General features: G+C 36.9%; 4 protein-coding genes and 6 non-coding genes across 12 annotated transcripts; 5 read left to right on the plus strand and 5 right to left on the minus strand.

Moving 5' to 3' along the window:
* Positions 1 to 2,426: 2,426 nt before the first annotated feature.
* On the minus strand, positions 2,427 to 23,122 carry TRIM7 (tripartite motif containing 7). Of its 3 annotated transcripts, XM_031965253.1 has the most exons (8): positions 22,348 to 23,119; positions 20,160 to 20,255; positions 15,315 to 15,545; positions 13,538 to 13,560; positions 12,908 to 13,023; positions 12,134 to 12,169; positions 11,528 to 11,608; positions 2,427 to 11,193 (listed from the first exon to the last, which is right to left on the minus strand). In XM_031965253.1, the coding sequence occupies exons 1-8, from the start codon at positions 22,840 to 22,842 to the stop codon at positions 10,679 to 10,681; spliced, it is 1,593 nt and encodes a 530-aa protein (XP_031821113.1). In that variant the 5' UTR covers positions 22,843 to 23,119; the 3' UTR covers positions 2,427 to 10,678. The 3 variants fall into 3 exon arrangements, with proteins under 3 accessions (XP_031821113.1, XP_031821115.1, XP_031821116.1); XM_031965255.1 differs by lacking the exon at positions 11,528 to 11,608 and having other exon boundaries at positions 22,348 to 23,118; XM_031965256.1 differs by lacking the exons at positions 2,427 to 11,193; positions 11,528 to 11,608; positions 12,134 to 12,169; positions 12,908 to 13,023; positions 13,538 to 13,560 and adding an exon at positions 17,809 to 17,842 and having other exon boundaries at positions 15,427 to 15,545; positions 22,348 to 23,122.
* Positions 23,123 to 39,990: 16,868 nt separating this feature from the next.
* On the plus strand, positions 39,991 to 40,062 carry TRNAA-UGC. Its single transcript has one exon. It is a non-coding gene; the product is annotated as a tRNA-Ala (tRNA).
* Positions 40,063 to 40,816: 754 nt separating this feature from the next.
* Positions 40,817 to 40,889, plus strand: TRNAK-CUU. Its single transcript has one exon. It is a non-coding gene; the product is annotated as a tRNA-Lys (tRNA).
* Positions 40,890 to 45,562: 4,673 nt separating this feature from the next.
* On the plus strand, positions 45,563 to 45,668 carry TRNAL-CAA. The gene is made up of 2 exons: positions 45,563 to 45,600; positions 45,623 to 45,668. It is a non-coding gene; the product is annotated as a tRNA-Leu (tRNA).
* A 5,455-nt stretch (positions 45,669 to 51,123) lies between these two features.
* Positions 51,124 to 51,196, minus strand: TRNAK-CUU. Its single transcript has one exon. It is a non-coding gene; the product is annotated as a tRNA-Lys (tRNA).
* A 230-nt stretch (positions 51,197 to 51,426) lies between these two features.
* Positions 51,427 to 51,499, minus strand: TRNAV-CAC. Its single transcript has one exon. It is a non-coding gene; the product is annotated as a tRNA-Val (tRNA).
* Positions 51,500 to 52,031: 532 nt separating this feature from the next.
* On the plus strand, positions 52,032 to 63,521 carry TRIM41 (tripartite motif containing 41). Its single transcript, XM_003768833.4, has 6 exons — positions 52,032 to 53,658; positions 55,526 to 55,621; positions 56,172 to 56,402; positions 61,197 to 61,219; positions 61,502 to 61,629; positions 62,070 to 63,521. Exons 1-6 carry the CDS (start codon positions 52,855 to 52,857, stop codon positions 62,672 to 62,674), a joined length of 1,887 nt encoding a protein of 628 aa, XP_003768881.1. The 5' UTR covers positions 52,032 to 52,854; the 3' UTR covers positions 62,675 to 63,521.
* A 2,717-nt stretch (positions 63,522 to 66,238) lies between these two features.
* Positions 66,239 to 73,362, minus strand: RACK1 (receptor for activated C kinase 1). Its single transcript, XM_003768832.4, has 8 exons — positions 73,067 to 73,362; positions 70,064 to 70,235; positions 68,970 to 69,117; positions 68,630 to 68,725; positions 67,832 to 67,942; positions 67,330 to 67,470; positions 66,728 to 66,838; positions 66,239 to 66,364 (listed from the first exon to the last, which is right to left on the minus strand). Exons 1-8 carry the CDS (start codon positions 73,173 to 73,175, stop codon positions 66,299 to 66,301), a joined length of 954 nt encoding a protein of 317 aa, XP_003768880.1. The 5' UTR covers positions 73,176 to 73,362; the 3' UTR covers positions 66,239 to 66,298.
* Positions 67,192 to 67,260, minus strand: LOC111720599. Its single transcript, XR_002770217.1, has one exon. It is a non-coding gene; the product is annotated as a small nucleolar RNA SNORD95 (small nucleolar RNA).
* Positions 73,363 to 121,324: 47,962 nt separating the features above from the next.
* LOC100928643 (olfactory receptor 1F12-like) lies at positions 121,325 to 122,266 on the plus strand. Its single transcript, XM_023502811.1, has one exon. It carries the CDS (start codon positions 121,325 to 121,327, stop codon positions 122,264 to 122,266), a length of 942 nt encoding a protein of 313 aa, XP_023358579.1.
* The last annotated feature ends 21,913 nt before the right edge of the window (positions 122,267 to 144,179 follow it).

Here is a 144,179-nt window from a genome sequence, read left to right on the forward strand (position 1 = left end):
ATCTCATACAATTTCAGAATCAGAATTCCAATTTAAAGTCACTCAGCCCCAAAATTTAAGGTGGCAGAAAACTTCCCTTTCTGGTCCATTTACAGGGCTTTAAGAAATTGGTGAACTTTAGAGTTGAGGGAAGGAAAATAGGGTTGGAGAAATTTAGACCCAAGTGTCCAGATGTAGGTCTGTGGCCAGGTGATTAACCCACTCCCCATGACAGAAATGGGGGGGGGGGAGAATCATGTCAAAGATGTTGGGGTACCAGCACAAATCCCAGAAGAAAAATCCAGGTTAGCCAGGGACACAAGCCTAGGCAGGATAGATTCCACAAACATGAAAAGCTCAGAAAATTCCAGAGAGGATGTTTTTTTTTCCTTCTGCAGTTTCTATAAGCCTCAAGTTCTGGCCCTTAGAAGGGCCATGTAAATTAGGCCCATTTAAAAACACAACAGACTAACTCAAGATAGCTGATGAGAAACAGTGCCAAGTAACTTCATGATTACACTCAAAAACCCCAAAATCTGCAGTTCTGTAATTTTTAACTATTTCTGCAGACCCCAACTTGGCCAGTTCTAGATCCACAGAAAGGTCAGTTGTTGTTTTTTTTTCCCCCTTTTTGGTCTGACAGTTTAAAACTTTCCCTATCTCAGAACTAGTCTTTCTTCTCTCTAGCTAAAAGCTATTTGTATAAGTTCAATTATGCACAAAGCAAGCCTTTTAGCACAAAGCAAGCCAAATAGCCAGATTTTTTTCTAATTGCTGAGACAAACACAGAAAACAAAACATAAGCTCCCTCATGCACGCAGGTGGTGCACACACACAGTTTTTCTAAATCAGGTTCCCATCCTCGACCCCACCTAGGTGTGGAATCAAGGAGAGGAGTTCTGGAGCCAAAACCTTAGAAGCCAGCCCAGCAGATATTGAAGGCTTCTTTTAATTTACACCCAAGCCCTCAGAAAGGGAGGGGTGAAGAATGGACAGTTCCTGAGTCAGCAATGTACCTGACCAAATAAAACAATATTTAATCTCCATACATTTTAGTACTTCATCCCAATTCTTTTTAAAGGGCTACCTTCCCAGGACACTAGATAAGAGAACCAACCAGGTTCACAGTTTCTTGTTCTATTTAATGGAGGACTCACTTGATCTTATCAAAGGAAAATAGGAGCATCCTTATGGACTTGAACCACTTAGGATTTTCCTAGTATCAAAGGGAAATAGAAACCTTTCATGGACTTTAACCACTTAAACTCTTCCAATCCCAATCCTAGTCACCCAGGTGGCTCACCAGTTCTTGGCAGAGGGAAAAATCTAACCATTTAGGATTCTAAATGGTTCTCCCCCTGGCTTGCCAGTGCTTTTACTAGCCTACTTCCATTTTTGTTTTCTCCAAGTGTCTCTTTTCGAGAGTTTTCCCAATCAGATGTGGGAGTTCCCTAGCTGAGTCCAGGACTACCTGAGAATTCTCTGGAGGGTGCCTCCCAAGGGGAAGAAACCCCTCACAAATAAGAAATATCCTTGATGAGCCTCCAAAATGTGTGGGTCAGCAAGTGAACGCAAATTAAAATCAGTCTTTCAGAGTAAGAAAAAGCAAAAAGGGATTTATTACAATCTCCCAAGAAAGGGCAACTCCCATCTGACAAGGTGTTTGTCAGTAAAGGTAGGCAAAACATAAATTACAAAACACAAAATTATATTAACCAGAGGCTCCCCCTGCCCCTTGACTTTTTCTTCCATTGTCTAGAGGAGTCCGGGCTTACATTCTAAAAGGAGAAATTTATCCCAGAAACAAAATAATAAATTGCCTTTAAAAGAAGTATTTAAATGTTAATTAAAAGGTGGTGGCAAATAGGCAGGGAATGTTCATCCAAGAACCCCTGCAGCTTTTTAGCTATAGTTTAAGTTGTTATTGCAAAGTCTCAAGTCACAATCCGGGCACAGGTTGAAGGCACATCCTTATGAGAGGTCTTCTCTCAGTTTATCCCATACATAATGAAGCATACTCATCTCCAGACACATAAGTGATGGTCACAAGGTGCAGACATATGCTGTAGGGCATGATAACTATGTGAATCAATTTTATTTGGCTCTGTTTATTTGCTACAAGGATTGCTGCTTCCTCTCCTCAGTTTTTAATTGGTATAGGGGATAGGATTAAGGGAGAGGTATTAACAATAGTGAGGGAGAAAAAAAAAAGAGAGAGAGCCATTACACCCAGAAGGAAACACAGATAAGCATGTCAGTTTTGAAAATAACATGTAGAATTTATTATACACCTTTTTAAAAAGTGATATAAAATAGAGATCCCTGGTTTCATATAGAATCATTCTTTGTGTCCTCCTGTATGTGTATGTGTAGAAATGCCTTTTTTAATAGGGAAGAATTTAAATCTAGAAAAAAATACTTTTAAAAAAAGACAATAGTCAATGCAATTTGTAGGACAAAAACATTTATTAAGATGGTACATACCAAGTACAATTGGTGTAAAACATTCCTCACATAAAACTAGGGAGAAGTACCCCACAAATACATCAGTGGACAATATGGGCAAAGACTTTAGGTACAATGATGAGGCACAAGTGTAGGACATAGCAATGGAAAAGACACCTCCCAAGTCTTGGTATTTCAGACCTAGCAGTCTTTTCTCTCTTTATGCAAGCCTTTCATAGTTGCACTTTGAATTCTGAGTCTGCTGGGCTAGTTGCTCAACTGGACCCTCAAAATATTTTCTTGAGTCTCTCTTTTTTCTCTGCTGCTAATTTCCTTGGAGCTGTTTCCTCCCTTGGGTCTCTATCTGAATCTATATGGACTGTGGGTCTCTGCTTCCAGCTGAATCTACCATTTTTCTGTTGGTCAAGTACTTTAAAAGCAAATCTCTTCCCTCTTGCTGTCTTTAGTTTAGAGGCAAGAATCTCTACCACAACTGCTTCCAACTCTCCAGTTCTGAAATTCATTCAAGGCACAAAGGAGAAAGATAATTTTCTGCCAATTCTTGTTCCTTTCTTGACTCAATACAAAATATTTCATATCTCATAAAGGGATCGAGTCATAGAAGACCATTTACTTTCAACTTCATTATCACTTTGTGATTATATTCTGGGCTCTCTAGGACTAGAATCAGCTGAGATATGAATCTCTTAGACATATCCCATCTCTTGCTGTGGGTAGGTCAACCTCAGAGACAGGAAAACTGTCTCTGGTTGCAGTGAAACTACTGGTTTCATGATCATGAGGCAGGTCAAAACTTTTTAACTAAATTTCATTCAACAAGCAGCTTTAGAGCACTTCACTACTATATCAGATACTGTCAGAAGATATACACAGTGTATAACAGCATATAATACATTTTTTTCTTCCCATTTGAGGACCAGCTTGTTCATTTTCTTTACTTTTTTTCTCTTTTCTTAAAAAAAAAAAATTATAAAGGATGGCCCTCTCAAGATGGGCAGTGATTGCAAACATTTCCAGTAGAAATCAACTTTTTAAAAAGTGTTAACACATTGTTTTGACATACTTTCCTCTACCATCTTATCATGCCTTACAACAAAGACTTTAAAAAAAAAAAAGTTCATGATGCTGAGTGAAGCAGCAGAACCAGGAAAACATTGCACACAGTAACAAGACTGTATGATGATCAACTATGATAGACTTGGTTCATCTCAGCAATTCAGTGATCAAAAGCAATTCCAATAACTTTGGATGGAAAATGCCATCATCAGAGAGATGGCGGCCTACGAAGACCAAATGTGGAGCAATGTATACTATCTTCACTTTTTTTTTCTCTCATGGTTTTTCCTTTTGTTTTGATTTTTCCCTCCCAACAAAACTCAAATGGAAATATGTAAAAGGTGTTATGTATAACCAGAATAACCATGTATGTATAACCTAAAAAAATAAAAAACATTTAAAAAATTCAGCTAAACCAACTGATACATCAACCATATCTGATGTATTCAATATTCCACATCCATAGTCTCCTATTTCTGCAAAGGAGGGAGGTTTATCTTCTCTAAGGCTAAGTTGAGACTCTGACCAGAGCACTCAGTTTTGTTTCCAATAGATAATCTCAAAGTATAAATTTGTTACTTTTCTGCTCAAGAAGCTCCATTACCTCCCTATTCAATTCAATTCAATAAGCGTGTATTAGTCAACTACTATACTATATACTTTGCAAATGGAAAAAAAAAACAAAAACAAATACCAACCCCACCAAGCCCTCAAAGATTTTATAAAAAGGGAAGAGGACAGTAGCAGAAAAAAGGCAGTCTCAAAATATATAGAGAAAATTAAAATAAAGTAATTTTGAAGAGCAGAACACTGCAGACTTACCGGAGGAAATAGCACATCTCTAGGATAAAATACAAACTTGTTTTGCTTTTAAAGTCCTTTGCAATCTTGCTATAACCTAGCTTTTCAGATTGATTACACATTATTTGCTTTCTTATCCATTTTCCTTCCAAAAAGACCAAATTGCTATTCTCTAAATAAGGTACTCCAAATCTCATTTATGGGCCTTTGCACAAATTGGACACAACTGAAATACTATAGTTCTTCCCTCCCTCTCCATCTCCCCATAGACTATAGTGCCTTAAGGACAGGAAGGTGGGATTTTTGTTTTCTGATTTTGTTTTTTTAATCCTTAGCCTTCTTCAAGGCTAGCCTTCCTCCTTTGTCTGGGAAGCAACATTCTAACCAGATGCTGCCTAGAAAATCCTCCCTCCTCTACTAAGGAAGTAGTTCAGGAATGATGTCCATGGACATACTCTTCTGTGGCAATGTGTATGAGTCTATATACCTGTACAGAATATTCAATCTAATACAGTGACTTTTTGTCATCTCTTGATCTGGAATGTTAACTCTCAAGTCTCAGATTTATACTCACAAATGAAAAAACTTGGATAAACACATTGGGGTTTCTACCCTAAGGAAGTCTTTAATTACCAGGGGAGGGGAGGGAGGAAAAGGAGGTGAGAAAAGGAAGAGAAATTCCTCCTCTCTCCTTATCTGGTAGCATTCTAGAATTTGACAGGGAACAGGTGAAAAGAAGCCTAGAAAGTCGTCTATACACTTCTTTTTCACATATATAAAACGCAAAATGGTGACTTTTTTTTTTTTAATTAAAGTTTATCCTCTTGAATCTTTGTCAACCAATTCATCTTTGAATCAATTTATGTCCTCCTAGGCTTCTCATTTTTCACTGTACCTTACTGTGCTATAAGATAGGCCATCACATTCATGTATTATAATTTGCTTAGCCATTCCACAACAGATGAGTATGTTTCCAATTCTTTGTGACCACAAGAGAAGCTATAAACATTTTAGAGTATGTAGAAACTTTCTTTTTCTCAATGACTTCTCTGGGGTCATTGTGGACAATAGGATCCCTATGGACATTTTAGTCACTTTATTTGCACACTTCCAAAATGTTTTCCAGAATGGATTGTACCAATTCACAACTATACCAATAATGCATTAATCTTTATCTTTTCACTTCTCCACATTATTTCCAACATCTATAATCATTACCATTTGGCTGAATGTAAGGTAAAACCTCAGACTTGTTTTGATTTACATTTCTCTTAGTAGTAGTATTTTAAAGCATTCTTCTATCTAGTTAATAGTTTGCAGTTTGGAGGGGAATTGTTCATATATTTTGACCATCTTCAATTAGAAAATAGCTTTTGGTTTTTATTTTTAATTCCTTGTAAGTTCTGATAATGTATCTTAGGAAATCTTTATCAGAGATATTTGAAACAAAGATCACATCTCTTATCCTAGCTGGTACAAGTTTTTCAGTTTCATATAATCAAAATTGTTTTATATCTTCATCTTCTGACAGCTTTATTACTTACCCAAAACAGTGAAAAGTATATGCTTCTTTTAGTATGATCTTTCATATTGAAATCACACATCCACCTTTAACTTGTTATTGTAGAAAAAGACGTTGGTCTAAACCTATTTTCTAGAAGACTATTTTCCATTTTTCGTAGGTGTCCTTATCAACTAAGGTCTTTCCAAGGTAATTTGTTTTGACATTTATTGAACATTGGATTTGAAAATTTCTGATTCTTCCATGTTTCCATATGTTCTGATGACTTACTTTTCTATTTTTAAAAACTGGTACCAAATGGTTTTGATGACTTTTGCTTTGTATTATGTTTAAAGACCTGAAAAGGTATTCTACATTAATTACTACCTTTTTTTTTTATCGTTTTCCTTGATAAAGTGAATATCTTCTTCCTCCAAATGGTTTTGTCATCTAGCACTGAAAAATATCTTATTTGGTACATATATTAAATCTGCATATTAACTTTGGTACTATTTGAATATAAATATTGACCCAGCTCAGCCATGTGCACTGTATATTCTTCCAAGTATTTAAATAATTATTTCTGTAAGGAGTATTTTGTAATTCAATCTATGCATGTATTGAAGATATTTTGGTAGACTGTCTAGCAGCTTTAAAAAAAAAATTTTTTTTTAAAGAATTATCAGTTTGGCAGCTGCATGAAGGATGGATTAGAAGTCAATTAAGCTTTTGCAGTACCTCAAGAGATGATAAGGGCACAAATAACTCTAAAATCTTACCTCTTCAATCTTAATTTAGTCATTTCTCATTTAATATCTTTATCTCTTCAATCTAAATTTAGCTAGTCATTTCTTATCTAATATGCTAGTATACTATACCAGATTGCCCCTATTTATTTCATTTTCTTTCAGTTGACCTTCAATTATTACTAAGTTTTCTTTTCTTACTGTTGTGCTGACTATTCCATCCCCCTCCTTAGGTGTTTAACATAACACTGCAGAGCAGATCCAAAATTCTATCTTAAACCTTTCACTAAACTCTCTACAAATTATGACTTTCTTAATCTCTTAGAACTTCTCTTTCTACTTTTAGATAAATTGAGTCAATATTCCTTTAATTAAACATGACTTTCTTGCCTCTGGGTTTTTTGCTTGGTTATACCTGTTGCCTAGAAATACCTACTCACCAAAGAATGACAAAATATATCACCACTTTTATTCAGGGTTTTCTAACGATTTTCCTCTCCATATTACCTTCCTGATTAGACTCGTAAGAACATGGATTCAGAACAGTAAAAGATCTTAGAGATCATATAAGGCAAACTCCTCATTCTACAGATAAATGAAGCCAAGAAAGTGAAAAATTTTCCCCAAGATTACAAAGTTGACTCAATGAAACTCCAATAGTATCCCAATACCTCTGAAAATACACTCCTATTTGGCATTTAAAGGTCTTCAAAATCTGACTTGAACCTATCTTTCCAGTTATATTACATTTTTCCCTTATACACACGAATCAAATTGATTTACTTGCTGTTTCTCATAATATCCTATCTCTGTGCCTTTGAAGAAACTATAGATCTCTGAATCTGGAATTGCACTTCTCCATCATACTGGCCATTTCCTTAGAGCTCAGCTCTATGTGAAGCCTTGTCTGATCTCCCTAGAATCTTGTGCCTGTCTCCCCAAAAAAAATTGCCTTGTATTTATTTTACATTATCCTATTCATGTACTATACTTATTGTCTCCCTCAATAAGATAGACTTCTTAAGGATTTTTCATTTTATATTTGCATTCCCAAATAAATGAAAAAGCTGGGATCTAGATTCAGGTCCTTAACTTCAAACCTAGTGATCTCCCTACCATATTCATAGTAGTCAATTCCTAGTAATCCAATGCTGCAATTAAATGCCTGACCCTGAACACAAGACATGAGTTCAAATCCTGCCTACTTAACTGTACAAACCCTGGATGAATCATTTAACTTCTTTCCTCAATTTTCTCATCTATAAAATGGGGATAAAAATAGCTACTATTTCCCAGGGTTGCTGAGATAAAATATGGTATTTATTTATAAAGCACTAAACTATAAAGTTAAGTGACATAGAAATGCTAGTTATCATACACATGGAAATATACTTTTCATCAAAAATTTTTATGGGCATCTATGAGAAAAATACTGTGTTGAGCACCATAGATGTCTTATTACTCTATATACAAAATCAGTCATTTAAGTATTAATTCTAGTTCCCAGAAACTGGAAGACTTAGACACAGGGATCCCTAAAGAGAAAAGGGAGTTTTTGGACAAATATCTATGTCCAGAAAGTATGAAAATACTTTTTTTAAAACAGAGGACAGAGAAAAATAAACAAAGAGGACAGTAGAAATTAAGGTGACTACAATTAACTCAAAGGCAGGATTCCTGGAGTGGATAAGGACAGAGTTTACAAGTCAGCATGGAAAGCTGGGTTCATCTCAAGCCTGGTTCCTCAAGAGTTCTGCTCTACTGCTGCCTTCACAGGTGGTAATATCCTACCCCATAAGATGTGACAGACCCTCCAATTCCCACAACTGCCCAACTCACCTCTGTCATTTAAAAGAGACCATCACTTAAACATTTAAACATAAAGAGTGAGGGAATGAGCCTCAAATTTTCCCGAGAATGGGAGAGCAGAGAGAGCCAGTCACAGAATCAAACAGAAGCAGGATGACATTACAAGTAACTGCTTTGCTGTATATACAGCCTTCCTCTGGGGCAAGGATTCTTAACATTTTTGTGTTTTGGGGGGCCCCTCTTGATAATCTGGTAACTACGGAAAGACCCCTTCTCAGAATAATATTGTGAAATGAATAAGATAAAATACATAAGGCGACAATGGAAATCAATTATATTGAAAAACAGTTAATCAAAATATTTTAAACACAAGTTCACATATCCTAAGTTAATAATGCTTGCTCTAAGGTCTAGTCTATACCAAATTTTTCCTTTCTCCCTACCCAGAGCAGATATTAGTCAAGTCAGTATTCACTTCTGTTACAGAGACCTACACTCAATTATATCAAACTTACATGCAAACATATCTATATTATAATCAAGGACTCAAACATACTAATAGAACATTCAGAAATCCTCATCCATTAACACATAAACCCAAGAAAACAAACATATTAGTACTTACAGCATAAGGACACACAAATATACCTACATTCACATAATGAGACTACAATAAACGTATACTCCCTACACATACACACATACACTAGTATCCAGATCCACTAAATAATGTATACATTCACACAGAAATAATCACATTATCATTCAGTATAGAGAATTGCTCCATAGATACAACCACACATAGACTCATGAATGAGATCTTCCCCTTCCCATCCACCAAGAAACCAAGTAACTCAAGATGGAACTCATATTCTGTATGATCAGGGAAAGCCATTCTTCATTCTTCCCCTTTTGTTCTGTTCCCCTCTCTCTGTATCAGTCGTCAAGAGCAGGAAGTCTCACAAATTAAGGAAACTGAGGCACCATTCTGGTAAAGAGGCCATGGAAATCATGAGGGAGAACCTAGAACCCAGTGATTTAAGGTCTAGACAGTACATATATGTGTGTGCTTCTTGGAAAAGAGTTGAGTATTTACATCATTTGGTAAAACAGTGGGAGTACATATTTGTGGCAGAAAGTACCTGAATATTGACTGTTATGAGATTTGTTGCCTGTGGGTTTGTACACTAAGTGACTATGCTTGTGGAATTTTGAGTATGGATTTACATGCATATTTGGGTGCAGAGATCGATCTCTACTGTCAATGATAGTTGTATCTTTGTATTGGTAATCTGTTATATGGTTGAGAATGGAAGAAGACAGGGAAAAAGTTATGGGTCAGTGTGAGTGTGAATTCCCAAAAAGTGTGTTGGCATTTATTCCCTTAAGCAGGTACATGTCACACACATAGGCAAGGTTTTAATTTTTATCTGGGCAGAGACTGATATTTTGGAAACAGAGTTCTTTCCCAATTCAAAATGTCAGCTATAGCCAGGAAAATTGATGACCTATGAGTCTAAAGACAAGCAGCCAAGTCCACTCAGCTTTAAGTTCATTTTTGATCCTGTTGGCTACAACCTGACAAAAGTGCAAAGCAGAGAAAATAAATCATACTGCCCCAGGTCCAGAGCTGCCTTCTTCCTCAGTTGGGAGAGCACAGAGTTGAGATTCAAGTAAGCAGGAACCTATACTTAGTCCCTCTTCCATTTCCTACTACCTTTCCCCAACACCTTCTAAGGTCCGAGGGAAAATGAAGATGCAAAAAAAATTGAGATGAAAGCCAGTATAAATAGCCAGAGAAAGGAAACACAGAACAGTTTTAAGATCTAGAGATGAATAGAGACCAGGAACAGGAAGCCAGGCACATATGTACAGCCTTAACTTGCTACTTGGCAACAATTGCTGCCACCTGCCAAAACAGGCAAGGGGGAGGTTTGGCCAAAGTCTCCAGCATCCACAGTCTTCAAGGTTAAATCCACAGATAAGTTTTGGTGAAAAGGTAGTCCAAAATAAGGAGGGGAAAGAGTAAAAAACTGAATGAGATAATCTGGCTGTTTCCTTGTAATAAGCCCCAGCAAGAAGTTGGAGAAGGAATAAAGCCAGCATATAGCAAACAAGAAGCCGGGATTTGGTAGAGACCTATACATACATTAACTTGTTGCTTGTACCCCATTTCTCAGGAAAAAAAAAAAAAACAGTTTGGTCTGGCCAGGTGGGAAGCCAGGGTTGGGAGAGAGATCTGTACAGGATTAACTTCTTGCAGCTCCCAGTCCGCTAGAGATGTGAATCAGCCCCATCCTCTGAGTGACCTGACCCTATCTCATGGCCAGATCCTCAAGTATGTCCCAGTAGAGCAGACAGAGAAGAGGGGAAAGACTCGCTCTCGGAAGGTCACTCGGAAGGTGTAGATGTGTCGCATGTCCTCAGCAGCATAGAAAGACACTGCACCAGCCTCTAAATCCAGAGCAACCCGAACCCGGGCCAGCCGCCCCCCAGGGCTCAGTGAAGTACGTTCAGGAGATGTTACAGCCCAGTACTGCCCACCATTGAGCTGAAGGGCCCATACACCCTCTTCAGGAGTAAAAGGAGTAAGGCCCTTACGCCGGACACTCTCCCGGGCCACCCCAAAGGCCCAGCCATCAGCTGAGCCCACCTCCACCTCCCAGTGGTGACGGCCTGAAGTAAATCCACGAGAAGCCAACACTCGAGTATTCGTATCAAAGCGCCGGGGATTAGGAGGCAGATCTTGGGGTCGTGGGCCCAGGCGGACACTCTTTAGATCCAATGAGAGGATGAGGCGGGGATTGGCTGTGTCAGGATCCAATGTCAGTTCCACTTCGGGAGAGAAGAAAAAGAAGAAAAAACAAAGGCAGAGAAAGATATCATTTGATATAGCTCCCTGACACAAGGTGAATATCCCCCCTCCTCTCAGACAAGCTGCATTTCTCTTCTCTTGCTAAACCTGACTCAAAAAAAAAAATCCCTTTTCCATTAGGAAGCCTTCCAGGATTCCTACATCCCACCAGACCCTGATCATTCTTTTTATCCTGTGTACATTCAGATCTCATTCTGATCATTTGCACTGTGTTCTATGTAAAAAAAAAAAAAAAAAAAAAATTAAAAAAAAAAAAGTCACTGTTAAGTGTATGCCCTGTATCCCCCATCATACCAGGAGTTCTCCAAGGGCAGGGACCATGTTTCTTCCTTTCTTCTGTCTCTCCCCCCCAATGTGCCTGGTACAGGGATCTATCTGTACAGGGCGGGCGGGAATGGGGGGGAAAGAGGCACAGCAGGGTCAGTACATGTTGTAGACTGACAGACCTCCCCAAAATAAAGTATCCAGAGACCCAGGCCATAGTGTTTCTCCCTCCCCCTGGAGAAGTTACCCCACAGGCCACTGAACACATGCCCCATTGCCCTTTGGCATAATCCCACCTGTATTACGAAAAAGGCATAGAAAAAAAGAGACATATCTATAGGAAAAGATCCACAACCCTCACACATACAAGACAAAAGTAATAGAATGCCAGTTTTGGGAAGGCTCTTAGGTACAGTCTCAATTTATAGAGAAGATGGAGGACCAAGGAAAGCGGATGTGATCTGTCCATGGCCTCTCATCTGGTTAGATGCCATGAGGCTCTCTGCCCCTACAACACACACTGTCTCCCTCTGAGATAGATGACAATGCCAGAGAGAGAGAGACATTCTGGGAGACAGATCTACAGAGATGGGGGAAATTGCTTTATTTGACATCTTTACTACTAACAACATTTACCTTTCTCCTCTTTTTCCAGTTCTCCTCGAAGATCCTCTGAAAGGAGGAGGAACACAAACAGCAAGAATGAATGTTCTAGCTAAGTTAACAAACCAACATTCATTCAAGCAATATTTTATTAAATCTGCGATAAGACCAGGCACTGGGAGAGACAGAGTTGGGAAAGGAGAAAACAAGCATTTAGAGGCTCCTACCATGTATTTGTGTTAAGCATTTTACCTGGGCGGTGAGTTATATTATTGTCCCCATTTTACAAATGGGGATTAAGTGACTTGCATGGTCACAGAGCTAATAAAAATCAGAATCAACATTTGAACTCAGATCTTCCTTTCTCCTTCCCAGTGCTCTTTCCACTTTGTAACCTGACTGCAGGTCCCTCAAAGAGTTTAAAATGCCATCTTTCTCCCCACCCTGCCTTATTCCAGTGCCTGCTACCCACTCAAAAACCTTTCTTATTCTTTCTTCAGTATAATTAATAGAACAGTCTTTAGTAAGTTAGATGAGATACCTTTATAGGAAGACCCTGTAACTGTTTATACCTTTCTGCTCACCTTTCCTCCACCAGCTCCACCAGGATTAGAACCTAAGCACAATTCCTGTCACAGAGCAGGTATTTAATAAATGTTTTTGAATTAATCTGCTAATAAAGGTGGACCTAGAGTCTCTTGCCCCTTCTGCTTGAGCCTCATTAGACACATTTTAGGTCCTGCTATCCTATACATAGTGTCTTTATTCAAACCCTCCCAGCTACTCATTTCCAACAAAACCCATCACCTTTGAACTTCTTTAGCAGTCCCTTCAAAACAAAGGTCTTGAGTGAAATATTCCAAACTTTACTTTTCATTTCAGAAGAGACTGAAGCTGGTTTGGGGCCTGGTACATTGTCACACCTTGGATGAAAAAACAGAGAGGATGTCATTGGCACCAACTACTTTCCCTGATCTTTTTTTTCCCTTTTGGTCTCTGCAAAATGGAGCCATGAAACTATCTGATAATGAGAAAGGGGATATCATAGAACTTTCTAGCATGGTTCTTGCATTTTAGTCTACAGGAATCTCTAAGACAGACTCTCTATCCCTCTCCTGACAATGTCAATTTCTTGCAAACAGGATTTAATCTAAGCCTCATCTCCATGGAGCCTTAACTAAGTAACCTTTCTTAGTTCCATTCCTTCTACTTATACAGGCAACCTGGAGAGGAGTCCCCGGAAAACAGAGTATACGCTTGAAGACCTTGGAAGGGATGGAACCTATACTATTCAGAGCTTGTTGGTAGAGAAGAGAACCATTGTTCCAGAACCCTTTGCACAACTTTCTTTGGGGAAGGCCATCTGGTTTTTGCTCCCCACAATGATGCAATGAAGAGAAGAGTTATTTTAAATGCAAAGATTTATAGTTTACTTACCTGCCTAATGTGTTCTTGAATTCCTAAACAGAAATAATGAAGAAAATAATCATTATTGAATGTGCCTCATTCTCCATACAGAAAGAAAAATCAGGTTAGGTTTCAAACAAAGAAACCATGGTCATTTCCTCTTTCTTTCAGATTTTCTTCGACCTGAAAACCATCCCCTTAGGAAATTTCATTTTCCCCTTCTTTGTAAAGAAAAGTTTTCTCTCCTAGGTTTCTGAGCCCTAATATAGGCTAAATTTGTTGTCCTGAGTCTCCCCCTTCCCACAAAATGACATTTTTTTTAGCCTTCTACCCCTTTCATATCTGAATCCTACCTACTCTTTAAAGTCTAATTCAAGTCCTATCTCCTTTATGTTTTCTAGGAATAACTTTTCCTCCTCTGAATGCCTGGCACTTAGTTGCTCACTGCCTTGTATTATCTTTTTATTTTTTTTTAGTGCTTATGTTTTCTATTCTCAACTGGACTGTATAAACAACCTCAGTCAAATATCATGTCTTAAACTTCTCTGTATTTCGGTATCACTACAAAAAATCTTTGCTAAGCCCATCATTCTAGCTCCTTTGCTCTGTTGATGATCTCCAATTTATTCTGCATATGTCTTGTTTGGATGTAGTTGTTTGCACACTGTCTCTTTCATTAGACTATAATCTCCTTGAAAGCAGGGATAGTTCTTTTACTTTACTTCGTATCTTTAGCAGAAGTTTAATAAATGCTAGCACAGAGCTTTGTATATAACAAATTATCAATCAATTGAATAGAGACTACAGGAAGAACATATAGTCTTCCAGCTTTCCAACAACTCCAGACAATAATGCTATTTGTTACACACACATGAGAATTTGGGGAAGAAGAGGCACAGGAATTAAAGGAAAGCCATAATGTTTCTTAAACCAAGACCAAAGACACAAAAAGGGTACCAAGATAAAAGCTCAGACTTTAGAATTAAGATTTTAATTGTAGTCCTGCTATTTGCTACATGTAGGATTTTGGGTGTCATTTTTCTTCTTAGGGTCTCATCTATAAAATAATTTTTTCATCTCTAAAACAGGGACCTCTGATTTTCCTTCCAATTCAAATTTATGCAATACCTCTCTTAGCCAGGGCATAATCATCATTAATGATTTTAGAGAAAAAAACAATCAGTCATCTGTGCTGGATGGTTTATCAAACAACATAAAATAATGGATCATTGACAGGACTGTGCTAGATGCTAAAATAAAATGAAGTTAAAAAGCACAACAGTCTCTGCCATCAAGGAGCTTACAACCATAATGGGTAGACAACTCTCACTCCTAGAGCTCAGTCTCACTTTACATAAAAATAGTTAAGTAGAAAAGGACCAAGCACATACAGCTAGACTCAAAAGTTGAGATTTGAGCCCAGGTTTTCTGAATCTAAGCCTAGTTCTGGTCATATGAAATGAAAGGAAAGCAAAGTATGCAGCTAAGTACTAAATTAAGACAGAACGCTATCAGTACTTGAAGGAGAGGAAACCATTTAGAAATTCTGCTACCTGAAAGTAGCAGTTTATTTCTCCCACTCCCTCCCAACGTCAGGATTCCATGATCTTTATTAAATCACAGAATCAAATTCTAATATCCTATTACTCTAATATTACCCTGTTTATTACTTTGGCCTCCCCACCAAAAGAAGCCCTAATGACAAAATAAACTTAATATCCCACAAGTATTTCTCTTTTATATATCTTAAACAATCTCAATCTAATCTCTAATGGTTGTAATTCTTTGCAAGTCAGGCCCAGCTCACCTGAAGGAAGTCCAAGTCAGGTTTGTGGGATGTCTCTTCCATCTCAGTGGTGAGTTTGGACAGCAGGGATATTTCACTGCCAAGTTGGTTCAAGTTCTCAGTTTGTCTTTGGGTCACTTCTCTGGCCAGTTCTTCCAGACGCCCCACCAGCCTACTTTCCTGCTCCATCAGGAAAGCCCTCAGTGCTTGGAACTCAGCCCCGACCTTCTCCCTTTCCACAGTGACTTGCTTCTGCTCAAGGAGAAAAGTGTGTGGGAATAAGTTAAGAGAAAAAGATCTCTCAACACTGAGATTATCCTGTGCAGCCCATAAAGGAAGAACACACTCTCTCAACTCTTAACCAAAGATCAGAATAAGCATATATACACCCGTCTACATATATCCATATAACTGAACCTGCTCTTCTCCTATATATTCTTAGATACATATTCTCATCTATTTTACAAATATATTCTTTCTTCTTGGTTATCAATTCTTTCCTGTATATCATTCATTTTATATGAAATAAGACCATATATTCACAGAATTTTTTTCTAATGATCATTCCAATTAGTCTCTTATTCAGCTTGTTTAAAAAAGAAAAAAAAAAACACTTATACATTTATAATGAAGTCAGGAAACCAGGATTTCAGCAAGCTGATAACTTTCACTGTATTGTATTAGGCAACAGATCTTCTGGCCAGGGTGATAATATCTTAAGTCCTCTAGCTAGGACATCATATCTTAAGGGTCTATGGACTAATACTACAGGAAAGAGAGGAAATCTTTGGGTTTTCCCAAGCTTCTTTTTCCTCCTCCAGGTTATTTGTCTGTTCTCCATGACAAAATAACCCTCTCTTCTCATAGAAATAAATTCTCGGTGAGACAGCCTTTTGTTTATTATACAAGTATGCTGGGAAATGTACCCAGATCTACTACTGCCCAACTCTTCATTCCTTTTCTAAATGAGAATTGTCCTTTTAAAATGATCATATGGATTCAGATCGTTCCAATAATCTTGTGATAAAGAGAGCCATCTACACCCAGAGAGAGGACTGTGGGAACTGAGTGTGGACCACAACATAGCATTTTCACTTTCTGTTGATGTTTGCTTGCATTTTGTTTTCTTTCTCAGTTTTTTTTCTTCTTGATCTGATTTTTCTTGTGCAGCAAGAAATATATAAATATGTATTGGGTTTAACATATTTATTTTAACATATTTAACTTGTATTGGATTAGTGGGGAGAAGAAGGGGAAAATCTGGAACACGAGGTTTGCAAGAGTCAGTATTGAAAAATTATCCATGCATATGTTTTATAAATAAAAAGTTCTAATAAAAAAAAGATAAATTAAAAAAAAATAAAGTGATCATCTGCTCTTTCAGATTACAGAACTATGCAACTGCTTATCATTAAAATCAAGTTTAGAAACAACACTAAAAAAAATGCAATCTATTGTAGTTAGATATATCTAGATAGAATAGGAATATCAAATTCCTTTTTTAGTATTGAAAAACTCACCCACAGAACCAATTAAAATATAAGTGGGAAATGTTTAACAAACTAAGGAAAAATACAATACAACACACATAGTGTCAATTTGTTGTTTTCTCTGTCAATATGAGGCCTTCGGGGATCTGTGTGTATTTGAATTGGCTTGATGGATGAAATGCAAACCATTGCAGTATCTTTGCTAACAATACCATTATAGGATCACAAAGAATCAGAAAGGATTGAAAAACAACTGAACAACATTCACTAACTTATGGATAGCTAGGTTTTACAATTGGATAGAGTGCCAGGCTTGAAGTCAGGAAGATTCTTAGTCAAATCTAGTCTCAGCTACTTCCTAGATGTGTGACCCTGGGCAAGTCAAAAAACCCTATTTTCCTCAGTTTTCTCAACCATAAAAAGATGGAAAAGGAAATGATAAACCATTCAATTTCTTTGCCAAGTAAATCTCAAGTAGGGTCACAAAGAATTGGACATGATCAAAAACCTATTGAATAACCACAAATCTAAAGAGGCAATGTAGTTTAAATTCTAATCAAGAGAACTGAGTTTGAATCTCATTTCTGATTTGATCACATACAAGTGACTTAATTCCTCAGAGCCTCAGTTTTTTCATCTATAATCATATATATTTGCACCATCAATCCCTACTTATCCCTACCTACCAAGATTATTGTGAAAGCACTTACTCTAATGCAGTTATTGTGAACAAAACTTTACAAACCTTAAAGCATATAAATTATTCTGTTTTGAAATAATAACTTGCATTTACAAATTATTTTATAGTTATAATTATAGTGTGCCTTCTCTCTAGAACCCATAGGGTTCTAGATAGGATAGGTAAGTATTGTCCTCATTTAATAGATTAGGAGGCTTAGACTCAATGAGATCCACCAACCACTTAACTAAAGTTATAAAACTAGGACTCAAATGAAATGCCCTAACTCTTTCTATTAGTCCAAAGTTAACAAAAAAAAAAATTATCATTCAACTTGGTTACTTACCTTACTGACTGGGATTGGCCATGATGATCTTTGGCTGTTTCCAAAAATCAAATCCAAATTAATTAGAAAGATTTGCAACTAATGAAAATATTCTTGAACCTGTAATACATTCTTGTACCGAATTTCCAAAAGAATTCAAAAATGTTTTGGAACAATGGAAGAATCATTAGAATAAATTGCATGTTCTCCCAAAGTAACTACTTTGAAGAAAGTAGCACTGACTTGGAGCATAAACTAATTTTTTAAAAATCAGTCATTATCTCCATTTGCTTATATATTTACTATCTTCTCTAAGCAAAGAATCTTGCATGCCCTCCCTGTTCTTCAGTTCAGTTTCCTAAAGACCCACTGGTTCTTATTTATTCATCTATTCAACAAGCATTTATTAAAAACCTATTAAGTCTCAGGCACTGTGGTAAGCATAGGGTAAACAGACAGAAAAACAAAATCATCCCTCCCTTATGTAATATAAGTAAGTAGGGAATATAAAGAATATAAATAAAGAACAAAGGTGGGAAGAGTGGGAGAGGGGAAGAGACAATGATATCTGAGGAAAGATCAGAAATGGTCTCAAGTGAGTTCTTAACATTCAACTCTTCCATATTTTGGAATGGGCCAAAACCTTTCCACCTTCCTTACTCATATTTATCCTTTTCTCAAAAGATGGGGAGAAAGAAGTGCTCCTAGGTATTTGCTAAACTGGTTGATATGTATGAAGGAGAGATTGGGAAAGGGGTAGGAGGATAGGAGAGACATGTGGTAGAGATGAGCTATTCTGAGGGGACTTGCCTTTATCTACCAACCAGCTTTTTGACTGAAGGACTGAGGCTATTTTGGACTTAGCATAGGATGGAGTGTGTGTGTGTTTTAAGTGTCAAATGCCAAAAAGTAATAGAGAAATTTGGGGCAAAGGTCAAACAGAAGGGGCCTACAGAATTAAGCATGATAACCTGTCTCTGTCAACTTTCTAACTTGAGATTTTAACTTATTTTGCTTTTCTCCTTAATTCCTCACTAAAACCTTTTCAAGTCTATTGTGTATTAACTATATTAGCACTACAGTTGGCAGCTAGTGGTATAATGGACAAAGAGCAAGGCCTGGAGACAGAAGACCTAAACTGAAATCCAAGTACAGCTGTGTGACCTTGGGCAAGTCATTTAACCCTATTTGGTCTGGAAAAGGAAATAGCAAACCATTCTAATATATTTTCCAAAAAAATCCCCAAATGAGATTATGAAGAGTTGGACACAACCAAAAAATGACCAAACAAAAAACTCACATAACTGACTAGTTGCATTACAAATTGGGAATTTGGAGAAAATGTTGAAAAATAAGTTGTATACAGCATCCAACCAAGACAAACCAAACATCAGGTAGAATCCTTCAGAATGAGATTTTCAAGGCAGATACAAGAAGCATAGAATCTTAGAGATGGAAGGAAGATTATCTCTAAACTAGAACTCTGAGAATATCATAAGGAAACCTTTCAACATTCAAGTGCCCTAAGACAACTTTATGATGTTAAGTTACACAGGAATTATAAATTTTTTTGGAAAGATTCCACACCAAGAGTTCCCCAAACCTACTGAAATCACAGCAACCATAGACTAAAAGGTGTGTTTTTGACCTAACAAAAATATACATAGTTCTCCAGCAGCAAAAGACTGAAAGTTATTAGGGGTAGGTGTTACAAGTCACAGAAGGATCATGAGCAGAGGGACTTCCATATCCACTTTTAGGGAATTCTAGAAATCCAAAAGTAAAAAATAACCTGGCTTCTCAGACTTCCAGTTCTACTCAATCTCCCCACTAATTGTTCATATGCCTGCCAAAAGTCATAGAGAAGAGAGAGTGGAAATTAGGGAGGAGGAGACAAAAGACAGAGAGGGGGAGGGAAGGAGAGAGAGAGAGAGAGAAAGAGGGAGAGAGAGTGAGAGAGAGAGTAATATGCATGTATATACATGCACCCTTATTTATTTCAGATTTCTCTCTCTCTCTCTCTTACACACACACACACACACACACACACACACACACACACACACACACACACTCTCTCTCTCTCACTCACTTCTCTCTCCTACAGAAATTCTAACTCTTTAATATGAATTCTTCTACATAAACCCTCCAATCCATCAAGTCTATACAGGATGTTCCAAAAGTCTTAGTGCAGTTTTAATAGTTTACAACTGCACCAAGACTTTTGGGATATCCTGCATATATACTTCTGCCTCTTCCACCCATGTTTATACCTTTTCTTACTTCATATATACCCATTCAGAGGCAGTGCTACAAATTGGGTTCCCAGACATACTCAATAAAAGGTACCTCCCTAGAGTCTACTTCCTCACCAGGAGCTCCCGGCTCTCCTTTTCCTCCATGGATTTAAAATCTTCAAACTCTTCCAATTCCTTCTTCAGGGCACCTAGTCGGGATTCCAACATCTCCTGGATGGGAGAAGCAACAAGTAAATTCACTGATTTTGGGTGGGAGAGAAGGAAATTTAGAACGTCCATTGCTTTGCTCTCAGAATACAGGGCTGATTCTATTCATTGAAGAAAAAACAAAAATAACCTTCAGTGATTGGAGTGTTGGCCTACAGCTATGATAAAATTTAAACAATGGCACAAGGTCCCATTACCCAAAAATACATCCCCCACAGACCTGCAATCCTCACCAGCCTTCCCTGTTCTACCTGAGCAAACAATCAGAATCAGACCTCAAGAGGGACCCCAGTAGCCACCTCATACAACTCATAATAGAAAGGAATAACCACTGAAGCATACCTGACCATTAGTTCAACTAGATGACTGTGCAGCTGAATGGCAAAGTGGAAGATCTGAGCTCAAAATCTGTTAGAAATTTACTGGCTGAGTAACCCTGGGCAAGTCCCTTAATCTGTTTTGTCTAATTTTTGTTATCTGTAAAATGTGAGAAATAATAGTAACTACCTCACAAAGTTGTGAGGCAATATTTGTAAAGAATCTGGAATAGTTCCCTTCCCAGATCGTTTGAGTATTTTGCTCTAGGCTAAGGCTTCACCAGTAAAGCCCAATTGGAATAAGGGAGTGGGATCGATGTAATAAATTTATATAGCATTTTTTTAAAGTAAGTAATTGACATATATTTCCTTAGAGATGAGATTCTTAGCTCTTTTTCTTTTGTCCTCAAGGATCCTTCTGACCTCTGGCAAATGAGTCCCCTTCTCATAATGTTTTTAAATGAAATAAAATCAATTACGCTGGACATAATTGCCAATAAGTTTGCCCAAAAATAGTTTACAAAAAATAAATTTAAACAGGTTCGCAAACCCCTCAAAGCTTCACAACAATTCCCACAGCTAGCATTCATAAGTAATAACTTCCTGATTCTACAGAGGAGGAAATCAGGCTCATAGCAGTGACTTGTTCACTCTATCAATACTTGTCTGGTACTGAAGATAAGCTTCTGAGCTCAACTTTTTCCATGATTACCATCCCAGTTATTTAGCCACGACACCACAGTGCTTCTAAAACAATAGCTATTGCTGAAAATGTACAAAGCATCCATTACACAGGAATCCTGTGAGGTTGTTTAGGGAAGAGGATTTAGGTCAGCACCACCTCTCAATAAGAGCTGAGCAAGCTTTCCTCTAACAGGTGACTCCTACTTGTCTAGGAAGCTTGCCACCTCTTTGTTGAAGGAAAACTAGTGTGTGGCATCTAGTGGCTGGATGCGATTCCTCCCACCCAGTCCTAGGTCTTCCTCCTCATAACCAAGGGAGAAAGAATGTATCTAAAAAGGTTGTAACAGATTTAATTATTAACAAGTTCTTCCTGATTTAAAATCTCTCTCTCCCCCTCCATATATATGTACATGCACACACATATGTCTGTGTAACTTTCACTCAGCGTTCTTGGTTCAGTCCTTTAGAAGGGAGTCTCTAAAATACCCAGGCTACCTACAAAGTACCTCGGGCCGGAGTACATATAGCGCTTATAAATTCTGCCAGCTTGAGAGGAGAGCGTCCCACAACGCTCCGCAAGCCTGCGCAACCCAGGGCTGAGGCAACTTGGCAAAATCTATCCCTTTAAACAGGAAGATGACACAAGAGGGAAGGAGGAGGAGGAAGTGAGGGACCCAGGAGGATCATCCCTTAGGTAGGACTGCCACAGCAGGGGGCTCCCCAAAAGATCACCCGGAGCAGAATCAGTCGGCAAGCATTAAGAATCTTGTATATGCTGAGCCCCGGGGATATAAAGGGCAGCTTCTCAAGGAAAGACCGATCTAAAATGGGAGAGAACCACCCAAGAACTAAAAATCTACCTAGGACTGCCAGCGGCTGGGGGAGGGGAGGAGAGGGATGCCAGGAGGGGAGACGGGAGTAGGGGTCGGTGCTGAGGGAAGGGTCGCGAACAAAGGTGGAAAAAGGGGGCTACGGGGTCCGAGGGGGTGGCTGCGGAGCCCGAGGGCCAGAGCAGCAGGAAGCCGGCAAACCGCCACCAGGAGTCGCTCGCTGCCAAGGGTTGGCTGGGGCGCGGACAGCGGGGTCTCGCTCACCTTGGCCTCCTGCACCGCCTCGTCCAGCGGCAGTACGGCGTGAGCGCGGTGCTCCCGGGCACGATCGCACACCACGCAAATGGCCCGCCCATCATCCTGGCAGTAGAGTTTCAGAGGCTCCCCGTGTTGAATGCAGCCGGACACTAGGCTCCCCGCGCCCTCCCCGTCCCCGTCCCCGGACGGGGAGAGGCTGTAGCGGCGGAGCAGACTGGCCACCCCGGCCAACTGGCGATTGGGGCGGAGTTGGCTGGGCCGGGCTGGCTCCCGGCACTGAGGACAGGGCAGGGCGCGGGGGGCAGGTGACACCGGGATCCCCGGGCGCTCCCAGCAGCGGGCGATGCAGGAACGACAGAAGCTGTGGCCGCATTCGATGGACACGGGGTCCTGGAAGAGCTCCAAGCATATGGAGCACGTAGCTTCCCCGTGCAGCTCGGCCGCCAGAGCCAGAGCCTCCGCGCCGGCAGTAGGGCCGGATCTCTGCCCCAGCGCAGCCATCGGGTTAGGCGGCTCTAACTGCCGCTGCCGTCGCCCCCGCCTCCGACCCCGCCTTCGCCGCCTCTGCTGCAACACCCCCAGCTCTGAGATGCCGGCCGCCTCTTTGCTAGGGCCTAGGGACTGATTGAAGGGGTGGGGCTCTGAGGAGGGGGCGTGGCCTAAGTCTGGGCTCGAAGGGGCGCGCCTGAGGAGGGACCAAAATGGAGGGACCGTGGAGGCCAAAATCGGCTCAAGTTGTCTCCTCTTCTGGTCTTGGTGAGTACGCTTGGGCCGTAGAGGCCGGGTACCCGGTTCTGCGGTGTGCAGAGGTTCAGGCAGTTCTATCCTCTAAGCCCCTACCCCGCCCCAAAAGAGAAACCACCGACAGCTTTAACTACTCCCTTCCCTCCTCGCCCTTCGCCAGCCCTGCTCTTACGGATTCCCTGTACAGATTGGGGAGAGAGTGTAAGAGCCTTGTTATCTTTCACTGCCGCCGTCTTTCAGTCAACTTCCGATTCTCCCTGTCTCTGCCACAACCAATAAACTTTATTAAGCGCACTCAATTATGTAATTGATTTAATTAATAAGCATTTATCAAGGCTCTGTGTTAGGCCTTTCGGATAGCAAAAAAAAAAAAAAAAATCTGCCCTCAAGGAGCTTACAATCTAATCGGGGAAACCACATGAAAACAATATATACAAACCGAACTATAAGCTGGATGAAGAACAGAAGGGGGCAAGAGCTGGGATTTTAGTTGTTACTTAAAGTAAACCATCAACTGTTTCAGTCTCTGTCTCTTTGCCTTTGTGTCTCTGTCTCCATGTCTCTGTCTCTCTCCCTCCTTCCCCTTCCTTTCATAGCTCTTTCACTCCTCTCCTCTTCTTTCAATTCCCTTCCTCCTACTCCGTCTCCATTTTTCTGGCTCTCTGAATTTGACCCGCTCAGCTAGGTGACCTTAGCAGGTGGAAAAGCAAAGTCCAGGATCTGTTATTTGCATTCCCTTTGTAAAGAGAAGAGACTTCCGATAAGCATCCTAACCCAATCCTCCCTTTCCCGAGGAGCCAACCCCTGCGTCAACCCTGGCTCCATAACCATAATCAGACCTAACTGGGACAGAACGTGAATCTGACAACCAGGATTGAGTTTCCTAAGACCTTGCCCAGACTCCTCTACGCTACTAAATATAGGACCCCTGACTCAAATCCCTAGCAACCCCCTAAATGTCTTACTTTAAATAGATAAATTCGTAATAACCAAGCTCAGTCCTGGAAAAGAGTTAGGAAACATACTTAGCTCCCTTCTTTACAGAGGTTGTGAAATAAATCATTAGATCAGCTGTATATGTTGGTTGGTTGATTTTGCAGAATTGTTTTTTAATTTATTTTTAAACTTTGTTACAATGTAAGTCTCAATGGATAAGGGCAGTATATATTCAGAATTTCAACTAATGTAAAAACAAAAGGTATAAATAAAAAGACGTTTTTACAACATACACAAAAGAATAATTTGGTTTAAACAGATTTCCCATTCTTCTGTTTCTCTTTCCTTTTTATTTTTGTATTATGTGATCCATATGGTTCAGGAAGCCAGTTCTCAACCCATTGACTATATATACATATATGTGTGTGTGTGTATATATATATATATATATATATATATATGAATATAGATAGATGTGTTAAGGTTTTAGTTACCAGTATTTCTTCCCCTGCACACATAGGCCTGCAACCTCCCCCCTCTCCCCACTCCCTATTTGGATATTTTATTTCCTGTCTGCTTGACTTATTCTCAGGACACTTTGTGGTTGTCATAGCCTCTTGTGTATCTGTCCCTTTCCCCACCCCTACCCTTACCTCAATCTCAGTTCTTTTTTAGCTATCTATATTTATGGCACATTGACCTTCATCTTGCTATTATTGGAATAGCTTTATATTCCTATCTGTCTCCCACAACTGTATGTTCTCTCTCTTCACCTCTGCTTCCTAGTTTTCCTAGCTTTCTTTAAAAAACTCAGCTCAAATCCCAACTTCTAAAGGAAGCATCTCCTGATCCCCAATTACTAGCCTGTTGCTAATTGCCTTCCTTCTGAGATGACCTTCCATTTACATTGTGTATGTGTAAAATAAATATACATTTATTCATATATATATACATACATGCTATATTTGTGTGTATTTGAAGTGGGTTGGGATCCCTTTAAGAAAATGTATTTCCTATTGATCTGTGATTCCTTTCAGATTCCCAGTCCCTCCTGGCTGAGGCATATCCTCCCCAGACAAGTTGTCTTTCCAGGATGCCAGAGCCTTTGATTCAATTACAAATCCTGGTCAAAAAGCATCCCTTTGAATTCCAATAGGAGATCTGGGCTTGTCCCAGCCCCTGCTGGATCAGAGCCAACCTGGGCTGCCCAGCCCCCACTGGTTTTGATCTGCTTGGGTTCCCCCGACCCCCACCATGATACCCAATATAATAAACTTCCATCAACTAAAGTCTTTGCAGATGGACCTTGGTAGCTTCCTTTGCTGTCAGGACTTTCTGTCCACAGAGAACTGCATTCTCAGGGCAAAACTCCATTTTTCATAAATCTGCCACTGTAGAAGTCAGTCTCTTGGTAAACTGATTTCTATCTAGAATAAACTTTCATTTTGCAGCTAATATTTGGGAATAAGGGAATTCTTTCACTCCTAAAACCTGTGGGCGATTTAAAGGGGATTCTTAATAACTCTCTTATAGCCACTAACCTCTAGACCACCAGGAATCTAGACCACTCAAACAGCAACATATTCACATGCCAAAATATATACATATATATTGTATAATAATTTTTTTGTATATTATCTCTATTAGAACATTAATCCCTTAAAAGCAGGGATTATGTTTTCTTCTTTATTTGTATCTTCAGGTCTTAGCATAATGTCTGGCACATAGTAAATGCTTATTGATTTAAGTTCCTTATATCTGGGATTATCCATAAAAGACAATCTTTTCAGATAGTTTACCTCTCAGATATATGGAGAAGGAAGGAATTTGTGACCAAAGAAAAACTGGAGTACATTATTGAATACAAAATGGATAATTTTGATTATATTAAGTTAAAAAGTTTTTGTACAAACAAAACTAATGCAGAGAAGATTAGAAGGGAAGAAATAAAATGGGGGGAAATTCTTTACATTTAAGGGTCCTGATAAAGGCCTTAATTCTAAAATATATAAAGAATTAACTAAAATTTATGAGATTTCAAGCCATTCTTCAATTGAGGTCAAAGGATATGAAGAGACAATTTTCAGATGAAGAAATCGACACCATTTCTAATCATATGAAAAGGTGCCCTAAATCATTATTGATCAGAGAAATGCAAATTAAGACAACCCTGAGTACCACTGCATACCTGTCAGATTGGTTAAGATGACAGGAAAAGATAATGATGAATGGTAGAGGGGATGTGGAAAAACTGGGACACTAATACATTTTGGTGGAGTTGAGAACTGATCCAACCATTCTGGAGAGCAATTTGGAACTATGCCCAAAGGGTGATCAAACTGTGCATATTTTTTGATCCAGCAGTGTTCTACTGGGTTTGTATTTCAAAGAGATCACAAAGGAGAGAAAGGGACCCATGTGTGCAAAAATGTTGTGGCAGCCCTTTTTGTAGTAGCAAGAAATTGGAAACTGAGTGAATGACCATCAGTTGGAGAATGGCTGAATAAGTTATGGTATATGAATGTTATGGAATATTATTGTTCTCTAAGAAACAATCAACAAAATCAGATGATTTCAGAGAGACCTGGAGAAACTTACATGAACTGGTGCTAAGTGAAGTGAGCAGAACCAGGAGATCATTATACTTGGCAACATCAAGATTACATAATGATCAACTCTGATGGACATATTTTTTTTTTTCAATAATGAGATGATTCAGGCCACTTCCAATGGTATTATGATGAAGAGAACCATCTATACCCAGAAAAAGGACAGTGGGAACTGAGTGTAGATCACAACATAGTATTTTCACTTTTTGTTGTTGTTTACTTGCATTTTTTTTTCTTTCTCACTTTGTTTCTTTTTTGATCTGATTTTTCTTGTGCAGCATGATAATTGTGAAAATATATAAAGAAAAATTGAATGTTAACATATATTGCATTATTAGGGGAGGGGGAAGAGGGAAAGGAGGGGGAAAATTGGAACACAAGAGTGAATGTTGAGAATTATGTTTTGAAAATAAAAAGCTTTAATAAAAAAAAAAGAAAATCTTTTTTATCCTCTTCCAATCTCTATTGCATATTATAGCAAAAGTGTCATTCTCAAGACCTGCTAGGAACTCCTTATGGCTTTGATCCTGTTTCCTTTTCTTTTTTAAGTGATAGTAAAGTTGTTTTCAAACATCAGCTCACTGGTCAACTTAACAAATGTAGTAACATCTACAAATAGAGGCATAGTTCAAAAATCCCTAATAATGTATTTATTTTTACTAATCAGCCACATGATTTAATTTTCAGCAAAGTAAAGGCATTTAATCAAATTCCAGAGAAATAAAAGTAAAAATATAATATCCTTCCATGAATCTTTGAGTTCATTTTCTAAAGCATGCCATCCTTTGTTGAAAGAGGGATCATGTATAGGGCAAAAGCATACAGAAGTTATGAGGTTAGGACACTCTTATGGAGAGATATACACAAAGAAAATATGATCAAAGTCCATGCATGAAGGGGCTAACCAGGCTTCCAATACTGCAAAGGTACTGGTATCTTTGACAATGTCATTTTTCTGCTTTCTGATGAATTAAACTTCACGTCTCCAATTCCAGTTGGTCTTCAGCTAGCAAATTATAATGTTGTAATGCTGCATTTAGCAGTTCCCTTCCTCCTCTCTCCCTAACTCCACACCCTCACTCTAGGGGACTGCAATTGCTCTATTAGCCAGATCTTTCAGTCTCTTACTGGATCTAAGTTATAATCAGCTGAGCTACTCTGAGCTACCCTGTTCACCATCTAGTGGTGGATGTTATGGTTAGTTTCAAGGAGAGTTTCTCAAGTGTAATCCCCAAAGTTCTCCCCAAAATAGCCTCACTTAAGTCATGACACCTAATATAGCAAGTTCAACCATAGGCCTTAGACTAATTGGGAAAAAAGTTTTTGAAAATTATTTGACAAGTTAAAAGGACACCAGACAAGAAATCTACTAAAACTTACTTAAGGATTGATGCCCTTAGAGGGCCTATGTAAAAAGCCATCAGTTATCTAGAATTGGAGAAATTAAATTAAAAGCAAGAAATTTAGAGCAGAAATTAAAGCAAGTATTCCCAATCCCTCTATTTTTGTCTGTCTGCATTTTTGATTTCCTTCACAGGCTAATTGTACATTATTTCAAAGTCTGATTCTTTCTGTACAGCAAAATAACGGTTAGGACATGTATACTTATTTTGTATTTAATTTATACTTTAACATATTTAACATGTATTGGTCAACCTGCCATCTGGAGGAGGGGGGTGGGGTGAAGGAGGGGAAAAATTGGAACAAAACGTTTGGCAATTGTCAATGCTGTAAAAATTATCCATGTGTATAACTTGTAAATAAAAAGCTATATAATAAAGAAAAAAAAAAAAGAAATTAAAGCAAGTGTATTTTTCCAACACATTGCTGAAAAAGCTCTGGCCCTTCCCAGGTCTCTTTTCCCATGTTTGGTAGGAACAAGACCATTCCAGAATCAGAGGGATTTTGGACTTTCCGTCTTTCCCTGATGCCCTAACTGAATCCCTTGATCAACTGGTGGTAGTGTCTGCATCAGAAGACAAAACAAAGAGTTCCAAACAAATGGAGAAAAAGGATTTTCAGAAACCAGGAGCTGTATTACTCCTTTGCTACATGTGCTCTTAAATCTTGAGCCCAGTTTCTCCATAACCATATATTTTTGTGGAAGAATGTGTCACATTTTTTGTGGGGGGGGGGAAGGGGAGAAGGGAGAGAGTTACTGTATCTGATAGGGTACAGCTTCTAGGGGAAATATAGCAGGAATCTTTAGAATAGTCCTACAAATATTGCTGACTGTCTGTTGGTCAGTGATAACCAAGTTTCTGAGATAATAGTGAATAGATCACACTTCAGTTCTACTTCTGAGCCATAAAATTAACATATCAGTAACATGAAGAACCAGATCGCTCTGTCTTTTCTTATAAATTTGTCTTTTTGCTCCTGGTTCTTAGATAAATTCTTTTGGAACTTATCCTCCTTCAAATTGGTGTTGTTACAATTACAATAACCTGTGCTCTTGACTTGAAGATAGGTTCAAGCCTGCAAATTCTTTTGAGACACCTTGTGATATCAGTCTGTGACCCCAGCAGGCTAATTCTAGGGGAATCTAGCAAAGAGTCAGAATCAGGGAGATAATTTTAAGAGAAAGAAAAACAAAGATTAGGTTGATATGCTAATATTACAATTTAAAGGTACCATTGGAGTGATAGGGGTGAAGTACTTCCCATAATAGAGTTCTACAGCTTATTGACCAACAGAATCAGTATTTAAGTATGCTATTGACTAACATTGTTTGTGGCTAGCTATCCTTAAAAGTCACTTTCTTACACCTCTTCAGCACATTAGTAAATATTTCTTTCTACAAGCTGCTTAAGGCTGATTGTTTCTTAAGTGATAATCTACATAGCTGATGTAGACACCAGATGATGGTAGGCATCAAATGTTAGAGTTCAGTCATGAAGAGCTTATATTTGTACCATAAATATTGCAAAAGTACCTGAGATAAAATATATTTTCTAGTCCTAATTTCCATACCTTTGGTAAAAAGACCAAATGAGCCAGAACAACATGCTATTAGAAAAAAGAAAGCTGCCATCCCTTTTAATAACAAACACTTGGAGATGCTAGCTTTTCCACTAGCTTATGATAACCATAATCTCCAGAAAACAGGAAAAATTAGAACACACATTACCTCAGGCTCGGTATCCTAGCTAAAGGGTATAATTTGATTGTGCAGTTACCATAGCAACCTAGCAAGTCCGAGCTCTGAACTCATGAAGTCACTCAAGAGTCCCTTTCATGTTTAGAATTTAAAACATTATTTATTTATAAATAATACATATTACAAATTATATACAAATATAGAAGTTATATATAAGTTAACATAAAGATATCTAATATCTTATATAACAAGCTATAATACACATATACATATGTGAAAATACATAAGAAACAATTACAGAATCTATTTCAGTGACTTATTTGAGCATCTTCTATCACTAAACCTAATGATATATATGTGTTTATATAAGATTATCAGAGCTGTTAAGAGCACAATGTGAGTTTCATTTCTCTTTTTCTACTCCCCAGTCCTTCCCATCTGGAAACAGATGAAGCAAAATGGGGGAAAAAAGGCTAAAGATAAAAACACAGCATTGATCTGTAGCACTCTCAAACCAATTTATTTAAATAAAGGTATTGTTGAGATTCAAAAGAGATGCCCTAAAAGGCTGGAGGTGCAAACTGATATTGTGAGGTGTCTCAAAAGAATTTTCAGGCTTGAACCCATCTCCAAGTCAAGGGACAAAGGTTTATTATAATTTTAATACCAATTGAAGTAAGTTCCAAAAGAATTTTAGCAAAGAACCAGGAGTAACAAGATAAATTTATAGGACAAAGTTATAGAGAGCAGAGCTTCAAGTTAAATATTTACTAATTTTATGGCTTACAGTTAAGTTTGAGAGGTGGTCTATTTACTATTGTCTCAGGAACTTGGCTATCTCTGACCAACAGATTATCTGACAGTCAGCAATGTTTGTAGGACTATATTATAGTATTCCTAAGACCAGGAAACTTTAGAATCATTAATAAAGAGATTATTAGAACAATAATACTCTAAGATCAGGGGACCTTGGGATTACTGCTATACTTAACCCTAGAATATATCCTATTATTCCCCTCTCAAGCAGTTTGAAACCCAAATTTTGGGGGGACAAAGGGACACCCATCTAATCTTCTGGAGCTGCTTCAGGTTGATAAGGGGCAGAGAGCTTGCCCTGCCTCGTGGAGTCCAGACTGAGGAGGGAAGATACTTTACTTGAATGATAAGCAGCGGCATCCAGAGGGTGCCGATTATCAGAATCAGGTGTCAGATGATATTCAAATTGACCAAGTAGTTGGAATTTCATGGCTTAGAATCTGGAAGAAAGTAGATTAAAAATGCAGGGACTAAATTTGAGCAAAAATAAATAAATAAATAAACACAAATGGAGGTTGCATTGTAATGCTAGAGAAACTGAGGCAAGACAGAGAGATCATTTTTTTTTTAATATTTTAATAGTGGAGAATTTGGACTAGCTGATACTAGCTGGTCAAAGCATCCAGCATCAAAAATGTAATTCCAGAGACTTTTATAGGGATCCAGCTATCAGGGAAACAAAGGTAAGGGGAGGGAGGAGAGGGGACAGAACACTGTGTAAGTCATAATTTCAGGAAGGACCATAAATTCTGATAAGAAGGTCAAGAGACAGAAAGTCTGGGGCAAAAAATGATAGTACTACCAAGGCATTTGAGAGAAAACATCTAGAGTTTTATGACTCACTGGAATGTGAGTATTCAGAGCTTAATGGGGTAAGGAGGGGGGGGGGGGGGGCCATAATATTTTATTCAGGTTATAGCATAATAATTCAGGGAAACTGAGATATTACAATATGGGAGTTACTAGGGACGATAATCAGGAACCTCACCAGAGGAAAACTGAGGAGTTGGGGTAGATAATGCTATCATGAATGTCTCATGAATGCTATCATGAATGTTTTCCTAGAATAAATACCAAACAATGAAACTAAGTCAGAAGGATCCAGTCTTGAATAGAGACTAAGGTTGTCCTCCTAACTTTTGCCCAGATGAGACATTCACCTATGACAATTCAGGAAGGCACTCCTTTAAGTAACTTACAGCATTTCTCTCAAATGGTGGGTTATTGATCCATCAGGCTATCATACCCAATTCAAAACTCAAAAGATTACAATTACAATACCAAGAGATTTTATCTCTAATAGAAAATTCTATTAGTCACAGCTTAGGCCTAGATATATTATTTTTAAAAATTTACCAGGACTTACACACATAAGAGATTTTGTTTAAAATATTTTATATATTTAAGCTCATCCTGGTACAAGGACTAATCAATAAACAACCCTATAGATTCTTTCCTTGTTTAGGAGCTATATTTCCTAAACAGGCTCATTTCTCAGGGCTGATGACCTTTTATTTTAGGGAAAAAGAAGACAATAAAATTCAGAACAAACGGAAGCTATCTCAAAAATGAATAGGGAGTCTCATAATTTACAGTTAAATTTCCAATTTTACCATACACACCACTATAGAAGTCATTTTAAAACTGACTTAACTTTAACAGTGCAAATATATTACAAGTTACATAAACCTTTAGTGGGCTTTGATTAGATCTCCTTTAAAACTGCTTTTACTATCATATTTTAAATAACAAATTTCACTGAACTGAGTATATTTTCTTTCCCTCCCTCTCATTTCTTTATCCCTGATGCAGTCAGGGAAGGAGGGGAAGGGGAAGAAAGAGAAAGATATTCTCTTTCTATTATGCATTATCCTCCTAGCTCTGAGGAGCCCAAGTGTGGCAAGTTTAATTTAGTTGAATTTGCTTCCAAATGACTTTGTAGTGTGCTTTCTAGAGCCCCACAGCTGGGGTGCCAAAATGTAGTGTCCGGACTATGAAGGATCTCAGAACCTGCCCTAGTCTTTGGTTTTAGAAGAAGAGTGACGAGACTGGGCCCCCCATGGATAGTGAAATATGGAATCCTTTTATTTCAAGTTCTCAGCCTTAAATACCTTAATACAATTACATCACCACAGCACACTGAGCATGTGATAACTATAAACACCCTGCTACTGTTTTGTAAATGCTTCTTTACTGCAAGTTATTTCTGCTTCAAGTATAACACAGGTTGATACTCCCCCTGACTTCTCAGGAAGGCTGAGAGCCCTTAGGGGAGATGGAGAGCCAAACCTGAAAATGTCAGCAGGTTTCCTCTGGGCTACAGGGTCTTATACCTCACCAAGAGTTCTCCCATTGTCTGTGACCCTCTACATTACTTTACACTCACACAAAAAAAATCATTTATATCAACATTGGCAGTGTATATTGGTTGCATTAAAAAACCCATACAAAGCTATTAAATATGAAACAATTATATTCAATAAACCAGTTAACATCATGTCTCATTTGCTTTATGCTAAATACTTTTGCAATCATGTGATCTTCACAACAACATCCATTAATATTTCTCTTTACAAATCAGAAAACTGGGCAGAGATAAAATAATTTATATAGCTAATACACATCTAGAACTAGAACAAAAAATGGTGAACAAATCCAAAGGCTTTCTCACTTCACACTGCCATGCTTTGTGCTTCCAAGGGCACCCAGATTCTTCCCAGGCATTTGCTAGACAGAACCTGCTGAAGGCTGAGATGGCTGGTCCCAGTATCTCCCTTTGATAATAGTTTCAGGTGCCAGGGTTCAGGGAATGCTGATCATGGGACCTGACCCCACTCCATTCCCATCCCCTAAGTTGAATTGGAGAGGTGCTTGGGCAAGGTTGTGGGGTCCAGCTGTGGGGGGACAGCTCTTCAGCATTTTCTTTTCCTAATGTGATCTTGAGATAAGAGGGGCTAAAAAAAGAACATGGGTTATATTGATCTTGTTATCAATCCTCACAAATAAGGTATTTCAGGATTCTGGGGAGTGGAACATGCTAAGTGATCATGGCTGTGGAGGGGATTCCTTAATATCTTCTGAGGTACTAGCTTAGTCTTTATGTAAAGTGAACTGTATTTTCCTTTCCCAGTTGACCAGAAGGGGACTCTGGATAAGAGAGGAATGAAGAAGGGGTTAGCAAAAAATTACTATTTACCTAGTTTGTTTTTTTCTTTTTTACTCTCTTCTTTCAGAATGGGGTAAATTTCTGAAATTATCTCAGGAATTTTTTATTTATTTGTTTTTGTTTTTGTTTTTATTGAAGCAATTGGGGTTGAGTGATTTGCCCAAGGTCACACAGCTAGGAAGTGTTAAGTATCTGAGGTCACATTTGAACTCAGTTCCTCTTGACTTCAGGGTTGTTGCTCTATCCATTGCATCATCTCCTGTCAAACTCCTTAATTGTTCTCAAAACCTTGAGAATCTGCTAAGATGTTATTTTAGTTCCATAATTTTAATTCTCTAGTTTTATTTCTATAACCCCCAATTTGGCCAGAACTAGAGTCCACAGCTAAAAAGTCTGGTTTTTGCCTTTTTCAGATGGGAATTAAGGATGTTTAGAAATGTTTCCCAGCATTCTAACTACAGCATAAAAGTTTTTTTTCTTGCTGGCTGCATTTTAAATCTTTTCAGATAACAAAATCTAGCTCACAGAACAAACATGGCACAGATATTCTGCACAGAGACACAAACAGGCAAAATGACATGGAAAAGGACTGTCCCATCTTTGGCAAAAGCCATAAATTTTCTATTGCCATAGCACCTCACCTGCTCCTGCATTCTAGAGAGGGTGAAAAAGGTGACAAAGATTCCTTCGTTATTTGCCCAAAGCCATCCTATTGTACTTCACCTCCACCAGCATTCTAGAAAAGGTGAAAAAGTGGCAGATGTTCCCTAGGTGGAAGGGAACTATGTTGGAAATTTCAAGAATTTCCAAGTCCAGGTGTCCCCAGGCAAGGAAGATTTGCTCAGTGTGGAGCTCAAGACAACCCAGACAAGCCTTTCCTAGGTGCTTGGGGTGTCCCAACTATAGAATCAAGGGAGAAAAGAATGGGAGGCTTACCTTGAGAAGGGGGGGGGGTGAAGCCAGGGAAGATCAGACTCACGTAGGGCAACCAAATATTGAGTTCAAAGGAGACCCCCAAAAGGTTGGGGTTTCAGACGGTGTCATGAAGTGTCCCAAAAGAATTTGCAGGTTTGAACGTATCTCCAAGTCAAAGGGCAAAGTTTATTATAATTGTAATATCAATTGAAGTGGATTAAGTTCAAAAAGAATTTGCAGAGAATCGGGAGCAAGAAGATAATTTTATAGGGAAAAGTTAGAGAATTCAATAGCTTCATGTTATTTATTTGCTAATTTTATGGCTTACAGAGTAGTCTATTCACTCTTGTTTCAGGAACTTTGTTATCACTGATCCACAGATTGTTTTTGCAAATCTCTTTAATATATGGCTTGATAAAATTTCTTTACCTGTGACTTGAGAAACTGTGCTAAATGATCTCTAAGATTCTTTGGAGCAGCTACGTGGTCCAGTGGATAGAGCCACACCCCTGAAGTCAGGAGGACCTGAAGTTGAATCTGGTCCCAGCCACTTAAACAATTCCTAGTTGTGTGACCCTGGGCAAGTTATTCAACCCCAATTGCCTGGGGAGGGTGGGGGAATGGGAAAGGGAAGAGTTCTTTTAATTTCTAATACTGTGATACTATGAAAAACCCTAAAGTACAATATAAATGTTATATTATTATTATTTCTTTGGTGCTCTTTTCTTGTGAATGAAAATAGTGGAATTCACCTTAGCCAAAGTGAAGAACAGAAAATTGGAAAGAGTATCTTAATATGAACAAATAAATATAGAATACATCCAAGTTAGATTTGTTTCTTTTTAAACAATCAACTTTGAGAACAAAAGTCTGGTTTATCATTTTTTTAAAAATTGGAATGATCACAGAAGTTTTATTTGGGACCATTATTGGTTTTTCATTTAATTAAGCTTACATTTAGTGATCTTTTCGATAATGTAGTCAATGTGTACAGTTTAGTTTTCCTAATTTCACTTTGCATCAATTCACACAAATGTTCCCATGTTTCTCTCAAACCCTTATATTGGTAATTTCTTGATATATAATGTTATTCCATTACATTCATATACCACAACTTATTGCACCATTCTTCAATTTACAGGTACCCATTTTGTCTCCAATTAACTAACTAAATTGCTATTGAAAGGTATGGCAGTGATTACCAAATATTTCCTGCTACAACAAAGACTCATCTTTTTAATACCAATATTTTGACAGGATCATGAATCACAAAAATTTCAAGTGGCCCATAGTGCAATTGGAAAAATATATGGTGGGTATGTTTCCAGCATAATACCAATGATGATACAAGAATAAAACAATAAAACAGATACCATCAGGGATATGGTTGACAAAAGAAAAAGATTCAAGGTGTTTATAGAAAAAAGATAACAGCCCAAGTGCCTCAAGCATATTGTATGAATTCTCTGTAGAATATTTAGGGAAAATAAGGAAAAAAATACAAAATAAGAATGTGTGAATGAATTTAACCAGTTCTAATTGACAAGGTAACCAAATCAATGGCAGTAGAGAAAAATAAAAATAAATTCAAACCAGAGTCTAATTAACTACAGAGGACAATGTTAGTACCATAGTGTCAAAGTTAAAGAACATCTCTTTTTCATTATCAATAGATAAACTGTCTTTCAGAAAATGTACCTTTATAGATAATTTTTGGGAAGTATGTGTATCAAGACACACAAATGTGTTTATATACATGTGGGAGATGTAGAAGACCCTTATCCAAAATGACTACTCAGAGATCATTCATGGAAAGCAGAAAGGTTGTTTATTAAAACCTCCAGAGGATGAGTCATTCTATGATGAGATAAGGCCAAAAGAAAGCTCATGATGGGAGGGCTAAAGAAGTAGTAAAACTACATAGCTTTTATACAAGAGATTATATCACAAGTAAGAGAACACTGAGAAGGGGAAGGGGAGGCATCTAATTGGTTGTTGCTATCTGGAGAGATTGGAATGGAAGGTTTCTGTTTCCCCAAAATCACCTGATTTCTAGGAAACAGAAAATCAGGCTTTCAGGCTTAATCAAACAGATAGGGGTCAAGCTAATAGACTAAATATTGATAAATGTCAAATACTGATAAATGTCATCAGCTCAGGTTAAGTAAATATGTTTATAGCTGACCAAGGCTCAAGTAAATATGGGCCTGCACATATTATACAGGTCATAGGGAAAACACAGAAATAATGAAAATAAAATACAAAGAATTCACATATTCCTGTAAATTCTTCACCTAATCTCTCTATTCCACACATACATATATACATATATGTGTGGAGGTAGATAAGTATGTATATGTATATGTATAAATATATATATACCATACATGCATATATATATATTTTTAATTATGTGTTAAAGCACTGCTGTAGCCAAATATATGAATGGTAGGAGTTGGGAAAAAGAAAATGGGGAAAACATACAAATGTAATGAGGACTGGCACATATAGAGAGCACCTTTGACAGTATGGGGTGGGCTGCTTGAGAGAGAGAAAGAGAGAGAGAGAGAGAGAGAGAGAGAGAGAGAGAGAGAGAGAGAGAGAGAGAGAGAGAGAGACATGAGGATATGTAATCCAAGTGCTTTGGAGAGGCACTGGAATACATTTACTGGTTCCACTTAGCTAACTATTTGATGATTTGATGAATAGGAAGAAGGCTGACTACCTCCATTCTTGTTGTCCATTCCTCGGTTTGATTTTGATGGATGTCAACAATGCAATAAGGAGAGAGGTCCTGGCTGTTTTTCCCTCTGGGGCCTACTTGTGGCCTTGGTCCTTTTGTCTCCCAATTTGTTCTTTTACATTCATTGTAGGTGAAAAAACTTAATTTTCATGCTTTGTCCTTTGTGAGTTTAGAAAGTTTAGAAGAGCAAATTTCTAAGAACCATTAGAAGTGGTAGAACCAGTAATATGTAGAAATTGTGTTAAGGGTGAGCCTGTATTTCCCAAAGTAGAATAACGGATAGTGCCCACAAGTGCTAGAAAATATTTGTACTTTCCTTCTTGTTATGTTCTTGTTCTGAGACAAATTCCTTTGTAAAAGTTAAGTCATGTCAAATGATAAAATGGAATTGAGGTACCAGTCACTGGATCCAACAATATACTCAAGCACTAGAAAAGACACTGCAAACTCTTTAAGGTATACCTAGAATCCTGAGGAATATGTATATCATTCTAAGTCTGGCAGAGTCAATCAGAGTACATTTTCTATACAAAGATTACTAACATGATCCTGTCCCTCAAAGAATTTACTAAATTGTGAAAGAAAAGGGATAAATAAATAAATATTTGTAAGACAAATGGAAAGTAAGGGACATAATCACTCAAATAGCTTTAATTGATTTAGCCTATAGAAGTCAATCCCAGGGACGATCCTCAGGGAAAACCCCTGGAAGATTCTGGAGATTTTTAGGCACAAGAAGATGATAAACTTCCTGATTGATTTAGTCTATGATTAGAAACAGTTCTAGTATGATGCAAAAAATCCTGAAATTAATCCCTTAGTCCTCCCCCACTTTGTGATAATGGGATTGGAGGGGAGGAAGAGGATAACCTTTGAGAAGTGAGAACTCTGTTCCTTCCATCTTCTATTAGATATCAGGTAACTCCAAGGCTTCCAATGATGCTGGGGAGGATTGACAGATGTTTTCTCAGCAGGACATCATCTCCTACTCTAAAGTGGAAGCTAGAATAGAGATGTTCCATCAGCTAGCTTTGCTTAAATCCCTCCCTGGTTACCCTTTCTTTCTTTCTTTCTTTCTTTCTTTTTAAATATATATTTCCTTTGCTGAAGGACTGACAATGTTGATATCTCTGAGTCTGACAAATCTGGAAGTCCTTTCTTTGTCCATTGAGTAAAGTTGACTGTAGGAATTTCCTCATCAGTGACAAAAACTGAAAAAAGAAAAAAACAAAAAACAAAGCTACTGACATAGGTGGCCAGAAGATATTGATTTTTGAGCCAGTACAGAGATTAAGTGAAATGTAAAATTCAGCTTCAGGAGGCCTGCAAATTGTTCTAAATTCTGATAAGATTTTAGTATCAGTCTCTCCTCTCCAGAAATAACAGTGGTTATAAATTAAGTCACTTAATCCTTAATCAATCATAATATTTTTTCTGTGAGGCTTTTATATTTAGTGTTTCATTTATGTATAGGAAACAAATACCTATCCCATACCTGATTTATATCATACACTAAGTAACTTTCCATTCTCTTATTTTGGGGACAGTTACACAACCTAATCTTTAAGTAATTGAAGGTAGGAGAGGGATGTATTTAGTCATCATTTGAAGGGACAAATGGATTGAAGATTTAAAGCATTAAACAGATTAAGGAAAGAGAGTTTAGGCACAAAAAACAAACTATTAATAAATTAATAGGTTTGTTATTAATTAATAAAATTAATTTTCATTTCATTTAAAATTAATTTTCATTAAATACTAGATACTTCAGGATTTAACTTTGGTGTCTGGGTTTAAGGAAGAAAGTAGACTCCTTCGGGAGAGGAGTTGAGTAATGTATCTTCTAAGTTAGAAAGATCAGAGGGAAGAAAGACTGTTTTCAGCATATTAGGGAATTCAATGATGATTTCATGGAAGCTATTATAGCATTTGTATAGCATTGGTAGGTAGGTCTTGGAGGGCAGATAGTATTCAACAGGTGATGATAGAAAAAGTTCCTTACAGACTTTGGAGTAAATATATAGGCCGCTGGGGAACAGGAAACAATTGAGTTTGTAGTAACTTTAGGTTATGGGAACTAGTGTAATTAAAAAGAGAAAGGAATGGGGAAATGATCTTACATTAAGGTAAGGCGTTTGGGTTTCACTTTATGGGCATTTTTGGAGGCTATTGAAAGGTCCTGAGAACATTATAACCACCTTATATTTATGCATAAGGAATGTGCAGCACTGTAAAACATCAATGAGACATGGGGAAAGCATGGATGGAATCAGTGGTACTAATAAGGAGACTATTGCAATAGTCCTGGCAAGAGTTAAATAAGGGACTAATTACAGATATAAACTATCCTCATTCTAGTGGGGATTTGTTGCATAGGAAGATTTACATTGTTATTGAAAAAAGAATTTTTTTTAATTTCCTACTTCCATCCATCCAATAGAATAAAAAGAAAAAGCTTGGTAACAAATATGCAGTTAAACTGACATTCTAAAGGCACGAGATTATCCTTTTCTCTCCTTCCCCGTGTTTTCTTTCATTTCCTTCATTTGATTAACAATTTGAGTGTACAAGTCTGTTTTATATCATCATGTAGCTGGTGAAAAAGCACTTTTCCCAGGAAGGGGATGTAGCTCAGTGGTAGAGCGCATGCTTTGCATGTATGAGGTCCCGGGTTCGATCCCCGGCATCTCCACTCGCTTTTCTTTTCTCTCTTCCCTTCCAGCCACATCCTTTTACAAATGAAAAATCCAAAATAATTGGAGTAGGAATTGCAAACTCGTGCTTAAAGAATGCGAGTAAGCAAATAGCCCACCCTGACGTTACTAGTAACCGCTTCCTGTTGCTCTCCGGCCTCTGCAACGTGGCTCCTTCACTTCCACAACCAGGGCAGGTTGCCCTCCCAGGATTTGCCAAGAGCCTCACATGCGCAGACAGGATTTGCGCGAAGCCCCGCCCCTAATTTCACCTTTCACTCGGCCTCTTACACTTCCCTTCTTCCGTCCCTCCTCCACACGCTACGCCTGCGTGCTCGGTTGTGGACTAACTTCCTTAAATAACTGAGTCGGATAAGGGTGCGATTGCGGCCGCTTCTCTCTCCTGGGTGCGCGGCCCTCTAGGAGGACTTTTGCGGCGCCCGCTGTTTCCCGTAATCTGATTTGACTTGAAACGGGAGGAAACCGTCTCAGAAGGGGAAAAATAGGAGGGGAAAAGTGGGACTAATAATGGTGCTGTAGGGCGAGAAATAGTTTAACATTGCTGTTAATGAAGGGGCGCTGGCAGGATAGCAAGGGAGGTCGTTTCATAGACAGCAGGGAGTTCACCTCCAGAAGAAGCGTTTTCTTCGCTGGCGTTTTTGTTCACTTGGGAAGGAAGGGAAAAAGAACCCGTTAGTTTGGCACAACTTCATACTTTTTGAAAAAAGTAATTGGCAGACCTAGTCCTCGGCTGCCCGGCTAGCTCAGTCGGTAGAGCATGAGACTCTTAATCTCAGGGTCGTGGGTTCGAGCCCCACGTTGGGCGACTTCTTTTTTCCCCTGCACCTACTTTTTAAAAAAAGTCTTTTAAACTCCAATACTGACACAGATGAAAGATACAAGCGCCCGCAGCTCTTTAAACGTTAGTGTCTGCGGAAAGGCGCTAATCCTGGTCCCTCCGTAGGCTATAATCTGCAAAAGATTGAATTTTTCAAATTATGGCAAGTAGGTAAGAGTTAAGTGATATGCATAAGTGACACTATTCTCACGCAAAGTTATCAATCTTGAAGAATCAATACGATAATATTATGGCTTTCTTCCATTATTGATATAATTAGAAACTTCTGGTTTCTAGTTTTCGTAGTGAAGTGGTTATTACATCTGCTTTACACGCAATAGGTCTCCAGTTCTATACCGGTCTAAAACAGCAGCTACTTTTTTATTTTTCTCCTTACCTTTGGAGTCAATATAGCTGCCAACTTACTGTTTTTCTTCCCTCTACCAGGATACTAAACCCAGGAGTTAAATTACTAGTATTTGCAATTCTAATTTAATTCATAGCAAAGTAGCATTATGCCATTTTATGCCATAATTACATATGCATTCGCCATTATTCTAAATATTTTATATTATGTATCCTTTTATATTTTGTGTGTTAAATTTTTCTGGCCCTTCTGAGATTTACCTGGGTTCCTAAGAAAACCTCATTTCAAAATCATTTATGTTGTCTCTACAAACCCCACTATTTTCAACTGCCTCTTCTCCTCTCCCGTGCACCCTCAGTTCTATGGGATTGTTGAGTCATACGACTTTGTTTTTACTTAATATCATCCCGCAAAAAGGAACAATATTTTAATTAAAAATGTTTGTCTGGGGTGTAAAGAATAACAGTGGGGGCAGATCATTTAAGGTGCAAAGCAAAACTGAGGTGGCATATCCTGGAAAATGTAGAAATTTCTGTTACTAAAAGAAATGAGGATGAAGAATGCAGCTACCAGAATGGGAGAAATCTGATGTATAAACTGGCAGTATTGGGCGCTGCCTCCCACTTCCATCCCCACCCCTTTCCTTCCTTGCCATTAAGACTAGAAATTGAGTCTTACCATTGTGACACAAAGAAGGATAGAAAAGAAAAACAATGATCCAAGTGCTGGCCTTATCCTTAGTGTCCTCTAAGACAGGATAGAACTGTTAGTGTTCTCTACATTTCACTGCCCTGAAACAAAATTTCCCTTCCCACTCCCCAGTCCTATGGTATGTGCAGCATGGTACAGTGGAAACAAACAAAGGCTCTGATCAGATGCTTATGGTTAGGACCTTTGGTAAATCATTTGAATTCTCTTGGCCTCAGATCCTCATCTTCAAAAAAGGGTAAGAGTGTAACCACATCACCTCTAAGTTCTCTTTTAACTCTAAATCTAATACCCTAAAGGCCATCTGAAATGGAAGTAATCAACATTTAGGCTACTCATTGCCAGGTACACATAAAGACATAAGCTAGACCCTCAAGAAGCTCAAAAGGGCTCAAGGAGCATACAAATTGTGTAAAAATTATATGTATATTTGTCATATATATATATTATATATATGCAGATAGATTGGAAAGTCAACAAAGTGAATTACAATTTCGAAAACATTGCAAAAGTACAAATGATCATTACATAATATGCAAACACTTTCTTGTTATAAAGATATGAATACTTTCCTGTCTGCCTGTCTAGGCAGGCAACATGGTCTACCTACCCCAGGAACATTTTCTTTTTTTTTTTTTTAATTTATGGAATAAAACAAGAATTTCCACAATATGGTACAATAAAAAAGATAATTATATATGAAAGCATAAATTCCATATGCACAAGTTGCTATTTCTTTTAAATATCTTAACAAAGTTATATAAATTCCAGGAACATTTTCTTAAGGCCTCCTTATTTACCTTAATCTAGCAGTGTTTAGGGGTATGGGTTGTTTTGATCAAGGACTACGACAAAGTGGGTACTGTTTCTCAGGCCTTTAATACTACGCTTTCCTAAATCCTTCCAACAGGTTAATTTTAATCACTGCCTCTAAATAAAAGAAATTATTATTTCTTTCTTGTATTAATAACGAATTATTGAATCAGGACCAAGGTTTTTCCCCTTTTCTACTTTCTCATCCAGAAATCAATCAAGACTATTCCTGCTCATTGTGTTTACTCAGACAAGTCCAGGAAAATATGGATTGTCCCTTTTGTCAGACAGGTGATATTGAGATTGAAAAATCTCTTTGTCCAAGACTTAGGTAATGACTTGGTCATTACCCTCAAGACTTCATTAGAATTGATGGGGTGAAAAATTAGTAAAGCAAAACAAGTAAAGTAAAAAAATAAAATAAAAAAGCAAAAGAGTACATCCTTGCTAGCCAGATGGGCCATATGGGGGACTTGACAGTAGTGTGCCTTGTCCCTTGTTAAATTTAAGTAAGCCTTTGTTGCCTTGGGACCTTTTAAATTCCCACAGTTATTCTCTGAAGCAAGCAGAGAGGGGCACTTACTGAATTATTTTGACCCCATAGTTACTGTATCCAATTGTGATGCCAAGGTATATATGCCACCCCAAGGTTATTCCTTTTCATGGTAAGGCTCTATTCTCCCCCTCCTTAATAGCTAATTCATTAGAAACTTAACCCAATGAAAAGAGCATAATAAAATCTTTGCCTCTTGATTAGTAGTTGTCTAGGTCTATTTTTAGGTCTAATTATTTTGAGACAACTGACATTACCCAGGATCCCCAATATATTTTTAAATACCATCAAAATTTCTTATAATATTCTTTCATTATTTAACTACTATTGACTACCATCTTAAGGAACACCTACTCTGCCAAAAGCATGTTAACTAAGTCCACCGACATGTGGAGGTCTTGACATAGGAGAGTGCCACTGATCTCTTTTATTAAAATGTTAGTCGTTAATAAAATGTCATTATCAGCCATTATCCAGAAATTATTTCCCTCTAACATTTTAAACATAACAGAATAAAGGGATTCTTTAAACGTGGAGAGAGGGACAAAGGAAAGAAAAATTACCTAAAGCCACTTCTTCAAATTAAGTTTTTTTCCAATTATTGGAAAACATTGCAATTTCGAAAACATTGCAAAAGTACAAATGGTCATTACATAATATGCAAACATTTTCTTGTTATAAAGATATGAATACTTTTCTGTCTGCCTGTCTAGGCAGGCTACAGGGTCTACCTACCCCTGTAGGAGATTTATTAAATCTCCCACTCAGAAAACTGCCTATTCATCTCATGTACAGTATACTATAAGGATTCATTTTTTTCCCTTCTGTTTTTAAGAAGCTATAATCTTATGTTCCAATAAAATATTTTTTGTTTCCTCTGGAACCCACAGGTGATAGTTCCAGAGATTAAAATGATAGTTGCTATGTACCTAGCTTTCCCCTCTACTCTGCCCTCGGCAAAAGGCAACAGGGTATCTATCCCCTAAAGGGGTGCTGTTCAAAATACTGTCAATCAAGGCTTTATCTTAATAGTGACTTTTTAGAAAGAGACGAAATAAGCAGAAACGAATTAAAAAAAAGCTGAAGAGTTTTGGAGGAAACGTGCAAGTCCTGCCAGGCGGCCCATCCTGGCAAAAGACAAACGGACCCTAAATGGGAGAGGATGTTTCCGTTCAGCTCTCGATTTCAGGGCAACTGTGTTTTCCAGCTTCGGGTGATGTCAGTCTCCCTCGGGCCGCTCTCACCTCTGGCATCCCCTGCCTTTCAGGGATCTACCTTTGTAGGCTTAGCGACGGGTACGTAGGTACCACAGACCGGACGACAATTGTCTGCCCCACCGCTTCGGGTCTGGAGTTGCCCAAGCTTGGGCTCGGAAGGGGTGACTTCTACCCTCTCAGTTCCCTGGGGATAAGATGTCTCTCTTGTCAATCACGGTCCTTGAGGCTTAGCTGAGGGAGAATTAATTTTGGATTCCTGTCCTGACCAGCTCAGGATCCATCCCCGGAATTTTGCAGAGACATAAGTTAAACATTATACAAGGGATTTCATTATCATTTCAGGGACAGTTTATGTTCTTTCCTTTGTTCCTCTCGTGTTAATCTTCTTTGTATAGTCTGGCAACTCCCTACTTCCCAATTAGTACTCGATGTTTATGTGGTTATTTATAACGTTTATCTACAAGGGTACAGCGGCTGAGGTTGTTAATTTCCCTCTGAAGACTCTGGCTCGTGCTTTAGCTTTATCCAGGGCAGCCAACAAGCATTTATTAAACTTCTGCCGTGGGCCAAGATACTGTGCTAAGGACAGAGGATACAAAGAAAGGGAAAAGCACAGACCTTGCATTTAGAGAGTTCCCAGTCTAATGGGGCTGACAGCATGCAAACGGTTCAATATAAATAAAATAATGACATTTTTAGAGTCTCACTTTTTCCTTCCCGGAACTGTCTCACCTTGGTCATCTTTGGATCCCGCAGTCTTGTTCTCCATTTTGCCATTTTTTTAATCCCTTTGGATCCCCATGCCGAGGTTCCTATGTCTATTATGGTCTTACCGATCTCTGCTCCGCAGAGTTTTCTTGGAATCTTTTTTCCTACAGATTTCCCTCTGGAAATCGCTGACATCTGTTCTCGAAGATCCGAGGCTTCACGTCTCTTATCAACACCGCTCTTAAAAACGAACCTATTACTTGAATAGGCTAAAAGAGCAGGCTGCACTCGTCGTGTCAGGATGGCCGAGTGGTCTAAGGCGCCAGACTCAAGGCACTGCCTTCCTCTCTGAGTGTTCTGGTCTCCGAATGGAGGCGTGGGTTCAAATCCCACTTCTGACACATACAATTTTTTGGTTTAAAAAATGTTTCAATAATTTAAATACGCATCTTTAATGAGTTTTTTTTTTTATTTAAAAAAAATTAAACAATTTTTTAATTTAAATTGTTCTAGAACAGTACACGTTTTTTAGTTTAAACTCATTTAAGAAACTGCCAACCTGAGCTAGACCCATAAAACCTTTAAAAAAACTTTTTTAAAGAAAAGTTTTTATTGAGGCTACAAGCCAGGATTTGCTAGACACTGATATCAGGGAGGATTTAACTTGCATATAGAGTCTTTAATTATACTTTATTTATATATATTTAATATATATATTTAATATTTAATATATATTTAATAATACTTTAATTCAGAAAGATCTAGATGAAGTTGACATCCTAGTTCTGAGTTCATGGATTTAGAACTTGGAAAGGTCATTCATTCATTACAACTCCTTCCATTTGTACATAAGAGAAATGAGTCCTTGGAGAGGTAACTTGATTTATCAGTAAGCATTTATTAAGTCCTACTATGTGCCACATACTGTGCTAAGCCCCAGACTTGCCCAAAGTCACCCAAATACTAAGTGGCACAAGAAGAAATTAAGATCTAGTGTTCTGATGTGAAATTCCTTATTTCATTTTTTTTGTATTCTGAACTCCTAATAAAATGCCTCAAATCTAGGTCATTAATAAAAGTTAAATGGGCTTAAATTTGTTGAAAGAGAGAATAGAAGCATATCCCTCATCTTAGTGTGTCATGAACTCTCTTGAGAGGAGCCTCAATTTCTCCATCTGTAAAATGGGATATTTGCACTATATACAGTGTGAGATGTAAGGCCAGTTCTTTTTAAGCTTTAAAAATATTCATTTATCAGTAAGTCAATAATTATGTATTAAATGCCTATTATGTCCAAATACTCTAAGTGCTATGATACAAATAAAGAATTAAATGATTTTAGTATTATTGACTTGAAATTTTGTCAGTGAGGATTCAGAAATGAGAGGCTACATTTTCCCTAATGAGTGATGATTTCAGTTTACTTGCTACTCAAGTCTAGGAGATCCTTTTTGTTTCCTTATTTTTCATAGGCTTCTAAAGAAATTATTTCTCAACATTAATTATACTGAGATCCAGAAGTCTCATTCTCATTCTCAGCTCCACAAACCATGTCCTAAGGCATGGAGAGATTTAACCTGCAGTGCTAAAGGGAAGTTCATAAAGTAAATAAGTCAGAATAGACAGATGAAACAGAAGATGATCCCAAAGCAGAAGACAGAGCCTAGTTTCAGTGACGTAGCTCTCCCCTGGGAGATCAGGGTCTCCCAAGCTCCATGGAGCTGTGAGAGAGCCTGTTTCTCAGGCTGGGCCATTTCTAAGGTAAATCACCCCCACTGATAGCCAGATGCCCATTCAAATTCAGGCTGAAAAAGCCTTCAAAGCAATTTCATTTGGGAGATCCTGGTCTAATCAGCTCAAACTGTCCGAACCTCCCACCCCGCATTCCACCAAGATCTGCTCATATAATAGGTTTCTGTTTACTCATTTCTTTGCAAAAGGTCAAAAGTAAAATGCTCTGCCTCTTAGTATAGCTACCAAGACCCTGCCCCCTGAGAAGGCATTCTCTTCTCAGTGCCCGCCTCCATTTCCTTAATAGGACTTTGCCACTGAGGAAGTCAGTTCTTAGCAAAGCTGACATCTCATCCAAGAATAAACTTCCATTTTTGCCACCTAAAACTCTTCAGGTTGGTGAATTCTTTCACAAAGGACCTTTGATCAAAAGAGAATTTCCACAACTTTCTGACTGCCCCTAGAACCCCATCATTGTCACTGCCCCCAGGCCTAGATTTCCAGTTCAATGAGATCATTTAAGTTCCAGTACTAGGAGTGGTCCTGGACTAATTTTCAGCTCAATAGAGGGTGCAGCTGATGCCAGTGAACTCTATAAAAATGGTGCAAAATAATCACTGAAACCGGTCCCCTTTGATCTGCAAAAGAAGAGATTAGGGTTTCCCAGGCTCCAAGGAGTCTAGAGAGAGGGCCCATCCTCTCAGGATTAACATTATTATTAACATTATTCAAGGGCAAATCAACTCCCATTGATCTTTTGGTAAGTCACATCCTCATTCAGCAAAGTCTAAATTTTCATTCAACTGAGAAATCCTGATTATCCTTGATTATCAATTCAAACCGCCCCAGATTTACTCTTAAAGTGGGTCTTTGCCAGTCATTCTTGGCAAAATATTTCTTCATTAAGAAATAGGCCAGCTAAGGGGAAAGCCTCTTAGTGTAAAATAAAACCTCTTTTTGCCACAGCCTTTGGGGTTAGCGAATACTTTCGCTTCTGAATCTGTCCGCCTCCGAGCAGAAGGGATCTCATTCATTCATTCATACAACTCATTCGTATACCTCATCACAGCTACTTCATAGAAACATCAGGTCCAGATCTCCAGCTAAATGAGATTGACGAGGGGAGCCCCAAAACTCTTTCTCTTTCCCTCTCTCTGACTTTGGGAATGACCCATGAGGTAAATCACTTGAAGCTCCTTGAAGGAGAAAATCTCCTTAAACCCTGCCACTGGAAAGACCCTGCCCAAGGACAAACAGATTCATTTTGTAATTTAGGTGGGGATAGCCTAGTTCAAAGTTGAAGATATCAATCCCATTGAATTGGAGAAACACCCATTCAATTCTAAGATTTTCTCATTTCCAGCTCAAGCTGAATCCCAGCTTGTAGATAAAAAGAGCCAACTTGGAACTCTACCCACTAGCCTCCACTAGCTCCCTTTGGCTTGTAGTCAAAACTTCTAGTATAAAAGAGCCAGTCTAAAGCCCTCTCTTTGCAGAGGAGCTAAAATGACAAGGAAACTCTTTCTTCCTGGCATAGCAAATTCTGTCTGCTGAAATATTCTCTTCCAGTGCTATCTTCTCTTTATCTCCCTTACCTAGTTCCCTAACGAGACTTTATGCCTCTCTGTGGGGATTTCTCTAAATTTTATTTCTCTGCCAGGCTTTCTCCATTAAGGAATTCAGCCTTCCTATTCATGCATAGCAAAGGCTGACTTCCCAATTCCTATAATAACCCTCTTTTATCAATCTAGGTTTTCAGGTTCATAAATTCTTTTATAAGAATTTCTGTCCTGCCAGAAGGAGGGCTTCCCAAAAATCCCTACCCATGTGCCAAATCCCAAGGAGGTGTAGGGAAGCCTAATCTCTCCATTTGGTTGCCTGAACCCCTAACCTGCCACTTACCTTATCATTTAATTCCCTGACCACCAGGAACCCTAATCTCATCATTTGTTTCCCTGACCACTCCTAAATCTAGACCTCATCAAGATCACTTAAGTTTGAGCTAAATAGGGAGTGGTCCTGGGCTATTCTTAATGAAACCACTTAACTACTCCAAGGATAGGCCTCTGTCAGAGGAGAGTTTCAAAGTTCACTCCAAAAGTCAAGGAGGACAGTTTCAGGGTTCCCCGTCAACAGTAATGGAAGTCATTTTAAGACTGAAGATCAAGATTAGAGTATTGTAAGGCATAGGGAAAGATGAAATAATGAGTGATTAGATTATGGTCAAAGGTATTTGGAACTTAAGAAAATGGAACTTTAACACTGTGGCGATTAAAAAAGTTCCAAGAGACATAGTTTGTGGGTAATTTAATTTTATTAATAAGGCCAGGATGTTTATTAATAAAATGATGGTCATTTGGCCATCTCTCTTAGATCAAAAACCCCACATTGAGGTGGGCTTAGAATTTATATGTCCTTCAAAGAGTAGATATTTCTGAGGCGATGACAATCACCTCTGACAGGTTAATTATGAGAAAATAAATATTACAATGGCAGGTGTGATTTATTAAAATGAGGATGTTGGGGTACAAGACTTGGATCACTCCATCTTGGTCAAAGAGACATCCATTTCCATATCATCTATCTGACAAAAGTTAGAAGAAACACTTCCTCAGACCCGCTTAAGCAAACACAAAGAGCAGGAAAGCACCCACTAACCCAAACTTAGAATTTGTCTGATTGGATTTTGGCGTTGAAAAATCTTTGAGATTTCCCACACTGGTAGGTTTCTGGATGAGGACGTAGAAAAGGGGGAAAACCTTGGTCCCAATGTTGAGGTGTGAGAAATGAGGGGTGAGATACCATAACAACAATGGAATCCCCAGGCCGGTATCACAGGATTTTTGCTAAAGAATTATACAATGCACGAAGTCCAGGGGGTTTTTGGCAAAACTTGAGTTTATTACACTGAGAAACAACTTCCCAGACTGCTAGTTCCAAAAAGTAATTTAGCAAAGGTTTGGGGTATAGAGTTGGTTTTTATTAGTCTTCTATGGTTTGGGGCTAGGGAGCAATTGAGAGCTAATTTTCAATTCAATAAAGAGTGGTAATTATGCCCCAGGCCAAGATCTCCAATTGAATTGTAGGTGGAGATCACCTAGGGAATTTCCCCTATGAATAGGAGGGTGGGGCTGCTACTAATTTTCGGAGTTCTCAGTTTACACCTGACGCTCCTTCTTCCACATCCCTTACCCCCAAACCCATCTCCCTTACCCTCTTCTGCACATTGTTTAGAACAGGTTCAAGAAGAGGAAGTTATCTGCCAGGGTGCTGGAAGGGTTATTCATTTCCTTTGCTTTTGCCTCTTCTGCAGGTTCTCCATTCCTTACTATAGCCCTATCTCGCAACCCAGTATGTCTACACCGAGCTCCCCTCCTCACTGAAAAGTGGAGCAGAGACAATTAAGCGAATACAAGACAGAAAGAAAAAATACATTAACAGACTAGAATGAAAGAAACAGGATATAGACAGGTGAATGAAACGGGAAACTGAGGACTTCTTAGAATAACCACTTGATAATTCCAGATTTAGCACTAAAGGGACTGTTAATCATTAGAAGAACAAAGACTTTCCAAAAGAAACATTTAAGAGATAACTGCTTAGAAAAGACTGACCAACAATTTAATGGCCTGGAGATATTCCAGAAGGCTACAAACTGGCTAATCTCTGTTTGTTGATTGAGAGAGGCCAGAACCAAGCCTCCTTAAACTATTTAAACTGATTATTAAATACCTTAGAAGCAGAACAGACTCTTTTGAAACAAGTCTTGCATAAACCAAGACCCTAGTGTCACAAAAGCCAAATAAAGAAATAAAGGTCGAGTTTGCCAATGATTTTAGTGGGTGGGCGAATAGTTTCTGTAATTTTTTTTTTCTCTCACTGACCATTTAAATTGTCTCACAACCTTTGTGAAACCGACTCTCCTGCCTCTGGGACTTCAGCAAGAAGATCCTAATAAAACTTCAGTTCTTCATTTTGAGATATCTCTTAAGTATTTTTGAACTGGAGTTTGCCATAGCATACATAAGTAATGTTTCTTTTTATGTAAAGAGACTGGGAGATGAAAAGAAAAACAACACATACAAAGACAAAACAAAATGCAATGTTGCTTCTCAAAAGCACTCACGCCCAACGTGGGGCTCGAACCCACGACCCTGAGATTAAGAGTCTCATGCTCTACCGACTGAGCTAGCCGGGCTCTGAGAAACTTCTTTGACTCACATATCTCAGGAGGCTGGGATTCTCCATTAGTTCAAAATAATTTTCATTTTTTTACTCCTTTCTCTATACTCGTTTCCTTTCTAGTGCTCCCACATTATCTGTAATAAGGTGGGGAGAGGAGTGAAAAACAAAGAAAACAATCACTTAGAACAGGGAGGAAAGGATAAGGGAGGAAAGAAAAATTTTGTAATGTAAACTTTCAAAAGTTGTTTCCGCCCGGTTTCGAACCGAGGACCTTTCGCGTGTGAGGCGAACGTGATAACCACTACACTACGGAAACCAACTGCCTACCCTGCTTTTTTTCCAAGCCCTAAAAAGCTTTATCGAGTTTATTCTTCACTATAATTTGCTAAATCTACGGGAAATGCCTATTTGAACTGTTTCCCGGTTTTTTTGCCTTTTGTTTTTCTCAAATCCACGGTACCCAGGACCCTCAACCAGATGTCATCTCTGCTTTCGGGCCCCCACTTCAATGCATTTTAAGCTCGAAGCTCGACTTCTTTGGACTATGAAATCTTTAATGCTCTGAGCTCTCACACCTATTCTTTTTCCATTCATTCCCTTGCAAAGTTGCAACAAGCATGGACCCAAATGATTTCCAACAGCTCTCACAACTTTATGTCTTTCAGTCCCGTAATCTTGTTTTTTTCCACACACAATTTCTTTGGTGAGGTTCGTTTTAAAAGCAACTGAACTCTCCCCCAAATTCCTCCGCAGTGAAATGGCCCAGAGTCCTCCTAACCACAAAGTCCTTGGGCTAGAGAGACCGGAAGCTTACAATAACGTAGGCGTAACATTCCCTACTCGCCTTCCCGTTCCCCAAAACTTAACTCCATTTCCGGTAGCTGTCGAGAAGAGCTGCCCAACAGCTCCGTTGGGGACTAGAGTGTCTACGACGCTAGCAAGATTCTAAAACGCTTTGACGGATGGCTTAGAACAGAGTCATCCTTCCTCTTCCCCTCCCTCCTTCAAATGCGTATATTCCATTTTGGATGAGATGGTAGTGAGTTATTTTCCAACGAAAGAGACCGCTTTGGCCTCCTTAATAAGAACCATAGAGACTTGAACTTTCTATGCCCGCCCCCGCTTCCGCTTCGGGCGCCTCTTTCTAGTCACTTCCCGTTGGCTTAGAGTGCGAGTAGAAGAGGAGGAGGGGTGGGGCGGCCCAAAGCAGGCGTGAAGGAGTCCCAAGTGGAAGGAAATGAATGTGAGACGTAACCCGGAAGTCACGAAAAGGATACAGGAAGTGAAGGGGAGGAGTTAGATATAAGGGGAGGGGGCCAGATGAGGAGGGGGAAGGGGGAACTTAGGTAGAATTTGCATTCAGAACCCAGACGAGGTAAACAGTCGAGGGGACCAAAATAGTGCTATATTCCCTTCTACAGCGTAGGACTTGGGGTGGGAAGGGCTATTTATCAATTAGGTTTGGAAATTAGAGCTCCTTTCTTGTTGGAGCTAGAAACTGTGTATTCGATAGAGTGTGTGTTGGGGTCAGGGTGTCTGTGGTTTTCGTTGGGAGTGAGGAAGAGATAGGGTCCAGAAAGGGAGGTTGGTTGTCGCGTTTAAGGAGGAGTCTCTCTTCCCGACTTCCCTAACCCTTTGCTTATAACCTTCCCTGATTGATTTGAGGCTAAGATGGCTGCCGTTGCTATGGCACCCAACCCAGTCCAAACCCTCCAAGAGGAGGCAGTATGTGCTATCTGCCTGGATTACTTTACTGATCCCGTGTCCATTGGCTGTGGGCACAACTTCTGCAGGGTGTGTGTGACCCAGTTGTGGGGTGGAGAGGATGAGGAGGAGAGGGAGGAAGAGGAAGATGAAGGAGAAGAGGAAGAAGTGGAGGCAGTGGGTGCCAGTGGTGGGTGGGACACTCCTATGAGAGAGGATGAGTACGAGGGGGATATGGAGGAAGAAGTAGAGGAGGAGGAAGATGAGGAGTTTTGGACCAATAGCATCAATGGCCCTACCTGGGACAACATGGATTATGTATGGGATGAGGATGAAGAGGAAGATTTGGACTACTACTTGGGGGATGTGGAAGAGGAACTAAGGGGTGAGGAGGAGGAAGAAGATGAAGACGAGGAAGTGTTAGAGGAAGATGAGGAGGAAGAGGAAGAGCTAGAGCCAGCTACCCCTCCACCACCAGCCAACGCTCCTAGGCGTAGATTCACCTGCCCCCAGTGTAGGAAAACTTTTCCACGTAGGAGCTTTAGACCCAATCTACAGTTGGCCAACATGGTGCAGGTAATTCGGCAAATGCACCCTGCGCCTCGGAGAGGAAGTCGGGGAAATGAACAAGGAGTATGCCCCAAGCACCAAGAGGCCCTTAAATTGTTCTGTGAGGTGGATGAAGAGGCTATCTGTGTGGTATGCCGAGAATCAAGAAATCACAAGCAACACAGTGTGGTGCCATTGGAGGAAGTGGTGCAGGAGTATAAGGTGAGAAAGAGAGGGATATAGTTTTGGGGTGGTGGGATGAGGTAAACCTTATTACTTAACCTTTTTACTAGAAGATAAAGATAAGGAGAGGCCTGCCTAGAGAAATAAAGTGATTTCTGCTTTCTACTACTTTCTTCAAGTTACCTCACAAGTACTATTATTTTAGTGATCCTAAGAACTCCTAGTGGCAGGGATGGAAAGTTATAGAAAATTAGGAGAAAAACAATTTGGGGAAACACTTTAAATTGAAAGTTAGCTGATGACTATTCATTTGTCAGCTGTAATACTGTAACAAAAAATAATAAGAGCAAGGTGCTTTTCAGACCCACACTTGCTTCATTCTCTGGCCTTGCTGACATGTTCAAACTAATCGGATAGTATATACTGAAAAGCAGGAAACACACTATCTTTGTTGCTTTCAACATTAGCCTACCTTTTTTTTTCTTTTCTGAGTGACTTCTGATTGAGATCTCACTTTTACATTCCCATTGATACTGAATTTGTTTTTTGGCCTGACTGTGTTTTGTTGAACTTGGCATTGAAGGGTTAGGTTATAATAGTGAATTGTACATTGAGGCCAAGTTGGGTTTATCTAAATATCATGATCCCTGCACTTAACCTAAAACTGTAAACTGCCTGTGGGGGATTGTTTTTCTTTTTTTTTTCTTTGAATCTCCCATTCTACTTTGAACTGCACCCTCCATAATGGTATATAAAAACTAATTTCATTAGTATTGGTATTGGTTCTGAGAATAAATTGAGTTATTGCCTAGTCTCTCCAGACATAACTCCTAGCAGAATCCTAGGCCTGAATTTAAGTTCCCTTGGCAATATGTTATGAGTTTTACCTATACAGACTTGTACTAAATACCATATCAGAATTTCATTGGGAAAGAGAAGGATGCAAAGGACAACATATGATTCTTGCTCTTGACAAACTTTGTTGCACAAAATGAAATATCACATTGACAGATAGGAACTTATAAAAAGTTGTAACAGATTAATAATTATGAATTACTAACTTAATATAATTACTATAAATTATTTCATCAAAAACTGTAAATAAAACTCTATTATTAGAGAAATGTTTTCCTTTTTTACTTCATAGAATCTTCATTCTCTTTGACTCTGAGGACCACCAATAGGGTTTACTGTTGTGTAACCACCAAAATAGAAGAGAGAAGAGGGGAGGGAAAACACGAGAGTAGAAGATTGATAGAGAATAAATGCATATAATTTGGAAAGGGTTGAGCTGTCAATGGATTTTCATTGGTATCACCCATATGTTCTTGTCCTGGTCATGCAATAATTCTTCTTAAAGAAAAAATATCTTCAGTTAAATTGTTCACAAAGAGTATCTCATTTAGGCATTGTGAAAGTGAAAACTGGAGAGCTGAACTAGATCTGATTTTCTAACTCTTGTTGAGAAATTACCTTCCTATTCCTTTTATTCCTAACTTTAAATAATCAAAAATAAAATGAATGCCCATTAAAAATAAAACTGCAAACCTAGGATTTATAAGCCTTTAAAGAAGTGTGTCAAGGTCTTCTCCCTTTCTGGAATGATGGGAAGAAATGTGGTATGTTTGTGCAGGCTGACTTTATAAAAAGAGCATTGAAGCCATATGATTCCAATGGTGACAAGGACTGTAAATTGCCAACCCTTTATAAAATTAAAAGTTGCAGGGCCTCAATAAAGGAAAGCAGAGAGAGGTAAATGTAAATGTAATACACTGCCATTTTTGCCCATTTGTGAAGTTTCTTTTTCACTGCTCATAAAGGGAAGCTGAGTATTTTATGTAGAGATAAATTATAACCTGTTTCTGTAAAAAAACAGATATATTTGTCCCATTCCTACATGTGACAGGCCAAGCTGCAGGGTCACGTGGAGCCATTGAGGAAGCACCTGGAAGCTGTGCAGAAACTGAAGGCCAAGGAAGAGAGGAGGGTCACAGAGCTCAAGGCAGGTGATGTGATTGGGAGGATGGGTATAGTCCAAGGCAAGAGTCCTCTGTCTAAAGAGGATGGGTAGAAGCAGAATTTGAAGAAGTCAAATACTGGTAAGATGAGGGAACAAGGAGGGAAAGGGTCCCATAGTGGGAGATAGAGTAAAAGTGGTAATCAGGGTCCAGAAGCTTTTTTAGAGAAGAATGGGAGTTTAGTGTAGAAAATGTGATACTAGGAGAGTCTTTGTGAGCATATTAGGGAAGAGGGATTGGAGGGCAGAAAGACTAAAAAAAAAATTTAAGCGGGTAGAAGGGGCCTTGGAAATCATCTGGTCCAGCTTCCAATGAGGAAACTGAGGTTCAAAGAAATTAAGTGATTTTCCCATCATCACAAAAATGAGAAGCAGGGCCTATGGATTCTTGGTGAGTACTCTTTCGACATGTTACTTAGAAACCTTTGATTTGGTATCCCATGGCAAGGGCCAGGGATAGAGGAGAGGGGTAAAAGTGAACTCATGATATATGAACAGCCAAGTGATCCCCTTGTCCCTTTTTTATCTCTCCTAGAGCCAGATGAAGACCGAGCTGGCAGCAGTAGCATCAGAATTTGGAAGATTGGCACGATTTCTGGCTGACGAACAAGCTGGGCTTGAACGGCGCTTACGAGAACAGCATGAAGCCCAGTTAGGGCGAGCAGGAGCAGCAGCGGGGCGCCTAGGGGAGCAAGCTACACAGCTAAGTCGACTGTTGGCTGAAGCACAAGAGCGAAGCCAACAGGGCGGACTTCGGCTGCTCAAGGTGAGGGCAACTTCAAATTCTATTCCATATCTAACTATCCATATCCTCTTCCTTTGTTCTCTTTAATCACAAGTTTTTCCATTCCTGCTGTTTTTTTCCTTAGTCAGCATTTACTGAAAATCTATTAAATATAATCATTAGCATATATTTATTTGCCATTCACTGTGAGCAGAGTGAACAGTCATGGTCTTAGCCAGTCTAAATTAGAAAATTATACATGTGTATTTATGTGGTTACATTAAATTAAATTAAATTCTATAGCAGTTCAGAATAGGAGGAGGTTTGGCCCTGGATGGTTGATACTTTATAGTTAAGTTATTAAAAGGAATTGAAAGTTGCTGAAAAAACAAGTCTAATCCCTTTTCTACACAACAGCCCTTTAAACATTCGAAGGCAACTATGATATCTCCTCTGAATTCTCTATTTTCCAGGCTAAATATATCCCCATTGTCTGTGACTAATCTCATACAGCATAAATTCAGGGCCCTGTTCCATTTAATTAGATCATTTAGACAAGATTGATTTGTACTAAAAAGCATTTTTAAAAAGACATGTTTGTAGTTTAGAATTTACAAACTCAAAATTGTAGAATATATCTAGCATAAGAACTGGAACTCATGGATATATCTAGTCAAAAAAAATCTTTTAAAAACGGAGTATGAAAGAGAACAGAAAGTTTTTAAGAAGAGTTTCCATTAGGTCCCACTAGAATCCATAGGAATCAAAATGTTTGCTTCAGTACATAAATGTAAAGGCCTGTTTCCCAGCATGTCTATGTAACTATAGTTTGGAAGATGGGAACTACTTAAATTCAAAGAAAAATTTAATTTCACTTATTTTGTACAAGGCACTATACTCCAAGTTCTACTGAGAAAAAGATGAGTAAGGCATAATCTCAGATATGGCAATAATGGAAGTTCTAAGTAAAGAAAATACAAACTAAAATCAATGAAAGATCTGTAAAGAAAAAAAGTGTAATCAGAGTTCAAAGCAAGATAAGGCAGAATTAGGAATGGTTTTAGAAAGGAAGTGAATTGTAAGGCTGAGCTTGAAGGATAGGTAGGATTCTGAATTGGTGACATGTAGAAAGTATTACATAGGTATAAAAGTGAAATAATTAAGGGCATGTTGGAGTAGTAGCTGTATCCATTTTGATTGAAGTCAATGTGAGATAAACCTGGTAATTTAGAACCAGCTAGTGGAGGGCCTTTGAACATCTAGTGAAGAAATCTGGGCTGAATCCATTGTATCAGGAAGCTGCTTAGAGGTCAAACAGGGCTTGAGGTAGAAAGATTGATCTGGCTTCAATGCATGAAATGAATTGAAGAGGAGAGACACTAAGATCGGTTTTTGAGTTGGGGGGAAAAAACCAGGTAGGCCTAGTATCCAAGTAGTGACTAGGAGTTAATAGCCATGTGGCCATGGGTTACTTCATCCCTGACCTCCAATTTCTTACATCTGTAAAATGGATATATAATAGCTATACTTAGCACTTCACAGACTTCTTAGGAAAGTGTTTTACAAGCTGGATTCAGTTAGAGAAGAAAGAGGACATTGAAGCCATGGATAACAAGTGCAATAGATTGGAGGCAAGAGTGAGTTTATTGGAGGTAACAGTGAATAAACAACCTGATTTATGCCAAAATAGTTTGACAAAGTAGTTTTTAAATATAATTGGATAGTAGGATCTGATTATGAAGGACTTTGAAAGCTGTATAGTATCAAAATTTTGAAGATAGAAGGATTAGAAGATCAACTAGTTCAGATTTTCCCTTCTGCCTTTTTTTTTTTTTTTAAACAGATGAATCATTGATATCTTGGATTAGACAATTTGCCCATAGTTAGTGGCAGAATTTGAACTAGAACCCAGGACTTCTCAACTTAGTTTCTTGTTCCTTCATACTCTTTAATACTCATACCATGCTAGGCTACTAAGATATTATGCTATATAGAATGAAGTGAATTATGATTTATGACTGATTGCAGAGGCTAACTGCAAGACTCCCCTTATCTAGGGGAGAAACAGTGTGAGCAATGGAATTATGCTTAGGAATCTGAGAGGCATTTTTTAAAAGGAGTGTGTAGGAAGCTTCCCACAAATTGGCTTTAGCGATTGAAGGAGAGGGAAGTATCTACTTTAAGTTTAGCAATTAGAAATTTAGCAAACCCTGCTTCTTCTTTTTTATATCACATCATTTCCCAATATACACCTCCACCTTCTTCCATAGTAAACTCTTTGAGAGCAGGAATTATGCTTTCTTTTATCTTTGTATCTTTATATATAATAGCTGCTTAATAATTATTGAATCTAGTAGAATTTAGGATCTTAGAAGGATGATAATACTTTTTGACAGAAATTAATATTCTGAAAGAATAGAGGAGGGCTGTGAATATTTTTAATGTTCACTCACATTTAGGAGGCAGAAGAAAAATGATTAATGGAGATTGAGAAGTATCAAAAAAGGAAGACTGCAGCATCACAAAAGCCAAAGGAGTAAAGTATTTCAAGACATGTCATCAGTATTAAAGTCAAGGAAGAATGTCTTTTAAACTTCACAAAGGAGGTTATTAGTGGATTCAGAGTAGTTTCAATAAATTTATAAGAACAGAAACTGGAGTGCCAAGTTAAGAAAGAAACAAAAATGTCAAATGTGGAACCAATAGATGGCAATCCCATATTTGAGGAGTGAGGCAAAGAAGAGAAACATTGGGTGGGTAGAAAGAATAGTTGGGTCATCTAAAAGGTATTTTCTTTTTTTTCTTTTTTTTAATAGTAACTTTTTATTGACAGAATCCATGCCTGGGTAATTTTTTTTTTTACAACATTATCCCTTGCAGTCACTTCTGTTCCGATTTTTCCCTCCCACCCTCCACCCCCTCCCCTAGATGGCAAGCAGTCCTATATATGTTGAATATGTCCTAGTATATCCTAGATACAATGTATGTGTACAGATCCAAACAGTTTTCTTTTTGCACAGGGAGAATTGAATTCAGAAGGTAGAAGTAACCGGGAGGAAAAACAAAAATGCAAACAGTTTACATTCATTTCCCAGTGTTTTTTTTTTCTTTGGGTGTAGCTGCTTCTGTCCATCATTGATCAATTGAAACTGAATTAGGTCTCTGTCAAAGAAATCCGCTTTCATCAAATTACATCTTCATACAGTATCGTTGTTGACGTATATAATGATCTCTTGGTTTTCTGCTCATTTCACTTAGCATCAGTTCATGTAATTCTCTCCAAGCTTCTCTGTATTCATCTTGCTGGTCATTTCTTACAGAACAATAATATTCCATAACATTCATATACCACAATTTACCCAACCATTCTCCAATTGATGGGCAGCTACTCAGTTTCCAGCTTCTAGCCACTACAAACAGGGCTGCCACAAACATTTTGGCACATACAGGTCCCTTTCCCTTCTTTAGTATCTCCTTGGGGTATAAGCCCAGTGGAAACACTGCTGGGTCAAAGGGTATGCACAGTTTGATAACTAAAAGGTATTTTCTTAAGACACAAAAGAAAGGAGAATATGGAAAAGGAGAGTAAAGAAGTTATAAGTGATTTGGTAGCATTTAAGAGAAATGGGATATAGTATTTAGATGGAGGAATTATATTTACAAAAAAGGGAACTTAGGCCTAGTGTCCCTTAATTTCATTTCAGGATTGGCCTAGATACTCTTTCCAAGGCCCAATTCATTCCTGACATTCAATGTATTGGTCTAAATGTGGTAGCAGAAGGAAACTCTTTATCAGATGAATCCTGTAATTCAAGGGGCAGAGATCATGCAGTAAGTGAGGGTAGAAAATTGGAAGTTTAAAGGAGAAATACATTAGAGAATCAAGGGTGAATAAAAGAATTGGCAGAGAAATAGATGATAAGGTAAGATTGGACAGCTTAAAGCTGAACTGGGGCCAAATCTTAAAGGTTGTGCTGCTTTTAGCAACTCTCCTTGACCTTACAGAGAAATGGAATGATGATAGTGGTTGAGAGTCATGAATTATCAGAGAAGTTGGGAGAAGAGAGAAAGGTAAGAGAGGGATTAAATAGGCAGTTATCTGTGACAGATTTATTTTTTCCCCAAGACAGCTTTTCTCCAATCTCAGCATATTTCTGGGCTACTTTCCCCCAATATATACTTAGGTTTCTGCTGTTAAAATGAATTTGCATTCCATAATATAATTAGGAAGATAAATTCAATGTTGGGGAAGGGATGGGATAGCAAAATCATAAAACACATTCTAAAGTAAATAGGAATGATATCTTAGAATTATATCTTTTGGATTATATTATTAGTAATTTTAGTATTTTTAATTATTGTTATTATTCCCCTACAATATTGTGCATCTTAAAGGATTGGTTGTTATTATGTTGTCTTTCCACAGTAGAGAAAAAACTAGGATGATTCAACCTAAAGAGAATGGAGCCAGAGTAATTGACATGAGTATTTGAAGTATTTTTACAGAATGAAAAGTAATAGAATTGGTGGGATATTTACCCAGATTTGAGAAAAAGTTCTAAACAATAAAATACTGGACCAATAGGAGATGTGACATTATTTTTTTTAGGGCCCCTTAAAGATGGAAAAGACCCTCAGTGGACATGGGTTTAATAATGGGAAGTATAAGGGGTTGGAGGAGATGAATTAAAAACTCCTCCATTTTCTCAAACATCCCCAAATTTGGTCTGTTTTGGGTTAGCTATCTAGGGGAATAAGGAAAACAACTGTGAAGGACTGACTTTAATCTTTCTTTCCCCTTCCTTACCCCCATTTTTTGTCTCTTATTATTCTCAGGATATCAAGGAGACTTTTAACAGGTAAGTTTGTATTCCTCAATTTCAGAATACAGATTTTTGTTAGGACCAATGCATCTGATTTTCTTGGCCCTGACTATCTTACATACCCTGTTAATAAGCCTAACCAGATGTTTAGCTCTTGCTTACCCCACCTTCCTGGACCTACACATATTATCCCCACCCCCTGAATCCTGCTCTTCTCAGGAACTAAATGTTATCTCTCAAATCCCAGTTCTCCCCTATCTTTTCCTCTCCTTTCCCCCTTTATTTTCCCATGGGTACCAACCTTTGATCTTCTCCCAGGTGTGAGGAGGTACAGCAGCAACCTCCAGAGATCTGGTCCCCAGATCCCAGTCATCCCCACAGTCATGACTTCTTGACAGATGCCATTGTGAGGAAGATGAGCCGGATGTTCTGTCAGGCTGCCCGAGGTACAAGAGCATTCACAAATATCCTTCTTTCATTTATCCCTGTACAATCTAGAGCCAGAATTTGGGGAAGGCATATATATGTATATTGATAGAATTGATGGGAAAGGAAGATATATAGGTGATCACTTTGGATTTTAATGTAGGCTACTTAGGTCCTCAAAAAACAGAAGTTGAAGAATATTCCTTTAGGACAAAGGATAATATTCCCTCTGCCCTTACCTTCTGATACCTTGGAACAGTGGACAGAATATAGCAATAGTATTTGGAAGCCTGTATTAAAATTATGCTAAAAACAAAAAAAAGAAGTTGAAGGATACAACTTAGGATTGTTCTTTGAAGGGGAGTAAGAATTTTGAATCAAGACACCTAGGTTGGGAAAAGTGAAGAAATGGGACTGACCCAAGTAAACTTGAAAACCATCCCTTTCTTTTTCATTCCAGTGGACCTGACTCTGGATCCTGATACTGCTCATCCAGCTTTAGCCCTGTCACCAGATCGACGTGGGGTCCGTCTGGCAGAGCGGCGCCAGGAACTTCCCGATCATCCCAAACGATTTTCAGCTGAATGCTGTGTGCTGGGTGCCCAGGGCTTCCGTTCTGGTCGCCATTATTGGGAGGTAGAAGTCGGGGGGCGGCGTGGATGGGCTGTAGGGGCTGCTCGTGAATCAACTCGTCACAAGGACAAGGGAGGACCAGCAGTGGGTCCTGGGGGTGGTAGTGGGGATGCCACACCATCCCGTCACCACCATCGCCGCAGACGGCCCCATTTGCCCCAGCAGCCAATGTTTCAAAGGGAGGTATGGTGTGTGGGCACCAATGGAAAGCGGTACCAGGCACAGAGCTCAACTGAGCAGACACCTTTGAGCCCTGGTGACAAACCACATCGATTAGGGGTATACCTGGACTATGAAGCAGGACGACTAGGCTTCTATAATGCTGAGACTCTAGGACATGTACATACTTTCTCAGCTGCCTTTTTGGGTGAGAGGGTCTTTCCCTTCTTCAGGGTGATTTCCAAAGGTACTCGAATCAAACTGTGCCCCTAAAGCATCCCAATGCTTGCTCTCCCCTCCCCCAAACTTCCTTTATCTTGGAAGAGATTAAGGGTGGGTCCTCAAGCTGGGGAGGTTGGTTTTCTTCTACATCCCTATTCTTTTCTCCTATGTTCCCACCTCCGGTTTTCATCTTCCTACCTTCTCTCTCCTCTCAATCCTTTTCTATGGTTGGGTCTCTGAAAGAAAAATTGTTAATCTGCTTTCCCCATTTTCTACCTTAACCCTTTCCAATTCCACCTGTATTGTTTTACCTAAATGAATTTTATTTAGGGAAGGGGTATTGTTTTTCTTTAATGGTATGAGACCTTTTCCCATCCTCAAATAAATACCTGTCAACTGTAACTGAAAGGGAGAGATGGGAAGACTCCTGAATTCCTCCAAGTTCTGTCTCAGATCAAAACCATATTGGTTTCATCCTCATGGTTTTGTACTTTTTCACCTTAGATGTCTCCACCCTTTTTTTCTGTTCTGCTACTCACTTGCCTCCATTTTCTGAAGGGGAGTTTGTCACCAAAAAATATGACTATATTCTCAGGCCCAGATTTCCCTTGCCCCTCCCCAGTTTGCAGCATCCCCTACTTGGCAGCCCACTAGGAGGTAGGGATCAATTTGATCCTTTGAGAAGTCTTGGGCATAGTCTATATTTTTCTAGAACCTTCCACTTAAAATTTGAGAGTAACCCTTGCTCCACCCCATTTCTTAGCCTCCTGCCTTTCTCTGTACTGCTCTTTAGCTGAGGTTGGTTGGGGGGGGAGGGAATTGAAGGGTGGGAGTGGAATTCTGTGTAGAAATGGCCAATAAAAGTTTACCGTTTATCAGTTGCAGTGAGTATGGTTTTATTTTGTACCTTCTGGGTTAAGATGCTACATTCCAATTGCTTTAATTTCTTAATGCTTTTCCTTATCCCATTACCACCTACTTTGCCACTATAGTTAGATCCTTCCAGTGAGTACCAATCTGCATGAAGTAGCAACACAGCAAATGAATAACTGGAAGAAATTGATCATGGATTTCTGGTTTTAAGGAAGGTGGCCCCATCTAACAAAGATCACTCATAAATGCTATGAAGCAAAATGGGGACTTAGCATTTTTTTTTTTGTTCTTTGGATTTCCTTTTCCTCTTTTCCCAACCTCATCCTTGATTAGCTTGAGTTTTTTCTCAATCATTTTTGCTTTTGTGCTTCTCATTTTCTAAACCTTACATCACCCTAGATCCCTATGTTCTGCAGCTAAGGTCTCATTTCCTGTACCTCTCACAACACCCTTTGGGGGACAGGCAGAAAAAATGTTTAGGATATATAAAATGTGCCTATGATGTCAAGTTCAAGAGAATACCAACCATCTCCCAAAAAGAATTGTGAACTATTTCATTAAAAAAAGATGCTAACTTGTTTTTTTCTAAGCCAATGTAACTATGTAGTGATCCATTTCCACTTGAGCTCGATACCACTGTTGTAGTGAATATATTAAGATTACTTCTAAGTAGTCCTTATAGAAAATCCAGGTTTTTATCTGCAGTTCTTTCTGGGAATCTGAATTAGGTTCTGTGCCAATGTCAGACTCTGCTCCTTGCTGCACTTGTTAATCAGCCCTGCTTTGTTTCACTTTGGATTTTGGGCTGACCTGAAATTACCAACAAAGAGCTGGAATCTTCAAGTGTCAAGTCTTAAATTTCTAACGGATGGAGGACCTAAGAGTACCCAAGCCCTGGTTGTTGTAGTCTGCCTAATGTTGATACATCTTTGAAATTCCCTAGATCCCACCCAACTACTTTGCCTTTAGCCAAACACAAATTCTTGCATTGCTAGGAATATAGCCTATAGCAGGGGTCCTCAAACTACAGCCCACGAGGCAGATGTGGCAGCAGAGGACGATTATCCCCCTCACCCAGGGCTATGAAATGTATTTAAAGGCCCACAAAACAAAGCTTTTGTTTTCACTATAGTCCAACCCTCCAGCAATCTGAGGGACAGTGAACTGGCCCCCTATTTAAAAAGTTTGAGGACCCCTGGCCCTATAAGGCCACTCTCCTGGTCATGGATTTCTGACATCTTTTGCAATGGTTTCCTTAATTAGTTGACCTGATGTGAATTAAAGGATATGGTTTATACAGAAGTTGAATTATCTGCTTTCATTCAGAAGGAAATCTTGGATCAAAATAGGCCAATGTTATAGAACTACATGATACAATCATATGTGTTTCTATACTTTACTTGCAGCCCACCCACCTCCCCTAAGCAAAAAAAAAAAAAAAAAAAAAACACTACTTCACTTGGCTTCCAACTTAGCATGAAACCTTAACATAATTCAGTTTCAAAGTCATATATAATCATGTTAAACATATTACTTATGTTGTGAAAGAATCAGAATAAAAAGGAGAACCCAAAAGGGGGAAAAAATAGTATGCCAATGCTTTAAATTTTCTTATTGCTCAAACTAATTTGATATCAACTTACTGCTTCATAACATCTATCTGCATTTTTAGAGACTACAAACTTTCCTTGCCCTCATGGTTTGTCATTCCTTGAATTTTACAAAGAGCCGGGTGACAAAAAGATAATTATTTATTGCCCACCTTGGAAATGGAGGGTCTATTTATAACCTTGTGTTGTTAACTAGCAAAAACAAAACAAACAAAAAAAACCATTGATTGATGTCTGTGACCCAAGCAATATTACACAGTAAGAAAGTCACAACCCAAACACTGATCTTGATACCAATTCCACTGGTATTTTACCACTATGCCATTTTATTCCCTCATGTTCAAATATGTTTAAATCCTCATAAGGAAAAGGCCATCAGTTACTATCTACCAAAATTACACTTGACTTGTAAATTACCTTTTATGAATAGCAGACAACTTAAGTCTCCATTCTCCCCCACCTTTGTCAAACAGTCCATTATCCTACCCCAAAAGCCACCATAAAGGTGGCTATAAAGGTCTATAAAGGTGCTTGAATAGACTATGATCACTGAGTTGTTGATTGGGTTCCAGCTAAACACTAGTGGAAGGTCTTTATAAAGCATCCAAATAACCCCAATTCCCTGTAATTACTTAAATGAGACATTATCATGAAAGTAACAATCCAATAAAAAATTCAATTTTACTTTGAAACCACAGTTGGGTGCTTATTAACCCATCCTATACATTTCATTTGAAATTATACATTTATTCTTGTAGAAAAGATTGTTGATAATCTCTTTTATTGTTGTGTAATAATTGCAGAAATAACTTTGAGAGCTACTGGATGCTATCTAAAATAGTAACGTATTCCCAAATAGAAAAATAACTTTTTAGCATCAAGATCGACTTCCCACATACTCAAAAAAGACTTTGCTGTTCTTTTCTATTCCCATGACTACAATTAGCCAGTGATTCTGCCACAAAAGTCCATAGACTTTTTTCCTTTAGTATCCCAATCTTTGGTTTTAGTTAGGAATCTGTCCTCAAAAGTCACTTGCCAGATTTTAGGCTTAAAAAAATTATCTTGAGAAAATATGGGGAAATTACCCTTCAAGAAACCAGAAGAACCAATCAAAGAAATAACAACTTCATTTTTCCAGAAGGCAAAAATTAATGTCTTTATTTCAAAATATGAGTTATGATCGACCCTTTTACCGAGTGCCAATGGTCACTTGCCACACTCGTACCAAGTTGTCTGTGTATCCAGCAAAGAGAGTCTGCAGGAAGAAGACAAATATAATTTGTCACATAACCACATCAATTCCAAGATAAAATGACCTTTCCCTTGGCACCATTTCTTAATGACAATAGTACTTCCAAGGCTATTCTTGATGAATCACAAGATCAGCAATTCCTTATTATCTTCATGTGATTGCAAAGGCTATAGAGCCTTTCTCTAATCACATTTGCTAATGTCATCCCTTGAAAATTTGTATATATTTATTTTTGTACTTGCATACTATCTCCTGAACTGCAATGTTAATCCAATCCAAGAAATTCTCAAACCCAGTTAATCTAAGAAGGGTCCAAAGTTTCCTTGAGACAATCAGCTGTCAGGGGGGAACAGGATAAAGATTTACCTGGCCATCAGCAGACCAGGCTAAGGAAGTGCACTGGGGAGGCTCAGCCTTGCTGCTCGTGCTGATCACTTCTTGTTTAAGCTCATCCACAATGATTTTGCCCTCTAGGTCCTGAAATTCACAATAACTAGAATTATACCACACACACACACACACACACACACACACACACACACACACACACCCCCCCCCCCCCCTTTTATTCTCATTTATTTCATTTGACTTTTACAACCATGTCAAGCTAGATATTATCCCCAATTTACAGTCCTTGGCAATACCAAGAAAGGTGTGGGGACAGACTCAGTCTACCAACTATCAAACTATTTCACAAGACACTTCAGTTCTTTTTTCCTTAAAAAAAATACAGGATAGATGACATAAGATATACATAAACTGTATACTCCCTACCAGTTTAGGGAACATCCCAGCTCTTTCTCTAACTTCAGACCTGGGGTGCCAGAAGACAGCTCAGAAACAGCCTCTGTTTTTCAGCAGCATTACTCAGATGGCATGTTGGGGTTCATCACAGCTCTCCCATGGCCTTTAGACCCCTTTCATTAACATTTCTGTGAAATCTAGACAATATAAAATCCATCACTCACCCAGATCTTAATGCTGGGCCCAGTGGCAGCACAGAGCCAGTAGCGATTGGGGCTGAAGCAGAGGGCATTTATTATATCACCACCATCCAGAGTATAGAGGTGCTTACCCTCATTGAGGTCCCACAGCATGGCCTGACCATCCTACAAAGAGAATTCAAAAATATTCCCATACAGTTCATTTCCTTAAACCCAGCCCAACTCATTCAAGTTCCCCTTCCTCCTGCCTGTGAATCTTTAATTCCTTTAATTTCCTACAGAGGCTGAAGAAGCCAGGAAAGAAGTCCCAAGAGGTTAAATGATCTATCAAAAAATCATACAGGTAGTGGTAACGGAAATTGATTCTAACTACATTTCTAGCAGTACCTACTCTACTGCACTGGTTTCCATCAAGAATAACTGAATCCCTTTCAGATTAAGACTCATGAGACTCAATTACCACAAACTAAGATTTTTAAAATATTTAACCTTGGGCAGAGGATGAAGGTCCTCTAATTTCTCATACCTTTCCTCCGGAGGCACAGAGAGAACCATCAGGAGAAACTGTAACTGTGTTTAGGTAACCTGTGTGGCCAATGTGGTTTGTCTTCAGTTTGCAGTTGGCCAAGTTCCAAACCTAGAGATACAAAAGAGGAAAAAGTTTCAGAGAGAGGAATCTGCTCTGCATAGATAATTCATATAATCAACTCACAATTTTTCAGTTTTCCTTAGGCTGATAGAGTACAACAATGAAAATTCAATTGAAACAACTTTAGAATGGATTTGTCTTCCTCAGACACAACACTGCTTGCAATTTGATACAAACTTATACTCTAAAAATCGATCAGTCATTTGCAGTAGTAAGTGGTACAAGGATTGTTTTTCCCCCCTCAACAGATAACTTTTAAAAAACCAACAACCAGATAAATTGTTACTTGCTAATTTTAGGCCACAAAATACAGTTGTAAATGTAACCAGGCCTTTGAATTTCATAGCTTTGTTAGATGCTCAATATATAAATAACTAAGAACCACTTAATTATTAGGGAATATTTTCCTAATTTTGAGTTATGAATTGGTATCTTTGCATCAAACCACAAAACAAAATAGAAATTTTACCTCCCACCTAACCAATCTGATTAATTGAACAAACTTAAAATAACCAACAAAGTATCTTTAGCCATGCCTACAAGAAGTGGAAACCTGGAATTAATCAAAGTCATACACTATTTTAACTGCCAAATATAGAAAAACCACCAGTCAGGAGTAGATTAAAAATAACTTTAGTAGATTAACACCAGTAGGTCCAGCTTGATCACTTTTACCTTGACCAATTTGTCCCAGCCACAGGAAACAATGATAGGATTGCTGCTATTGGGTGAAAAACGGACACAAGACACCCACTCTGAGTGGCTCTCATCCTGTGGAATATTCAAAAGGAGAAATTAGGCACAATTATTCTTATTCCTGTCCTCAGTTCTAAGGCTGTGGTTCTACTGACTTATGTTTCTTAACACTCTAGTTGGTTCAAAAGAATTTAAACTGAATGAGAAAATACATCCTGCTCTAGCCATACATGCATCACAGTGGGAAATTAACCTTACTGTACAATAAATCCCAAGGTCCTTGACAGGAACACAAATCCTGTACTGATTTTTTTTTTACCTGTACAGTGTATTTACAGACACCGAGGGTATTCCACAGCTTGATAGTCTTATCCCGGGAACCAGAGACAATCTGGCGATTGTCTGAAGAGAAGGCTACGCTCAGCACATCCTTGGTGTGACCAACAAAGCGCCTGGTGGTGGTGCCACTAGATGAGAAAAGAATATTCCTCTAAAACACACGAATTCCCTTTCTCCCAAGACAATTTTCCACATCCCTCTTTTATATGACCTTCTGTTATCTTTATAATCGACTAGGAAAAACGGTTCCTTCTTTATATGCTAGCTATAACTCCTTGCTGAAAATCTGGGCCGACTGACTAATACTAGTCTCAGAACACAAGATAATGAAATACTTTCTTTTCCCCTAGATTTGGGGAATGAAGGAAGCACAGGGAAGAGATAGGTACAAAATCTTATATATACAGTGTCAGATGATGTCACTTTGTTTCACCTAAATTTCTTTATGTTATAAAGTTGAGTGGGGGGAGGGGATTTGGAAAGAATACTATCAAGTCTTACTGTAAAAAAATCTATGCGTAGTTTTGAAGGTCCCATCAGAATTGCAGGACTTGTCTTCAGTTTCCAAGAAGATCAGCTGACAATGTCATACATTCATCACTGGGACATCATGAGCTCTTTTCAAGACAAAGTGTCTTGACCTTCAAATAATTCCCTCCACTACCATTTGTTTGGCTTAATCCAGGCTACTTCTTTAACTACCTAGGCCTTATAAAAACTGATGTTTCAATTCAAACAAGAAATAAAACTATTGGGTTTTTTTTTTTCTTACTTAATATCCCAACGACTATTCTTCCTTGGTTCAAACTACCATTATCTTGCCACCTAGAATACATGCCAATTATATGCAATTGTTCCGTCATTTCAGTTGTGTCCAACTGTGACTCCATTGGGGACATCCATGGCAAAGACACCAGAGTAGTTTGCCATTTCCTTTTTCAGTTTATTTACAGATGAGGAACTGAGGCAATCAGGGTCACATAGCTAGTATTTGTAATTCTCCCCTCTCCCAATCACCAAAGGTCACAGGCTTAATATCTATCCTAAGAGGTAGCCATTCAAATAGGTACTTACGTTGTAAGATCCCACAGTCTTAATGTACCATCCCAGGAGCCTGAGAGTGCAAACTGACCATCGGAGGAAATGACCACATCACTAACAAAATGTGAGTGACCTCTGAGGGCACGCTGAGGAATCCCATAATTTGTTTCATCTCTGGTTAGCTTCCACATGATAATGGTCTTATCTGGATAGGAGGGAACAAATGAAGAGAAAAAGATATTTACCAGTTGGATAAATATTAGTTTGATGCTCAAACTATCTATAATTTGTTATCAACTTACTGCTTCATAACATCTGCATTTTTAGAGAATACAAAGTCTCCTTGCCCTCATGATACTTGTTCTAAGAAACTTGCCCTCACCCTTTATTCATTCAAACTTTCTCCTTACCCAATTTATCTTTTTTCTCTGAACCCCAAATGACAAACTCATCATGATGAAATATGTTATACAATCCAAAGAAAGAACTATGGCATACTATTTTCTCTTTTTTTCCCTTTTGGGTTCTTCTTTTTGATTCTTCTTTCACAGCATAACTAATATGTTTAACATGATTATACTTGTATAACCTATATCAGATTGTTTGCTGTCTTAGGTAGAGGAAGGTGACAGAGGGGAGAAAGATTTGGAACTCAAAAATCTCATAAAAACAAATGTAAAAACCATGCATCTCTGGGGGAAAAAAACCATCAAATGCTATAAGTTAATAGATCATAACTCAATTAAGTACTTTGTATTTTTCATTACTTCACATAAACTTTGGCTTCAACTGGATTCCAAGCAATTTCTGCAACACCCATTTTAATGCTTGGGGTTGAAAAGATTAATAGCATAGATTAGAAGCTTGAATCAGATCACTCACCCCCAAACCTATACTCTTGCATCCTTTCTCATCACACTGGACTGTTTCCAGTTTGCTGCCAGCCAATTAGTCAAATTCCTTTGCCTAGAATTCATAATCTATTATTTCATCTACCATTTCAGTCTCACATTCCTTAATATATGTCCCCAAAACCTGGACTATATTATTTCCTAAACATTCTTTGTACTTTCTAAGTCTTAGATCTTCTCTAAAAGCTTGATTCAATTGCCAATTCTTTAAAAAGACCTATTGATCTAAGCTTAGCACAGTGCCCCAAACACAAAAATGGCTTCAAGTCATTTTAGGCTTTCAGGTCATTCAGTCATTAACTGCAATTAATTCTGATAATATTGGAGAAGAGACTTGGTATTGTTCACATATAATAAGTCTCCAATAATCTCATTTTAGGCACAGAAAAAATGGATTTTCCTTTAGTTTTTAATCCCCAAAGAGGTTTAAATTAAATTAAGAGATTAAGTGATTTAACCAAAGTTACAGGACAATTAGAACCAGATAGGTCTCCTCACTCCCACCCATAATGCTTTTCAATATATCACAATATTCCAAAGGAAAATTGTTTAGCCAGTACTTGGATTTGGCAAGAGCACTTCATGAAATCACTATATAAATGCCAGGCCTGGCAAAACTATCCAACCCTTTTAGAACTAGTTTTTTCATATCTCCAAAACTCAGAAAAGTGCCTGACACTAAGTAGAAGCTTAATTAAAACTATCTGAATTAAAAACTAGTTCATTGGGACAGTAAAAGGACAAGACAGAAGCTCAGAAACAGCCTCTGTATTCAGCATAAGCAATCAGATGGCATGTTAGAAAATCATCATTGCTTCTCTCTGGCCCCAGAACACTTCCCTGAAAGAGGACAGCCAACCTGCTCTGCTCTTCTCCCATTCCTTCCTCAACCCACCCAGGGTTTTCCTCATTCCTAAAATTACTTGCTGTCTTTACAAATCTTTGTCTTAAACTATTCCCCCTAGCAAAAGGCCAAAAAAAAAATTAAGTTCTAGGTCCTGGATACACAAAGTTGAAAAATAAGCTTTTTGTCCAATTCTACAATTAAATTATCTTGGTATATCAGGTATACAAATGAGAACAGGATTAAATGCACAAAAGTCAAGTAATAGCACTAGAAATTCGGAAAAACTTCCTGGTAGTGGTCTATGTTGGAGCCCCATTAATAAAATAGTACTCTAAAGTACATCCTAACGATAAAGCTGGAAGGAAGCTCAGAGATCACATAGTTCAATTACTAAAAAAGTAAAGAAACAGGCCCAGAGAGAGGAAACAGCACACAGGAAGAAATAAAGCCTGGTTTTTATTAAAATGAAAACCCAAGACGCAAATCTCTGGAAACAAGGGGAATCCAAAGATCGGGATTCACAGACTCCATTCAGAGATTCTTGTCCTTGGAAAGAAGTGTGTGGTGAGCGAAGGGTGTCAAAGTGGGGGAGGAGAGGGGCCAGTTTCATAAAATGGGGCTTGAGTTTCAAGGGAAAAAAAGTAGGTCCTCAAATCAGGGCACTCGGCTCAGCATTTCTTGAATGAGACCGATTCTACCTCCCTTCTTTTCACTAAACATGGGCGTACTACCCTTTCTACAAGCCTAAGCAGGGTCGAAAAGCCATCAAACCACCAACTTTCTTTTATGAATGTCCAAGGCCAGATTCAAACTCTTATTCTACCGTCTCTACGGCCGGTGATCCACCTCGTCCCCTATCGGCCCCTGCAACCAACTTGCAAGAGGGCAATCCCTTTCCACCCACTCCAGTATCACCACTCACCATACTATTTTCTCCCCCGCGGCAATTTTATGGGCACGATTATCCGCCCCATCCCATACGCAAGGACTGGGCTCCAGTCTCCCCTATTAGTTTCATCCAGTAACGTGCTTTTCCAAACTTTCCCAAAGTGCTCTCTTCCCTCCCCCTTTCCCTCCACTTTCGTCCCGCCACCCCCCACGCTGGAGATTTTGCCGCGTCCACCAGGGCCGAGTAACCGTTCATTACAAGCGCTCTTCCACGTTCCCGAACCTTGCGGTTCGTCCTCCAGCATTCGCCTCTCCCATCTTCCCTAGTCGGTGAGACAGTCTCTCCTAACCTTCCCCCCGCCCCTCGCAGGCGTGATCCGGGCGCGGTACCTCGGGAGGCTGACAGGATCATGTCTGGGAACTGAGGAGTCGTGGCGATCTGGGTCACCCAGCCATTGTGGCCTTTAAGGGTACCCCGAAGGGTCATCTGTTCAGTCATGACGACTTAGACCTCGGGGATCACTCCAGAGAGAAGGATGGATCCAGATTGCACGGAGAGAGAGCAGCCAACTCTCCTCCACGCCAGCAGGCCAGCAAGAAAAGAGAGAACAGCTTCCGGCCGGAATCGGATATACCCTAAGTTCCCGGATCCGGTTTAAAATGGTGCTCTGACGCAACACGTTTCCGTACGAAATGGCGGACGGAGTCTTTCACAGGCAGAAGGAGAAAGGGGGTTGGCGGAGCGCGGCAAGACGAACGTGCGTCATGACGTCTTCTTCCGGGAAGCTGCGTAGCGTTATGTCCTCGTTCTTTTACTTGCTGTCTTTAGTGTTTATGTGTCCCTTGCTGTTTTACCGTATCCTTCGATTGCAAAACTAGAATAGTGATCCACAAAGAGAAAGTCACGAAGGATCTTGGTAAAGAGAAGGGAAAATTGTTCTGCCAGTGAGCATGGAACACGTGTTTTTGCCCTCCTTCGCTCTGTATCTGTACCGCACAATCTGAGAGATTGAGAACGCTTTCAGCATCTGGTGTTTACGCCCTTCACTAGCCACTTCTCTGGTTCCGTGCTACCCATCCTCTCCTTGGCAAAGCACCTCCACCAAAAATAGGAGCGTTTCTAATAGAAAATAAGACATATAAGGAAGAGTTATTAAGATGAATCATTTTAATACTGCTTTTTAAAAAATGTATAAGGCAACACTTTATTTTCAATTGCCACCTCTGCATTTTTCTGTTTCTGAACTAATGTTCTCTATATTCTTTAAAAAGTGTTTCAATGCTCCTTTTTAGGGTACGGTTGCATCAAACATCATCTGCCCTTTATTCGTCCTCCAACCGTCATTAAGAATAGAGAAATAACTTAGTTTCCAGAATTTTTTTTCCTTTTTAATTTCCCTCTTGAGGATCAGGAAGGGTCTTTTACTTATATATATTCTCAGCACCAGTTTCTAAAGCTGAGTATGGAATATAAAATATAAATATAAATAAATAAAATATAATATATTATAAATATAAATAAATAAAATATAATATAAATAAAATATAAAATATAAAACCCTAACCCACTTTAATGATGTACTTTAAAATGCTGATTGATTTGAGAGCAAGACTGGCCAGAAAAATTAAATCAAATTTTTTTCTTTTCTCTTAATAGCACCCAAAAGAATTTAAGTTTCCTGTATCTCTTTTCCTATTTCCAATCTTTCTTGCACATAACTACAAAACCAAGTTTCAAAAACATGGCTCTGACCATTTAAGTCTCCTGTTCAACAAGCTTCACTGGGCTGAATTGTGTCTAAGATAAAATACAAATTCTTCCTTAGCAATTAAAGTCCTTCATAATCTGATTCCAGTTTATCCTTCCAAACTGATTGATTTATGTATTATTTTCTCTTACCTACTCGGTGTCTCAGACAGACTGACTGCTTTGCTCTTTCCCATATGCATTTTATCATTGCCCAAGTACATTTTATAATCCTTTGTTCTCTCCTCACCTTCACCTCTTGAAATCCCTATCTTCCTTCAAAGCTCAATTTAGATACTCACCAGATTCCCTCAATTGTATGTGTATGTGTAGGAGAGCACCAAATTACATATATAGGTATACATGTATATGTACATGTATATATGTATGTTCCTATGTATACAGGTATGCTTGTATATATATATATATGTGTGTGTGTGTGCTTTTATACCTATAGATGCACACATACAGAGAGAGGGAGAGAACCTAGCATTGAGTGTTGAGAAAAGTATATATTGTTTTGAGAGCCATTGGTGGTCACTATTATTATTCAGCTACTTTTGTCCTCTCTTTTAGAGAAGATGGTTTTCCTTTAAATCTAACCAAAACAAGGAGTAAGAAAATGACCATGATCACTAGGTCATGCAGCTTATCAAAGCTACAACCAAGTTGCAGGAAAATCAAAGTCTCAGTTTTTTATGCTCTGGAAAGGTGTAAAAATTTGAATTAATAATTCTCTTTTGCTCAACTTGAGTCTTCAGATAGGAAAATAGATCAGTTTTTAAAAATTTATCCTTCCCTCTCTCGTAGGGTGTTCCTACTCTATTATTTTCTTTGTTGAATAAATTCAATGAATTTATGAATGAATGAAGAAATGAAGTATTTATTAAGTACTTTTATATGCATAGCACTCTGTTGAGCCTGGACTTTAAATAGAAAAAGTAGAAGCTTAATGAGGGTAACCACATATATGAGAAAAGTTCCATGATTATTAGAGTGCTACAAACAAAACAGATGTGAATGCTTTTTTAAAAAAATGTAAAATGATATCAGTTTCTGATGTTGAACCATTTGACAAAGCCAGAGATTGGTGGGAAGAACTTTTTTTTTTTTTTTGCAAGATCTTCAGTAGTTATGGCTACTGGCACATTTGCCAAGAGGTTGCTTCCCAGAATGATAGCTAAGAATACTGGGCTAGAAGCATTGCTATTCCCCAATTCTTGGATTCAGGGTATTGAGCTGCCTCTATCAAGATTTAAGGGAGGTGGTAGTGTTTTTATTTTCTGGCACTCTTTGTTGTTAGGGGGTCCTGCTTTTTTGGTTAGCTTGACTTGTCTGCTCTGGGTGTAACAGCTAATTACTAGTTTGTGGAGATGCCTGGTCCTTCCCCACAGCACTTGCTTTCCTGAATGATGACTATGGGATGAATCATAGAGATAAATGACGCAATTTCTAACCAGTTGTCTTGACAAAAATACTGCTTTAAAAACTGAAAAGAAATGGAGAGTAAGTAAACTCTTAAGAAACAAAGATTCAAGGAGCAAACACACTTCCCCTGAGAAGTGAGAGGCACTAGAAAAGAGAAGAGTAGCATGAGAAAGAGTCAGCAGTTGAAAGAGTTTCAGAAAACTTGGTTGCCTATTCTGGGACTCTGGTGTAGGAATTGATCACACAGTCCCTGTCTTCTCATCTCTTCCTATGAGATGCTACTTTTCTCCAGTGGCTGACGTGGCAAATCCCAGTCAGTTACTGCTGACTGCTACTGGCAACAGTGATTGTTATATCCCTCTCTGGAAGCTAGGATCTTATTTCTTATATAATATGCTTATTCTCAGGGGAATGATCTCACATGATTTCTCTCTCTGTCCCTCTTAGAAAAAGTTGAGATTAGCTTCTAAGTATAGTCCATCATAGAGCCAGCTCTGCTTTCTTGGGATTTGAGTAGGGAGACACTCTAAAGTTTTTGTTTTCCAGTGGACATTGTCTCTAGTATCTGGATACATTTACTTATCAATGAACATTACTGTATAACCTTTGAGAGCAAAGATTTTGTCTCTTCTGTAATTATATCTCTAGTGCCTAGAACAATGCCTAAAAAACAGCAAGATGTTTAATAAACTCTTATGGATTGATGGAAAGAACTTTCCTTGAAAATCACTGTAAGAGAAGAAGTGTAGTTGGTTGGTTGTTGTTCTTCATTCTTGAAGAGGACCAAAGTGACATCATTGTGTTGTAGTCAAGGTATAGTGTGTCCAAATACTCGATAACTATAGCAATCTAGTGTTTGACAAACCCAAAGACCCCAGCTTTTTGGATAAGAACTCACCATTTGACAAAAACTGCTGGAAAAATTGGAAACTAGTATGGCAGAAATTAGGCATTGACCCACACTTAACACCATAAACCAAAATAAGGTCAAGATGGGTTCATGATTTAGACATAAAGAGTGATATAGAAACAGCCAATCATAGACACAATAATTTCATCCAAGAGAGTAACAATAATGAGACAACATATCAAAATTTGTGGGATGCAACCAAAGTGGTAATAAGGGGAAATTTTATATCTCTAGATGCTAACCTGCATAAACTAGAGAAAGAAAATATCAATAAATTGGGCTTGCACCTAAAAAAACTAGAAAAAGAAGAAATTAAAAACTCCCAATCAATTACCAAACTTGAAATTCTAAAAATAAAAGGAGAGATCAATAAAAGTGAAACTAAATAAACTATTGAATTAATAAATAAAACTAAGAGTTGATTTTATGGAAAAAAAACAACAAAATAAATAAACCTTTAGTTAATTTGATTAGAAAAAGGAAAGAGGAAAATCAAATTTAGTCTCAAAAATGAAAAGGAAGAACTATCCACCAATGAAGGGGAAACTAGAACAATTATCAGGAGTTACTTTGCCCAACTTTATGCCAATAAATTTGACAACCTAAGTGAAATGGAGGAATACTTACAAAAATATAGATTGCACAGATTAACAGAAGAGGAAATAAATTATTTAAATAATCCCATTTTAGAAAAAGAAATAGAACAAGTGATTAATCAACACCCTAAGAAAAAATTCCCAGGACCAGATGGATTTACATGTGAATTCTACCAAACATTTAAAGAACAATTAACTCCAATACTATATAAACTATTTGAAAAAATAATGAATGAAGGACTCCTATCAAATTCCTTTTATGACATAAACATGTACTAATACCTAAACCAGGCAGAATAAAAACAGAGAAAGAAAATTATAGCTCAATCTCCCTAATGAATATTGATGCAAAAATCTTAAATAAAGAGATTACAGAAAATCATCCCCATGATAATACACCACGACTAAATAGGATTTATTCTAGAAATGCAGGGCTGGTTCAGTATTAGGAAAACTATTAGCATAAATGACTATATCAATAACCAAATTAACAAAAACCATGTGATTATCTCAATAGATGCAGAAAAAGCATTGATAAAATCCAACACTCATTCCTAATACAAACACTAGAGAATATAGGAATAAATGGACTTTTCCTTAAAACAATCAGTAGCATCTATTTAAAATCATCAGCAAGCATCATCTGTAATGAGGATAAACTAGAACCATTCTCGACAAAATCAGGGGTGAAACAATGTTGCTCTTTATCACCATTACTATTCAATATTGTGTTAGAAATGCTAGCTTTGGCAATAAGAGAAGAAAAAGAGATAAAGACATTAGAGTAGGTAATGAGGAAAACAAATTATCACTCTTTGTAGATGATATGATGGTATATTCAGAGAACCCTAGAGAATCAACTAAAAAGCTATTAGAAATAATCCACAACTTTAGCAAAGTTTCAGGATACAAAATAAATCCTCATAATCATCAGCATTCTTATACATCACTAACAAAATCCAACAGCAAGAGATACAAAGAGAAATTCCATTTAAAATAACTGTTAATAGTATAAAGTATTTGGGAATTTATCTGCCAAGGGAAAGTCAGGAACTATAAGCAAAACTACAAAACACTATCCACACAAATAAAGTCAGATCTAAGCAATCAGAAAAATAACAAGTGCTGATAGGTCGAGTGAATATAATAAAGATGACAATACTACTTAAACTAATCTCTTTATTTAGTGCTATACCAATCAAACTCCCAAAAAATTATTTTATTGACCTAGAAAAAATAATAACAAAATTCATCAGGAAGAACAAAAGGGCAAGAATTTCAAAGGAATTAATGAAGAGAAAAGCAAATGAAGGTGGCCTAGCTGTACCAGATCTAAAACTATATTATAAAGCAGCAGTCACAAAAACTATTTGCTATTCACTAAGAAATAGAGAAGTTGATGAGTGGAATAGGTTAGGTTCACAGAACAAAATAGTCAATGATTATAACAATCTAGTATTTGACAAACCCAATGGCTCCAGCTTTTGGGATAAGAATTCACTATTTGACAAAAACTGCTGGGAAAATTGGAAACCAGTATGGCAGAAAGTAGGCATAGACCCCCCCACCTAACACCATATACCAAGATAAGATCAAAAAGGATTTATGATTTAGACATAAAGAAGGATATTATATACAAATCAGAAGAACATAGGGTAGTTTACCTCTCAGATTTGTGGCGAGGAAGGAATTTGTGATCAAAGAAAAACTAGAGATCATTATTGATCATAAAATAGATAATTTTGATTATATTAAGTTGAAAAGTTTTTGTACAATGTATTGGTCAACTTGCCATCGGGGGGAGGAGATGAGGGGAAGGAGGGGAAAAATTGGAACAAAAGGTTTGGCAATTGTCAATGCTGTAAAATTACCCATGCATATAACTTGTAAATAAAAAGCTATAATAAAAAAAATAATAAAATAAAATTTAAATTTTTTTTAAAAATTAAGAAAAAGTTTTTGTACAAACAAAACTAATGCAGACAAGATTAGAAGGGAAGGAATAAACTGGGAAAACATTTTTACATCCAAAGGATCTGATAAAAGCCTCATTTCTAAAATATATAGAGAATTGACTCAAATTTATAATAGTTCAAACCATTCTCCAATTGATAAATGGTCAGAGGATATAACAGACAATTTTCAGATGAAGAAATTGAAACTGTAGTCACATGAAAAGGTGCTCCAAATCACTATTGATCAGAGAAATGCAAATTAAGACAACTGAGATATCACTACATACCTGTCAGATTGGTTAAGATGGCAGAAAAAGATAATGATGAATGTTGGAGAGGATGTGGGAAAACTGGAACACTGATACATTGTTGGTGGAACTGTGAACGGATCCAACCATTCTGGAGAGCAATTTGGAACTATGCTCAGAAAGTTATCAATCTGTGCATATCCTGTGATCCAGCAGTGTTTCTGCTGGGATTATATGCCAAAGAGATCTTAAAGGAGGGAAAGGGACCCACATGTGCAAAAATGTTTGTGGCAGCCTTCTTTGTAGTGGCAAGAAACTGGAAACTGAGTGGATGCTCATCAGTTGGAAAATGGCTGAATAAATTATGGCATGTGAATGTCATAGAACATTATTGTTCTATAAGAAACAATCAGCAGGATGATTTTAGAAAGTTCTGGAGAGACTTACATGAATTGATGCTAAGTGAAATGAGCAGATTGAAATGAGCAGATTATTGTACATGGCAACAACAAGATTATAAGATGATCAATTCTGATAGACATGGTTCTTCTTAACAATGAAATGATTCAGGCTAGTTCCAATAATCTTGTGATGAAGAGAGTCAATCACACCCAGAGAGAAGACTATGGAAACTAAGTGTGGACCACAACATAGCATTTTCACTCTTTCTGTTGTTGTTTGGTTGCATTTTGTTTTCTTTCTCAGTTTTTTTTTTCCCTTTTTTGATCTGATTTTTCTTATTCAGCAAGATAACTGTATAAATATTTATACATATACTGGATTTAACATATATTTTAACATTTAACATGTTATCAGCCATCCGGAGGAGGGAATAGGGGGAAGGAGAGGAAATTTTGGAACACAAGGTTTTGCAAGGATTAATATTGAAAAATTACCCATGCATATGTTTTGTAAGTAAAAAATTAAAAAAAAAAAAAAAGGTATGGTGTGAGGAAGTATGGCTGATCACACCAATGTGAGCTCAGAAGGCTCTATCATGAGTCAGATTCATATAATCCATATGAACATTTGGAGTGGAGGTATGTCTAAAGTTACACATCTCATATTTCTTTTGAGCTACTGCAATTCTTTATACATACAGCATAGTGCCTTATTTAATATAGGCACACCATACTAGGCAACTGCCCAGTGTCTCCCACATCATGTAAACAATTCCGAAGTTCTTAAAAGACCTGGAGAACATCCTTGTATTTCTTCTTCTGAAGAACATCTGCCATGTGAATGTTTTCCTTGCATAAGTTCTCCTAAAATAGTACGTTAGTTGAACATACATTTGGCATTCAAACAACATGATCAGTCCTTTAGAGTTGTGATCTCTGCAACAGAGTCTGAATGCTTGGCAGTTTAGCTTGAAAAAGGACTTGTGGTACCTTATCTTGCCAGGTGATTTTCAGAATTTTCCTAAGACAATTCAAATGGAATCTATTCAATTTCCTGGCATGATGCTGGTGTACTGTCCAGGTTTTACAGGCACACAACGGGGTCAGCACACTGGCTCTGTAAATTTTCAGTTTGATAAGCAATCATTTCAGAATCTCCCAAACACTGAGCTCTCACAATGTGTGCATCAACTTCATCATTTATGTGTACATCTCTGAAAAGTTTAAAAGAAAAAAAAAAAGGTAAGAGAATTTATCCACAGTATTCAAATTTTTTTTCATTTGCCAAACTTTTTTTTTTCAACCAGTGAGGCTATTTGGGTATGATACTTGCTAAATTCTCTCACAAGAGTTTTCAAATCTTATTGGATTTTGTGTTGTTCACAAAAACATGGACAAATTCCATGTACTAATGAGGAGTAGAATCATCTTTGCAGAAGTTTTTACCCTTTTTCTTCTTCTTCTTTTTTTTTTTTTTTTTTTTTTTTTTGGTATTTCAACGGCAGGATGGGATCCCTATCTGCTGTGGCAAGTAGATCAGAATTGGGTGAAGCAGACAGTTTTTTAGGGTACCTCTTCTAGTTTCTTTCTCATACCAGGAGGTAAGCAATTCAATCCTTTTAAAAGTCTGTTCAGACACTCAAGGAAGTACCAAATCCCACTGCTCCCTCCACTGAGAAGACAACTCTATGGCGTGGGCTACCCAGATATCTGCAGCATTGTAACTATAGCTCCTGGTGCAACTGCACTGACTAGTTTGTTACTTGCCTGATGCCACAGGACTTTAAGATAGATAAAAAGGGTAAAAAAAAAAAAGCCATGGATGATGTCTTTTGCTTCACATATAAATTAGACTTAAATGAGGCTTTCTCTAGAGTCATCAAAGTTCAGTGGCAAGAAAAAGTCAGGATGACTAGTGATGTCTTTGATAGACCTAGATATCTTTGATGTCTCACTAAGCTCTTAACATTCCACATTCCATAAGTGCCTGCTTCAGTTGCTTTCATGGCCATTGAAACAGATTGTTCTCAACTATCCATTCCTCTGAGGGAAGTTTTCACAAGCTTGAGGTAGTCACACCTTCTAACTCATTGAAGGATTTGAGATCCCTTGGTTCACCTCAGCCTGATTTAGCTTTCTGCCAAAAGTGTTTGCTGGGGTGTGGCCAGACCACCTGCTACAACTCTTGGAGTCACAGGTGAGAATTGGGTGGATCAGGTGGAAGCTAAAGTTGGAAAGCAGGCCTCAAAAAGGTTCAGCAGGCCTCAAAAAGGTTCAGCAGGCCTCAAAAGGATTCAGCAATCCTCATACCAGAGATACTAGCCTTCCCTGAATATATATTACCACCATAACATATATATCTATTCTTCAGGAAGCTAGGATGCCTCCTAAACTAAGGACTCAATATAGTCATCTTAATTTTATAGATGAAGTCATCAAGAAGCAAATGAAGAAACTTGCTCAGATGTCAAACTCTTCATCTAATAAGTTAATTAGGCTCTAAACCAGGTGTGGGGGTAAAGTTAGGCCTACAGTTTGAGAAATTATTTGATCTGGCCATGCCAAGGCAACCTCAGGTGACAACCTCTCACTTCTTGAGTTCTTTAAATTGACAATTTTGTATAGCCTGTGAATGATGTTATAAATATCCAAATTGCCTTTGGCAGAAAAAAAGGTTCCAAAACCTTGCTTTAGACAAAGTGGAGGTAAGGGAAATGTGAGGAAGCTTTGATCAATTTAGATAGAAGGAAAGATTTATTAAGTATCTACTATGTGCCAAGAATTAATTAAAAAGAAACATTATCTCATGGTTTCAAAGTCATTGGATGAGGTGGGGTTATAAAGAATTATGTTCAGATTTGTCAAGGAAACTTTTTCTCTCCCTGTAAGTCAATAAAATAGCAGACTATTTCAGGACTCAGAAGATTTGAATGAGTGATGAGCAGTGGTAAGCCCCTGATTGAGATAAGGAGCAGAGTCTGAACTTCACATTTCTTCTCCTTACTCAGCCAGAGAGAATGTTTAGAATTTCAGAGAACTAAAAGATTGGTACTTTTTTGTTGCTATCCTAGTTGTGTCACTAGGGCAACAATGGCTCATGATTGTTTTGCATTTTAAGATGAAAAAAAAAAAAACAAAAAAACCACTAGATGCAATGTAAATCAAATTCAAGGTTCTTCAAGGAACCCAGCAGAAAAGCTTTACCATATAAGAGAACTATCTTGATAGCTCCAGAAAAAAGGATTTCCAAGAGCATTGAGTTACACCCTTTACCATTTATATTTCCTAAAGGTAAATCCATTCCCTCTGAACTCTACATATACTGATGGAAATGTGTCACAGATTTGGGGGAAGATTGTGTTGTATCAAGATTACCACCGCAGTAAATGATTATTTCCTTTTTTCCTTTTTTAAAACTTTTTATTATTATTATTATAGCTTTTTATTTACAAGATATATGCATGGTAATTTTTCAGCATTGACAATTGCAAAATCTTTTGTTCCAATTTTCCCCCTCCTTTCCCCCACCCCCTCCTCCACATGGCAGGTAGACCAATACATGTTAAATATGTTAAACTATATATTAAGTACAATGTATGTATATATATCCATACAGTTATTTTGCTGCACAAGAATTGGACTTTGAAATAATGGACAATTAACCTGTGAAGGAAATCAAGAATGCAGGTGGACAAAAACAGAGGAATTGGAAATGCTATGTAGTGGTTCACACTCATTTCCCAGAGTTCTTTTGCTGGATGTAACTGGTTCTATTAATTATTGAACAAATGGAACTGATTTTGTTCATCTTATTGTTGAACAGAGCCACGTCCATCAGAATTGATCAAATGATTATTTCTAAAAGCTAATTAAGAATGACTAATGGAAATCATCTGTTGAGCATGAGGCTCATGACCATTAGAAAATGAATCTACTACCCCTAGAATCTTGAGGAGAAATGCAATTAGTAAGGACCTGGACAATAGAGATTTTGGAGAGACTATGAGAGTCTATTTATACTACACTGATAACTCTTCTACTATCTTGACTTCATAATTCTTCAATTTCTTTAATTAAAAGATCTTCTGTGGTATAAATTGCATTGTATTGGAAGTCAGAAAACCTAGTTCTAATCAAATTCTGGCTCTAATGCTCATCAGTTTGGTAAGTCTATGAACTTCAGTTTCCTCATCTGTAAATTATGGATAATAATATTAGTTATTTTTGTGAGGTATTTTATAAATCTTAAAACCTTATATAAATGTGAATTATTATTAAGTGAGCACAATCAGACTTTCTTTTGAAATGCTGGGAAATGTGTTACTTTTTTTTAACATATGTTTTTTAAATTATTGTTGTTTTTCTTTTTTTTATATACATTTTCCAATATATGGGCCCAAAATAAGACTTAGCCTCCCTTGTCAAAAATAAAAGTATTAACCTTCATGAGCATCATACAGTGTGTGGAACATTAGGTATTCATACTCACCTGCTTTATCACCTGTTCTCTGGTTTGGTCAGTCATTTTAATGTCTTGGGAATTTTTACCTTCAAAATAGCTAATGCTAATTGGGCTATTTTCATAAATATCAGATAATTTGTCAGGTCTGGACATTTAGAGAAAAATGTACAATGAAATTAGACTAAAGAAGTCCTCTACAAGAACACCCTCACAACTATATACCATGCACTTAGACTGACTGGTCCTTTGGATCAATTAATCATAGGAATCTGCCACAGCAAGACCTTATTTCTTTTTGTTTGTCATATTTTATTTAATACTTTCCCCAGTTACATACAAAACAAAACAAAAATTTACATTTGTTTTTAAAATTTTTGAATTTTAAGTTCTCTCCCTTATCCCCACTCACAAATAAGCAATCACACATGAAGCTATGCAAAACATTTCCATAAAAATCAAGTTGTGAGAAAAAAAAAAAAGATCTCTCACCCTAATGAAAATAAAAACCCTCAGAAAAATTAAATTGAAAAGACAGAGAATGCTTCAATCTGCATTCAACACATTCAGTTCCTTCTCTATGTATAGATAGGATTTTTCATCATAAGTCTTTCAGACTAGTTGTGAATGATTATGCTACTGAGAACAGCAAAGTCAATCACAGCTGGTCATCCCAGAATATTACTATTACTTTGTATACAGTACATTTCACTTCGCTTGAGTTCATGGAAGCTTTCCAGGTTTGTTTGGGTTTTTTTTCCCCTGAGAACATCTGCTCATCATTTCCAATAGAAGGACTTAATTTCTTTGGTTACTACAGAGTCTTATCCCCAAGCTATTGATAAAGTCTTCAACAATAAGTTTCAAGCTAGTAGAATTGGGGATTGCAGGTATGATCTTCATTATGATTTTATTCTGTGTTAGCTAGAGGAACTGAGAAATGGCATAGACTTTGCTTTCACAGTCTATGCAGGAAGTCTGCATCTCTAAAATTATTTTGCTTATGTGTTTTGTTTGCCACTAACATTTATACCACATTTTAAAGCAAAGTTGTTCTATATTTTTAATGTTTTATTTAATCTTAATGTTTATAGCTGAGAATTTTGGGGTTTGGTTTTTTATTTTGTTTTAGCCTTTTGCTTTCATTGTAAAAAAACAAAATCCTGCAGTGAAAAGTAGCATTTATTACATTCTAATCAAAGATACAGGGCCATTTGAGCCTTTAGGGACCATTTAAGCCTCTAAAATAGATAAACTATCTCAAATTTAATCATGGTATTAAAGGGGAAGGAAAACTATGTTTCCTGTAAAATTATCACTCTGAAACTGTGTTCCTTTTTGATCTATCATCCCTTTTGGAGTCTCAGCCCGTCCTGGGGAAGGCATATCCCCTCAGAAAAGTTATCTTTTGGGGATGCCAGATCCTTTGATTCAATTAGAAATCTTGGTCAAAAAGCACCCCTTTGACATGTCATTAATTCCAATTGGAGATCTGGGCTGGATACCGATAAGCATTTAGGCCTGGGGACTTGGGCTTTCTGAAACCTGAAGTCTCAAGATTCCTTTGTTTTTGTTTTGTTTTGTTTTTTTGCTCTGCTTTTAGGACCCTGCCCGCTAAGAAGGCATTCTCTTCTCAGTGCCAGCTTCCACTTCCCTAATAGGACTTTGCTACTAAAGAAAGTCAGTCTCTTAGCAAAACTGGCTTCTTATCCAACAATACACTTTCATTTTTGCCAATTAATATTTCAGGTTCATGAATTCTTTTATGAAGAACCTGTGCACTGACCAAAAGGGGATTTAACAACTTTCTGACTGCCACTGACCTCATCAATATGACTTGTGTTGAAGGAAATTTGGTCTGTAATAAAGAATGTGATAATTTTAAAAATTTAATAATGTGACTATGATGTAATAGGATTCTGTGTCCCCCTGATCTTTATGGAGGATAGGTCACCTGGCCTGGGGAAATTCTTTAAAATATTCCCCACCCACTAGAATCTCCTGGTTTGGGGAAAACTACCAGGTTCCTATGGGAAATTCCCACTTCCTACTGATCTGGGAATCACTTTCATCTGAGAAACAATCACCAACCTTATTGATTTGTAAATTAGCCCCTTATTGCTCCCTATCCCCAAACCATAGAAACCTAAATAAAAAAACAAGACTATACCCAAACCTTTGCTATCTTCCTGATCAGGAAGCAGCCCACTGAAGGAAAGAGTTTCTCAGTGAAATTAACCTATTTTTGTCCAAAAACCTCACTTGCAGACTGGGACTGGAAACCCCCATTTCTGTTAGGGTATACTCACCCCTCAACAACTATTCTTTCAAAACTTATTCAAATTTTTTTTTTATCAGTTTGATGAGTATGACATGAAAACTTTGCATTCTTTCATTTCTATTTCTCTTATTAGTGACTTGGAGCATTTAAAAATGTTGATGATTTGCAATGCTTTTGAAAACTGTTTATTCATATTCTCTGACTTGTTGAGTACTAGCTCTTAATTGCAAATTTGATGCAGAAAATTATTGCCCTTTTGACAATTTTTCTTATTAGAATAAGAGTATTTGAAATACAGTAAGTACATAATAAATGCTTGTTGATCCATTCCACTTATTTTATTCATGAAAAAATCTTTTTAATATTATATAATCAAAACTATTAATTTTGGGGGTTTGTGTGTGTGTGTTTGTACATTCTCTTGTGAAGTTGCACTTCTTATGTATGACCACAAGGTGGTGTAGATACAATAACTATATTGCTGCTTTCTAGTTCTGGAAAAAGAAAAAAACACTTTTTCTTTGAAGCTGTAAGATTTTTAGAGATTGGTGTGGGAATGGGGGAGGGATGGATTCTCAGAAAATCTGAAAAGATTGTATTTAGATCTTTGGGGAAAATTCACCTCAGTATCTGTGTATCCTTGCCTCCTGCCGTAGCATAAAATTTGTTTAAATTTAATTCAATTCAATTTAATAAAAAAAAAATTTTTTGAGTCTGTATGCCAAGCACTATGCTAGATGCTGGAAATACAAAGACAAAAATGAAATAATCCCTTACTTCGAAGAGCTTACCATCATTTTATACTCAGAGCGATTTCCAGTCACTATGTGTCCAAGGGTCAGAAAAAAGAACCAAGGACTGAAGAAAGAGAAAGGCCAGCTAAGGCTCTTATCTCTTTTCTTAGTATTCTAAGATTACAGTCCTTACAGTGTTACTACTGGGATTATATCCCAAAGAGATTATAAAGAAGGGAAAGGGACCTGTATGTGCACGAATGTTTGTGGCAGCCCTTTTTGTAGTGGCTAAAAACTGGAAACTGAATGGATGTCCATCAGTTGGAGAATGACTGAATAAATTGTGGTATATGAATATTATGGAATATTACTGTTCTGTAAGAAATGACCAACAGGATGATTTCAGAAAGGCCTGGAGAGACTTACACGAACTGATGCTGAGTGAAATGAGCAGGACCAGGAGATCATTATATACTTCAACAACAATACTATATGATGACCAGTTCTGATGGACCAGGCCATCCTCAGCAACGAGATCAACCAAATCATTTCCAATGGAGCAGTAATGAACTGAACCAGCTATGCCCAGAAAAAGAACTCTGGGAGATGACTAAAAACCATTACATTGAATTCCCAATCCCTATATTTATGCACACCTGCATTTTTGATTTCCTTCACAAGCTAATTGTACAATATTTCAGAGTCTGATTCTTTTTGTACAGCAAAATAACGTTTTGGTCATGTATACTTATTGTGTATCTAATTTATATTTTAAATATATTTAACATCTACTGGTCATCCTGCCACCTAGGGGAGGGGGTGGGGGGGTAAGAGGTAAAAAATTGGAACAAGAGGTTTGGCAATTGTTAATGCTGTAAAGTTACCCATGCATATATCCTGTAAATAAAAGGCTATTAAATAAAAAAATAGATAAAATAAAATAGATCTATTTAAATATCCTATTTCCTTTTCTGCTAATCTAGGTTGTTTATATTTTTGTAAATATTCTTCCATTTTGCTTAAATTCTTATATTTATTGGCATATAATTGGGCAAAATAACTCCTTATAATTGCTTGGGTTTCATCTTCTTTAATGATATGTTCACTCTTCATTTTTAATATTAGGGATTTGGTTTTCTTCTCTCTTCTTTTAAAAATCGTATTAACCAAAAATTTACCTATTTTATTGATTTTTTTTTCACAATACCAAAAACTATCAGTTTTCTTTATTAATTCAAGGTTTTCCTATAATCAATTGTATTAATATCACCTTTAATATTCAGAATTTCCAATTTGATATTTAAGTGGAGATTTTTAATTTGTTCTTTTTCTAGTGTTTTTAATTGCATATCTTAATTCATTGGTCTGTGCTTTCTCTGTTTTATTGATGTAAGCACTTAGTGATATCAATTTTCCTCTGTCTCATAGGTATTGATATGTTGTCTCATTATTGTTAGGCATAATAGATCAGAAAAAGGTAAAAAAGAAGCAAATGTATTGATGGGGGAACCCTGAAACTATCCTCTGACTTTGGGGTGGGAAGCCATGGGGTAAACTCTTGAGAAACTCCTTGAACTCTTGAGAAACTCTCCTCTGGGAAAGACCCACCTCAGGGAATCAAGATACGAAGTTTCATTCTGTTATTTTGGTGGGACTAGCTGCACCCCCTATTGAGTTGAAAATAAGTCCAGGACCACTCCTACCTAGCTTGAATTTAAGTTGTCTCATTCAACTGGGAATCTAGGCCTGGGGGCAGTAATCTCATTCAATTGAAACTTCAGTCTCAGATTTCCTATTAAAGAGCAATTTTGGGCTCATTTCTTTGTAGAGGCCCAAAGCAGGACCATGCCTTGTCAAGGAAACTCTCTCTCTCCCTGGCATAGCTGCCTGTCAGGATCCCTGCCTGCTGTGAAGATATTCTCTTTTCAGTATTAATACCTCTATTTATCTCTCTGCCAGAATTTCTCTGCTAGGACCTTTATTTCTCTGCCAGGACTTTGTCATCCGAAAGTTTTCCTGGCAAAAGCTGACTTCTGTAGTGCCAACCATAAACTTCTTGCCAGTATAATATTTTGGGTTTGTGAATTGGTTCACATTGGATCTGCGCTGACCAAACAGGGATTCCCACTACTCTCTGCACTGCCACTAACCATATCATTTGGTTCCCTAACTGCATCACTAGTGTGAAAGGAAGAACTGATATAGAGGAAACAGATCAGGGTGGAGGGCTGGTAGTGCTGGAACCTTATTCTCATCAGATCTGGTTTGAAGAGGGAACAACATTGTTGGAGTCCAGCTCTAGTGAAATACTGAGAGTGTGAATGAATCTCTGAGGCCAGGCTGAAGATGTGCTTAGCAGTCTTCATTTATTGAGTACCAGTATTTATATAACTTTTACATTAGTGTTACAAAATTATTAATTACCTTTATTACATTTCTTCCAAAACACTTCAATACCAAGATGCTGGTTAACACAGAATTGCAAATCACCTAGTTGTGATGCTCCTTAGCATCAAAAGAATTGTAAACAGAGCAGAAATTATCATGGTAATGGATTTAAATCAAGTATGTCTTTAGTTCTTTGTATAGTTAAAACACCTTGTTCCTGTCACATGAGTTCTCCATCAAGATTATTCTGAATTTACCAAATATGTCTTTACAATTGTTATAGAGATGGTGAACAGATATAGTTTGAATAGTTCAACCTAATAGAGAGCAGGTCTCAAGTAATACCTGGGCTGGACTCTTGCTGTTCATGGATTTAGTCAATATTAGCCCTCTACACAACATATATAGGTTGAAGTATATAAAAGCCTTCTGAATTTATAAAGAAATAAGAGGGTCAGGAAACAAGATTGGGGGGAAAACTTTTCAAAAGTTATATAAATTAAGATTAGGAGGTGAGGGAGAAGAAAAGGCAGAGACTGTTAGATGTGTGGCCAGAATAAGTAATGGGAGGGTAAGAAGAGAAAATAAAGCAGAGATTCTTTAAAAGAGTGTGAATTAGGGAGGAGTGGTTAGAGGTAAAATTGAAGAGAAATGGGGGAAAAAGAAAGCCCAAGAAGAACTTTGAATGTGAATGGGATGGGTTCACTCATAAAATGGTGATGGATAAGCAAAATGGTTTAAAAATTAGAATTCAACTGTGTGTTGCTTATAAGAAATATTTTAAAATGAAAAACACAATTAAAATAAAAAGCTAGAGTAGAATTTATTATACTTCAGTTGATATAAAAAAAGCAGAAGTAGCAATTATGATCTCAGACAAAGTTAAAGTTAAAATAGATTTAAACAGGCAAACTACATTATGATAAAAGGTACTTAAATAATGAAACAATATCAATAATAAATCTATATGCATTATGACACCCAAATTTTTAAAAGAAAAATTAAATGAATTACCAATAGAAATAAAGAGTAGTACTATAATAAGGGAAGACATTAATCTTCCCCTCTCAGAAATGGATAGGCCTAATCAAAAAATAAAGAAAGAAGTCAGATATCTAGAGAATTAAGCTAGGTATGCCAGATATCTAGAGAGCATTGAATGGGAATAGAAAGAAATATACCTTTTCCTCAGTGATATATGGATTGTAAAGATTGACCATATATTAGGACAAAAATTTTATAGTTCAAAGCAGAAATCTTAAGTGTATCCTTTTTGAATCTCGATTCAATAAACAATTATATTTAATAATGGATGTATTTATTTTAAAATATTTATTTATTTTAATTTAATTTATTTTATTTAAATTATATTTAATAAGGAATGAGTGGATTAAAGAATATAAGGAACAATAATTTTATTAAAGAGAATAACAAAGACTTAAGAAATATATTTTGAAAACTATCTTTACATGTATTTGGAAAAATAAAATACTATTGACAAGATGAGAAAATTGAGGATAAGAGGTGCCCTCTGGTCAAAACTGCAGATCCCTTGTGAAAGAATTTGTCTGTGTGGCAAAAGGGAATTTATTTTCACTAAGAAGACAGCTTTCTTAATGAGCAAATAATCCTGGCAGCATAGTTTTGCAGAGATGAGGAAAAAATATCTTTATCAGTGGATCTTCCCGATTAGGAATTTAGTAAAGCTTCAGGGTTCAGAGTGGCCTTTTATTTAGCCTTCTGAAACTTTTTTGGGATTTTCCCAGGGCTCCCCCCCCCCCCCAAGCTGGGAGCAGTTCCAAGGACTAATCTCCAATTTAATAGAGGGTGGTGATTATGCCCCTGGCCAAGATCTCCACTTGAATAAGATCACTTAATTTGGGAAGGTTGTTATCTGGGGAAAGTGTTTGAGATTCAGGAACCTTTTCCCCCAAAAGGGGGGTGCAGTTTCAGGGCCCCCCCAAAGGTTAAAGGGAACACAATTCACCTAATTTTTCCCCAAAAGATTGCTGTTTACATCACTATAGAGAAAAATTTTTTTAAAGATTATGGATCTCTTTTTTTTTTTCCAGTTTGTTGACTTTCTTTTCATAATCTTCTTGATTTTCTTGGATTTTTTTGCCCCTAATTTTTCCTTAATCTCTCTTATTTGATTTTTGAAATACTTTTAAGTTTTCCAAGAACTCATTTTGGACACATGACCATTTGATGCTCTTTGAGGTATGAGTGGATTTTTGTTGTTGTTGTTGTTGTTGTTATTTTGCTTCACGATCTTCTTCTGAATATGAAGCCAGATCTTCTCTATCCCTATTGTACCTCTCTATGGTTGGGTTATTACTCTTTTGCTTACTCATTTTTATATTTATTTTGTTTTATTTTATTTTTATAATCAGCTCAAGTATCTGAGTATGGAGAATATTGCCCTGTGTCTCAGATCCTTATTATTATTTTCTGAACTTTGTCCAAGGGTCCAACTTCAGCACTGCTCTTCATCACCAAGCCATGGCTATGGTTCCCCATCCTCACTATGCAACAAACAATCTTGCTCCTTGTAGATTCTGTAGCAGTTACAATTTTCAGTTCTACCTTCTGACCTAAAACTGAAAATGAACTCAGCTCTCCTATATAAATACCTACAACCAAGAGCATCCCCTCTGCTATCCCGCTCACAAGGAATGTGTGCTAGCTGCTCACCTGCCATAGCCTAGTATTTCTGATCAGTACAACAGGACCTTGAATCCCTAGGCAGCAGAGGGTCCTTCAAATCTTTCCCTATTTAGATATCTGTGAGATGAAAGTTCCCATGGCCAAGACTAAGTGCTTCCCCCAAACCAGCTGTCCTTAGGGATTGGCATTGTTGTTTGTTGTTTCAGTAAAGACAATCTGGAGTCATTTGGGTCATGACCCCATCCTTCAGATCTTTCTTGAGATATTCTCAATTGTCCTAGGAGGATGACTGTTCTACCCCAATATTTGATTTTTGCCACTATGTTCTATCTTGTTTCTGAAGAAAATCTGTAGAGCATAGAATTTTCTGACTTACTCCTCCATCTTCCCTGTAATTTTTCTTTCATTCCTACTTCTTTTCAAAATTTCCCTTGATATTCTAGATCTTTTATTTTTCCAAATGAAATCATTATTGGGGCAGCTAGGTGGCACAGTGGATAGAGCACCAGCCCTGAAGTTGGAAGGACCTGAGTTCAAATCAGCGAAGAAGAAAGAAAGGAATAAAGAAAGAAAGAAAGAAATCTGTCATTACTGTATCAAGTTCTTTTAAAACATTCGTTTGGTAATTTTAAGGGAATAACATCAAAACTATGAATTTATTTGGAATGTGTTGTCATTTTTTTTAGTTTAGCATGGCCTAGCTGTGAGCACTGAATATTTCTCTAGCTATTTAAGATGTTCTTTATTTCTTTAAGGAGTACATTTTAGTTAAATCTTTTTTGTAATGTAGTAGGTCAGTTCCAAGACATTTTATGTATTTTGTTGTTATTTGGAATGGTATTTCCCTTTTAATTTTTGATGCTTGGGTTTTGTTTTTATTATATAGAAACATTAATGACTTGAGTTTATTTTGTAGCCTGCGACTTTGCTGAAACTATTCATTGTCTCATCTTTGCTGATTCTCTAGGGTTTTCTAAATTGTATTATAAGCAAATAGTGATTGTTTTGTGTCCCTTTTAACTATGCTTATTTCTGTAGTTCTTTTTTCTTGTTTTATTATGTTGCTAGCACTTCTAGAACTATGTCAAATAATAGTAGAAAAGCAGACATCCTTGCATCACTCATATTTATTGGTAAAGATGTTAGTGTATACCAATTAGATATGATGACTTTTGATAAATGCTTTTTATAATATTAAAAAGGTCTCTTTATGCTTATTCTTTATAGAACTTTTAGCATAAAAGAATGTTGTATTTTGTCAAAAATTTTTTTACATTTAGTAAGATGATTATATGGTTTCAGATGTTTTAGTTTTTTAATATTATCAATTACATTGATTGTTTTCCTAATGTGAAGATTCTTATATCCATGGTATAAATTCCACTTGAGCATAATATATGTTGTTGGTTTTTTTTAATAAATTATGGTCTTTTTGACAAGATTTCTTTAAAATTTTTGAATCAATATTCATTAATGATATCAAGCTATAGTTTTTCTTTGGGATTTTATATTTCAATATTTAAGTATTAAAACAATATTTATTTCATTAAATGATTCTGGTAAGGTATCTTTCTCCAAATTTTTAGAATAATTTGTGGCACTAAGCTATTATTTTTTGTAGAACTAATTGGTACTAGATATTCTTTTTACTTTGTGTGTTTTTTAATAGTATTCTATTTTTCTAAATATTTGAAAAGGATAGTTTTCAACACTTATTCCTACAAGACTTTATGTTACAAGTTTTTCTTCCTTCTTCTTTTAACTCCCCCCTCCTCAAGAGAGCAAACAATCTTATATAGATTAAATATGTCCAATTCTTTTAAATATATTTCCATATTTGTCATACTGTGCATGAAAAATCAGATCAAAAGAGAAAAAATCCCACAAGAAACAAACAAGCAAACAAACAAAAAATGTGAAAATACTATGCTTCGATCCATTTCAATCTCCATACTTCTCTCTCTGGATGTAAATGGCATTTTCTATCTCAAGTCTATGGGAATTATTTTAGATCATTGAATTGTTGAGAAGAGCTAAGTCCTCATACTTAATCATCCCATGATTTTGTTACTGTGTACAATGTTCTTCTGGTTCTGCTCACTTCTCTCAGCATGTAAGTCTTTCTAGGCTTTTTTGAAACCAGCCTGCTCATCATTCCTAATAGAACAACAATGCTCTATTACATTAGTATACCATAATTAATTCAGCCATTCCCCAAATGATGGGCATCCACTAAATTTCCAGTTCCTTGCCACTACAAAAAGTGCTACTACAAATATTTTTGCACATGTAGATCCTTTTTCCTCTTTCATGACCTGTTTGAAATACAAACCCAGTAGTGAAACTGCTGGCTCAAAAGGATGCAGTTTTAGAGACCTTTGGGCATAGATGTTAGCTATTCTTTAAAAATTTGATCTAACTCTACTATTAATCCATAGGAAATATGTTCTCCTTTTCTTCCCCCCAGCCTGTGGTAGTTCTTTCACATTTAGATCTGTTTCCTTGTTTTGAGATTGGATTATTTACAGTCTATATCTAGTCCTATGATATGATATTTTATATTTTTAAATGCAATCCTCTATTTTGTGTTTTCAGTTTTGTTAGCAAATACTGGGGGTAACATTCTGATTTTTCATTTTATAAAAAATAATTTCACTTAGCTCATTTTTTTATTTTATTATTTTTCTGTTATCTTAACAGATTAGTTAAAGCTTTATTAATTTTATTTTGTATTTGTATATTTATCTTTTCAAAGAACCAATTTTTAGGTTTGTTTATTATTTCCCATTTTCTCCAAATTTTTCTATTTCTCCTCTAACTTTTAATATCTCCTCTTTTATTTAAGTTTATTTATTTGTTTGGCTTTCTCATTTTAAAATTCATATTCTGTTAATAAGGCCTCCTTTTTTCTATTTAATGTATGTTTGGAGAGAGATGATTTTTCCTGTAAAATTTTCATTATTTGCATACCAGACATTTTGGTATGCCATTTCATCAATGTATCTTTCTTTCATAAAATTTCACTTGTTTCTATAATTTATTCTATAACCCCTTATTAAATTTCCATTTAGTCTCTTTTTTTTTTGTTTGTAGTACTTGAACCATATTTTTATTGTATTATGACCTATAAAAGATATATTAACTATTTTTGCCTTTTTATATTCATATACAATATCCCTGTCCTTATACATGATTAATATTTTTTAAATTTCTATGCCAAGAAATTGGCTATCCATTTTGCTATTTTTTGCTATCCATTTCAGAATATATTACACATATTTTAGCTCTAGTTCCTTCAGCAATATATTCAATTGAATTCTTTCCTTTTCTTTATTTGTCTGTTAGATTTATCCAAACTGAGAGGCATATTGAAATCTTCTATGTTGATGTTTATGTTTTCTTTTAGTTCAGTTAATGTTTTCTTTATGAACTTAAATGCTAAGGCATTTGGAGCATATAAGTTTATTCCTGAAAATATTAGTTTGTTGTCTATGGTCTATTTTAACATAGTTTGTGTTTCCTTCTCTCTCTCTTTCTCTCTCTCTCTCTGTCATGTTTGTTTTTGTTTTGTCAGATAACATGGTAGAAACGCATGGTTTTTAAAATTCATAACAAATCTTGCAATTTTATATTGTGTGAATCATTTTCTATCACCTGTTTTATTTTATAAATATCTTTGTTTTTAAAATGTGTTTCTTGTAATCAACTAGTTGTAGGATTTTGTTTTCTTATCCAATCTGTTATTCTTTTTTGTTTTCTTGACTTGTTTAATTAATTTATATTAAAAGTTATAAGAATTAAATTTGTATTTTCTTCTATTTGTCCTTAATATTGAATTTTTTCAAGCTATAGTTGTTGGTTTTTTCCCCACAGGAAATTCTGGGCAGAAGGCAGAATATGTCAGAAAATTCCAAACTCTCCAGATTTTCTCCACAAAGAGGACAAAATAGCACCTCAGGGTGAAGATAGAGTAGCAAAAATAAACGAATTGGGGTACAGCAGTGATCTTCCTGGGACAACTGAAGAAGTCCTAAGGAAAGACTTCAGGGATGGAGATTCAGCCAAAGTGAAGTTCAAATACATCTAGATAGGCTGTCTTGGCTGAAACAACAAGGAACAAACTCTGGGAACAGGTAGATTGGGAGGTAGCTTCAGTATCAAACACAGGAATTCTCACCTTACAGACAGTGTGGGGGGATCAGATATCTTAACAGGGAAAAATTGAAGGACCTTCTGCTATCTACGGACAATACACCCAGCTGTGCTATAAAAACTGCGTCTGATCTACAGTTGAAGGCAGAAAGGAACTAGCACATGCCTGGGGAGTACAGAAGCAATGGGATAGGAACACTGCTGGCTGTGTGCACTTAAAGAAGTGAGTTTCTAGTTTCAGTTCTAAATTATCTCTCCTGGATATACTTTCCAGGTTTGTTGCTTTTCCGATGAGGTATTTTACTTTTTCTAATAATTTTTCATTTTTAAAAAATTGTGTTTAACTGATTCTTGATATCTCTGAGTCATTTGCTTCTATCTGTCCATTTCTAATTTTTAATGAATTTTTTTCTGTTATTGTTTTAAACTTCATTTTCAATTGGCCAATTCTACTTTTAAAGGAACCATTTTGTCCAGTGAATTTTTTTCCCCATTTTATCAATTATATTTTTGTGTGTTTATTTTTCCAAGGTGTTAACTTTTTTCATAATTCTCCTGCATAGCTCTCATTTCTTTATCCCATCTTTTTTCATCCACTTCTCTTACTTGATTTTAAAAATTCTCTTTGAGCTCCTGCAATCCTTCAGCATTTTTACTCTTTTTGTTGTTGTTTGCTTGCATTTTGTTTTCTCTTTTTTTCTTTTTTTTGACCTGTTTTTTTTCTTGTCCAGCGAGATAATTGTATAAATATGTATACATATGTTGTATTTAACATATTTTAACATGTTTAACATATATTGGATAACTTGCCATCTAGGGGAAAAGATTATGGGAAGTGGAGGGGGAATTTGGAACACAAGGTTTTGCAAGGTGAAATGTTGAAAAATTATAATGCCTATTTTTTGAAAATAAAAAGCTTTAATTAAAAAAAAAAGAATTTAGACTAAAACATTTGGAACACATGAATTTAATGTCAGTGTTGGTTTATTGTCTATGATCCCTTTCAGCATAATGTAGTTTCCTTGTTTATGTTTTTATGTTGTAAATTTTGGTTTTGCTCTGATACTTGTATATAACTACTGCTTTTTTTTTTTTAACATCAGCTAATTCATAATAATTTTTTTCCAACCCTTCATTTTTATATTGTGCACATTTTTATTTTTTAAATGTGTTTCTTGTTTTCATGTCTAACTTGTCACCATTATTAGTTTTATCGACTTCCTTAATCACATTTATATGACATTTATAATTATGAAAGCTAGGTTTGTGTTTTCCTCTATTTGTCTGTAATGTACTCCCCATTCCAACTCCTTCCATAAAGATACTGTTTTGTCAATTTGGAACTATGCTCAAAAAATTATCAAACTGTGCATACCCTTTGATCCAGCAGTGTTTCTATTGGGCTTATACCCCAAAGAGATACTAAAGAAAGGAAAGGGACCTGTATGTGCCAAAATTTTTGTGGCAACCCTTTTTGTAGTGGCTAGAAACTGGAAAATGAATGGATGCCCATCAATTGGAGAATGGTTAAGTAAATTGTGGTATATGAATGTTATGGAATATTATTGTTCTGTAAGAAGTGACCAGCAGGATGAATACAGACAGAATTGGTGAGACCTACATGAACTGATGCTGAGTGAAATGAGCAGAACCAGGAGATCATTATATACCTCAATAATGATACTGTATGAGGATATATTCTGATGGAAGTGGATTTCTTCAACAAAGAGAAAATCTAACTCAGTTTCAACTGATCAAGGATGGACAGAAGTAGCTACACCCAAAGAAAGAACACAGCGAAATGAATGTAAACTGCTTGCATTTTTGTTTTTCTTCCCGGGTTATTTATACCTTCTGAATCCAATTCTCCCTGAGCAACAAGAGAACTGTTCGGTTCTGCACTCATATATTGTATCTAAGATATACTGTAACCTATTTAACATGTATAGGATTGCTTGCCATCTGGGGGAGGGGGTGGAGGGAGGGAGGGGAAAAATCGGAACAGAAGTGAGTGCAAGGGATAATGTAAAAAATTACCCTGGCATGGGTTCTGTCAATAAAAAGTTATAAAATAAAATAAATTTATTATTTTTTTATTTAATAGCCTTTTATTCACAGGATATATACATGGGTAACTTTACAGCACTAACAATTGCCAAACCTCTTGTTCCAATTTTTCACCTCTTACCCCCCCACCCCCTCCCCTAGATGGCAGGATGACCAGTAGATGTTAAATATATTAAAATATAAATTAGATACACAATAAGTATACATGACCAAAACGTTATTTTGCTGTACAAAAAGAATCAGACTCTGAAATATTGTACAATTAGCTTGTGAAGGAAATCAAAAATGCAGGTGTGCATAAATATAGGGATTGGGAATTCAATGTAATGGTTTTTAGTCATCTCCCAGAGTTCTTTTTCTGGGCATAGCTAGTTCAGTTCATTACTGCTCCATTAGAAATGATTTGGTTGATCTCGTTGCTGAGGATGGCCTGGTCCATCAGAACTGGTCATCATATAGTATTGTTGTTGAAGTATATAATGATCTCCTGGTCCTGCTCATTTCACTCAGCATCAGTTCGTGTAAGTCTCTCCAGGCCTTTCTGAAATCATCCTGTTGGTCATTTCTTACAGAACAGTAATATTCCATAATATTCATATACCACAATTTATTCAGCCATTCTCCAACTGATGGACATCCATTCAGTTTCCAGTTTCTAGCCACTACAAAAAGGGCTGCCACAAACATTCGTGCACATACAGGTCCCTTTCCCTTCTTTATAATCTCTTTGGGATATAATCCCAGTAGTAACACTGCTGGATCAAAGGGTATGCACAATTTGATAACTTTTTGAGCATAGTTCCAAACTACTCTCCAAAATGGTTGGATTCGTTCACAACTCCACCAACAATGCATCAATGTCCCAGTTTTCCCGCATCCCCTCCAACAATCATCATTATTTTTTCCTGTCATCTTAGCCAATCTGACAGGTATGTAGTGATATCTTAGAGTTGTCTTAATTTGCATTTCTCTGATTAATAATGACTTGGAGCATCTTTTCATATGACTAGAAATAGTTTCAATTTCTTCATCTGAGAATTGTCTGTTCATATCCTTTGACTGAGAATAATAAAATAAATTTAAAAAGAAAGAAAGAAATGACCAGCAGGATGATTTTAGAAAGGCCTGGAGAGATTTACATGAACTGATGCTGAGTGAAATGAGCAGGACCAGGAATTTATTATATCCTTCAACAACAATACTATATGATGATCAATTCCAATGGATATGGCCCTTTTCAACAATGAGATGAACCAAATCAGTTCCAACAGAGCAGTAATGAACTGAACCAGCTACACCCAGTGAAAGAATTCTCGGAGATTACTATGAACCACTACATAGAATTCCCAATCCCTCTATTTTTGTCTGCCTGCATTTTTTATTTCCTTCACAGGCTAATTGTACACTATTTCAAAGTCCAATTCTTTTTGTACGGAAAAATAACTATTTGGACATGTATACTTATATTTAACTTATACTTCAACATATTTAACATGGATTGGTAATCTGCCATCTGGGGGAAGGGGTCGGGGGAAGGAGGGGAAAAGTTGGAACAAAAGTATTGCAATTGTCAATGTTGAAAAAATACCCATGCATATATCTTGTAAATAAAAAGCTATAATATAATAATAATAATAATAATAAATATTGCTTTGTCTCTTCAGTTATTTTAGCTGAATCTGCTTTAAGATACTCCTATTCCCATCAGCTCCATTCTGCTTACCCTCAAATCCCCCCTCTCATTTATTATCTAAGATATTATCTATAAAAATCTAGGTTTAGATTTTTACTTAACACTGATTTTCTTTCTTCCTTTTATCTAGTTAATTATTCACCATTTTCCCTTCTCATTTAAACAATCAATTAAAATTCCCATTCTGCTCTACTTCAACTTGGCTTTTTTGTTAGTTTTAAATTTTTCATTTTCTGTGCATTTTCTTTAAAAAGAATTTTCTTTCCTCATTTTATCCATTGATTCATGGAATTTATACTTATTTGGTCTTTCTTTAGTCTCTAGAATTATGAAATTAAAATTTCAAAGATATCTATTTTGGGTTCCTTCTTGTAAGAAGTATCTATGTTATTGTCTTGCAGATTTTGTCCTCTAGACCCATTTGCTGTTCTGTCTTAATTTTTGAAATACCAATGCTTTCAGGTGATAGAGAAATATTATCCCACGGTAGGGATTTTCTTATTTTCTTGATTATTCAGTTCATTATCAACCTTTACTCTCCCCATAGGCACTTTTCTCTCTTTTCCATTCCAGGAAATTTCCTCCCTATTTATTTGCCCTCCCACTCTTTTGGGTTTGTCAGATGCCTCTGGAATTTCTATTCTTTTTTTAATTCTGCAAGAGGATAAGTGGTCTCTCTAAGCAACAAATTCCTGCAGATTATATCAATTGTTAGGACCCCATCTCTCTTTACAGAAAAAGATCAAGAATATCAAGGGAATTAATGGGGGGGGGAGGGGAAATGCAAAGAAAGATGGTGTAGCCATACCAGTCCCAAAACTATATTAGAGTGGTAGTCATCAAAACCATTTGGTACTGGATCAATAACAAATATCAGTACTAATCAATGTCAATAGAATAGTAGATCAGTATAATTGGTTAGGTATATAAGATACAATAGTTAATGACTATAATAATTTAATATTTGATAAACTCAAAGACTCCATTTTTGACAAAAATTGTGCTGGGAAAATTGGAAACTAGTATGGCAGAAACTAGACAATGACCAATATCTAATACCCTATACCATGATAAAGTCGAAATGGGTTTCTGATTTAGCTACAAAGGGTGATATTTTAAGCAAATCGGGAGAACAAGGGATAGTCTACCTGTCATATCTGTGGACAAAAAGGAATTTGTGGCCAAAGAAGAACTAGAGAACATTATGAAATTCAAGATGGATAATTCTGATTATATTAAAGCTAAGATTAGAAAGGAAGCAGAAAGTTGGGGGTGGGAGGGAATTGACAGTGTTTCTGATAAAGTCCTCATTTCTAAAATATATAGAGAATTGACTCAAATTTTAAGAATATAAGCCATTCCCCAACTAATAAATGGTCAAAAAATGAGTAAACAATTTTCAGATGAAAAAAATGAGGTTATTTCTAGTTCTCTGAATAAATATTTTAAATCACTATTGATTAGAGAAATGCAAATTAAGACAATGCTGAGGAACCACTTCATATCTATCAGATTGGCTAGGATGACAGGAAAAGATAATGATAAATGGGAGAAGATGTGGGAGAACTGAGTCACTAATGCATTGTTGGTGGAGTTGTGAAATGATCCAACTATTCTGGAGAACAATTTGAAAACTATTCCCCAAAGCCTATAAAACTGTGCATTCGCTTTGTTTCAGCAGTGTCTCTACTGCATTTGTATCCCAAAGATATCATAAAAGAGGGAAAAGAACCCACATGTGCAAAAATTTTGTAAGCATCACTTTTTGTAGTGGCAAGGAATTGGAGATTTAATGGATGCCCATCAGTTGATGAATGGATGAATAAATTATGGCATATGAATATAATGAAATATTATTGTTCTATAGAAATCATGAGTAGACTGATTTCAGAAAAGCCTGAAAAGACTCACATGAACTGATGATAAATGAAGTAAGCAGAACAAAGAGAACATTATACACAGCAATAACAAAATTATGTGATGATCAACTGTGATAGACTTGGTTCTTTTCAACAATGCAGTGATTCAAGGTAATTCCTTTAGATTTGTGATGGAAAGTGCCATTCATATCCAGAAAGAGAACAATGAAGATTGAATGTGGATCAAAGCATAGTATTTCTACCTTTTTCTTCTTGTTTGTTAGCTTAGATTTTTTCCTCCCTTTTTGATCTTTTGTTTTGGTTTGTGTAGCATGACAAATAAAAAAAATATGTTTAGAAAATTTGTATGTGCTTTCTGTAATTGGTAGGAAGAGGAGAAAGAAAAAAAATTTGAAACACAAGGTTTTGCAAAGGTGAATGCTGAAAATTATCTTTGCATGTATTTGGAAAAAATAAAATTATAGTATTAAGGGGAAAAAAAAGAAGTTCGAAACAGCAACAGTTTCTTAGTACTGAAGACTTGTGCATTTATCTCATGACCATCTCATCACCAACACTGTTTTCTTTTTACTTAAGTGGAATAAAACTTCATGGATGCACCTTTGCAGCAAAAATAGACATTTAATAGACTGTGTCATTGTAAGGAGAAGAAACAAACAGGATATGAGAGTGATGAAGACATTGTATGGAACAGAGTCTGGAACAGACTTATCCTCTCCAAATTGAATATTCACACGACAAAAGTGGCAGTCCCAGGGCAAAAAAAATTACCAGAAAAATTAATCTTTGCAGATTGGATAGCTTCTCTGAGAGGGAACAGTTTGTTGCTAACTTGAACCAACACACAGTTGGCAAAATGGAGCAGAAAATGAGTGGGCAAGTTTCAGAGATTTGGTGTATATTACTGCATTTGCTCATCTGAGTAAGAACATTCACAAACACAAGAATGGTTCAACAAAAATGTTAGGGAAATTCAGAAGCTGCTCAATGAAAAAACAAGAACTCCACAATCTACAGGGTTTACCAGCATAATATTTTGTTGTGACCAGCACAACATAAATGGACTAGTGGCAGTTGAAAAATGAGACAGAGTTGCTGATAATTCAGAGATATTTATTGAAAAAAATCATGTTGCTTATGTATCTTAAAACCATATATTACCGTGAAAGGCATTGTTCTGTAACCAAATCTGTTTTCTGTTTTCTATGATCTAACTCTATGGAGCATGTTGTAGTTTCTAGGGACTCAATTTTATTTAAAGTTCACATTTCTCCAGTAATTGTGCTAGGACCTTGTTTTCCCATGTTGTCAAGCTTAAATGCACTCTTGATTTATCTTAGGAGGAGGGGAACATTCCAGTGACCGAAGTTTCTTAGCATCCTGGGAGTTCTCTACAATAGTCTATCTCTAAGAAGGTGCATTCAGTTCCATAAAAAGTAAAGTACAAGTGAAACTGAGAAAGATACAAAATTTTTGGTTCAATAGTGCTGATGGAACCATGTGGATTAGTGATAAGGACATGATCCGAAAGAGATAAGCAGAACACTTCTATGGTGTTCTCAACAATCCATCATGAATCAATGCTGAAGCCACTAACCATTTATTTCAGATTGAAATCAATGCCCTCCTAGCTGAAGTTCCAACTGAAGAAAGGGTTTTGAATGCCACTAGGCTCTTTTTGTGTGGCAAAACATCTGATGCTGATTCTAGTACAACTGATATTTGCAAGGGGGTTGGGAGATTCATTGCTCATACAAAAACCAAATGAAATTGTCTGGATTATAGGGCAAGAAAAACTTATATCCTAGGAGTTCAAGGATATCTCCATTGTCCAGCTCTATAAAGATAATGGGGATAAATTGTTCTGCAACACTCTCAGAGGGATCTCTCTTTTAGTCACTGCTGGCAAGATTCTTCATTTAGATTATGTGGAGGCCATATTCCCTTTTGTTATTAATATCTTCCCTGTTAGTTTACCTGCTTATAATCAAAGTCTTTAACAGTTTTATTTCTATAGATGTCTTTGATTATTTGTCTTTTCTCTCCCTTTCTGTTTCTTTCCTCTTTGATGGTGATTTCCTTACAGACTGGACCTCAAAAACATCTTATCACTTGTACATAATTCCTATTTTGGAGGGATCTGAGAGATCATGAGGACCAGATAGAGAGTTTCATTTTTAATCTTGATCATGTGACCTACAACGGTTCTCTAATTACTTTTAATTCTTTATGATTGTTTATTGAACATAATTTTTATCGCATGATAAATAAATGATATATGTAGTATTTTTGCTTTTCCATATTTTGGGGAAAGTCCAAATACTAATACATGGTCAATGTTGGTAAAGAGATATGTGTGCATTTCTTTCTATTCCAGTACAATAATTGCCCAAAAACTTTGATCTCTACTTTTTCTAAGATTCTATTCAGGTCCTTAACTCCCTTCCTTAGTTATCTTTTGGTTAGGTTCATGTAGGCCTGCAATGGATACATTAAGTTACCCTACCAGTTTTATTATCTATTTCCCCCTCCAATATGATTAACTGTTCCTTAAATATTTAGATTTTATATTATTAAGTATAGATAGATATATTGAGTACTGGTTTGTATTCATTGCTTGTGGTATTTTTAAGCATAATATAATTTCTCTTCCTATCCTTTTTTTCATCTATCCATATTTACAACAGCTTTCTCTGAAAGGATGATTGCTGTGTTGGATTTTTTTTTAATTCAGTTGAAGTATAATAGATTTCATGCAGAAGCATAATAAATTTCATACTTATTATACAACCATTATTCCTTTATGTAGGTTTTCACTCTTTTTTCATTTTCATTTTTCTCCCTCAAACATTTAAAGTTTTGTAGTTTGTTTTTGTTTATAATTATCTTTTATGGAGTTTTTTTTTAATGTTTTATGACATTGAATTTTCTCTCTTCCCAAGGCTGGGCAGAATTGGGGGCCTGAGGCCAGCTCTTCTGGAACAATAATTCTTCAGTGAAGTCATAGAAATTAGAGCTGTAGAATACAAATAAGGCCCTCCTTTCACTCTCCTTTTAGGAAAGAAGGTGCTAGATGAAAGGATTTTTAATCTGGAATCTGTGAACATAAAAAATATACTTTGATAGCAGTATTTCAATATAACTAATTTCCTTTGTAATCCACTGTATTATATTTTATGCATGTATAAGAGACATTGCCAAGAACTTAGGAGTTGTATTTCTTTTCTGCCTGGAAAAAGTCAAAGCTAATAGAAGATCAGGGCTAAGAGGTGATATTTTTTCCCAGAACAGCAAGTGTTTTGAGGATCTCTCAAGACAAAGAGAGGAGAGAAGGAAAACAAAAAGACAAGAAGGAGCTGGTAGAGATTTTTGACACATGGGACACAATCAGCTTAATCATGATTAACGGTGACAGCAACATTTGCAATCCCCTTCTTCAAATCCAAGCTCCCATGGGATACCATAAGAAGAGATATCTTTTTTTCTTTTTCATTCTTTTTTAATTTTTAATTTTTACTTTAAATAGTATTTTATTTTTTAAATACATGAAAAGATAGTTTTCAACAATCACCTTTGCAAAATCTTGTATTCCAAATTTTTCTCTCTCCTTTCCTTCTCCCTCCCCATGACAGCAAGCAATCCAATATATTTCCATATTCATCATACAGCACAAGAAAAATCAGATTAAAAGAGAAAAAAATCAGGAGAAAGAAAAAAAAACAAGCAAACAAACAACAACAAAAGAACAAAGGTGAAAATACTATGCTTTGATCCACATTAAGTCTCCATAGTTCTCTCTCTGGATGTGGATGCTACTTTCCATTATAAGTCCAGAGGAAGTGCCTTGAAGTGCCTTGTTGAAAAAGAGTCAAATCCATCACAGTTGATTATCACATAATTTTGTTGTTACTGTGCACAATATTCTCTCAGTTCTGTTCACTTCATTTAGCATCAATTCATGCAATTCTTTCCAGGCTTTTCTGAAATCAGACTGCTTATTATTTCTTACAGAACAATAATATTCCATTATATTCATATACATAACTTATTCAGTCATTCTCCAACTAATGAGCATCCACTCAATTTCCAATTCCTTGTCACTATACAAAGAGTTGCTATAAACATTTTTATACATAGGCCCTTTTCACTCTTTTTGTTATCTTTGGGATATAAATCCAGTAGAGATACTGCTGAATCAAAGGAAATGAAGTTTTATAGCCCTTTGGGCATAGTTCTGAATTTCTCTTCAGAATGGATGGATCATTTCACAACTTTACCAATGATGCATTAGTGTCCCAGTTTTTCCACATCCTCTCCCTTTTCCTATCATGTTAGCCAATCTGAGAGGTGTGAAGTAGTTGAGAGATGACCTCTTTAAGGCTAATCAGAGACAGATTTTGTCTACCTCTTTCAGGTATCTGGAGTACTGAAAGAGAAAAAAAAAATACAATTCAGTACCTCTCTATGTACATGTAAAAATCACCATTTTGAAGAAGAAACCTATTATCTACTTTTAATCTCTCTCCTTCCAAATCTCTTTCTCTTTGGTCTTGAGAGAGAGAAAGAGAGAAAGAGAGAAAGAAAGAGAGAGAGAGAGAGAGAGAGAGAGAGAGAGAGAGAGAGATTAGAGATTGAGTGCTTTATACTGTGCAGAACTATGAATAGTGTAAAGATGTAAAGAGGCAAATTAAGGTTTTGCATAAAGAAAAGCTTCCTGAACATTTAGAACTATATACCAAAATTGAAATGGGCTGCCTTGGGAGTTAAGGTTTCCTTCTCACTGAAGGTCTTCCAGAAAAGTCTGAATGAATACTTGTTGTTGGAAGAATTCTTATTCAGGTATTTTTATCTTAGTATAGAACAAAATAACCGGTGTCATTCATTAAAACTACAAGATTCTGTGAGAGGTCCATAGTAAGTTCGTAGAATGTCAGAATAGAGGTTCATAGAATTGCCATTTTGGTAATGCTTTTGTCTATGAGACAAAACATCTCATATATAATAGATGCTTAACAAATGCTTGTTGGATTGGATTAGATTGGATGGATTGAATCTAATGTTAATCCTTTTAGATAAAGAAATTGAGGCTGGGGAAAAAAAGTGTTTTCTTCAACATCATACAATTAGTAACATGAATTTCTTCCCTTTTCACAGAACAACTGGGTAAAAAGAAAACTAGCTAGAGAAACAAGTAGTGGCAATAAACCAAGCTCAGGTGTTCTCAGGGGAGAAGATCATGGAGCATATAAGGAGCCAGCCAAAGATTGAGAAATGTCTCTGAAGGCTAACTTCGGCAGAACTCTATCTTTTGGAACCAAAGTCTGTCCTTTGAGATTTTAAATAATAAGGTCCCAAGTTGGAGCAATGATAGAAATAACTTACAAATAGAGAAATCCCATGAAATAGGAGCACAGGGGGAATTAGAACTAATTTTGATTCTAATAAGGCACACTGCTTATTTTAGACTCATGAAGTCAAGAGGAATGCTGCATATAATGCAGATATAATCCAGATATAAGCTTTACACCCTGACCTGGAGAACTAGGGTAGGGATCCATATTTTCCCAACTTACCATGTCTTGATTTAACTCTTCTTCACTCCAGCTTCTTATCCTATCTCCCTTTGGTTTGTAAGGGAGACCATTTGGTCCTTGCCAGATTACTACCCTACAGAAGGAGAGAAGTAGAATAAGAAGACAAAGCTTTTCCTTTTTCTCCTTCCCTTCACTCCCTATCCCCAAAAATCCTATTGAACATCAGCCCAGACCATAAAGGTCAGTTTGTGATTGAGAGGAAGAGTCTCTTTCTGGGCCCCAAGTCTAGTCTGGAAAGCAGAAATATTGAACAATTAAATCACGTTAGAGAAAGTTGAAAGGGATAATCTAGTCCAATACCCTTATTTTATAGATGGGGAAAGTACTATCCATGTCCCCAAATCTCAGGACTTTCATCCTATGCCCATTACTTAACCCCTTGATCTTGAATTTAATTCCCATGCCAAGATGAAGGCTTTGAAAACCAAAGAATCACAGAACTTTTATACCTGAAAAGGACTTTAGAGATCATGTAGTCCCACCTTCATTTTACAGAGGTCATTGGAATCCAGAGAAGGAAAGGGAATTACCCTCTATCATATCTATCAGTGGCATAGTTGAAATGAGATCCAGGTTTTCTGGCTTTTGAATTAGAGAAAATATAAGAGTGTGTGTGTGTGTGTGTGTGTGTGTGTGCATGTGTGCAGGCAGCACGCATGAAGTCTGGTTTATAATCAAAGTTGAGGGCTACTCATACTATGTGAATTAAATGGAAGACCCAAGGTCATCCCCCATGCTCCAGTTAATGTCTGAAACTTCATTTTTACACTATTTACTCTTTAGCTTTGATTCCCCAACCAGAGAATCCATGTGTTCAACTTCGATTCTCACAAAAATTTTAGAATGTCCTTTAGAATGTAGAAATATAGAAAGGGAATATTTGTCAGCAGGCATATTAACAAGTACAGTACAGTACTCACACCTAGGTACCATGTTTCAGTGAAACATACCCAGAAAAAAGCTAATCAGAATTAGGAGAGGGACTCAAAACCACGTAGTAGAAGGATCAGTTATGAGAAAAACTAGTTTGGAGAATAAAAAACCTAATGGAAGGACATTATAGCATGAAGTATGTGGGAGAGCGATGTGTCCTTTTCTGCATGATCGCAAGGAAATACTAGATAGAAGTTGCAGAGAAGCAAAATTAGATTTTATTTAAATGAAAAATTTTCTACTAACTGGAAAGTGGAACAAGCTACTTTAGAAATTATTGGATTCTCCTTTTAGCAAAGGGCTTCAAGTGAAGGCTGGGTGGTTATTTGTCAGAGATTTAAAGACTAATGTTCAGAGATTAATTAGGCTAGACAGTAGTTTCTCAGGTCTCTTCTAATTTTGAAATTCTGTGATTTGGGGATGAAAGTGAATCCATTTTATGGGCAGGACCTCGAGTTTTTTGCTGAGCCTTGGGGCAACTGGAACATACTCAGCTTGACTTTGAGTCACAGATTAATGTCTTATCCCTGGACAGTTTACCTCCCTCCTAGACATCTACACTAGATATTATGATACAAGTAGTTTGAAATAGGAAGGAACTGTCTTCTTGGGTATAGAAAATTCTGATTTGGCAAAGAAAGAAAGAAAGAAAGAAAGAAAGGAAGGAAGGAAGGAAGGAAGGAAGGAAGGAAGGAAGGAAGAAAGAAAAGGAAGGAAGAAAAAAAGAAAGGAAGGAAGGAAGGAAGGAAAGAGAAAGAAAGAAAAAGAAAGAAAGAAAGAAAGGAAAGAAAGAAAGAAAGAAAGAAAGAAAGAAAGAAAGAAAGAAAGAAAGAGAAAGAAAAGAAAAGAAAAGAAAATTCTGATTCAGCTTGGGATGAAACCAGTTTTTTTTTTTTTCCAATGTCTTTTCTAAGGAAATTAAACCTACTCAATGGTCCAATAGAACTGTGATTTCATTAATGAAAGTATTTCTTCCCACTGATGCAGATTATAACCTAGCTGTTCCTGACTAGTCTATGCAATTCTTAAATATGTTCCTCTTCAAAATGATCAGAGAAGTTTACCCAAAATTCTGGGGATCCCTTCAATACAATACTTTAAAAAAATATCCTAGTTTATCTAATAGTGTTTAAGAAAACAAAGGGGATATGGGAAGATAACTAAAAAGTCATCGCAAAATAAAATAAACCAAACTCTAGGAAGGATGAATCCCTGTAATTTTTCAGAACAAAAAATTGAGACAGAGATAAAATAGCAAAACCTCCCCATAGAAGGAGAAATGTGCTAGTAGAGCAAGAAATGCAGTAGATCAAGAAAGTGGAAATAATTCTATGACTCTCTAAGAAACTCTCTCTTCCAGGAATAGAAACTAGATGGAAAAAGAGAGGCTTTGAGAATAAGAATGCGTGGGTAAGTGTAAAAATTGAAAAGACCATTGTGTAGAAACTCATACAGGTTTCAGAGCAAGGAAAGGGCAGAAGTAGGAAACTTGAGCATTAATTAATATATGAAAAATTATCAGATTTTGTGCTAAATTGAAATTTCAGGTGCTGTGTTTTCTTAAAGGTGTTTAGTTCTTTTAGAGAATGTTTCACATGAGATGAAAAGTAGGGGGAGGATTATGCTTTCTGTTAAGATCTGAGTATATCTTCTTAGGCTTTGGGACCTGGGAGAAGAGAATGAATGGAGTTGACTCAGCTCTACTCTTTAAAGGAAATATCATTATGGTTTCATAGGATTACAAGAGTGTTAGAACTCATCTACTCTCTTTGGTCCAACATATGGTATTTGTATCCATACAAGCTAACATCCACCTATTAACCACTTACTATGTGCCAGGCACTGTGCTGAGCACTGTGGGATACAAATACAATTAAAAAAAAAAAAGACAGTCCCTTTCTTCAAGGAGCTTACATTTTAATGAGGGAAGACAACAATAGAAAGAAGCTGGAAACTGGGTAAAGGAAAAGGTGGAAAACTACTGCCACAGAAGTCATGTTGACAGAGTCTGGAAAGTCAGAAGCATAGCTAAGAGAGGAATAAGGATGACTATTCTGGGCTATCCCTTAAAAGAGAGGCTTCAGGAGGAACACACTAATAAAAGAGGGAGCCACAGTAGCAAAGGGAACTTCCAGAGTAAGAAGGTTGAAGGGACTGAAGGAAGAAAATAACAGAGACATAATATTGTAGCCCAGAGATTCAGAAGCGAATCCAGCTATTGCTGGCCTGAATCCTTTGATGGTCTTTTACCGTGTTTTAACAATACCATTGGCACATCATCTTTCTAGAATTTTTTCTTCTCCTACCTCCTCTTTCTCTGGCTTGAGAAATACTTTTTCCACCCCTAAATCATGTCCTTTTCCTCCTTCCCTTTCTTCTTTACAAAGCCTAACCATTCCATAACTATGTCTCCAAAGTCTTATACTTGCAGTTATTCTCCATACATTTATACATATTTTTAGTCTCTGTAACTGTATCTTCAGGTTCCTTTGTAGAGTTCTTGTGACTCCCATGAGTTTGAAAGTCTCCTGTAAATGAAGACTATCCCATCATATCTTTCCCCCTGTATGAAATCACGATTTTTCCTTGTCACTTCTTTACATCAACCAGTACAAAATCCATTGTATTAACTGATTGAGATATTTCCATGCTTATGGAACTCAGATTTCATAGCATGAATTGTCTTGTCGGGGGAAAGGGAATGGTGTGGGGCAAAGTTTTGTTCTCTTATTTTGGACTTAACAAACACCAAATAAAAATGGCATTTCTATATATTAGTAGTCTAACAGAAAAAAAAACATACAAGAAAATACAAATTCCTTTTATGTAGAGCTTGCTTTTTTAAAAAGTTTATACTTAATTTAAATTTCATTTCATTTAATTCAACATTAGCTTTCAAAGTTTTCCTACTCAGTTTTCTTCTATTCCTCATCCCCACCCAGCCCCCCAATACCTCAATTACTCTTTTTAAGTTCTTTTCTTTCTTTTTTGGAGCTGAAAACTCTATCTTTACTTCCCCCCTCTTTATTTTATCTCACCCCTCCCAAATGAAAAAGTAAAATAAAACTTTGCCACAGAATGTCTAGAATATCAAAACAAATTCCTACTTTGGGAATGTCCACAAATCTAAATCTCATTCTACATCTTGAATCCACCACTAATCTATCAGGAGATAGGTAAGCTGATTTATCTTCAGGAAACTGGAGTCATACTTAGTTATTGCACTAATCAATATTCTTAAATCTGTCAAAATTGTTTTTATTATACTATGCATTCTTTTGATTCTGCTTATTTTACTCTACATCAATTCATGCATGTCTTCCCAATTTTCTCTGAAACTCATTTCTTATGGTGCAAGGGAAGGGAAGGAACAGGAGTGGGGAGAAGAAAAGGGAAAGGAAATAGATATTTATTTGTCATTCCTTAATCATTAATCAAGTCAGGTTATCCTAAGCACTTTAAAAATATTATCTTTTGGTACAGCAATATTCCATATCATTTTCCATTATGAAGAAAAGCACTATTTTGTACATACGGATCCTTTCTTGGATCTCTTTAGAATATAAACCTTTTAGTGGTGTTACTGGGTGCTAAGGTATATAATATTTTGTGACTTTTTAACATAGTTAAATTAATATCCAGAATGGCTGAACAAATGCAAAACTCTTGCAAGAGTGTATTAATGTCTCTGTTTTCTCTTAGCCCCTTCTATAATTGTCATTTTCTATTTTTGTTATCTTTGCCAATCTGATGGATGTGACATGAAACCTAAGAATTGATTCAATTTGCATTTTTTATCATTATTGATGATTTTTTTCATATTGTTGTTGATAGCTTGTATTTCTTCCTTTGAAAACTATCTGTTCTTATCTTCAGACCATTTATAAATTGAGTAATGATTGTAACTTCAAATTTAAATTAATTCTTCATATGTCTTAAATGTGAAATCTTTACCAGAGAAACTTTCTGAAAAAAGTTTACTCTCTGTTGACTATTTCCCTTCTAAAATTGTCCATTTTATCTCCCATGTTTGATTCCTTGTTTGATCACAAATACTTCTCCAGTTCTGAAATGTAATTTCTTCCTTGTTCCTTTAATTTGTCTATAATTTGACCCTTTCTATTTAAATCCTTAAATATAGTTGGAACTTTTCTTCATAGATGGTATAATATCTTAGTCTATACCTAATTTCTACCAGAAATTTTGTTTAAGTGTAAGTCTTTATCTTAGCAAATTGGATCTTTAAGTTTGTCTAATACTAGAATACTCATGGAATAATCATTAGAATTAATTAGAAGAATACTCATAGAGATTTATTTTTTTTGGTGAAGCAATTGGGATTAAGTGACTTGCCCAAGGTCACACAGCTAAAAAGTATTAAGTGTCTGAGGTCAAATTTGAACTCAGGTCCTCCTGACTTCAGGACTGGTGCTCTATCCTCTATGCCACCTAGCTGCCCCTTTTTAAATTTTCAATCTTAAATTATCCTCCTTTCCTTCCTCATCCATTGAGAAGGTAAGAAAATCAAATTCCATTACAAATATGTATGGTTATGAAAAACAAATTATTTTTATGCATTTTTTGTAAATTCCTTTTCACTTTTTATATTTGTGACTTGTTTTTCCTTTTTAAAAAATCAAATTAACTAATAGTTTACCTATTTTCTTTTTCTTGATGTTTTAAAAAAATCCTAATTTTATTTATTAATTTACTAGTTAACTAGATAATTTCTTCTTTGAATTTAGAATTTCTTTTTATAGTGTTTATTAAATTTTAGTATTTCAGGGGTTTTCTAGGTTTTTAAAAAATGTATGCTCAACTAATTGATCTATTCTTTCTCTTTATTTTTTTCCCTTTTTTCACTTAATAGTATTTTATTTTTTCCAATTAGATGTAAAGATAGTTTTCAACAGTAATTTTTGTAAGATTTATTTTTTTCTCCCTTTCTCTTCCCTTCTTTTCCTCCTCCTTCCCCAAGACAGCAAGCAATCTGATGTGGTGTGTGTGTGTGTGTGTGTGTGTGTGGTATGTGTTTGTACAATCATTTAAACATTTCCATATTAGTCATGTCATAAAAGAAAAATTAGAACAAAAAGGAAAAACCACAAGAAAGAAAAAACAAAAAAAGTAAAAATAGTATGCTTCAATCTGCAGTTTCCATAATTCTTTCTCTGTGGATAGCATTTTCCATTACAAGTCTATTGGAATTGTCTTATTACTGCATTGCTAAGTCTTTCATAGTTGATCATCACTCAATGTACTATGTACAATGTTCTCCTAATTCTGCTCACTTCACTCAGCATCAGTTCATGTAAGTATTTCCAGGTTTTTCTGAAATCTATCCATTTTTTTTTATCTTTCTTATATAACAATAGTTTTCCATTATGTTCATATACCACAATTTGTTCAGCCATTTCCTAACTGATGGACATCTCCACAATTTCCAATTTCTTGACACCACAAAAAGAGTTGCCACAAATATGTTTGCCCATGTGGATCTTTTTTCCTTTTTTATGATCTTTTTGGGATAAAGACCCATTTGTAGCACTATGGATCAAAGGGTATATATAGTTTAATAGTATAGTTTCAAATTGCTCTCCAAAATGGTTGAATCAGTTCACAATTCCATCAACAATGAATTATCAGTTTCTCCACATCCCCTCTAACATTTATCATCTTTTTTTTTCTGACATCTTAGCCAATCTGTTAAGTGTGAGGTGGTACTTCAGAATTGTTGTAATTTGCATTTCTCTAATCAGTAGCTGTACAGGACATTTTTAAAAATATGGCTATAATTAGCTTTAATTTCTTTATCTGAAAATTGCCTGTTTATATCCTTTGACCATTTATTGATTGAAGAATGGCTTATATTCTTATAAATTTGACTCAGTTCTCTATATATTTCAGAAATGAGGCCTTTATTAGAAACACTGGCTGTAAAAATTATTTCTCAGTTTTCTGTTTCTTTTCTAATCTTGACTACATTAATTTTGTTTGTGCAAAACCTTTTTAATTTAATGTAATCAAAACTATCCATTTTGCATTTCATAATCTCTTGTTTTTATTTGGCCATAAATTTCTTTCTTCTCCACAGATCTGAGAGCTAGAATAACCCTTGTTCTCTTTGTTTGCTTATAGTATATCAAAATCATGAACACATTTTGATTTTATCTTGCTTTAGTGGATGAGATGATATTCTATGCCTAGTTTCTGCCATACTGTTTTCCAGTTTCCCCAAGAATTTTTATCAAATAGCGAGTTTTTATCCCAGAAAACAGAGCCTTTGGGTTTATCAAACAGTAGATTACTATTGTCATTGACTATTGTGTCTTGTGTACCTAACCTGTTCCACTGATCCAGCACTCTATTTCTTAGCCAGTACCAAATAGTTTTGATGATTGCCCCTTTTTTTATAAATATTGTTTTAGGTCTGCAAGGGTAGGCCACTTTTCTTTGCATTTTCCCCCTTTGATAGTTTTGATCTTCTGTTCTTCCAGATGAATTTTGTTATTATTTTTTCTAGTTCTATAAAATAATATTTTAGCAGTGTGATTGGTATGGTAGATTAATCTAGATAGAATTGTCATTTTTATTCTATTAGCTTGGCCTTTTCATGAACAATTAATATTTTTCTAATTGTTTAGATCTGACTTTGTGTAAAAAGTGTTTTGTAATTGTGTTCATATAGTTTGTTTTGGCAAGTAAACTCCCAAATATTTTACATTGTCTACAATTATTTTAAATGCAATTTCTCTAACTTACTGCCAGACTTTATTAGTAATAAATAGGTGATTAATGTGGGTTTATTTTATATCCTGCAACATTGCTAAAGTCATTAATTATTTCAAGTAGTTTTTAGTTGATTCTTTAAGTAAACCTCATATCATCTACAAAGAGTGATACAACTACAAAGAGTTTCCTCATTGCATATTCTAATTCCTATTTTTTTTCTTGACCCTCTAATTCTTTAGGAATAAATTATTTAGTCTTCAATTAATCCTTCTGAGGTTTTTTTTGCAAGGCAATTGGGGTTTTAAATGACTTGCACAGGGTCAAACAGTTAGTAAATGTTAAGTGTCTGAGGTGGGATTTGAATTCAGAGCCTCCTGACTCCAGGACCAGTGTTCTATCTCCTATGCCATCTAACTGACCCTTGTAATTAATTCTTAAAACTTTCACAAGTACCATTTGTGGTATGTGTGTGTGTGTGTAGCATTGTGATCTGTGAAAGTACATAATATTCCTGCTTTTCAGTATTTGTTTACAATGCACTGATGCTCTAATAAGTGATCACCTCTTGTAAAGGTAATATGCACAGCTAATACATACATATATTACTTTCTAATTTCATTAAGTCACAGCCAAAAATCTACCCCATTTAAATTTAATAAAATTATATTCATTCCATTAACTGCTTTCTTGCTTTTTTTTAAAAAATATTTGTCTAGGTCTGATACAGGCATATTGAAATCCCCAATTAGTACAATTTTTCTGATTACTTTTCCATATCACTCATATAATTTATTATTTAATTATCAAATAGCAATGCCATTTGGATATGTTAAATACTTATATTAATTCATTGTCAACATGGTGCATTTAAACATAATTTCTTGTTTGTGTCTTTCAATAAGTTTGCTTTTTTTCTGTTATCTTTTCTACAATCATGATTTTCACTTCTGTTTTTTAAAATTTACCTACTGCATAATACATTTTCTCCAGACCCTTAGTTTTTATAAAATGAAAGATTATGGCAAACTTTTTCATAATATTATAAAAATTTTATGTTTCAAATATATTTTTCTAAACAAAATATTGTTTAATTCTATTTTTAAATCCATTGATCTATTCTTTTCCATTTTATTGGTGTGTTCATCCTATTTATGTTCACACTTATGATCATAAATTTTCCTTAATTTCTACTTTCTTGTGCTATTTCCTCTCTTTGCCTTCTAGCCTTCTCTTTACAAAAAGATGATGGTGAGTAAGAGGAGTATTCTCCAAACTAATGATCTGTGATACAGTTTGCTTCTTCTCCCCAACCCTCTTTTCTTTCTCAAGATTTCCCCCCCCCCATTATTTCTTTCACATTAAACTCTTTTTCATAAACAACCTTCTGAAGTTGGAATTTCTTTTGCTTATAACTCTGCCTTAAAACCTATTCTCCTTTTTATTACCCTCTTCTCTCTTCCAATTTTGTTTCCTTGTTGAGCTCAAAATGTTTTACACCAAATGAAAGTGTGTTTCAATTGATAATCCTTCCCCACTCTCCTTCCTGTTTTTATAGTCTTTTGTATACTTTGATTTCATAAAATTATAAATTCCCTTCTTCCTTCCCCATTTCTTTACTATAATCCTTTTTTCTTCCTTTTTATTTCTGCTTTCAAGATAATCAAAGTGTAACAAACTACTCCTGGTTCTGGTTCTATATTTGACTTTCTCTATGACGTCTTATGACATTTTCTAAGGAAGTCAATCATTTATTCCCTTCACTATAAATTCCCTCTGATTCTAATAAAACTGGACATTTTTATTTATGATTTCTTGATATATCACATTCAGACTCTTTTGGTGTATGTGTCATGGATTTTCAAATAGTACTAATTCTTTGATTTTCTTCCTTCTATCTTGCCTTTGACTCATTTTCCATTAGGTCACTTGACACACACACATAGGTGTGTATACACACACACACACACACACACACACATATTTTATTGGTTTTTTTTTAAGTCTGGATTTTTAAAAATTGTTTAATAGAGCCATTAACTTCTCAGTGATTTTTTTTTAATTTTCAGGTATCCTACTATTTGAGTAGCTATTTGGGTTGAAACTCTTGTACTAAGTTGTTAATTCTCCTTCCTTTAATTCTTTCCTCCAAAATTTTCATATTGTTTATCACTTAATTTTTTAAAATTCTTGTTTCATTTCTTTCAGTAATTCTAGTTCACTTTGAAACTATTGAATTTTCCTTTGAGACTTTGCTTGTAGACATTATTCTTGTCTTTTCCATTTCTTGGGTGTTATTGGCTTTATACTATTTCTATATAAGTTTTATCTTTTTCATTAATTTATTTACCAGACTTACTTCCTGAAATGAAAATTCGTGTTATGGAGCTATGTGAATTTGATCTGTATTACTTGGAATTCTGCCTCTGTTTCCTCTAGGTGTTGGGTTATGTGTTCTTCTTGATTCTGTTCTGTTTACTGGAAACTTTGAGCACACTGTAAGCTAAATTGTCAGATTTAGGTTGTTTTTCAGATTCCTAATTCTGGTTTGAGTCTGGGTGACATAACTATATTTTTTCCTGATTGGGAAATTGTTAGAGAACTACTGATCCCAATACTTGTCAGCTAGTTGGAAATTACTGCAGGTTAAGAATAAAAGAACTACAGGTTACCAACTTATTTGGCCTTCCTGCCTTGGTTACTTAGTTGCAGGTCCCAGCCTCTGTCTGTGTTGGATTCTCAACACTGTTTAGGATCACAGCAACATAGTGGCAGGGTTGCTCTGTTTTGGATTCCATGCCCTGGTACTCAGCTTCAGATCCCAGTTTATGCCAAAAGACTTTGGGACCTGGATTCATTGTCAAAGTAACAAAGTTACTAGTTCATCTCTGATCCTACTCTCTCCCACCAAACAGTATTGCATATCCCACTTCTGTACGTGCTGGGCTCAGACCCTACAGAATTAATGACTTGTCTAAAAGGTACTGACTACAGACCATTTCTGGTGCTGAAAGCCTTTATACTTGATCTCTCTAATTGGACCATTTCCCAATTGCCTTTTAGCCTTTTGATTGTCTCTCTGTACTAAGGTAGGCTAGAATAATAATCCATTGTGATTTCTCCTTAGATTTTCTGACTCGGTCTAATATTCTTTCTCTACCTTTGTTGGAATACTTGTGAGAAAGAGATGGATTGTAACTGCTTCTCTTTAAATTGTCTATCTATAAGCAAATTATCTTTGCCATATGACTCTTCCTCTTTAAGAACCTGCATTCTTATTTGTGAATCTTTCTTCCATTTGTCTTTTGTTTGTTTTTTGATTATTTTAGTCATGTCCAACTTTTTGTGACTCCTTCTTGGGGTATTCTTGGCAGAGATACTAGAGTGGTTTGCCATTGCATTTTCCAGCTCAATTTACAGATGAAGAAATTAAGGTAAACAGGGCTAATGACTTGCCCAGGGTCACACAGCTAGTAAATATCTGAGGCTAGATTTTAACTTGTATTTTCTTGCCTCCAGGCCCAGCACTCTATCCATTAAGCCATCTAGCTGCCATTTGTCTTTAGAACCCCAAATAAGAGCATCTCTGATTGAATGCTCAATCTTCCATTCTAAGAAACTTATCTTTGACCTAACCTACTAATTCATTTGACCCCTTGGATTGCTGTAGGTAGAAATCTCCCTCCCTAATATAACTTGTCCAATCCCATAGACCACCATTTCTCAACCAAAATGTTTATCCATGATTCTCCCCTTCTCTTGTCCCTCCTCCCACTTTATAGTAGTGGTATCCTCACTGCCACCTCCTTGATGTTTTTTCTAATTATCCAGTGGCACCTCTATGATTATAATACTTCACCCTGGTAGACATTCTTCAGGTAGAAACTCTTGAAACCCTGCCCTCTCCCCTCCCTTCCTATTACCTATTTTGTGTCTTATTTCTTCAAAGTACTTCTGTCAATCATCTATTTTTTTGAAAGTCCTTCTTTTGTATCCTTCCCTGTCTAGGGAGATGATGTGGCTTTCCTCTCTATTTTAGCTAATCTGTATCAACTTTTTAAGTACCTTGTTCCATCAATTATTCCCTCTCTTTTCTGAATCTTCAATCTTTCTCACTCCATTAACTCTTGCTGCATTGTTTAAGGAACAAACTGATGTCTCTTCTAGTTTATTCAGACATTCCCTCCATGCTGCTAGTGTTTGAAGCCTTATTTTCTAAGTATTCATATACTTATTGAGTAATTTTTCAGTCTGCTAAAGGAAACCATCATTCACAGTGTAGCAACTTCATCCAGGTCCTAACCAATGAGAATAATGTTGCAATAGGTGTTTTGTTGTTTGTAAAAAAAAAAAAAAGCTGCTATTGAAGGCTCTTGTAATTTATGCTTTTATAAAGGACTAAATGTCTCCTGAAATTTTATCGCAGGAAACTAATTTGCTTTGAAAACTTTTCCCCTCTATATATCATGGGAGATGGTAGAAAGGAAGAATAACATACCTAGGGGGATGAACTCTGAACTTGAAATCAATACATTTTTTTTTTTTAGATCCATTTCTGTTATTTACTGTGTGACATTAGGAAACCACATTCCAGACACCAGCTACTCCTAACACATGGCTTTGCATAAGTGACCCTTCCATTCTGGGAATATATTCCTTTTTCTCCTCTATCCTTTGGATTCCTAGTTTCTTCACAAGGCTTTTCCTGATTTTTTGTCCCGACTCCCTACAGTTATCAGTGCCCTTCCCTATTAAAATTATAGTATACTTTTATTTACTTATCTGTATGCATGTTGTCTGGCATGTTTCTCCCATGCCAGAAAGATGTAAACCTCTTTAGGGGCAGATCTGTTTCATTTTCTCTTAGCTTCACTACCATCTACAACAGTGACTTGCATATAATAAATGTTTAATAAATGGTCCTTAAATTAAATAGATTTGAACCTTATTGAATTAGTTTCCTCATTTGTAAAATTAAATTCTGGATGTTTTTAGATTCCTTTCAAATCAATAGTCCTTTAATTTATGAATTCTAGTTCTTTGAGATCAGCAATAATTAAGGTTTTCATTAATTTTGCTGTCAAAGTTTCAGCTCTGCTGAATGATGTCAACATGTTTCCTCTCCTTCTGTTGCCAGCAGGGGCAACTCCTTCTTTGCCCCATGTACCTGGAAATAAGAAAATTCTTCCTGGGTGAGCTTTGACAGAAAGGCTAGCTGTGCCATTCTTGGTCAGCAGGTCTTTCTATCAGTGCTCGCCCTGACCTAATCCAACTCAGAATATTATCACCAAGTCCCAAGCACATAGGAAGTCAACGAGAAGCATAAGATTCATGGAGAAAGCAGAAACTTGAACTTGGGCTCAAGTAGATAGGAGAATAAAGGAACATGTGAAAGGGTTGGAGAGACATGGGGAAAAAACAGGTGAATGGATACAGGGTTCCCACAATAAGCAGCTTTGTCATCATTAAGAACCTCTCCTAATATGGGTGGAAATAAGGTTTTTTCTAGGACTTTCAAAATCAAGAAGCTTTAGGAGAAAATTCTAGCATAAAGCCCTTTGATTTGATGGTCTTTTTGTATCTAAGAGCATGACATAAAGTCTTCTAAAAGCTGTGAATTCTCTGGCGTTGGTAAGGGGTGAGGTCTCAATGAGTTATGAGGGCCATGCAGCTTTTGTGAGAGTTATGTGTTGTAGAAGAACGGGCTGCAGAGGAAAGGAAACTTAGAAGCCCTCTGCTCCATAATTCATGAGTTGACTTTTCTCACAAACAGGTCTTTCAAAACTATGGAGAATGGAAACTATAGCACTGTCTCTGAATTCATCCTATTAGGCCTCTCTAGCCATTCAGAGAAGCAAGAGCTCATCTTCGCATTGTTCCTGACCATGTATCTGATTGGAGCAGCCGGGAATCTACTCATCATCCTGGCTATCTGTTTAGATTCACACCTCCATACCCCTATGTATTTCTTCCTCAGCAACCTGTCCCTAGTAGATTTCTGTTTTACTTCTGCCACAGTCCCTAAGATGTTGTTTAACATCCACATGCAGATTCTGTCTATATCCCGTAAGGGCTGCCTAACCCAAATCTATTTCTGCATCTTGTTGGCAAATATGGATAATTTTCTCTTGACCACAATGGCATATGACCGTTATGTGGCCATCTGCTACCCCCTTCAGTATACTACTATGATGAGCTTACAGCTCTGTGGTCTGATGCTGGCTGGCTCCTGGCTCATTGCTAACTTACACTCCCTGCTGCACACTCTCCTCATGGCCCGGTTAGACTTTTGTGCCAAGAATGTTATTCCATACTTCTTCTGTGATCTTGTTCCTCTCCTTCAGCTCTCCTGCTCTGACACAAGCCTTAACCAGTTAATGATCTTGCTTGTAGGTGGGCTGATTGTTCTCATTCCCTTCCTTTGTATTCTTATCTCTTACACTCACATTGTGTTAGCTGTCCTTAAGGTTCCATCTGCCCGGGGCAAGCAGAAGGCCTTCTCCACTTGTGGCTCTCACCTCACTGTGGTTATTTTGTTCTATGGAACTATCACTGGGGTCTACTTGAATCCATCATCATCTCATTCTGCAGAAAAAGATTCAGTGGCATCAGTAATGTATATGGTAGTAACTCCCATGCTAAACCCCTTCATCTACTGCTTAAGGAACAATGAGATGAAGAGGGCCCTGAGGAAGGTGTTTACCAGACAAACCTCTCATAGACTATGAGGTTAACTAAGGTATTTTTTCCCCTAGGATTTTTGTGTTAGTAGGGATCCTGGTCAAAAAGCATCCCTTTGAAGTGTTGTTAATTCCAATAGGACATCTGAGCTGTCCCAGCCCCCACTGCGACCTAATATAACAGCTGCCTTCAACAAAGGTTTTTTGCAGATGGACCTTGGCAATTCCCTTAGCTACCAGGACCTTCTGTCCACTGAGAACTGCATTCTCAGTGCAAAACTCCATTTCCCATAGATCTGCCACTATAGAAGTCAGTCTCTTGGTAAACTGGTTTCTATCCAACAATAAACTTTCATTTTGCAACTAATAATTCGGGAATGAGAGAATTCTTTCGCTCCTAAAACCTGCGGCCATTTTAAAGGGGATTCTTAACAACTCTCTTATAGCCACTAACCTCTAGACCACCAGGAATCTAGACCACTCAAATAGTATCAGTCCCTTTTTCGGAAAGACCCAGACTAATGAAAGAGAAAGAAAAAACACCTCCCCAAGAGAAAAAACATAAAGAGAAGCAAATATGTAGATATATATAGGCTATAGATAGCTATAGATAATAAGATTAGAGAGAGGTTGATCTTTTACTCGGTGGCAGGCATACCCAAAGTTTTCTCAGATTCTTGGTTCTCACATATAACTGCAGATCAAATGTTATTCCCATAATGGTTTTTTCCATGTAGTTAATAGAGAATCTTGTAGCAGAGCACTCCACACATAGTGGAGTATTCAAAATAATTTGTTGGGTAAAATTAATCCTTGGAGACAGGCATACCTTTCACTTCTGATTTTGCTGGAAAATCTAATGTTGGGAGGAATCCTAGAGAACATCTAATCTAATCCATCATTTTACAGGTAAGGAAATTGAGACCTGGAGACATATGAATTAGTCACATCATTTTAAAATTACAAAGCTGGGACAGGAACCCAGCTATACTGATTTAATTTCTCTACATTTTGACTCCATTACCCTGTTTTTTTCAAGGCAAAATTTATGACTCATCCCTTTAGAGTTTGACAGTAAATAAAGACAGTGAATGTCTCACCACTGACTATTTAGTCTTATAATCTTATTTTTGTGTTTCCTTCTAGTAAGAAAAGTCATCTCCCCACTATTAAGGAAAAAAAAAACACACACACACACTATAAACTCTAGGATATGAGAAAATGGGCTATAATAAAACTCCAGGAGGCATTCTAGAGGTATAAGAGGGAGAATGTCTATCAATCAATTATTTTATTAAACATATATTATGTGACAGACACTGTACTATGCTCTAGGGATAAAAATATACAGAATGAAATCATCCCTACTTGCTAGGAGCTGACATTCTAATTGGGGAATATGTATATGTATACTTACACATATTATAAACATTTGGGTGTATATATACCTATTTATATTTAACCAAAGTGGTTAAAGAAACCACAAGAAACCAAAAGTGGAATGTCAAGTGTGAGGAACAGACAGAAAATCAATTTGACTAGATCTCAGAATGTTGGAGTGGGAATGGGAGGAATAATGTGTGTGGAGGACAGTATCAACCACAGAAACATAAATATATATAGCATTTATATTTATGCTATATATATTTATGTACATATACATAATATAATTTTGTTTTTCTTTTTCTAAATTATAGTATAGGCAGAATATCAAATGATTCCTTCACTTGAATTCCTTCACAGCCAAGCCAGGAGACAGAGACTATTTAGGTTTCTTTGCAATATGTATATATCTTTGTAATATGCATATATATAACTATTTGTCACATATATATGTATATATATATGTACAACAAGAATACAAAGTGAATAAACACAAATATGTAGAAAGTAGTTTGGGAAGAAAGGCATTAATATTCTAAAATATTAAGAAAGTCTTCATGTAGAAAATGGTTCTTGAATGCATCTTTAAAAGGAAATTCTAGAGCACCAGCCCTGAAATCAGGAGAACATGAGTTCAAATCTGGTCTCAGACACTTAACACTTCCTAATTGTGTGACCCTGGGCAAGTCACTTAACTTCAATTGCCTCAGCAAAAAAAAAAAAAAAAAAAAGGAAATTCTATGAAGTAAAGATAAAAGGGGATTATATTTCAGGCATAAGTAATAGCCAATACAAAAAGAAACCAAAAGTGGAATGTCAAGTGAGAGGAACAGACAGAAAATCAATTTGACTAGATCTCAGAATGTTGGAGTGGGAATGGGAGGAATAATGTGTGTGGAGGACAGTATCAACCACAGAAACAATTCTGTGACTCTCATAATCAGAGACTCTCATAATAAGAAAAAGCAAAAGAGGGATTATTATGATTTCATGAGAAAGGGCATCTCCCATCTGACAAGATATTTGTCAGCAAAAGGAATGCCAAGCATAAACTGCAAAATACAAGATTAAATACCCTGAATGTAGAAGCCCCCACCCTCACCTCGTTTTTTCTCCCTTTGTTTGGGGGAATCCAGGCTTACATTCTAATAGGGAAATCTAATCCAGAAATTAAAAAATTCAAATCAATAATAATAAGCTCTTAATTTAAATTTTCCTAGAGAACTGCAATACAAGCAGATATTCTCAGATAAGACAATTCAAAGTCATCATCAACTTTAAAAGAAGTACAAATGCTAATTAAGAGGTGGTGGGAATACACACCTCTCAAGACTGGCTAAGATGACAGAAAAATAACGAATGTTGGAGGGGATGTGGGAAAACTGGGACACAACTGTTGCATTGTTGGTGGAGTTGTGAATGGATCCAACCATTCTGGAGAGCAATTTGGAACTATACTCAAAAAATTATCAAGCTGTGCATACTCTTTGATCTAGCAGTGTTACTACTGGGCTTATATTCCAAAGAGATATTAAAGAAGGGAAAGGGACCTGTATGTACAAAAATGTTTGTGGCAACCCTTTTCATAGTGGCTAGAAACTGGAAATTGAATAGATGCCCATCAATTGGAGAATGACTGAGTAAATTGTGGTATATGAATGTTATGCAATATTATTGTTCTGTAAAAAATGACCAGCAGGATGAATACAGAGAGGCTTGGAGAGACTTACATGAACTGATGCTAAATGAAATGAACAGAACCAAGAGATCATTATACACTTCAAAAACAATATATGAGAATCAATTCTGATGGAAGTGGCTATCCTCAACAATGAGAGGATCCAAATCAGTTCTAAATGATCAGTAATGAACAGAGCCAGCTACACCCAGCGAAAAAACTCTGGGAGATGATTAAAAACCATTATTTTTACCTTCTTTTTTTACCTTCTTTATATTATTTTTACCTTCTTTATAAATCTGATTTTTCTTGTATGGCAAGATAACTCTATAAATATGTATACATATATTGTATTTAACATATACAATATGTGTGGGACTACTTGCAATCTAGGGGAGGAGGTGAAGGAAAGGAAGGAAAAAGATGGAACAGAAATTTTTGCAAGGGTCAATGTTGAAAAGTTACCCATGCATATGTTTTGTTAATAAAAAGCTATTAAAAAAAAAAAAGAGGTGGTGGGAAACAGGAAGGAGCAAACACCTGCAATTTTTAACTATAGCTCTTTTTGTTATTTTAAAGTCTCCAGTCACAATTAAAGCTTACAATTAAGGCTATAGATTAAGCCTATATTCCCATAAGAATGTCTTCACTCAGTTGATTCCACACAATCCCTCCATTTTTATTTATATATATTAACCTTTGCAGACCTCTCACATTTCCAATCCCTCTGGACCTGGCTTATCTTTTTTTTTCTACTGGTGTTCATCTTTATCTAACTAGATTTCCCTCTCCAGTTTGCTCTGTCTTTATTATCTTGATAAACTATATCACAAAGGGGAGGCAGATAGTCTGAGTGTTTTGGTCTACTAATAAATCCAGTGCTTTTGCGGCTTGACAGACCATGGTCTGGAGTATGAGTCTAATCTGCATATAAATTGGGATTCTGTACCTCCAACTCCCATATGGGGATCATCTATCACCCCAGCCATTTGTGTAAAGATCTATTACTAAAGTCAGTAACAACAGAAATTCTAAAAGAATAGACAGATCACAAGATTCCTACACATATTCTCAAGGCTCATGTATCCACCCAATGCCAGGTCACCAGGATGATTTGAATTCACAGTCCATTTCATGGGAAAGATAACTAGTCCCTTAGTCCAAGTGTAGTGAGTCCAGCCTTTCTTCTTGGTTCTCACAGCAGTGTCTGATGTCATCAAGACTTGGAAAGGTCCTTCCAGGGGTGGGGAGAACCTTGAAACTGTTCTGGCTTTGGGGTAAACGCCTGAAGGGGAGAAATTCTCCTTTAACTCTTGAGCTCTTAGTAATGAATTGAACCAGCCATACCCAGGGAAAGAATTCTGGGAGATGACTATGAATCTGCTCTATCTGAATTTTGTGAATTGTCTTGTTTTCTCCCTAAAACAAAAATGAAATTTATTTAAGAAAAAGGAGAAACTGGAACTCTCCCCAAGAACTTCCAAAGCTGCAACAGGTTAGGGACAGAATAAAATGAACAAGTAAAAGGTGAAAAGTTTATTTTGCCTTGCTAATCCTGTTTTATAATATTTTGAAAATGTAATTTAAGAAATTAGATATTTTCACCTTTGTTAGAAAATTAAGAGGAAATTACAGCTAAGACTGGTGACTATTGTTAGATTGTTAACTAAGTTATTTGAAGTTATAGCCATCATGTTAAACCTAAATTACTGTGTGTGGAAGGAAAGAGTGAAAGCCTCATCAGTTCTCCTTCAAGTATGAGGATATGCAGCACCTTTTACCCCCTTCACTGAGTGGGGAGAGGTATCAAACAGCACAACCCATGAAAAATGAAAAACCAAGATGAGCTTAAACATATAAAAAATTTTAAACAAAATCTCTCTTATGTATGTAAGTCCTGGTAAACTTTTAAAAATAATGTATCTAGGGGGCAGCTAGATGGCACAGTGGATAGAGCACCAGCTCTGAAGTCAAGAGGATTTTTAACACTTCCTAGCTGTGTGACCATGGGCAAGTCACTTAACCCCAATTGCCTTAGCAAATAATAATAATGTATCTATATATTGAATTACTTGCCATCTATGGGAAGGGGTGGGGGAAGGAGGGGAATTGGAGCACAAGATTTTGCAACAGTTAATGTTGAAAAATTATCCATGCATGTTTTGAAAATAAAAAGCTTTAATTTAAAAAAAAAAAGGTTATGTATCTACCCTAAGCTTTGATTAGTAGAATTTGCTATTAGAGATAAGAGCTCTTGGAACTATGACTGATATTCTATTGAACTTTGAATTTAGGTATGATTGCCTGATAGATCATTAAGTAAGTAACCCACCATTTGAGAGAAATGCCATAAGTTATTCAAAAGGATGCCTTCCTGAATTGTCACAGGTGGATGTCTTAACTGGGAAAGAGCTGAGAGGACAACCTAAGTCTCTGCTCACAGTCAGATCATTCTGACTCAGTTTCTCAGTTCTGTTTCTTTGTTTCCCATCTGATTATTCCTGAGTCTGGCTACGAGGTGGAATTGTTACTCCATGGTTCGTTATCAATACCATGTCAGCCCCCATATTGGGGTTATTGGGACAGGCCCTGACTATCCAGTTTGCTGTCCCCCTGGGGTGATGGTTTCTTCGTCTAAAGACCCACATTGCTGAACAGTCCGTTAAGTATTTGCACCATGAATTGATTCCCACCTCCCTTTTGCTCACAGAAGAGAGGAAGCAATCTTATCATTCCCTCAAACTGTCTCAAAGAAACAGCTGTGTATGTTCCCTGGCATGGCTGGATTTGTAGACTTCTCAAAGAAACTTGGTGTCTTTGGAGTGCGTGTAGCACCTCTTAAGGCTACTCTATCTGCCCACGCATAGGTGGCCACGACTAGGCCAGTTCACCTGGCTTCAGGATCACACAGAGACAGACTGACCAGGAGGCACAAACATTCTGTCTTTATTCAGTCCTCCTCTCAGTGGGGGCAGCAGGAGGCAGGAGCACAAGAGCAAAAGAGCAAGTTCTGTTCAAGGCTGTCCATTTGTGCTACCTCTCCTCCGGGTTTGCCCATGCCCAGCCCACTCAGAACTGCGTGGGCAGAGCCCCCAGAAGAGAAACTTCTGGAGTTAGTGCAGCTGTCCCAGGAGACGATCTAGCCTCGCCCTCTCAGGGAACCTATAGCAGTTCCCTTAACTCCTGCTGGACACACCCTTCTGCCTCAGAGGCCAGGCCCCTTTAAACCTCCTGGGCCCGCCCTACCAGCTGACATGGTGTTCAGGCTCTGTGGCCCATCTCAAAAAGACAGCAGTGCTTCATTGCCCTTAACAGTGATACTCCTGCCTTAAAATAGTAACTGCCATAGACCTTCTAATTGATTTCTAAGCATACCCTAGGACAACTATTTGAGTTTCTAACTCCCCACCAGATTCGGAGCATTTTTGCCCTCGCCAGAGTTTTAGAAATATGCCTTTCATGTGTTACATTCTCATGGGCTATATGGAAAGAAAGAGGACTTTTGACAGAAAAAAAAAAAAAATTCCCCCATTAAGTATGCAGAGGAAACTCTACAATTATGGCAAGGTATCCATGGACCTAGAGAGGTTGCTGTTATGTTTTATAAAGGACACCAGAAGGGGAATTCACTTCAGGCCAAGGGAAAAAGGCTTGCAGATTCAGCTCCCTGTGCTGTTCCTGTGCACACAGGAAGCATGGCCATTCCTTGACTCCTACACTCCCTCAGATAACTCCCAGGAACAGGCCTTTGCTAAGGAAAGGGGGTACAGCCTTTCTTTGTGGTGGTTTCAAACACTCAGGTCAACTTCTAATCTGAGGCCAATCAGTGGAAACTTTTCTTTGGCCTACACAAAGCTACTCACTTGAGAAAAAATGCTCTCCAATCCCTGGTGAAACATGTTTTCACTGGTCACAAGCTGGGAGAAACAGGTCTGTCAGGCCTGTCCAGGTTGTGCCCCAATAAATCCTGAAAGGGCTGTTAACTCCCATCCTCAAGCCCATCAAGAATAAGAGTACATACCCAAGGGAAGACTGGCAGCTTTATCTTACACATATGTACCCTTGCAAGGGCTTCAAACTGTTTTTAGTTTTTGTTGACAACTTTACTAATTGGGTAAAAGCCTTCCCTTGTAAGATTAAAAAGACTCAGAGTTTTTGCTAAAGAAGATCATACTCATTTAAGATAAACTATCTCTATTCTGCATGTCATTCTCTCTACCCAATAATTAATGCCTTTTACATTATGGTGCTTGTACCCCAGGCCATCTGAGCACGACTCTCACTGTGTATAATGCTACTCTTCCACCCATTGCTCCTACTCCTTTGAGGAAATAAAAGCAGGGATTTGGGGGAAATGTTCTTTGGTATTTATCCTAGGAAAAGCTGTCTGGATGTCAGCTATTCATGATAGCTTCATATACCCCCCCCCCAAGTCTTCCTCTGGGTAGGGTTCCTGGCTATTGTCCCTAGTAACCCTCATACTAATTCTATTTTAATTACTTTTTTTATGATATTTGATCCCTGTTATGGGCCAGAACTTGAAACAAGGTGCTAAGTCACTTGAATTGATAGAAACAATGCTTATGTACTTAGTTCACACCTTTAAGAGAGTTCACACATTAGTTCACACATTAGAGTTCACACCTTTAGAGAGCTTATATAAGCTAGGGGCCTCAACTAGAGCTCTGGGAGATTCAGAGCCAGGATTCAGTGTGAGATTCACAAGTCCAGGAGATTCACAAGTCAGAAGGACAAGCCCACTAGAGGAGGTGCCCTCTAGAGGAGGAGCCCACTCTCAGAAGCAAGATAGATTCATTCCAACTTCCACCTTTGTGCTGGCTGGAGGCTTTGGATTCAGAATTGAGCTAGAGGCAGAAGCTGGAAGGAAGAAAAGACTAGCAACAAGCTCTCGGAACCAAGGAGGGAGATAAGCCTCTAAGAAAAGTAACCAGATTATTTTGGAAGAGACAATAAAGGACTGGACTTTAACAGCTGGTTGTATTTGAGGTGATTATTACTCTGAACTGAAAGGAAGGTTGCTTCCAGAAGCCCCCCAAGAAACCTGCTCCCAGAGAGAATGATTATATTTTAGAGAAGAGAACATTACAGATCCCTGCATTTTTAATCTACTTGTGTGAGTTGTTTCTTCCAGGCTCCAAGCCATGAAATTCCAACTACTTGGTCAACTTGAATATCACCTGAGACCTGACTGGCACGTAGCACTCACCTTGCTACCACCTTCAAGTAACTAGTCTCCTATAGTAGCTCTAGAAGATGTGACCTTCATCCCTTTGTCCCAAATGAATTTAGGATTTAAACTGCTTGAGAGGGAAATGAAGAGAGTACAGCTTCTAAGGGAAATATAGCAGTAATCCTAAAAACCCCTGATCTTAGATGCTATTGTTCCAACAATCTGTCAATGATTCTAAAGTCTTCTGACCTTAGGATAGTCCTACAAACATTCCTGACTGTCAAACACAGAAATTGTATTTCCTATTGATCTGTGATAATCTGGTCAGTGATAATCAAGTTCCTCAGACAATAAATAGTGAATAGACCATCCTTCAAACGAATCAGTAAGCCATAAAATTAGCAAATAGGTAACATGAAACTCTGATCTCTCTTTGTCCTATACATTTATCTTCTTTTTCTTGTTCTTTGCTAAATTATTTTTGAACTTAGCCTGCTTCAATTGGTGTTACAATTACAATAAACATTGTCCCTTGATTTGGAGATGGTTCAAGTTTGCAAATTCTTTTGAGATACCTCATGACACCGGTCTGCAACCCCAACTTTTGGGGTCTCCTGTTGCACCTCAACTTTACCATTGCTTGCTCTTGCCTTTTAGTAAGATAGGTCACCTATGATCACTTAGAATACAACACCAGATTCTTGCCATGACACTGGACCTGAGGTAACCAAATCATGTGTTTCTCTCAACATACCATTCTTCTATCCAATCTCCAATACTTAGCATTCAGATAGGCAATAATTGAAAACTTGCTATGTGTTAGGCATTATGCCAAGCAAAGTTTCTGCTCTCCAGAACCTCCCATTCTAATGAGAAAGAGAGCACATGGAAATAATTATGCTATGTACATATATTATATATGAGTATATATGAAGCAGGTTGTGGTCCCTTTAAGAAACTGTATTTCTTATTGATCTGTGATTCCTTTCAGATTTCCAGCCCCTCCTGGCTGAGGCATATCCTCCTCAGACAAGTTGTCTTTCCAGGATGCCAGAGCCTTTGATTCAATTACAAATCTTGGTCAAAAAGCATCCCTTTGAATTCCAATAGGAGCTCCAGGCTGTCCCAGCCCCCTACTAAGACACCCAATATAATAAGCTTCCATCAACTAAAGTCTTTGCAGATGGACCTTGGCAGCTCCCTTTGCTGCCAGGACCTTCTATCCACTGAGAACTGCATTCTCAGTACAAAACTCCATTTTCTATAGATCTGCCCACTAGAATAGTATTCTTTTCCAGTGTTATCCTCTCTTTATCCCCCTAACCAGACTTTATGCTTCTCTGTCAGAATTTCTAACCTTACTTCCAATCCCCATAATAAACCTCTTTTATCAATCTAGGTTTTCAGGTCTGTAAATTCCTTTACAGAGAACCTCTGCAGCGCCAGAAGAGAGTTCCCCAAAACTCCTTACCCTTACACCAGAAGGGGTGTAGGGGAGCCAAACCTCTTCTGGTGTTTTGGTTCCCTGAACCTCAAACCTGCCACTAGATCTTATCATTTAACTCCCTAACCACCAGAAACCCTAATATCATTTTGATTCCCTAAATCTTAACCTTATCATATAGACAAAAATCATATAGACATATGGTTTTGTGTGGGATGGCTAGCCCTAACTCAAAATGACTACTTAGAAATATCTCAAAGTGAAGAATAGAAGCTTTATTAGAATTTCATAATAAGCGGACAGTCCACTCACTGGAGTCTCAGAGAGAGGAAGGTTGATTTCACAAAAATTGAGAGATAATTTAAATGGTCAGGAAAAAAAATTACAGAAACTATTCTCTCACCCATCTCCTGTTAATCCTCCTAAAATCATTGGCAAACTTGACCTTTATTCTTTTATTGTCTCTGGAATATAGGTGGGGTTATGTAGCACTCGGGTCCTGGTTAAGAAATACTTGTTTCAAAAAAAAGAAAGAATCTGTTCTGCTTCTAAGGTTAATAGTGAATTTATAGGTTTCTAAGGAGACTTGGTTTTACCTAAGGCTTTTCTCAATCAACAAATAGAGATTAGCCAGTTTATAGACTATCTCCAGGCCATTAAATAGATTTTTCTCTAAGCAGTTATCTCTTGGAAAATCTGTTCTTCTTCTCAGAGTTTATTCTAAGAAGTCCTCAGTTTCCCTGTTCATTCAGTTTGAGATAGGTAGTATATTATATTATATATATATATATATATATTATATTATATTATATATATATATTATATTATATATATTAGGAAGTAGTCTCATAGAAAAGAGCACCAGGACGATTCTGCAATGAAAGGACTACAGCCTGAGCCAGACTTTCTAATTTGCTCTAACAATAATAGCTCTACAATGAATGTGAAGTGACTGAAACTTCAGTCTCTCTCTTGACAAAATGTTGGTGAACTTGAGCAAAGTTGCCACATGGACAGGAATATATTTAAATGGGACAAAATGTGCTTACTTATTGATTGATATCCAAAAGGGGGGAGGGCATTCCCTACCCAATTCTGAGTCTGAAATCAAATTTTTTTCACGATATCAGTGGAAAACATAAGCCTCACAATTCCTCTGGGATCCTATACTAGAAAATTTGGCCATTGATTTTGGCCAGAAGCTAATCTTTATAATCTCTGATTTGGACCATTTAGATAGGTTGAAATTAACATTCTTGAAGAAACTAGTCAGTAAACACTTATATTTTATTCTGTGTCTCTTCAATTTAAGAATGGAACCATAGTTTCCAAGACCTCACTCTCCTATACAAAACAATTTTTTAAAAATAGTAAAAGATAGCTAGCTGACCTGTTGGACCCCCAGAATAGTTATGCCTTAACTATGCTCTGGTTACTATAAACATATAAGGATATGATGGATTGTTTTTCTGTCCTTTGTAAAACCCCAACCTTGACTTTGATCATTGCCTGGAAGCAGTACATACCAAGAGGATCCAAGAGGCGCCCTTGGCATATATTCTGCTGACATGCATTCCCAGTTAAGCCAGAAAAGTTTCTGTTAAAGTCATCCACCATATGTACAAGGTGGTCAAGGAAACATGGAGCAGTCATGCATTGAGTATGTGCCAAAAATGGGAAAGTACTCCCCTCAAATGGTGGTACTGTTGTTAGGGCAATAAAGGGGCAACAGGGAAAAGGGATATAAGCAGGGGGCAGAGAAGGGAAGAGGGGAAGAGGAGACAGAGAGATGTGATACTAATAAAGAAATTAAACTTTCCTTGGGTGTGGTGACTGACTATCCTGCCAAAATAATCTGGAGATATCCAAAGAGTTGTAGTGACAATCAGGTAAGGAAAGGTGTTGCCCAATTCAGGTAGAAATCTGAGAGTGATCCTCCCTCAAGGAGTCAGCATTGAGCCACCTATAAAATGTGGTGAGTGAACTTATTAATGCTAGTTTTGGAGGCAGATATTGTTCAAGTGGTTCAAAGGATAAGGCTTGTAGCCCTAACAAATTTGAGTTGGCTTTCTCACCATTTCCTTAGTAATTATGGTAGGAATAGAATGAAGTAAGACTAAGACACACACACACACACACACACACACAAGATTATTAACTCCATGAGGAGAAAGTTTGGTAATGAGGGGCAATCACAATGAATATATGGTCTTGACAAGGTAGCCTCTCATAGGCTGTACACAAAGATTTCATTCAATGAGAAGGCAACCAGTGATAACTTATAGCTTAATGTTAGTTGCTTAACTTCAGGAGTAGAAAGATCATTAAAGCAAGTACTCAGATAAATTTGTAAACTAGTCTACAAATGGGATCAGGGTAAAGTGTATTACATAACATACAGGGTAAAGTGCAATACACTTTACATAACTTTTATAGTTCCAGCCTTCAACAATTTTTTTTATGAGGCAGGGATCCTTAACCTGGTTTTCAAAATATCATTTTATTCAGAGTCAAATTAGACCGTTTCCAGTTGAATGGGGACAAGAGATTTGGTTCTGGAGACAAGCACTCTCATCTTGTATAGCACCAAATAAAACATTCCCACATGTCCTCTGTCACTGCAATCCTCAGTTGAGGGACGCTATTACTTAATGATGCTGGCATCTTAAATAGACTAGTGAAGGCAACAGAGTGTCAGAATCTATCAAGTAAAAATAGTCTGTTCCAGGGTTGGCAGAAAGACTTAGAATTTAGTGATCCTTGGCCATAAAACTTGTATTGCTGCTGCCAATGATGTCACTGTGCCTTTTGAAAATCGATTATCTGCCTTTCAGTAGATCAGAGCAGGCAAAATTGAAAATGTCAAATAGTGTGTCATCATCTAGCTCAAGAAGACTACAGTGTATATAGTATATACTAGTATATTGTATAGTGTATATAGTATATAGTAAGACTTGGGGCTCTGGGAGTCTGAAATCTGGCTAATGAATTAGCATTATCCTAATTGAAATCAGTCTGACATATGCAAATCTTATGAATTAATTGATAGTATAGGACTCAATGAAGCAGGGAGGAAAATATGTGTGTATGTCTGTGTGTACACATATCCATTTATATAGCATTCCACAAGGTATTTACAGCCTAGAGATGGGAGGGTGGGGAGAGTTATTATTTTAGCAGAGCATAAATTTTATCTACTGAGTCTAAGGAACAAGTGATAGTATAAAATTGTTTTGCTTGTTTGAATTATAAAAATATATGTTTATATATACATACATAAATACATATGTAAATTTTAAACTTTTGTACCTCTGTCTTTATTGTTAACAGTATGTACATATTTAGAAAGGAAACTTGGAAATGAACCACTATATAATTTTAATAACAATAGTTTGTGTAATCTTAAACATTATTTGAATAAAAGAAAATTTATCTTCAGTAGTTACACAAGGAAGAGTATGATAAAGCCAGTTTCATAGGTTCATCTCTGATGATTAAATTTTGAGCATTTACACTCTGAAATCATCAAATACTACAAGTCAGTGCTTGATTATTATTTCATTAATTGTCTAGAGTTAAGAAAGTAATAGAGAAAATGTTAATGATGTAGATTAAATTCAAAAGTGTGTTGGGCCTACATTTCTTTTTTCCAGTGAGCTGGTTGCCCTGAAGTTTACCAGGATATCCTTGCTTACAAGCCAAGGAATCTTCTTCACCTACCACAAGAGTATAATAGGAGACATGTACTGTTTTATTAGTCAGTGTGTGCTGTGAATCTTTTGTGTTTAAACATTTATTTCTCTGTCAATCAACAAGCATTTATTAAGTACTTACCATGTGCTAAGCACTGTGCTAAAGCTTTAAAAAATAAAAATAAAATAAAAAACAGTCCTTACTTTCAAAGAGCTTACAATATACCAAAGAGACAACATGAAAATCACAAGTACAAGCAAGCTATATACAGGATAAATGCAATATAATCAATAGATGGAAGGCACTAAAATTAAAAAAAGAATTGGGAAAGGCTTCCTGAAGGAATTTTAGTTGGGGTATTTTAGTTGGAGCTTAACAGAGAAGCCAGAAGAAGGAAATGAAAAGGTAGATCATTCCAGACATGGGGGACAAAGAAAATACTTGAAGCCAAAAGATAAACATAGTTCAGAAGCAAGAAGACCGATGTTACTGTAGATTGGAAGAATGGGAGAGGGAGAGGGCAAGGTGTAAAGTATAACTAGACTGGAAAGGTAGAGAGGGGAGGTTAGGTTATGAAGAGTTTAGAATGCCAAATAGGTTTTATATTTGATCTTAGACGTACTAGGAAGCCAGTGGAGTTTTTTGAGTGAGGAAAGGGAAGAAGAAGGTGGTGATGTTAGTTAGTTTGACCTGTGCTTGAGGAAAATGTCTTTATTTGCTGAGTATATAATAGAATGGAATGAGAAGATACTTGTGGCAAGCAGACCAACCAAAAGGTTATTGCAATAGTCTCAGAACAAGGATATAAGAGCCTGAGGATATAAGAGATGAGGAAAAAGAGATTGCAAGCCAAGGGGACAGTCGATAAAACACCATATTGGGTGAGAGATTGACTGGTATAAGGAAAAGCAAGGAGGCCATTGTCAGTGGATAACAGAATCTGAGAAGTGGGAGGTTGTGAGAAGGGTAAGAAAGAATGTGTACAATGTAAAAGGACGGGGAAAGATAAGAGTGAAGGAAGGGGAAAAGCTATTATTCTTGTTTTACATTGGAAGAAACTGAGGCAGAGACTAAATGATTAACCAGCTTCACCCAGCTGGTAAGTTTAGGACTCTATCCACTGTGGAATCAAATTATGAAGAATTTTGAACAACAGAGAATTTTATATTTGATCCTGGAAATGATAGGGAGCCACTGGAAGTTTTTTTTTAATAGGAAATTGATATGGTCAATCTCTACTTTACAAAGATTAATGTTATAGCTGATAGATGGACTGAAGCAGGGAGAATCTTGAGGCCAAACCAAAAGGCTATTGAAATAATCTAGATTTAAAGCAATATGACTCTGTACCAAGATGATGGCAAGGTTGGAGAAGAGTGTTTTACAAATTAAAATCAACAGGACTTAACAACAGATAAGTTATGGAGAGAGATAAGACAAAGTATGGAGTTGAGGAAACACCCTAGTTGTGAGCTTGGATGACTGGGATGTAATGATCTTATAATGGGAAAATTTTGAAAGGGGCTGAATTTGAGGAGAAAGATGAGTTCAGTTATGGACATGCTAAATTTAAGATTTCTATAGGCACCCAGTCTGATGTGTCCAATAGGCATTAGAGATGTGAATCTGGAGGATAAGGATAGATAGGTAAACCTAAGAATCATCAGCATAGAGATGATAATTAAATACATTGGAGGTGATGAAATCATCAAATGAGATAGTATAAAGAGAAAAGAAAAGGATCTGGAATAGAACTTTGGTAAACACCCACAATTAGTGGGTGTGACTTGGACCAAGATCTAGCAAAGGAGATAGAGAACTAGTCAGACAGGTTGGAGGAGAACCAGGAAAACAGCAGTATCATGAAAACTTCTTAGAAGAATATGAAGAAGACGGTGATTGACAATGTCAAAGGCTGAAGAAATAGGAAGGATAAGAATTGAAAAAAGACCATTTTGAATGAACAGATAAAAGATCACTGATAACTTTGGAAAGAGAAGTATCAGTTGAATGAAGAGACTGAAAGCCAGACTTCAGAGAGTTAAAAAGAGAATGAAAAGAAAGGAAGGAGAGGCATTGTGGACAGCTTATATTAGATATCTATTTTATATATTGAATACCTGAAGTAGAAGAGACCCTATTAATCCATTTTGGGAATCACCTAGATATAAGTTATACTTCTGTCTTATTGGGGGATTTCTTGAAGCAACTCCAAGTAAAAGCAATAAGGCAGAGACAACAAAAAATTATCGATCCTCTTTCTTGAGGATTTAAGCTCCCCCATGCTCAAGAATGAATCTAGATCTACTTGAGGCTAGAGGTCTTTGTAGCACAAAAGTGCATTTACAAAGCACTTGCAAGGAGCCAGGAACTATGCTAAGCATTCTACTTGATTATCTCATTTGATCCTCACAACTCCATGAGTAGGGTAATATTTATAGTTGAAAAAACAGAGAGGCAAACAGAGATTAAGTGATTTATCCAGGGACACTCAGCTAGTGTCTGAGACCACATTAGAATTCAGATCTTCTTGATATTAGATCTAGCACTGTCACTATTATATTCTTGCCTCAGTAAGAAAAGGAGAGTGCTTCCTGGGCTCTGGTGACATGTATATTTTACCAGTTTAATTCCACATTTAGAATAGCATGTTTAGTTCAATTTAGTTCTAAGCACTACATTTTTTTTTTTATACATGACCAAACCGTTATTTTGCTGCACAAAAAGAATCAGACTCTGAAATATTGTACAATTAACTTGTGAAGGAAATAAAAAATGCAGGTGTGCAAAAATATAGGGATTGGGAATTCAATGTAATGGTTTTTAGTCATCTCCCAGAGTTCTTTCGCTGGGCATAGCTGATTCAGTTCATTACTGCTCCATTGGAAATGATTTGGTTGATCTCATTGCTGAGGATGGCCAGGTCCATCAGAATTGATCATCATATAGTATTGTTGTTGAAGTATATAACGATCTCTTGGCCCTGCTCGTTTCACTCAGCATCAGTTTGTGTAAGTCTCTCCAGGCCTTTCTGAAATCATCCTGTTGGTCATTTCTTACAGAACAATAATATTCCATAATATTCATATATCACAATTTATTCAACCATTCTCCAACTGATAGGCATCTACTAAGTTTTCAGTTTCTAGCCACTACAAAAAGGGCTACCACAAACATTTTGGCACATACAGGTCCCTTTCCCTTCTTTATGATCTTTTTGGGATATAAACCCAGTAGTAACACTGCTGGATCAAAGGCTATGCACAGTTTGATAACTTTTTGAGCATAGTTCCAAATTGCTCTCCAAAATGGTTGGATGTATTCACAGTTCCACCAACAATGTATTAGTGTCCCTGTTTTCCCACATCCCTCCCAACATTCCGCATTATCTTTCCCTGTCATTCTAGCCAATCTGACAGATATGTAGTGGTATCTCAGAGTTGTCTTAATTTGCATTTCTCTAATTAATAATGACCTGGAGCATCTTTTCATATGGTTAGAAATAGTTTCAATTTCTTCATCTGAGAATTGTCTGTTCATATCCTTTGACCATTTATCAATTGGAGAATGGCTTGGTTTTTTATAAATTAGAGTCAATTCTCTATATATTTTGGAAATGAGGCCTTTATCAGAACCTTTGACTGTAAAAATGTTTTCCCAGTTTATTGCTTCCCTTCTAATCTTGTCTGCATTAGTTTTGTTTGTACAAAAACTTTTCAGTTTGATATAGTCGAAATTTTCTATTTTGTGATCAGTAATGATCTCTAGTTCTTCTTTGGTCATAAATTCCTTCTTCTTCCACAGGTCTGAGAGGTAAACTATCCTGCTAAGCACTACATTTTAAGAAGGACATGTCTAGAAGAGGATGATCAGGATAGTGAAAGATCTTAAACCTGCACAATATGACATTAAAAGAACTGAGGAAAAGATCTAATTTGTTGAGGATATAAAAAAAGGAAAAAAAGACACATGAACCTTATTTCCAAATATTTAAAGAGGTAGATATTAAAGCTCAATGTAAGGAGGTAATTCCTAATAAATAGGATTATCCAAAAACAGAATGGACTTTCTTATGAAGTAATGAGCTCTCAGCAGAAATCTTCAAACAAAGGCTTGGTGATCACTTGTCAAAAATATTGTAGATAAAGTTCACTCATTAAGTAGAGCATTATCACTAGATGATCTCTAAGGATCTTCTCTTTTTTTTTTTTTTTTTTTAATTTTTTTTATTTAATAGCCTTTTATTTACAGGATATATACATGGGTAACTTTACAGCATTAACAATTGCCAAACCTCTTGTTCCAATTTTTCACCTCTTACCCCCCCACCCCCTCCCCTAGATGGCAGGATGACCAGTAGATGTTAAATATATTAAAATATAAATTAGATACACAATAAGTATACATGACCAAAACGTTATTTTGCTGTACAAAAAGAATCAGACTCTGAATTATTGTACAATTAGCTTGTGAAGGAAATCAAAAATGCAGGTGTGCATAAATATAGGGATTGGGAATTCAATGTAATGGTTTTTAGTCATCTCCCAGAGTTCTTTTTCTGGGTATAGCTAGTTCAGTTCATTACTGCTCCATTAGAGATGATTTGGTTGATCTCGTTGCTGAGGATGGCCTGATCCATCAGAACTGGTCATCATCTAGTATTGTTGTAGAAGTATATAATGATCTCCTGGTCCTGCTCATTTCATTCAGCATCAGTTCGTGTAAGTCTCTCCAGGCCTTTCTGAAATCATCCCGTTGGTCATTTCTTACAGAACAGTAATATTCCATAATTTTCATATACCACAATTTATTCAGCCATTCTCCAACTGATGGACATCCATTCAGTTTCCAGTTTCTAGCCACTACAAAAAGGGCTGCCACAAACATTCGTGCACATACAGGTTCTAAGGATCTTCTCAACTCTAAAACTGCCCCTCACACACATATTCAGGCACACATACAGAGACATAGGAGCATCCCAACTGCTACTGAATCCTATGATTCAAAGTATAGGTACCATTTTCTGAAATGAGACTACATATTAAAATCAGCTAATGCGCAGGCACCCCACTACAAATAGCTTTCTCAATCCTACCTGTTAGTTGCCAGCAACTGCTTTATCTTAATACAAAATAATAAAAATAGCTAACATTTATACAGTTCTACTGTGTTCCACTTTACAACTATTGCCTCATTTAGATGATTCAAACCAGTTCCAATTGTTCAGTGATGAAGAGAGCTATTTATACTTAGAGAGAGGACTGTGGAAACTGAGTGTGGTTCACAATATAGCATTTTCACTCTTTTTGTTGTTTGTTTGCATTTTACTTTGCTTCTCTTTTTTTTCTTGTGTGGCATGATAATTGTATAAATGTATACATACATTGGATTTAACATATATTTCTATCATATTTAACATATATTGGACTACTTGCCATCTAGAGGAATGCATGGGGTAAGAGGGGGAAAACTGGAACACAGGGTTTTGCAAGGGTTAATGTTGAAGAATTGTCCACAGTTTTGAAAAATAAAAAGCTTTAATAAAAATTAAAAATAAAAAACTATTGCCTTATTTGATCCTCACAACCACCCTGAGAGGTAGATGCTATTATTAGCTCCATTTTTCAGATGAGGAAACTGAGGCAAACAGGATAAGTGAGTTGTTCAAAATTTCATAGCTAGTTATGTCGCTGAGGCCAGATTTCAACTCAGGTCTTCCTAACTCCAACAACAGTGTTCTACTCACTGTTCCCCGTAATTACTCCAGAATTAAATGGGACTACTGCCCCAAAACAGTCACCAGGACTCTATAGGCCAGAGTATACAGTGTCCACTTCTCCTTCCCCTCAACCCCAAATTGTGAATACTTTATTGACTAGATCCTACCACTGTGAGGAGGAAATAGTCACAGAAACATTTAGCTGCCAAGAAATATTCTTGCTCTAATGCAGTCTTCAATCTCCCTGTTGCTATGCTGCCCAGTTGGGCAGCTTCAGCTACCAAGCAGATTATAATGGGAAAAGAAGCAGTTTTGGCTTCACAACAAGCTTATTAATAAAAAGGGAAGTATTGTGGACTTGCAAATGTAAACTATACACATACAATGTAGTCATTCATGAAAAGAACTGACATCCACCAAATAAATCTTATAACTATGCTAGTCCCAAATTGGGGTGGAAAAATGGAACCAGAAACCAACGAGAGCAGTAGAGGTTAGGAGAGCCTGCTAAGATAAACAACCTTTCTTTCTTAGCAGAATTCCTTTACAATACCAATTATTTTATCAGTGTTACTAATCAACACAGATTTCTTTCATTGCCAGCATCAGTGACTCTCCATTGATTAGAGGATCAAGTCTAGTCTATGTGGCAAAGACTAAAAAAAGCCTTACCTTATTGGGAACCCAAATAAGAAGACCTCTGATTTTCATTCTTTAGGGAATTTAAGGGGGCTGAGGAACCACTCTTCTCCCACATCTTTGTTTAAAAAAAACAACTTTAGGATCTTCAAGGGGCTTACAAATTTTATAAAATAGCATTATGGATATACATAGAGCTAATATACACACATAAATAACATTGTCATTCATGGAATGAAATGATTGATCATCATTCATTTAATGACATGCTGTGATGATATGAGAGCCACCTGCTAGTGGCTGCTGGTGATCCAACTCAGACCAGCAGAATGGATCCCTTCATGTGAGAGGATGATGATGATACAAGAAGACTGAGAGGCAGTTGCTGTTCTCTGACCTCTCCACTGAGAGGTAGTTGCATTATCTGACTTCTCTCCTCTTCTCTCTGCCTCCAATTTATTTCATTCCCAGTCCACAAGCAACACCTGTGTCAGTAAAGGCTGCCTTGCAGCTCCTTCAGATGTTATGATTCATAGCTGTGGAGGCTCTCGGAGAATTAACCTGCCCCTTCACCTAGGCATAGTCCTTAATAACATGCCTTTTACAGATAAAGAGTATGTAGATTAAGGGAAGGAAAAAGGGAAATAGATTTTGGAAACTAAGAAAAAAACAGGCAGGAAAAGCAGGACCAGATGCTAAGTAAATTGAATTTGCTAAGGAAAATCATGAGGTAGGGATTTGGGTATTTAAATGTTATATAAGCTTATACATTTTGTAGGGGAAAGTAGCTATCTATATGAGATCAAGTGAAGAAATTAAAATAGTCTAGCAGATTTATAGTGGAAGAAAATAAATAGATTTAAACCTAAGCTCATGAGGACAGGGACCTTTTCTTATCTAAACTTTGTGTCTGCTAGTTCAGTAATATCCTTATGACAGGCACTTAATAAATGTCTATTGAATGGAAATGATCTGAAATACGAAAGAATAAAAAACTCAGAAGAAAACCAAGATCAGATGATGCAAATAGACAAAAGATCATAATGAATGCTATAGAATGCTTCCTTTACAGAAGAAAAAAAAAAAAAGACTACACAACATTATATTTAAAAGTCTTTATTACATTAGTGTTCCAGAGAATCTTGGAGTGAGGAAATAACATAGTTGGACTTTCAGACATGGGAGTGGGCTAAGTACTCATCATTTCAAGAAAAAGAAAACATTCAAAAATGTCTATAAAATAAGATTTGCTATAAGTAATTGACTTCAGGAAGATAGGGGAGACACAGCCTCTACTGTGAAGGGGCTTTTCCCTACTGGAAAAGAAGGGAAGATTCTATTAGTAATATGAAGGGCTTCGTGTTTCAGAGGAAGGAAGAATGAATCTAAGTATAGTTTGAATATAAGGAAAATAAAAGTTAGAGAAGGAATTTTAGTTTCCAAAACAAAATTATTATTAAGCACACAAGGTGACTATATTATTAAGTTTACAAGGCATCTCTTAGCATTTAGCTCTGTAAAATTGCAGTAGTGAAAGAGTTCTGGATATGGAGTGATTGAGGACACCAGAATTCAGTCCTAGCTCTGACATTTACTATGTGAGTTTCTGTGGATTTCCAATTCACATTCTGAGACTGTTTACTCATCTATAAATGGCAATAATGGTATTTATATCATTTAGGTTTTTCAGGTTTGTTATAAAAGGCTTCTTTTATGAACCTTTAAGAGTACAGAGAAGGAAATAGCAAACTGCTCCTGTCCTGAGTGATGTTACTAATGTAGACACCAGATGATGGTAGGCACCAAATGCTAAGGTTTGGTAAAGTGAAGAATTTACAATGGCCATTTTCTTTGGCAAAAGATAGAGAAGAGGTTACAAACAAAATGAAGGGAAATAATAGACAATAGGAATAGCAAATAAGAAATAGAGTTGGGAGAGCATAGAAAAGGGTTTTATGGAAGTTCCCTAAAGGAACTTTCTTCTTACCAGGAGAAAGGAAACACCCATGAGGTTGGGGCATGCCCTTGACTGTAAGCTAAATCTGAAAGGGACTTAGCACCCTAAAAAAGTTAGTTAGCTATTAGGAGAGGGACACCATGTGGCATGGAGAAGTAAGAGGAAAAATATTGTATTTCCAGAGTACCCCAAAAGATTGAAGTTAACTACTGGGATTCAAGGGGACCCCAATTCTAGACTAGTGAGGTATCTCAAAA

This window comes from Sarcophilus harrisii, chromosome 4 (assembly GCF_902635505.1).
Source record: "Sarcophilus harrisii chromosome 4, mSarHar1.11, whole genome shotgun sequence".
NCBI lineage: Eukaryota > Metazoa > Chordata > Mammalia > Dasyuromorphia > Dasyuridae > Sarcophilus > Sarcophilus harrisii.

Coding starts and splice junctions, on each gene's coding strand:
- TRIM7 (XM_031965253.1), bottom strand. CDS start 22,842: ATGGCTGCGCTGGGGCAGAGATCCGGCCCTACTGCCGGCGCGGAGGCT. Junction 20,256..22,347: donor AGGCGGTGCAGGAGGCCAAG/GTGAGCGAGACC, acceptor TCTCCCATCCAG/GAGATGTTGGAATCCCGACT. Junction 15,546..20,159: donor AGGAGAGCCGGGAGCTCCTG/GTGAGGAAGTAG, acceptor CTCCTTGAGCAG/AAGCAAGTCACTGTGGAAAG.
- TRIM41 (XM_003768833.4), top strand. CDS start 52,855: ATGGCTGCCGTTGCTATGGCACCCAACCCAGTCCAAACCCTCCAAGAG. Junction 56,403..61,196: donor GCGGACTTCGGCTGCTCAAG/GTGAGGGCAACT, acceptor TATTATTCTCAG/GATATCAAGGAGACTTTTAA. Junction 61,630..62,069: donor GTTCTGTCAGGCTGCCCGAG/GTACAAGAGCAT, acceptor TTTTCATTCCAG/TGGACCTGACTCTGGATCCT.
- RACK1 (XM_003768832.4), bottom strand. CDS start 73,175: ATGACTGAACAGATGACCCTTCGGGGTACCCTTAAAGGCCACAATGGC. Junction 70,236..73,066: donor GATCCTGTCAGCCTCCCGAG/GTACCGCGCCCG, acceptor CCTCCTATCCAG/ATAAGACCATTATCATGTGG. Junction 67,471..67,831: donor TCTGTGCCTCCGGAGGAAAG/GTATGAGAAATT, acceptor TTCTCTTTGTAG/GATGGTCAGGCCATGCTGTG.
- LOC100928643 (XM_023502811.1), top strand. CDS start 121,325: ATGGAGAATGGAAACTATAGCACTGTCTCTGAATTCATCCTATTAGGC.